Source organism: Brassica napus, chromosome A3, assembly GCF_020379485.1.
Source record: "Brassica napus cultivar Da-Ae chromosome A3, Da-Ae, whole genome shotgun sequence".
Taxonomy (NCBI): Eukaryota; Viridiplantae; Streptophyta; class Magnoliopsida; order Brassicales; family Brassicaceae; genus Brassica; species Brassica napus.
This window is the reverse complement of record NC_063436.1, coordinates 28,275,756-28,414,216: the sequence shown is the minus strand read 5'-3', so window position 1 is coordinate 28,414,216 and position 138,461 is coordinate 28,275,756. Positions and strand designations below refer to the sequence as shown.

At 33.9% G+C, this 138,461-nt stretch overlaps 25 protein-coding genes, 1 long non-coding RNA gene, 2 other non-coding genes and 2 pseudogenes across 40 annotated transcripts; 14 read left to right on the top strand and 16 right to left on the bottom strand.

Moving 5' to 3' along the window:
- Positions 1-4,549: 4,549 nt before the first annotated feature.
- LOC111199697 lies at positions 4,550-6,918 on the bottom strand. 3 transcript variants are annotated; one of them, XR_002653508.2, is made up of 5 exons: positions 6,813-6,918; positions 6,652-6,695; positions 6,423-6,536; positions 6,228-6,325; positions 4,550-5,607 (listed from the first exon to the last, which is right to left on the bottom strand). It is a non-coding gene; the product is annotated as an uncharacterized LOC111199697 (long non-coding RNA). The 3 variants fall into 3 exon arrangements; XR_002653506.2 differs by having other exon boundaries at positions 6,652-6,918; XR_002653507.2 differs by having other exon boundaries at positions 6,614-6,916.
- Positions 6,919-21,463: 14,545 nt separating this feature from the next.
- Positions 21,464-23,615, bottom strand: LOC106386354 (transcription factor MYB124-like). Of its 8 annotated transcripts, none has more exons than XR_007327078.1 (8): positions 23,058-23,615; positions 22,820-22,892; positions 22,684-22,724; positions 22,417-22,590; positions 22,157-22,315; positions 22,012-22,077; positions 21,818-21,919; positions 21,464-21,727 (listed from the first exon to the last, which is right to left on the bottom strand). XR_007327078.1 is itself a non-coding variant. In XM_022716985.2 (4 exons), exons 1-4 carry the CDS (start codon positions 22,832-22,834, stop codon positions 22,282-22,284), a joined length of 264 nt encoding a protein of 87 aa, XP_022572706.1. In that variant the 5' UTR covers positions 22,835-23,615; the 3' UTR covers positions 22,156-22,281. The 8 variants fall into 8 exon arrangements, 1 of the variants encoding a protein (XP_022572706.1); XR_007327080.1 differs by having other exon boundaries at positions 21,464-21,693; positions 22,820-22,869; XR_007327079.1 differs by having other exon boundaries at positions 22,820-22,869; positions 23,109-23,615.
- A 238-nt stretch (positions 23,616-23,853) lies between these two features.
- On the top strand, positions 23,854-26,027 carry LOC106417018 (spermidine coumaroyl-CoA acyltransferase-like). Its single transcript, XM_013857886.3, has 3 exons — positions 23,854-24,476; positions 24,716-24,967; positions 25,210-26,027. The coding sequence occupies exons 1-3, from the start codon at positions 24,024-24,026 to the stop codon at positions 25,876-25,878; spliced, it is 1,374 nt and encodes a 457-aa protein (XP_013713340.2). The 5' UTR covers positions 23,854-24,023; the 3' UTR covers positions 25,879-26,027.
- Positions 26,028-26,238: 211 nt separating this feature from the next.
- On the bottom strand, positions 26,239-30,527 carry LOC106417025 (cytokinin dehydrogenase 4). The gene is made up of 5 exons (XM_048764523.1): positions 28,782-30,527; positions 28,137-28,264; positions 27,336-27,593; positions 26,828-27,096; positions 26,239-26,720 (listed from the first exon to the last, which is right to left on the bottom strand). Exons 1-5 carry the CDS (start codon positions 29,407-29,409, stop codon positions 26,429-26,431), a joined length of 1,575 nt encoding a protein of 524 aa, XP_048620480.1. The 5' UTR covers positions 29,410-30,527; the 3' UTR covers positions 26,239-26,428.
- An 8,139-nt stretch (positions 30,528-38,666) lies between these two features.
- LOC106386343 (transmembrane protein 258) lies at positions 38,667-39,843 on the top strand. Its single transcript, XM_013826199.3, has 4 exons — positions 38,667-38,824; positions 38,906-39,006; positions 39,474-39,552; positions 39,650-39,843. Exons 1-4 carry the CDS (start codon positions 38,822-38,824, stop codon positions 39,695-39,697), a joined length of 231 nt encoding a protein of 76 aa, XP_013681653.1. The 5' UTR covers positions 38,667-38,821; the 3' UTR covers positions 39,698-39,843.
- A 5,588-nt stretch (positions 39,844-45,431) lies between these two features.
- LOC106386332 (probable polyamine oxidase 5) lies at positions 45,432-47,256 on the top strand. The gene has a single exon (XM_013826189.3). The coding sequence runs from the start codon at positions 45,513-45,515 to the stop codon at positions 47,163-47,165; it is 1,653 nt and encodes a 550-aa protein (XP_013681643.1). The 5' UTR covers positions 45,432-45,512; the 3' UTR covers positions 47,166-47,256.
- An 8,245-nt stretch (positions 47,257-55,501) lies between these two features.
- LOC125591099 (ectonucleotide pyrophosphatase/phosphodiesterase family member 3-like) lies at positions 55,502-57,816 on the top strand. Its single transcript, XM_048764511.1, has one exon. The coding sequence runs from the start codon at positions 56,202-56,204 to the stop codon at positions 57,606-57,608; it is 1,407 nt and encodes a 468-aa protein (XP_048620468.1). The 5' UTR covers positions 55,502-56,201; the 3' UTR covers positions 57,609-57,816.
- A 99-nt stretch (positions 57,817-57,915) lies between these two features.
- On the top strand, positions 57,916-59,381 carry LOC125591100 (thioredoxin-like 2-2, chloroplastic). The gene is made up of 4 exons (XM_048764517.1): positions 57,916-58,409; positions 58,584-58,763; positions 58,855-59,019; positions 59,104-59,381. The coding sequence occupies exons 1-4, from the start codon at positions 58,170-58,172 to the stop codon at positions 59,239-59,241; spliced, it is 723 nt and encodes a 240-aa protein (XP_048620474.1). The 5' UTR covers positions 57,916-58,169; the 3' UTR covers positions 59,242-59,381.
- A 330-nt stretch (positions 59,382-59,711) lies between these two features.
- LOC106386310 (cytidine deaminase 1-like) lies at positions 59,712-60,894 on the bottom strand. Its single transcript, XM_013826173.3, has one exon. The coding sequence runs from the start codon at positions 60,804-60,806 to the stop codon at positions 59,859-59,861; it is 948 nt and encodes a 315-aa protein (XP_013681627.1). The 5' UTR covers positions 60,807-60,894; the 3' UTR covers positions 59,712-59,858.
- A 519-nt stretch (positions 60,895-61,413) lies between these two features.
- On the bottom strand, positions 61,414-62,510 carry LOC106417011 (cytidine deaminase 6). The gene has a single exon (XM_013857879.3). The coding sequence runs from the start codon at positions 62,453-62,455 to the stop codon at positions 61,616-61,618; it is 840 nt and encodes a 279-aa protein (XP_013713333.1). The 5' UTR covers positions 62,456-62,510; the 3' UTR covers positions 61,414-61,615.
- A 4,841-nt stretch (positions 62,511-67,351) lies between these two features.
- On the bottom strand, positions 67,352-73,572 carry LOC106407308 (jacalin-related lectin 38-like). The gene is made up of 2 exons (XM_048764501.1): positions 69,547-73,572; positions 67,352-68,983 (listed from the first exon to the last, which is right to left on the bottom strand). The coding sequence occupies exons 1-2, from the start codon at positions 70,870-70,872 to the stop codon at positions 68,744-68,746; spliced, it is 1,566 nt and encodes a 521-aa protein (XP_048620458.1). The 5' UTR covers positions 70,873-73,572; the 3' UTR covers positions 67,352-68,743.
- A 662-nt stretch (positions 73,573-74,234) lies between these two features.
- LOC111214503 lies at positions 74,235-78,202 on the top strand. 2 transcript variants are annotated; one of them, XR_007327051.1, is made up of 5 exons: positions 74,235-74,427; positions 74,513-74,650; positions 74,751-74,862; positions 76,245-76,641; positions 77,048-78,202. XR_007327051.1 is itself a non-coding variant. In XM_022717427.2 (3 exons), exons 1-3 carry the CDS (start codon positions 74,290-74,292, stop codon positions 74,850-74,852), a joined length of 378 nt encoding a protein of 125 aa, XP_022573148.2. In that variant the 5' UTR covers positions 74,235-74,289; the 3' UTR covers positions 74,853-74,983. The 2 variants fall into 2 exon arrangements, 1 of the variants encoding a protein (XP_022573148.2); XM_022717427.2 differs by lacking the exons at positions 76,245-76,641; positions 77,048-78,202 and having other exon boundaries at positions 74,751-74,983.
- LOC106407299 (glutathione S-transferase T3-like) lies at positions 75,277-76,056 on the top strand. Its single transcript, XM_013848141.2, has one exon. It carries the CDS (start codon positions 75,277-75,279, stop codon positions 76,054-76,056), a length of 780 nt encoding a protein of 259 aa, XP_013703595.2.
- On the top strand, positions 77,049-79,505 carry LOC125607224. The gene is made up of 2 exons (XM_048777090.1): positions 77,049-77,748; positions 79,336-79,505. Exons 1-2 carry the CDS (start codon positions 77,049-77,051, stop codon positions 79,503-79,505), a joined length of 870 nt encoding a protein of 289 aa, XP_048633047.1.
- A 3,606-nt stretch (positions 79,506-83,111) lies between these two features.
- On the top strand, positions 83,112-85,224 carry BNAA03G49580D. Its single transcript, XM_013826156.3, has 8 exons — positions 83,112-83,511; positions 83,655-83,722; positions 83,806-83,953; positions 84,046-84,126; positions 84,472-84,558; positions 84,645-84,730; positions 84,814-84,934; positions 85,033-85,224. Exons 1-8 carry the CDS (start codon positions 83,254-83,256, stop codon positions 85,108-85,110), a joined length of 927 nt encoding a protein of 308 aa, XP_013681610.1. The 5' UTR covers positions 83,112-83,253; the 3' UTR covers positions 85,111-85,224.
- A 34-nt stretch (positions 85,225-85,258) lies between these two features.
- Positions 85,259-87,485, bottom strand: LOC106386277 (protein arginine N-methyltransferase 1.1-like). The gene is made up of 9 exons (XM_013826147.3): positions 87,105-87,485; positions 87,011-87,021; positions 86,777-86,932; positions 86,631-86,694; positions 86,395-86,537; positions 86,236-86,323; positions 86,047-86,162; positions 85,808-85,958; positions 85,259-85,735 (listed from the first exon to the last, which is right to left on the bottom strand). The coding sequence occupies exons 1-9, from the start codon at positions 87,337-87,339 to the stop codon at positions 85,530-85,532; spliced, it is 1,170 nt and encodes a 389-aa protein (XP_013681601.1). The 5' UTR covers positions 87,340-87,485; the 3' UTR covers positions 85,259-85,529.
- A 141-nt stretch (positions 87,486-87,626) lies between these two features.
- BNAA03G49560D lies at positions 87,627-88,947 on the top strand. Of its 2 annotated transcripts, none has more exons than XM_013826132.3 (3): positions 87,627-87,767; positions 88,148-88,346; positions 88,570-88,947. In XM_013826132.3, exons 2-3 carry the CDS (start codon positions 88,165-88,167, stop codon positions 88,754-88,756), a joined length of 369 nt encoding a protein of 122 aa, XP_013681586.1. In that variant the 5' UTR covers positions 87,627-87,767; positions 88,148-88,164; the 3' UTR covers positions 88,757-88,947. The 2 variants fall into 2 exon arrangements, with proteins under 2 accessions (XP_013681586.1, XP_013681592.1); XM_013826138.3 differs by having other exon boundaries at positions 87,634-87,767; positions 88,154-88,346.
- A 349-nt stretch (positions 88,948-89,296) lies between these two features.
- TRNAP-UGG lies at positions 89,297-89,368 on the bottom strand. The gene has a single exon. It is a non-coding gene; the product is annotated as a tRNA-Pro (tRNA).
- Positions 89,369-89,453: 85 nt separating this feature from the next.
- LOC106417001 (60S ribosomal protein L28-2) lies at positions 89,454-90,905 on the top strand. Its single transcript, XM_013857869.3, has 3 exons — positions 89,454-89,692; positions 89,957-90,120; positions 90,603-90,905. The coding sequence occupies exons 1-3, from the start codon at positions 89,545-89,547 to the stop codon at positions 90,720-90,722; spliced, it is 432 nt and encodes a 143-aa protein (XP_013713323.1). The 5' UTR covers positions 89,454-89,544; the 3' UTR covers positions 90,723-90,905.
- Positions 90,318-90,415, top strand: LOC125607781. Its single transcript, XR_007338851.1, has one exon. It is a non-coding gene; the product is annotated as a small nucleolar RNA R24 (small nucleolar RNA).
- LOC125607785 lies at positions 90,459-90,513 on the top strand (annotated as a pseudogene).
- Positions 90,764-94,439, bottom strand: LOC106407282 (F-box/kelch-repeat protein At4g29370-like). Its single transcript, XM_022717753.2, has one exon. The coding sequence runs from the start codon at positions 92,805-92,807 to the stop codon at positions 91,557-91,559; it is 1,251 nt and encodes a 416-aa protein (XP_022573474.2). The 5' UTR covers positions 92,808-94,439; the 3' UTR covers positions 90,764-91,556.
- Positions 94,440-97,087: 2,648 nt separating this feature from the next.
- LOC106416995 (F-box/kelch-repeat protein At5g39560) lies at positions 97,088-101,142 on the bottom strand. The gene has a single exon (XM_048764494.1). The coding sequence runs from the start codon at positions 98,749-98,751 to the stop codon at positions 97,543-97,545; it is 1,209 nt and encodes a 402-aa protein (XP_048620451.1). The 5' UTR covers positions 98,752-101,142; the 3' UTR covers positions 97,088-97,542.
- Positions 101,143-104,507: 3,365 nt separating this feature from the next.
- On the bottom strand, positions 104,508-105,573 carry LOC106416987 (profilin-4). The gene is made up of 3 exons (XM_013857856.3): positions 105,401-105,573; positions 105,040-105,177; positions 104,508-104,926 (listed from the first exon to the last, which is right to left on the bottom strand). The coding sequence occupies exons 1-3, from the start codon at positions 105,530-105,532 to the stop codon at positions 104,792-104,794; spliced, it is 405 nt and encodes a 134-aa protein (XP_013713310.1). The 5' UTR covers positions 105,533-105,573; the 3' UTR covers positions 104,508-104,791.
- Positions 105,574-105,775: 202 nt separating this feature from the next.
- Positions 105,776-108,598, bottom strand: LOC106407262 (annotated as a pseudogene).
- Positions 108,599-109,318: 720 nt separating this feature from the next.
- On the bottom strand, positions 109,319-110,305 carry LOC111214723 (defensin-like protein 163). The gene is made up of 2 exons (XM_022717750.2): positions 110,044-110,305; positions 109,319-109,696 (listed from the first exon to the last, which is right to left on the bottom strand). The coding sequence occupies exons 1-2, from the start codon at positions 110,093-110,095 to the stop codon at positions 109,512-109,514; spliced, it is 237 nt and encodes a 78-aa protein (XP_022573471.1). The 5' UTR covers positions 110,096-110,305; the 3' UTR covers positions 109,319-109,511.
- A 781-nt stretch (positions 110,306-111,086) lies between these two features.
- LOC111214722 (defensin-like protein 163) lies at positions 111,087-113,064 on the bottom strand. Its single transcript, XM_022717749.2, has 2 exons — positions 111,859-113,064; positions 111,087-111,491 (listed from the first exon to the last, which is right to left on the bottom strand). Exons 1-2 carry the CDS (start codon positions 111,908-111,910, stop codon positions 111,313-111,315), a joined length of 231 nt encoding a protein of 76 aa, XP_022573470.1. The 5' UTR covers positions 111,911-113,064; the 3' UTR covers positions 111,087-111,312.
- Positions 113,065-121,831: 8,767 nt separating this feature from the next.
- Positions 121,832-123,592, top strand: LOC106386245 (acid phosphatase 1). The gene is made up of 3 exons (XM_013826125.3): positions 121,832-122,699; positions 123,008-123,217; positions 123,307-123,592. Exons 1-3 carry the CDS (start codon positions 122,302-122,304, stop codon positions 123,482-123,484), a joined length of 786 nt encoding a protein of 261 aa, XP_013681579.2. The 5' UTR covers positions 121,832-122,301; the 3' UTR covers positions 123,485-123,592.
- On the bottom strand, positions 123,516-125,194 carry LOC106386235 (leucine-rich repeat extensin-like protein 4). The gene has a single exon (XM_013826116.3). It carries the CDS (start codon positions 124,879-124,881, stop codon positions 123,664-123,666), a length of 1,218 nt encoding a protein of 405 aa, XP_013681570.2. The 5' UTR covers positions 124,882-125,194; the 3' UTR covers positions 123,516-123,663.
- Positions 125,195-128,549: 3,355 nt separating this feature from the next.
- Positions 128,550-135,415, bottom strand: LOC106386221 (NAC domain-containing protein 75). Of its 2 annotated transcripts, none has more exons than XM_013826100.3 (6): positions 134,732-135,415; positions 134,265-134,445; positions 133,250-133,890; positions 131,252-131,563; positions 130,376-130,504; positions 128,550-129,184 (listed from the first exon to the last, which is right to left on the bottom strand). In XM_013826100.3, exons 1-6 carry the CDS (start codon positions 134,855-134,857, stop codon positions 129,083-129,085), a joined length of 1,491 nt encoding a protein of 496 aa, XP_013681554.2. In that variant the 5' UTR covers positions 134,858-135,415; the 3' UTR covers positions 128,550-129,082. The 2 variants fall into 2 exon arrangements, with proteins under 2 accessions (XP_013681554.2, XP_013681561.2); XM_013826107.3 differs by having other exon boundaries at positions 134,265-134,442.
- Positions 135,416-138,461: the final 3,046 nt, after the last annotated feature.

Here is a 138,461-nt window from a genome sequence, read left to right as displayed (position 1 = left end):
TTCGAGAATACGGATGGTGGAGATCTTAACAATCACCGACGAAAGCGCCAAAGCCGTAAGATCCCCAGCTCAACCAAACAGTGATTTAACCTTTGAGAGAAAAATGGAGCAGGCATGCGATAAACACTCCACTCAAAGACCTTGTTTTGATATCGAACTTTAATTAGTAAATCAGAAGAAGAAAAACAATGATTACGAACTACAAATAATACGCTAACTAGATTTTGACCCGCGCTCTGAAGTGCGGATTTTTAGATTATAAAGAAAAAACACAATTTGATATGAATTATCATTTTGAGATTGTTTTACATTATTACGTTACAGAGTCGTATTATATCAAAGAAGGATATTTATTTAGATTTAATTTGCTTATTTGAGATTCTCAATGTATATTTTTTATGTAAATTTCTATCAGGCATATGTACTCTATCCGAACCCAAAAATTTGAACCAAAACTGATCCAAAAATACATATTCAGTTTGGTCAATTTCTAAAACAAAGTACTTATTGGGTATACTTTTGAACCCGCGGGTCTCGGTTAGGTCCGAGTTTTATCTGAAACTCGATCGGCTAAACAAAGTACCCGATTGTTTTGTGTATATTAGGCACATCTGGATATTTAAGATTGGTATTATGGATATTTTTAAGTTAAAAGGTGATGCTATCAAAATTTACTTATATATTTCAGGTATTCAAGTAAAATTTTGGATATTTTCTGTTTTTTAGTTCATATTTTGGGTAAAGTTTTCGGTTATATAAACTATTTAAACTTTTTAGAGTTTTGTTTGAGTTTTCAAAAAATTTCATGTTTCAGGTATTTTTGTGTATTCGGGTATTTCAAATCCTTTCGGGTTTTAAATATTCAAATCGGTCAGACCCGTCATGTAACCAATAATTATAGTTATTTGAATTACGAATCTGAACCAATCCGGAACCAACCCGAATCCGAACTGAAATTTTCAAATATCTAGTTGGTTTAAATGTCTAGGACATAAAAGGAATCGACCCAACTCGGCCCGAAGACCCAAATCTTAAACTTTACTCTCTCTCATTATATTTGATGTGCATTTTATAATATTTTTATTTGTTGAGTTGATAAGACTTAAGATTTATTTAGCATTTTTTTTTAATTTAGTATTGCAGTCCCAAATATATAATCTAATAACATAATATGAAACCTTCTACATTGATATAATTTGTTTTGTTAATAGTGTTGATATTGGTATAGCACTAGTTAATGGTAGATTTTATAAGTTGAAGATCCTATAAAGGTCAATTACGTTTGGTATTATATGTAGATAAAAAAGTGGATCCAAACAAATATTAGAATTAAAAGGGAGATTACAATATATTTCTAAATGTTGGAAAATATTATTTGGTTGCTATATAATAGGAGTTCGGTTATAATATCTAGTTATTAGGTTGGACTAAAAATGAAAGGATGCAACAACCTAAATTAAGTATATTTTTTTAGAATGATTCTCTTTTAATAGTATAGATACATAAACATATATTGATAATGGTAATGCATTAAAAGCTATATGAACTATCATAACATAATTTCGGCAGCCAAAAAAATGTATAGGATTTTGAAATTATAAAAACGTTTTGATCATAACATAGCTTTTAATATATATTTTTTTCAAATATGTGACCACGTTACTGTTCATGTAGTTAACGGTCATTAAAAACAAATTATAATAATACAATAACAATATTTTGGTTTTGGATTTTGAATTTATAAAAAAAAATTGATAATAACTTAATTTTTAATATGTATTTTTTTCAAATATGTGATAACGTTACTGTTCATGTAGTTAACAGTCATAAAAACTATAGTAATACATAAAAATATACAATAATAATATGAGAATTTGTACTCCCTACACACAACATATACCCTATTTGCACTCTATACCCTATTTCCCCCCAATTTTTTTCCCCCCATCATCACCATTTTCCCTCAACTCTATGGTATCTCACTTCTTTTTGGATATTGAGCTAATTTACTCTAATAATATTTTGATTTCGTGGGAAGCCACAATTATATTGACGACATATATTATTGATATAAAAAAATTAATTTGTTTAGGTAAACATGATTTTGTTTGTTACCCAAAAACAACGAAAACATAATTATAATGACCAAATATGATTATTGATATAAAAAACTTTAATTTGTTTAGGTGAACATGATTTTGGATGTTACCCAAAAACAACTAAAAATGAATTCTCTTTTGCAAAGACACGATTCTGTAACTTCTGTTATATAAAAGGATAAAGAAAACATCGATGGTCTAGTGGTAAAAGGGTTGCGGCTGTAATTTCCATCATTTGGGTTCAACTTACGGTGGAATGGACTATTTACAACGTTTGGATTTCCGGCAAAGAGGTGAAAACATCCTTTTTCTACCCAAACAAAAAAAAAAAGAAAACATCGATGGAGTTGTTGCATTATGTTCACACGTGAAGAATGTCTTTGTTTACAATCAAGAGTTGCTGCAAAGCGCACTGAAATTCACATGTCCCCCAAAATCAAATCAATATAAAACAAAAGGAAACAAAAAGTAAAGTAATTATGTTATTTTGTACTCCCCCATTTTATAATAAATATCATTTAGACACATTTCACACATATTAAAAATAATAAAATATACTAATCTATCTTTATTTATTATGCAATTATTTAAATAAAAATAATTTCACTAAACATCTTTTGGTTATTTAAAAGGATAAAAAAGAAATTTATTGGAAAAAACTACATTGAAAATATAGAGTGACAATTATTTTAAAACAAACTAAAAAAAGTTAGAATGAAATTATTTTTGAAACAAATGAAGTATTATATACAAAACTATCAAATTCTTAGAGCACCTTTAACCTTCACGGTAGAACTATCCTACAATTCTTAAAAATTTAAATATAAACATTTTAATTTAAGAAAATCATTCTAAAATCAATTTACCATTAACTGGATGATAAAAGGAAGAAAGTTCTAAAAAATCAGAAAATGTGTGCAAAGAATCAATTCTCTTTCTCTCCTATTTTATCTATAATTTTTAGTTTTTAGAATACCTTATCAAAAATTACCACTGGAACTGTTTTTAAAATTGTGTCTAACATAAAGTTAAAAATGTATGTAATTATATTTTAAATATATTATAATATATTAAATACTATATATTATTTATTGGTATAATATTATCATTTTAGCCAGTTTATAAGATATTTATTATCATTTTAGAAGACCTAAACGGTTGTCTACCATAAAAACTCTATAAATTAATAATGTTGGGATTTCAAAATTTTATTATTTTGTGGAGTTATTAATCTTAAAGAATTTTTTTTTTGGATTTATTATTTTTTAAAATATTTTTAGTGTATAAGACTGAAAATAATATTTCATTTATGATATTATATGTTGGTTAAAATTTATAAAGATATGTTTAACTATTTTTACTAGATTATTGATATATTTTATGTATGGTGATTACATACTATAGAATACTTTATATATAGTTGGATAAATTATAAATAAAATTAGAGATGATATTGATTTTAAAGAAAGATAATCAGAAAAATATTTTGTGCGTGTTTATATAAATTTATATATATTAATAATAATTAAGTTATAATTTTAGTGGAACCATGTATTTACCTAAGAGTTTTTTAAATATTATTATCTTATCAAATTGTATCATGTTTTATACTGGTTTAACTCGAGACCGGATAAATTTATTAATTTATAGTGTATATTAATTTATCTAGAATTTATAGAATCACTACTGTATATAGTTTTTTAGAACACAACTTAAAAAAAACCTTAATTTGCATTATTGGAATAAGACAAAGAAAGAAAGAAAATTAACCCTATCAAAAATAACCGATGGAACTGTTTTTAAAATACACTAGTATCGCGCAAATACATATATAATCTTTCATACCAATTGAATAGAATATTATAACTATAACTAATATTATTTAAAATTTTAATTTCCTACATGTGACATTCATATCAATTACCTAGGAATCTTTAACGAATTAAATTTTAGTTTTGAAAGAACTGGCTCTTAAAAGGAAAACAATGACTTCAATTTTAGAGCATCTTTCTTTCATAAATACCTTTACTAGATAATAATAGTATCAAACAAATAATAACACTAGTTCACTATATTATCCTGTTAGGTGTACATTATCGTGCTTCCACATCGGAGTTGTTAAAATAATCTGTCCGTAAAGTAGTCACGGATACGTGAACCTGATACCTGTTACCCAGTAGTACTATGTATGATATATCAATACTATTAAAACTGAAGGGCTTTTTTTGAGACCACCTTCAAGTTTTGAAGTATTTACAACTTCATGCCACTGAATTATTTTTAAACTATGATTTCAATTAAATTATTTTATTTTTTAAATTTCCTTTTATTTAACCATCCTATTTTTTCGAGTCTTTTTCAACGCCTTTATTTAATTTACCATGTGTAATCTTACTTTTAATCTCTCTCTGCCATCGTAGATGTATTAAAAGATGTATTCACATAAACAATTATACTTTTCAATCTTTCCATTGCTTAAACAATATATTCACGTAAAAAATTGTACAATTAAATCCAGATATCAAGTTACATGAACGATGACATGTTTATTTCATTAACAGAATTCGATTCTGTGTTTGCTTCAACACCATACATAAGGTTTAAAACCATCTTGAACTGCTATAACGCTCTTTTCCATTGCTTAAACAATATATGACAGTAACAAATTGTACATTTAAATTCAGAACATCAAGTACCATCAACGATTACATGTTTATTTTACTACCAGAATTCAATTTGGTGCAAGCTTCACCATTAAACAATATATGTATGGTCGGCGTTATGAATGGTTGAAATACTCATGTTTATATATTTGTATGGTTGCATTTTTAGATGTATAGATTGAGATACAGAAGAACCCCTAAACCCCATTTTTTATATTTATTTCATGAATTTATTTATTAATATTAAGTAGAAAAACTAACAATTGGGTTTAAAAGTACCATCTATGGAATAAACTTTTTCTATACAAAATACCCATATTTTGAGAAAAATACGGGATTAAACCACTTTGAAACATACTGGCCAAATTATTGTATTTGCAAATCTGTTTCAAATGCAATTATTAAAAAATAAGATATATACATAACCAAAAGCAAAAAAATCGGCAAGTAAATTCATTTGGAAAAATATATATACAAAACAATAAGAATAACTAAATCATAAATATCCGGCCAATCATTGTACTTGCATATCTTCAACATATCAATAAGAGAAAATCAAAACAAGAAATCATGAATTTTGGTAACGAAAATATCTATTATAATATACCCAAAAATCTAATTTCCCATTAATTTACTAAACTAACTGCATATATTCTCTAACTGTATTGAATAGGAAAACCTAAATCCACGACCTTTATTTTTCTTATATATACTGTCTTTTAACCTCAAAGCAACACACATTTTCTCAAAACGTTTCTCATAATATGTCTTCCAAGTAAAAGATGGTTTACCTTGATGAGATTAGGCCATGGAAGACGGGTTGGTCGAAGCCAAAGTCACCACACCTGGAAACCATCCAATGCTGGGCTTGGTGAGAGTTTGGAAATCATATTTGGAGACAAAAAGGTAATAAAAACAATAATATGGAAATTCTGTTAAGTCGTCATAGTTTAAATTCCTAAAATTTTGACCAAATGAAACAGTGAATGGATCAAATTAAAACATGTATGGATGTATTCAGTATAATACTTATCTTCGTACTGATTGTTTGTAGTTCCTGAAAATGTATGTGTTTTAAATCAAATTATTTTTTAATCTTATAAAAGACAAAATACATTATATTTCAATATACTAATAATTGACAGTAACAGTATATATTCTTTCATTCAATACGCACCTGTGAATCTGTGATAGTTTATATATCTATCAATGTTTAATGATACAAACTTTTTCATTTGTAGAGATGTTTGTGAACTCCCGTTGCAAACCTCACAATAAAAATAAAAGTAATATATTTTTTTGAAAAATCAGAAGAAATTACAGGTGAATATGTAAATATTTAAGTTTTAGAGAATATGTGAATATTCCTTTTAATGAAAGTATAATATATTTTATAAATATTTATTTAATTTCTTATGGTATAAGAATCTACAATTTTAACAAATGGGACTATTTATTTGTATACCTTTATGTTTGTACGGCTTACACTTTAAAGTTCCATTTTACTGTCATCGCAACAAGTTCCCATCTCATCGGAATAAGAAAGAAAATCATCGGACCCAACTTGCAAAACAGATTTAAAAAAAAAGTTAGATCTGAAAATACAAATTATATTTAAAAGAAATGGATGAAGAGACAAAAAAAGTAACATTGGAATTACCTTTTACGGATCGGATGGAGATATACTTTCGGAGATTCCATCTTCTTCTGTTTAACCAAGAGGAACCAGCAGTTAAGAAAAAAATGTTCTTTTATTTCTTCTGACGAATGAAACCTGAAAAAAAAAATGTAAATCGGTTCATCTAATGGGCTTTTGGTAAATATGTTTTAATTAAAAATTCTTAAGTAAACCTGTTATTAATGGTGGATTTACGAACATGAAGACAAACCTTTGGAGTTTTTTGTCTGTTGAATCAGCTCACCACGATTTGAACTTCGATTATATTTAAGCCATCGGAGAGACATGCAAAAAAAAAGAAGCTTTCTGTAAGAATTGATTCGAGTCACCTCTCTGTCAAGGATGAAGAAAATAAGAGTAACAATGGGTAACCTTGGAGATGAGACTGAGTCGATTCGTGGAAGACACATATCGTTTGTTGGTTCAATCGCTATTAGAGAGTTTGTTTTTTTTTTTTTGGAAAACGAAAAGCTGTCTGAAAATGGCAAAAATATATGGTCTCTATCATGTAAAAGCTATAGAATTTGTGTGGGCTTGGGCCGATTTTATTGAATTCCTTATGTAACAGAATTTGCTTAACATAAATATCTAAATAACAGCCCATCTTGATAATTTTATGAGCTTAAATATAGTTAAGCCACTTTCTGGCCCATTTAAAAAACAAACCACAATTATGTGCAAATAAAAATAATTAAATTATAATTAAGTCAACATTATAATGTATTAATAATATAAACATTAATTTTTCTTAAAAAAACTATAACATTTTTTCAAATTCATTAAAGATAATATACAATAAAGATAATTCCATTATGAATATAAAACAAACAATATAATGGTTTATTTATAGTTATATAAAATGTATATAAGTATAATTATTAATTTATAATTTGAATTGGATGATATATTTACGTTACATTTTTCAAAAAAAAATTATTATCTTATTATTTTATCGATTTGTGTCATATTTTAAACCGGTCCAACTTGGGACCTCAAAATAATATTGATCATACTATATTCCCAAGTTAAACTTTACCTTAATATAAATATTATAATGTGTTCAAAATAATTTATGTATAATTTAAAATCCGAAAGGAATAAAAATTATAGTTTACCTTGACTTTGAAGTTAATAAATAAGAAATCATATATACTATTAAAGTAGATTGATATATTATCATTATGTCAAAAACTTAGACAATTTTCTCAATTGTGTGCTTGATTTAAAATTACACATTAAGAAATATAACCTCCTATAAATACAACCCAAACATAAATATTTTCATATAATATTATATAAAAGGATACAATACCCGCGCTTTGAAGCGCGGGTCAAAATCTAGTATGTACTTACGACACAAGACCAAACCATAAGAAAATCTCTCACCATCTAGATTACTTTTTGCTAAACTTTTTTTTTTTTTGATCAACTTATATCACGATTACTTTTTGCTAAATTATATTACTCTCACCATCTAGATTACTTTTTGCTAAACTAATAATCAAATATATCACGTGTGCTAAATTATTTAACTCAACCAATACATAATTTCATGTTTGGTTAGGTGCATAATTCAATTCTACAAACCACTCCATCATGTGATTCGCATTACATGATGCAAAATACTATATATCAGGTTAGGTGATCATTATGCTTGCGTTTTTTTTTACAGTAGAGTTGTTATGATTTTTCTTAAAAGTAGGATCAAACAGATCGTGTTGTCACGATCATCCAGTATGGATCCAATGGTAATATTTGTTAAAGGGAATGAGCTCAACTGAATTGGCCGTGGTTCACATTGAGAATGTCATTTTCTACATACACATACATATAACAATAGCAAAAGGTGTAGCTACAATATTTTAGTGGTTATTTGATATATTGGTCATTTATGGGTTTCCATGAGTGTATAACTACCATTTAGTCATATATATTTAGTTAATTTAGTTATGAAATCGTCATTTAATAATTCATCATAATTATTAAATAGCCACCAAATATTTCACAACTAACTTGTGATTTGTGTATAATTTCTTAAAAATAATTTCTATTTGTTTAAAATAATTCCCTGGATTAACCTATGAAAAATAACCAAATATTCAATTCAAAATTAATATATGCATTGACCAAAAGACTTTCCAGAATATTTTTTTCGGTGGAGAATACTTCTTCAGAAGTATTCTACACTAAACACATCTGAAAAATTGAAATATTATACCTAGATTAAGTGAAAATTTGTTCTTACCTTCGAAGTACTCATAACTTCTTAATGAAAAGTATTCACTCATTATTAAACAAAGCCATCAAAATTGAGTAAATTTAATGAAAACATAAACATAAAACCTAAAAATTTTAGTTTTAAGGATGAAATACGAGAGGATATAAAAGATAAATGATTTATATATGTAAGAAATAAGATAAAAAGATGTATAAATTGATTTATATACAATTAGAGGTTTTTGTTATTAATGGTGGCTGCTGTAAAGACACTGGTAATTTTGTAATAAGTGTGGAAGATGAGAGTGTTTGAGTAAAATTATCAAAATTCAAAAATTAAAAATTAAAAATTAAATAAATAATGACATTTTTTGTGAATTAGTTGAAGTTTTAAGATGAACATGACCAAAAAAAAAAAAAAATTAGTTTTATGTTTGACAACAAATATTTGATCATCTTATAAAGAAAGCCCGCTTGCAAAGCACAAAATTATTTTTAGTTACAATATGATTTGATAAATTATAATTCCTGAAGATAATTTATGTGATTTCTTTTAAGTTTTGTATATATTTCATATATATATAATATTTTTAGATATGAAAATCTATTTATTTAACTCGTCTTAGATTAATTATAATTTTTATTATCTAACACTGAAATGAAGTAATTAATCATATATTATACTAATTAATTCTTGTGTTCATGTTCTTATAATAGAAATGAGTTGGTATGTTTGTTGAACTCATATTATACGTGATAAATATTTTCATGTTTCATATAATAGTCCGCAAAATTTTGTAAAAATAAAATGTCAACTGTAATCAAATCTACCATATAATCAAATATTAATAAATATTTCAGTTGCATGAAAGGAAAGTAAAGTAAGATAAGGTAATGCAAGACATGATCAGAGAAAACTAAAAAGGCTAAAAAAGCTTAGGAATGCAGCTCTGTATTTGCATGGTTTTAAGTACAATGTTTAGTGATTTTCTTTGTGTAATACATCAAATGTTCCTTTTTATTTGACTGGCAAGTATTCTTTATTCTTAGTTACCGCAGAACTGGATTATCTTTGTCGTTGTGATTTTCAAGTTCTTGCCAGTTAGGCAAGGTCGGCCTTGAGATTTTGGGATCATGTGGTAATGTCGATGTAATTTTCTTTTTTTACAAATTTGGGGGTCTAAATTTTATTTTTTTAAGAGCTTATGTCAATATAGTTTTCTTCAAAATTTTTTAGGTCATGTTACAAATTTTTCACTTAACATGGCCCAGGACCAACTCTGCAATTAGGTGATCCACGAGCTGATTACCATAATCCGATCACATAAAACACATGCACTTGTTCTAATCTAGTGGATTTAATAAAAAAAACAAGATTTAGCATCATATATTAATCATCTAATCATATTTATCTGCTTAGCCGACAATTCATAATACTAATTGCATGAAAGCAAAGTAAAATTAAAATAGGATAATGCAAGATATGATTAAAGAACACTAAATGGTTTAAAAGTTCAATAAATAAAAGATAATGCAAGACAATATTAAAGAAAATTAAAGTAATATGTTTTAAAACTTCAGTGAATAAAAGATAATGCAGGACATGATTAAAGAAAAGTAAAGTAAATTATTTAAAATTTCACTAGATAAAGATTTCAAGATCTAGAAACAACTCTTTTTTTTTTCTAGAAACAACTTAAAAATTGTGCTTGAGGTAAAAGAAGAAAAAGAATATTAAAACTTAGGTTTAGACATGTCACTACAAGAAAACAGGGGGATTCTGATGGCCGAAATAGTCAAAAATTCGTCGGAATAGGCCTATTCCGACGAATTTCTGACGAACCCGTTCGTCGGTATCATTTCGTCGGAAAAAAGGATTCGTCGGAATTTCGTCAGACCTTCCGACAACTTTCTAACGAATACCAAGAAACGTCATTCTGACGAACTTCCGACGATATTCCGATGCGGACACACGAGACCAGAGTTCATCGGAAAAACTATATACCGACGGAGAAAATCCTCGGAAAATACCGACGAACCGAGTCCTCGGCAAATACCGACGAATTGAAAGCGTCGGACTATACCGACGAACCATGTCCTCGGAAAATACCGACAGACTATGGTTTGTCGGAATTTCCCGACGACCCTTGGTTCGTCGGTATTGTCCGACGAACCAGTGTCCGTCGGTATGTTCCGAGGACTTGGTTCGTCGGTAAAGTCCGACGCCTTCAATTCGTCGGAATATATCAATTTTAAATAAGAATTAATTTTGCATTTTTATATATATTTTTATATTAAAAATTAATTAATAAATAAATAAAATCTGAAATTTAAAACTAATAATATTATAGAATTTAAATTCATACAAACCGAAATAGAAAAAAATATTCAGAAAGTTTAAAATTCATGCAAAACGAAATAAAAAAAAAATATTCAGAAAGTTTTAAAAAGCAGAAAAAAACTAAGAACTCGAAGACATCAAACAATCTAGCTTCTGCGTTATCTCGGCGTTGAACTTCTTCTGGGATGCCAGCTCAGCAAGGATAGTGGCATTCTCCGAACGGATAGTGGCATTCTCAGAAAGGATAGTGGTGTTCTGCTCCTCCAATGCCCCAATCCGTTCATCTTTGTCATGTAGCTCCTCGAGAATCATGGGATCGGCATACGGAGCTTGCGAAGAAGATGCCGGATACGAAGAAGCACGGCGGGCCAACCCAACTAAACGGCCTTCTTTCTTTTTAGGAACCGCCTACAAAAATATTTAAAGTTAGTAAATAGGGACAAATTAGTAATCGACATTATAAAAAAAATATATTAATAAAAAAAATTACCTTTACAACCATCTCATTTATTTGCAATAGGGACAATTTGGTTGAAGCTCCCGTAGAATCGCCGTCATCAGAGAGAGGCTGAGATTGAGATGCTATTTCAGCTTCCACCAAATCAACGACACCTTTGATCACGAGGTCCTGAATTTGACCCGTCTTCTTGTTAGTGTGAGCCACCTTAATGAGTTGGAGACGATCAACGGGATTACCGTCATTTTCTTCGATCTAAAAAACCGCCATTATTAGCCAAGGAATATATAAAATATTTATTTAAAAAATATAAAGATAAATAATAAAAAAAACTTACAAGTTCATCCTCCTTAGTAGACATAGAACAAGCGCCGAGGTTGTGCACATACATACCTTTCCCGCCACGATCGCTCTTCCGGTTCTTGGAGTTCCTAGAAGACGTCTCTGCAGTTTCTTCCTTCTCCCAATGAACTATCAACTGCTCCCACACCGTCCCGTTGATGAACCGTGGCCTCTTTTTCTTCTGCCAAACTGTCTTCCACGCGTTTATCTGCTTCGTATAAGAGTCCATGGCCTTTTCGTTGAATTTCTTACGGACTGTTTCCGTGAGATCGGAGTGCCAGTTGAACTCTTACTACAAAACAAACATAATTTAATAAGTAAATATATTAAAAAAAAATGTAAATACTTTAAAAAAATGAAGAGTTTACCGCAAACTGACGAAACTACAACTCTCGTTCTTCGGAAGGAATCACACTCCACTTTGAATATCCAAAACGAAGCATGGAGTACATCATCTGGTTGATGCTCCTGCTAATGCCATTTCTCGACTTGGTGAACCTTTAAAAAAATACAAGTTAACAAGTTAATTAATGGAAAAAAACATAATGCTACAAATAAAAAAAAATACTAACCAAGTTCTATGTCCTCGTCGTGGGTTGGGATGGAGAACCGGGAGATGCTCTCGACCTGGTTGCTGAACCAATAGATCAACTGGCATGACCCCCGGATCCTGTTGAGCAGCAGCAGGAGGGGCAGCGGGAGCTGGAGCGGGAGCTGGAGCGGGAATATATGCGGGAACCGAGTTCTGTTCGTGAGACGATCCCGATGCACGGGAACTGCTCACCGAACTACGTCGAAGACGGGCTGCGGGGCGGGGTACATCTCGGACCTAAAACAAAATTAATACATCAAAAATCTTTTCAAATCATTTCTATTTTTAATGTTTTCGTTTATATAATTACAAAAGGTTTTATAAATATTTTAAAAAACAATTAAACCTTTTATTATACATAGTTTATTACTGGAAACTTATAAAAAATTATAAAAAATTTAAAAAATTTTAATATACATGATTTATATATATATATATGTATACAAAATTAAATTTTTTTTATAAATATAGAAAAATGTTGTTAAATATTTTTAAAATTTTTAAAAAACGTTTTATTATACATAGTTTATTACTGGAAACTTATAAAAAATTATAAAATTTTTTATTATACATGATTTATATATATATATGTATACAAAATTATAAAAATTTTATCAATATAGAAAAATGTTGTTAAATATTTTTAAAACTTTTAAAAAACGTTTTATTATACATAGTTTATTACTGGAAACTTATAAAAAATTATAAAAATTTTTATTATACATGATTTATATATATATATGTATACAAAATTATAAAAAAATTTATAAATATATAAAAATGTTGTTAAATATTTTTAAAATTTTTAAAAAACGTTTTATTATACATAGTTTATTACTGGAAACTCGAAAAACGTTTTTAAAAATCAAAAAACATTTTAAAAATAGTAAAACGTTTTGAATTTTAACAAAAACACAAAATAATTCCAAAAAAAACTAAAACAACAATCCAAACAACAATCCTAACTTATATATCCTAAACTATCCATTCAATCCTAAATATTTCAATCAAACAACCTAAAATCCGAGATCTAACTTCCAAAACCCTAAAAAATTGAGATAAGACAAGGTTGGGATGATTCTTACATGATTTGGGATTTGGGGAAGAGATATGAGGGTGAGAAGAGGATTCGCCGGTGATGGGAGCTCGAGAACGGTCGGAATCGCCGTGAAAGAGAGAGAAATCGCGGAGAGGATTGAGAGAGAGGCGGAAATAACGAAGAAGGAAGAAGAAGGGTAATTATATTTAACGTTTCCGATGGACATGGGTTCGTCGGTATTCCGTCGGTACATTAAATATATACCAATTGGCGGTTCGCAAAAATTTTCACGCGGTTTGGTTTTTCCGGGTAAATTGAAATTCCGACGGAATTAGTTTCCGTCAGTATATTCCGACGGAATACTGACGACCATTTTCGACGGAATTCCGACGACTTAGTGTTTAAGGGTTGGTTACAAGTTTCTAAATGCAAAATCCAAATTTTTGAAAATATATATAGTATTTGCATAAGGATTTAAGAATAAAAATGTTTTTATAATACGATTTTACACAACAACATTTTTTGTAGTGTAAGATTAGATGAATATGATTGTATAAGTATATGAGTGTTAAGATGAGATGAGATGATATGCATACATAAATATTTTAATGAGTTGTTATATTTGAACGGTTGCGATCTAATACTATACTAAACACTTATTATGTGTTATTTTCATAGTTTTGGCATATAAACTTATAGATTTTTATGTCTGAAATTTTTTAGAAACACATGTCCTCGGTAATTCGTCGGAATATACCGATGACATTCCGACGAACTTGTCATGTTCGTCGGAATGTCGTCGGTATATTCCGACGAATTACCGAGGACATTTCCAAACTTCAATGAAACTCTTTGTTGTCGCTATGTCGTCGGTATTTTGCGAGGGATTTCCGACCGACCAATAAAAAAAAAAAAAAACTAATCAGAATCTTCTGAATCTTCATCAAACTCCCCAACCTCAGCTTCTGGCTCCGAATGTACAACAGCATTAAGTCCAAACTCAGTCAAATCCTCAACGAGTTCAACATTTGCCAAATCTTCAACTGCCTGGGCGTTGCTGGTAGACTCTGGTTACAATGGTTCATCATCATCAGAACTTCCATCCACTCGTCCTCTTAGGTTAACATCCACACGATCACAGATATCGACTAAATCCAACCTTGACTTCAAATTATCCTTCGTTTTACCTTGGATGTTAAGGACTGTGTTCATCAGATTGTCGAAGAAGTTCTTCTCAATATGCATGACATCTAAATTATGCCGCAATAGATGACTCTTCCAATATGGCAGATCCCAGAAAATACTCTTTTTGTGCCAGTTATGTAGCTCTCCAACCGCACTGACTCGAATGTTTTCATGTCCACCTACATCTGGCGTCCTTTCTGCATCAAAATCCCTAAACTGCTTCAACAAATCTTTCCCACTAACTTCCTCAGGTGGACCATCAAACGCCTGCTTGTTCTTCGTAAACGAAGGCTTACTTCTGCGGTATGGATGATCAGGTGGTAGAAATCGTCTGTGACAGTCAAACCAACACGTTTTCCTTCTGTTCTCTAGTTGGAAAGCATCTGTGTCATCTTGACAATATGGACATGATAGCCTCCTATGTGTTGTCCATCCAGATAACATACCATATGCTGGAAAGTCACTTATTGTCCACATAAGTACTGCCCGCATCTGAAAGTTTTCTTTGCACGAAACATCGTATGTCTCAAAACCATGCGCCCACAGTTGTTGCAACTCATATATCAGTGGTTGAAGAAACACATCTAGTGATCTTTTAGGATGATCTGGCCCGGGGACGAGAATTGAGAGAAACAAAAACTCTCGTCGCATGCACAAGCTCGGAGGTAAGTTGTACGGTGTCACAATAACTGGCCATAGAGAATAATGTCTTCCATGCTTTCCAAACGGGCTGAAACCATCAGTAGATAATCCAAGATAAACATTTCTTCCTCTTCCGCAAATTCTGGATATGTTGACTGGAAATGTTTCCAAGCCTTCGCATCTGAAGGATGTCTAATCTCACCATTTGTGGAATGCTCTGCATGCCATCTCATTGCTTTTGATGTGCGCTCACACTGATACAACCTCTTCAATCTTTCCGTCAAATGCAAATATCACATTCTTTTGAACGGGATCGGAACTCTTCCCCTCGTCTCCTGATAACGAGGTTTCCCACAAAATTTGCATACATTCCGTGTCTCATCCACTCTCCAGTAGATCATGCAGTTGTCAATACATACATCTATCACTTCGTACGGTAGTTGAAGACCGGCAACAAGTTTCTGAACCTCGTAGTATGAACCCGGTGCAAGGTTATCCTCAGGTAGAATATCTTTGACAAAATCAGTAATCGCATCCATACATTCTTCAGCCAAATTATAGTCTGTCTTAATACCCATTAATCTAGTTGCAGATGATAAGACTGAATGACCATCTCTACAATTTTGATATAAAGGATGTTTTCCTGCATCCAACATGTCAAAAAATCTCCTAGATTCGGGATTTGGTTATTCCCCTCTATAATGATCATGTACCATCTGCTCAGTACCTATACCATAATCTATATCCGTTCTAGATTCTTCTAACCTAATATCAGGCTGAAGTTCACTAACAGGCTGAGGTTCGCTAGTACTACCATATTCATAACCAGTTTTCCCATGAAGGTACCAAACTTTATAATTACGTGAAAACCTTTTCATATACAAATGAGTCCAAACATCAAATTCTTTTATAACCTTATTATTATTGCAAGTAGAGCAGAGACATCTTAACATACCATTTTTTGCATCCGGTTGCTGTTGAACAAGCTTCATGAATTCTCCAATCCCTTTAACGTATTCTTCCGTAAGCAAATTGGTGTTGGGATCCAAATGAAGTTTATCCATCCACGAACGATAATAAGCTCCTGAAGACATGATTTTCATGGAATTGTTATGACTAAAGAGAAAGAAGAGAGAATGAAGTGAGAATGAGTTGAATGAGGAGGGGTTGCATTTATAGGAAATTGCTTACGGCCATCCGACGACTTTCCGACGGAATTCCGACAGATATAAAACAGTCCGTCGGAATTCCGTCGGTATTTTCCAATCTCAAACGGCTATAAAACGGTCATATATATTTATCGGCAACGGTCACTTGGTTCGTCGGAAATTTGTCGAAAAATGCCGACGGAATACCGATGACCGTAACGGTTATATCTGTTAATCGGAATGTCGTCGGAATTTCGTCGGAATTTTCCGACGAATTTTCGACGCTTACAGAGGTTATATGTTTTATCGGAATATCGTCGAAAAGTCGTCGGAAAATTCCGACGAGCCTTGTTTTCTAGGAAATTCGTCGGAATTGGCCGACGGAATTCCGACGACTTCAAATTTTTTGTTTTCGTCGGAAATCGGTCGGAAATCCGTCAAAAACTTCCGACGATTTTGGAGTCCGTCGGAATCTCCGTCGGAATTCGGCGTGTTTTCTTGTAGTGTGTTTTTAAACTATTTATAGTAAATTGGGTTAATCCAAACAAACTGGGTCAGACACTTACTTCGTTCTTCTTCACTGAGCTCCAAGAATACCTACATGACTTAGTCATAATATATATACACAATGCATGATTTACATCCTAAGAGTTCGAAGATGTATGTAAATACATATAAATCAACGTTCAAATGCAATGTGTATCAGTGTATGCCACAAAATGATGCAGAATGAAGAAATAATAAGAGAAAATACATGCCAAACTTACAATCAGGTCAAAATTTTATTGGATCAATCAGACAAATTTTAGGTTCAATTAATTTCACTTGCGTTAGAGCAATGTGCATTGACGCTTTGAAACCATCTTTTTATCAAGAAACTTTGATATCATATTAGTTTCATGAACTATCAATTAGCATACTTTGGCAATTAGTAAATTAGTTTATGTCTTATTTTATTTTTAACCACAGAAAAGTTTATGTCTCTTTTATATATACTAGAGATTCTAACCGCGCTACGCGCGGTTTATATGTTTTAAATTTTGTATGTGAATTTTACATTTTATATTACATGTAATTTTATAACTTAGTATAATTTATGTGAATTTCTTTGTTATTTTTGGAAGCGAATTCAATAATTTTAATTGAAAAAATATAAATTTTATCATAAATAAATAAACAGGAAGAAAATAATTCCCTTATAATGTACTTAAATATCATTATAGATGATGTTATTAATGTGAGTGTTCCAAAAGAGAGAAGAAGATTATGTTTTTTAATGTAAAATCATTTTTTGAATGTTGGAATATATCTGAATCCATTTTTAATATGTTTTATGGTGTAATATTGAATTTAGTAAATTAAATTTAATAATTTGTAACAAATTAGAAGTATATGAATTAATATACGGAGGCAGTTGACAAAAAAAAGAATAAGGGATAGGTTAACCAAACTAATCCAAAGACTGTTTCTTTTTTTGTTTAAACTAAAAAGTGGTTTGTAGATTTATTTCGACTTGAGCTTGGCTTATATCATATAAATTAAAATTTTATATAGTGATTATTGGTTCATTTTTAATTAAAACAAAGTAAAAATAAGTTAACGATAGGAGTGAAATTACAAATATTAAATTATCATTATGAGAATATAAATATTAAATTATGAGAATATAAATTTAAAATCAAATAACAAAAAATAGTATATAAATAAAAATATTAAAATATGTTAGCATAATATTTGATTCATTTTTGTTATATTTCTTTTGTTTTTTTTATGATTTAAAAATGTTAACTTATTATAGCTTAATTTTTTAATACCGATATCATTGTCTTTTCATATAAAATTTAGACATATTTGTAAGGAAAAAATATTGATTGTTTGATTAATTTTTGTTTCTTCCTTTAAAAGTACGTCAATGGGGAATGGATATTTTCTGTTTATAAAAATGAAAATGTTTTATATAGTCTTCTTCCTCTATTGCTATGTGATCATTTTAAGTGTTATGCATGTAGTATTTCAAAAACAAAATTGTATTTATATATTTATGTTTGATCTGTGGTTAATTTTTTGATTTTTGATGTTTTGTTTACATAATTTTTATTTTTTATAGATTCTAGTTTTTTTATGAGTGAATGCAGAAATGATGTATAGAAGTTGTGCGCTACTGATTTTTTTGTGTTTTGGTTGTAGTTAATTTAAGGGAGTGCATATTTTTGGTAGATATTAAGTGTAAAATTAATTTTCTTCAACTTTCTTTTTAAGGAATTGATACCACTATTAAATACAGTTTTCATATGTTTCTTAATTTTATTTTTTTTCTATTTTACCACTATTTTCATTTTTTATATTGAGTAAAAAATTTATTTAATTATTTTTATTATATATATATATTCAAAGTATGTTAATTTGTGGGCAACTAATTTGCTGTTTTTGTTTGCCATAAGTTATCTGAATCTAAACTTTCTTTTTTTTCTTTTTAAAACACTTTATTTTAAAACACAAACTTTCTTTCTTGTTTTAGTTTAAATGTTGGTCTAGTGAACTCTTAAGATGGATTGGTGGAATCTTCTTGATGAATAATCCGAAGTAAACAATTGGATTATTTTTGACAAAAATAATTGAAAGGTTGTATGGGTAATAAATGAGGTCTCAAAGTTTTAAAATTTTTAGTTACTTTATAGAGATATAAATTTAAGACTTATTCTTGGGTTCACTCCCTAGGGTTTAGAGGTTCACCCACCAATAGGATTGTGTTATTTCATATTCGAAATTTTTTAAAAGAGGAAACAAAATATTTTCTCAAGATATAAGTTATATTATATTTTTAAAATAAAAAGGTAAAAATAAATAAATTAAAAAAAGTAGTAATTAAAAAAATATATTTTTAACGTCCTCAGAAAAATACTAAACCCTAAATCCTAATCCCTAATCCCTAAACCCTAAATCATAAACCCTTGGATAAACCCTAAATCCTTGGATAAATCCTAAACTCCAAATCAAAAACACTAAACACTTAAGGGTTTAGGGTTTAGGGTTTTAGGATTTAGTGTTTTTGATTTAGAGTATGAATTATTCAAGGGTTTAGAGTTTGCCCAAGGGTTTATAGGGTTTATGATTTAGGGTTTAGGGATTAGGATTTAGGGTTTAGTGTTTTGCTGACGACGATAAAAATATATATATTTTTTAAATTCGTTTTTCTCTAACTACTATTTTTTAACCTTTTTATTTAAAAAACATAATATATTTTGACAATATTTTGTTTCCTTTTCTAAAAGATATCGAAATTGAAATAATGAAATTCTATTGGTTGGTGAACCTAGAGGTTCACCTTAGGGGGTGAACCCAAGAATGACTCTAAATTTAAATCAGTTAACAGAATTGAATTTTCGAGTTATAAAATAGATAAAATCATTGTAAATATTATGTTAATGGCTGAAATCATATGGAGCCGCCAAGTGAATATTATTTATTTTGTTGAAAATGAAAGAAAATTATTGAAATAATTTATTTAAAAATCATGTAAAGTATCGATGAGTATGGCTTTCTAACCATAACAACCCATTGTCAGGAACTCATAGTCCCACTTCCTTTGGAGCTACTTGGCTACTACCAAAAACAAAATTTATGTATTTAGTTGTTTTTCTAAGCTATTGTTTATTTTTTTGTAAACTAAATGTTGTAATAGAAAACATAGTCTTCATAAAAACATATTATTCATAAACCTAAATATATATTAACATTAGGGGATTAATTTCTATTGATAATATATTATTTATTCTAAAACTTTACAAAATTAGAACTATATAAATATTATTTATATTAATATTTTATTTCTACCAAATTACTTTACACAATTATTATTATTATATTATTTATTATACAAAAATTAATAGAATATTGAACTATTTTATTCGGCTTATAGCATCAAAAGTTATTAAAATTTTTAAGCACGGTTGTAGATACACATACATATGTGTCTGACCGAAAAACACATACTAATCCGCTTAAATGACCAATTTGTCAAAGAAGTTGTATCACTTTGCTCTGAATTTTTCCAATCTGATTTCTCTATGCTTTTGAGTTTTCCCACAGTGCAGGGTTATGACACGGATTCCGGTCTTATCCAGATCTTAGCAATAGAGTTGGAGTTTTTTTTGGTGTTAACAAAAACAATGGTGGTTTTAATGCCAAGGAGAAGTTTCTTGAATCTAAAAAACTTCTCAGATTCTTTCACCATAATCATGTAGCCTTTCCTGCAGTACCAGGATGGCAACAATCATTTCTTCAAGTACTTCCAATCTAGCTGCTCACTAAAACGAATCTTCTATTGTCTAATATTTCTTCAAGTCAACCAGGGGCAAAGCTAGTAAGGAGAGAGGGTGTGCACATGCACGGATGCACCCATAATATTTTCAAAAAAATGGTGTGTTACTGAGCCTAATTTCATATATACACATATTGTTACTGGTAATTTTACACTTTGTCCACCCAGTGAAAAATCAGTTTGGATTCACCACTGAAGTCAGCAGAATATCTTAAATAGTGATGCTTCCTTTCAATGAGCACAATTATATTTCAATCGATTACCTAATCCACATCGCATTGACTCCACTAAAACTAAAACATGCTTGAGCTCCTAACATGTTAACATCATAGTTTACAAAAGGTTTGAGAAACTGTAACGTTAGATTTAAGACTTATCCTAAATAACATAAAAAGTTTGTTATAACACTCGCTGAGGTCACTAAATAAGAAAACAAATAGTAAAGTTTGGTAACATGAAAGGTTTGTTGTAAGTTCTTATAATATTAGTATTTTGTATGCAATTAATTTATTTTCAAGAATATAATTAGTTTCTTATTTGGAAATAGGGAACTATTATCTTTTTTTTTACAACTTGATGAAATGGTCAAGAAAGATATTCATCTGAACCAACTTCGTAACCATAAATAATAACAACTATCTAATCTCACCTTGTTTAGAAACACATCATGACAGGTCATTTGGTGTCTTATTCTTCTTGTTCACTTGTGACGTTGATATTTCTTGTGCAGCCGAAAACATGCTCAAAACCTCATTAAAAAAAAAGGTTAAACACACCTACTTCTCAAATCATAAAGTAGATTTGTTTTTCAAACAACCTAAAAGTGTTTATGATATTAAGATCAAATTCAAAATTTGAAGCTTTCTTTAAGACGTTGGCTGCTCCTTTTCCTTGTAGAGAGCTGAGATTGAAACAACAGAAACCCTGGAAACCTTGTACCTAACTCCATAAATATCTCCCACAGCATGACTTTTATGACCAAATCCAGAAATAAAGACCACGTCTTGCAAACATTAGCAAAAGATGATTCAACATTCGACAAAACTAATTCACGTTTAATAAATTGCTTACAAAGGCTTTTGATTCAACTTACATTTGCCTCATGTGTTTAAAACAACCATCTTGCGGGCTAAAGCAATATTCTTCGTGCTGTTATTGATAGGTTGTACTCTAGCACTGCTTAGACTCGATTTCTCTGCATATTCAGACACAGAGACTCACTCATCAACACCACTGTCCACACTAAAACTAAGCAGATAAAGAAGCCAATGAATATATAGCTCTTACATTTTCTGACGGACGGTTCCTTTTGCATGAAAATGACCCAGAAAAAGGCTTTTTTCCTTCGATTTCCTATAAACGGAACAATGAAAACAATCATTTATCTTGGAGTTTTAAACTGGGAACTTGAAGAAGTAGTAAAAATTAGTACCCGATGTTGGGGTTGTCAAAGAAGATTGTTAACTTTTGCTTGTCCAGTCTAATATTTTTAGATTGTCCTCCAGTAACCCATGAGGAAGTGAGGAAAGTTTCCACCTTGTGATGGTCATAAATAACTCACCGTGGAGACAGAATGTGTAATCTAGGGCAGCTATTCAGGAAGAGAATAATTAAACACAGATTTCAAGTCCGAAAAATGCTTGATCACAACTTTGGAGCAAACAAATTAAAGGAAAAAGAATCAGAGCTTACATGGAGCTGGCTCCTTGTTCTATTGGCAATAGGAGTTTTATATTCGCGGGAGTACTACTTCCATCTAAGAACAACATTCTGTTCTTGTTTGATTTGTCCTCGCTAGCCATAGTTTCATGCTTGGCTCTCTTCATACAAAGTCTCGCAAACATGTTGTTCACAACCTTATCCTTTCTACAAACATATAGAAGTACAAAACATTAATGATTGATCCTGCAATCATGACTTGAAGCACCATTAGAGAAGGTATTCTATGCCTGAATCCACCTTTGTATCTCAGTCCATCTATTCTCATACACTCGTTGTGCCTAAAAATCACACATGAGCTCAAATGTCAAATATAAACCAAACACAAAATATGAAATCTTATCCATATATGATGAAGTTTATAAGTGAATTATACCTCACACAAAAGCATAGCTTCTTCAGAAGAAAAACATCCTCACTTGAAATCTGAGTTTATGTATGTATATCATCTGTTAGCAAAAGATCCATAGCTATTAAAGAAAACTCTTGTGGTTCTAACATAACACATAAATCTTTTGATTACGGTAAAAAAATTAGCATAATCATTTATATCAGTTTGATTAAAACTGATCGACGAATCTTCTTGACGATCTCTCCGTCAACGGAAACTTTACCGGATATTCTCGACGTATTGATAACGGTGTGAGACGTCATGTGGTAAGAACCTGGATGATGATGGTTCGGCGGTGAAGGAGGTTCGACGGCGACTGAGCTTTTACCGGGGGAATTGCAGTTTCGATTTGACGGTGGCGGAGTAGATGTAGAGATCGTGCAGTTAGGTTTAGACAAAAGATTTCAGAGTAGGTTTTGATTTTGGGTGGATTTAGGTTTATACATAGTTTTATATAGGAGAAGGATCAAGGGGGGAGGTGGAACCAAAAATTCAGAATGGTTTTAAGATCACCATTGATTGAGAAGGTTACGCAAAACAAAAAAAAATTCTAACATCGGTGAAGATGAAGTGGAAGAGTCAGAGAAAAACTCAGAAACGTAAAATAATACATGTTCCGTTTTCTAGATGGGCTCTGATGGGCCAGACTGATAATTTTCATAAAAACAAAACCCACTATATTTCTGTCATATATGACGTGTCAAAAAAGACTATTCTGATTGGATAATTTTTTAAGAAGACGTGGCATGCTTCTCTGTTGAGTATATCTTCCTTTTATTATTGTTAGATCATATTATTGCTTAATGTATAATCTCATTTATGATGCGGGACATTCCTAAAAAAAACGAAAAATGATCACGCTAATTTAGCCAACAAACATATGAACGTAACATTGTCATTACGTGCTCAAGACTAAATTAAATTCATACACAATCTGTGACCAGAAAAAATTCCTGCAAAAGCGGCTGTGAATAAGAATGTCACTCTCTCTCGTAAATAAAAGATGTTGCAATGGTATTCAAAAAATGAGATTTAAGACCAGAAACCAAATAAAGGCATCAGTCAGTCATTGTTGGTGGTAACTAGCGCCAACAACGTGAAAACGAAGAGGACGTTCATTTAATATTTAAAATTCGCTATATAAACATCATACGGATGTTTTATAGTAGACAGTCTAAACTAGTAAGAAATGGCAAACCAAACGAAACTGATCTTGCCTCTATTACTCGAAAAGAAACCACTTGAGCTTATTAAACCCTCAAAACACACTCCTTCTGAAACTCTCTCACTTTCTACTTTGGACAATGATCTTTTCAATGAAGTTATGTACGCAACGATTTACGTTTTCGAAGCCAACGAAAAGAACCGAACTGATCCTGTCCCTTTGCTTAGGAAGGCTTTGTCCGAACTTCTTGTCTACTACTATCCCCTTTCAGGCAAGCTCATGAGACGAGAGAGTGATCGAAAACTTCAGCTAGTTTTTTGGGGTGAGGGAGTTCCATTTGAGGTCGCTACTGCAGCCCTCAACCTCTCCTCTCTAAACTATATAGAAAATCTTGATGACCAAGTTGCTTTGCGCCTTGTGCCTGATATCGAAATAGACTACGATAGCAACGTCTCTTATCATCCACTAGCTTTGCAGGTAGCTTTTCACTTTCTTGATTCTATAATTATGATTTTAAGGCCATGAACTTCCATGGTTATAAAAAAAAAATTAAAAATAGTCTTTTCTATGAAAAAATGCAATAAGTATATCATTTTCTTGAAGATTAGATAATAATCTCAGTAAACTCTCAGTTTTGTAAGGGTAATGTTTTCTTCGTAGTGTGGATCACGCATAACTAAGCTAACCAATTTTTCCCTTTGATTTTTTTTTTAAAGGTGACCAAGTTCGCATGTGGAGGATTCACCATCGGCACGGCGTTGACGCACGCCGTATGTGATGGATTTGGAGTGGCTCAGATCATCCATGCTTTAACCGAGCTGGCTGCAGGAAAGAGAGAGCCAACGGTGAAGCCGGTGTGGCAGAGAGAGCGGTTGCTCGGACAATTTGATAATGAATTGGCCAAAGTGCCTGGTGGCCATATTACTAGTCTTTTAGCCACCTCACCATATATTCCAACTAGTGATATGGTATGTTGTTCTCCCAATAACTTCAACAATTTTGTGAATGATATTTTATTTTTGATTATAATTTGTAATTTCTATATATTTTATATACATTAGATTAAATAAGTAAAATTAATATAATTGATGTTTTCAGGGTTCACCCGACGTTCTTGCAAATACAAAGAAACTTAAAGAATTGATGTGATTATATAGAAGAATTTTATATTTTTAGCTAAAGTGATATCTTTCCATTCTCTATCCAACAGGTAACGGAGACAATAAACATTCGGGCTAGGAATATAAAGAGGCTTAAAGACTCTTTGATGAGAGAGTGCGGGTACCCTAAAGAGGGTTTCACAACTTATGAAGTACTTAGCTCTTGCATATGGAAAGCAAGATCTCGAGCCCTGAAGCTAAACCTTGACGGGATCACTGTCCTGGGTATAGCTGTTGGAATCCGACATGTTTTAGATCCGCCACTTCCTAAAGGATTCTACGGTAACGCCTACATAGATGTCTATATCGAGTTAACTGTGAGAGAACTCCAAGAAGCATCAATCTTCGACATTGCTAAGCACGTGAAGAAAGCCAAGAAAACAGCTTATGACAAGGGTTATCTCGAGGAAGAGCTAAAGAACACGGAGCGATTGATGAGGGATGATGCGAAATTTGAAGGGGTAAGCGATGGACTATTTTTCCTGACTGACTGGAGGAATATTGGTTGGTTCGGATCAATGGACTTTGGTTGGAATGAGCCTGTAAATCTGCGGCCGTTGATAGAGCAGAAGAGTGCAGTGCATATAGGGATGATTTTGAGACCTTCACAACTTGATCCATCAATGGAAGGTGGAGTTAAGGTGATCATGACGTTGCCAAGAGTTGCAATGGTTGACTTCAAGCGAGAGATGGATGCTATGAACAAACTTTACTATTAGTATTATTAGTACATGGATTACTTTTCTATGTGTGTGAGTGAATGCGTGTTCAAAAAAAAAGTGCTTATATGAATGCTTCAGTATGATCATCTAGTATGTCGAAACAAAGAGACCGATATTGATTAAATTGTAATTTATTATCATCATTACTTCACTTCTTTGAATCATTGGAGGAAGCAAGTGTGTATCATTGACTTTCAATGAGCTTAATCAATGCATAAGCAATTTCTCTGTTTTAAATAACCTGTTAGCTTGCCATTTCCAACATTGAGCTTAATCCATGAGTAAGCAGTTTCTCTGATTTTAGAATATTATCTTTTCACATGTCAACTCATGTCCCTTGTTATTAATTTTAAACACATGAGAATATATATAACAATTAAGTAGTTCTAAATTTTCAGAGACATGGAAATTCACATAAAAGAGGGAAAATATTACAATTGAAGGAAGTAAATTAGCCATTCCAAATCACTAAACTATTTATTAATTAATTAGTCTATGAACATACTTATTGTGTGGCGCGGGATGCAAGTTAAGACACGTTCAATGTCTAATTAAAGATGTCTTGTCCCGGAGACAATAGTTTTTCTGGATCAAACATCATTTTCCTCCTCGAGAAATCACTCCATTTTGGTCCAAAATGCTTAATCCAATCTTCTTTTTTTGTGTAATGCATCAAATATTCTTTGATCTTAATGCCTGAGTTATTGCAAAAGTTGATTATCCTGTCGTTAAGACTCTCGAGTTCTTCAAAGTTATGTGATCCACCCGCTGATTGCAAGAATCCGACCACATAAAAAACATCCTCATTTGGTATCATGGCGGACATGAGGTTGTTCCATCTATTAATACCAAATAATCATGTTAACATTTTTCTATTCCATGTTATTATTCATTGATACTAGATACCATGATGACATTAAAAGTCCCAAAACGTGAAAATACTTACTTGTTTCGGTTTGTAGGATAGAAGAGAGTAACACCAGAAGTTGCGGTCTGGTTGAGAAGAAGGCCTTTGATGACACCTTCATGAAAATCTAATACACGAGATTTCGGGACGAACATATTAAGCCATGGGTGAGGAACTTCCCATAGCCCTATAGATCTGAGCTTATCTTCTTCGTTTCGGACACGATTCAAGAAATCAAAATAAGGAACATCTTGCATGAACATGAACTCCGAAGTGAAACCTAGAGTTCTAGTTAACGTGTCGATTACCTACAAGAAAAAGAGAGAGTATACAATATAAATATATGATATATCATCTCAGTAACTTCGTAATGGTGATTGATATGAATGTGACTAGTTTTGAGCTAAAAAACTATATACAGTGCATGAATGTGACTCATTTGTATCATGTATTCATATGATATATAGTATATTTATTGTACTTTCATATGCTAATGATATGTATATATATTGTTTTATTCTTTTTTCAGGATATGTATATATAGTACCTGGTCAATGATAGGAAGGGTGGTGGTATCATAATACTTGGCTACTTCGAGAACATAGATGATACGGTGCTCATTCACAAGAGAGGCGACTCTTGTTTGATCGGAGAGTGGGAAAAAAGAGGTGTCAACTATTCCGTTTGACATCATTAGTTGACCTTCCAAAAAGTCAACTCGAAGATCATTGGCCATTGATATTAAACGCTCTTGGTCTCTTGTAAATGCCGAGAAGTCACTGTAGAGTATGCGTAGCCACTTCACCTGCATAATTTTATATCAACTTATATTCAATTAATCCATTTTAAAAGGCATTTTCTTTACAAATTTGAATTAATAGTACTACTTTACAAAGAAAAAAATCACATTCCAATAGTTATTCTTGTGTTTATTAATGAGAGACTTTGTAACTGTAAGAATTGAAGTATGATTATGAGGATCACGCGACGTAACTTCTATCTAGAGATATATGTACAAAATATTAAGCAGATTAGTTATTATATAGTAGCTAATGTGGAAAATAGAATAAAATAAGCTGATGTATTGACATCAAGAAGATTTGCAAGCATAAGACAAGATTGCAGTCGAGCAAGTCCTAGGATTGATTTATTGTGCAGAATCTTATGATACATAAGCAATATCAGATTTTATTCAACAAATTAGTGTATACTTCTTATTCAAAGAAATTCATAATCAGTCATTTGACTTCCACTTACGTTCCAAACCAAATCTAGCTTAATTAATATAAGATTCGACCATCTTCTTAGTTATACTTTTAAAAATAAAAAGAGATACAATGAAGCATACCCTTGTTGGTGCATGATCCAACGCAATTCTGGCTCTTGTTATTATGCCAAATTGTCCCAATCCTCCTAAAACTCCATAGAACAATTCAGGGTTTAACTTTGGAGAGCAAGTCACCATGTCACCTTTTCCTGAAATTAAGTATATAATATGAAGAAAATGAAAAGTCAACATATTAAATAAATAGAACCATCAACGAATAGAATTACTATTGGTTGACCTTTCTTTCTGACCAAAAAAAGTTTTTTAAATCATGGGACTGTACTGATTTATGCCGTGTGAGTTTACCTCAAGAATCAAATTTGTAGTTGAAAAATGTTATTTTATCATTAATATTGAGAAGTAAGATATGCCTCTCCACGTATATTACATTGTAATATAATAGTTTAACTCGGTTCTTTTTTACAATTGTTGCTTGGAGACAAAAAGGAATTGTAGCTTTTAGAAGACCATAGATAATATTTCATTCGGTAGAGCCATCAAAATTCTCATGTGCCTATATATATTTCAACCTAATGTACACAGTAGTTTTGTCCCAAAAAATGTATACAGTATATAATAACGTGAGCAGATATTAGTTTTTTTTTTGCAAATAGCAGATATTAGTTTAAATGTAACGAAATGAGTGAAATTAGGTATTAGGCGTACCAGTAATAACATCCAACTCGTGAACGTTACTAATCTGCGGGCCGTGTCTAAACACCTGACCGCCGATTCCAGCGTTCGACAACGTCCCGCCAACGCTGAGATACAGATAATCTGTGAAAGTAACCGGCGAGACGCCTCTCGCCAACGCCGCCTCAAGAACCTCCACCCACATCGCGCCGGCAGCTACGTCAGCGTAAGTCCCATCGGCTGAGACAACAACCGCTGCGGGTGTAGCCGTCTTGGCGAGACACGTCATGTTCACGACAACGCCGCCAGGTGCAGAGGCTTGGCCGCGGAGGGAGTGGCCTTGGCCGCGAGCGGCCACCTTGAAACCTGGCGAGGAGGTTGTTGACTCGCTGTCATAAGAGAAGTCTCCGTTTGCGAAGCGGAGAAGACGGGCGACCTCAGCGGGGGTAGAAGGGCAGAGGACGGCGCCGGGGTTAACATCGGTGATATTTCCGAAGTCGCGAGAAGCGGCGGAGATGGAGAAGGGATCGGTGAGGACGGTGAGGTTGAGTGTTATGGGTAAAAGGACATCAATGCCCTCCTGTGATTTGATTAAGGTTGGAGTTAGACACATCAAGAGCGTCATTAGTGCGATGATGCTTAAACTGGGATTAGTAGTCATTGTTTAATCAATGGGAGAGGCTAGTGAGAAAACGAGAGGGAAAATGAGGTGTTGCTATTAATATTGTTCTTGTTGATCATGGGATTAGTATTTGAGATTACTTTGAAAGTATGAGTTTATATAGAACCACGCATAGAGAGATTGTATAATATAATATTGATAACTAGCACGTGAATATCTTTACGTGATTTTATTGATACTGATATACAGGTTTTTACGCCATAAAAGAAATAAAAATAGGACAACGAGTTATGTTCATCCAAAAGATAAATTAGTATGTGAAAAGAAATACTAGAAGTATTTACTACATTGGCTCTCGAAATATTTATCAATGATATTTAATTCATTTCGTCAGTATTCTTTCAATTTTTTTATTTTTTAAATAGGGGACTGAATATAGAAGTTGGCCTTGAAAGACTATATGGTTGGATGGTCAGAGGCATGTCATATGTCCTAAGTAATTCTTTGTTGTTAAATTTGACTAAATGTAGACACCATGAGAAATTTTAATGTATAACTTATGGAAACATTTAATTCTTCATCCATTAACTATATTGGCCTACTGGTAATGTATTTAAGATCCCCAGGTAGTAGTTTTTCCAGATAATATTTTCCATTTCTGTCTTTTATAGTTATGGTGTATACATTTAAATCAGAAACGAAAAATGAAAAATAATATTTTATCTGAATTTAGTGTAGTTGAGGTTGTTACATTTGACTTCATATGTGATTCATAATAAATGTAACTATAGTTACGTAAATTTGAAATTTGTGGAAACCGACCAAACCCTGTGGGCCGGTTTAGATAGCACTTGGTTGACAAAAAAAAAGATAGCACTTGCGTTTACCCAGTAGTGCTTGCAGTTAATATTTGTTTAATCTGGTCCAATAATAAACATAACTTGAAAGTCTTCCATAAAACTATACTAAAAATAAAAGGATCTTTGGATATCTATATATATAGTTGACTTCTAATATGTAGAATACTGAAATATTTGGAATCATCATATAGCAAAAGTATTATCATATATAAAAGTTTGTTTCTAGAAATCCTGTATTATAAATTATCAAAATGATAAATCACCAAAGTCTAGATATAAACCTTCTTTTTTAACAGCAGTCTAGATTACAATTCACTACGGTTCATACAATCAAATTCCCTATTATAAGAGTTTGATTGTTTTTTTTTGTGAAATAACCAACAAAAAAGGTGTTGTGGTTCGAGTTCGTATTGATTGTATTTGTTCGATCTTGTTTGTGATTTAAACGTAACGACACAAAGAAATTTGTTTGCCCAATTCACGGTGACCTCCCGTTACGTCTGGAGAGAGGCGGCGCTCTCTTTCACTAGCTTTTAATCACCGGAAACTCCTCGGTGGTGGATTACAACAATCGCACAAGCTAGCTACAACTACGATCGTCTAACGACTACTCTTCTGTGTGTTTAGATAACGAGATGATACCTAATCACGAAGACGATCAGAGACAGGTCCTTAGCTGATCGGAACTGCCACGAAGCTCACTTCAGCTGATCGGAGAAGATGATCGCTCTCTCTACTCTGATCTGATCTTTCTTCTTCTGTTGTAACTAACTCTAACGGAAACCTTATCTCCTCCTTATATTCACTTTCCACTTAGCTCAACATAAGGACGAGGCCCATCGCACTCAACTTGGGCTTTTGGATATAGACATTAAGCCCACAATTCTCCACCTATGTCTTTAACCAAAATTAGACTGTAACCTCAACCAATCTACTTCGTCTCTCCGATAGTCTAGCCGCCTCCCTTGTTAACTTTTCCGATCATCAACCACCGATGAATCGAACGATAACCCAACTCCACCTTAAGGTCAGAACCTCCAGAAATCTTGCGTAACCAGAACTCCTCCTTACTAATGTACCTCAGGTAAACTTCTCTTCCATCCTCCTAGAGAAACTCATCTGATAATTTTTAACAGATTAGTAGCTTACCTTTTCACCACTAACCCACCACGTCTCTTCTCCCTTTTGCTGCGAGATAAAAAAACATCGAAAACATTCTCACAGCAAAGATCTCCAAGCATGCTAGTCAAACACCTTAACGAACGCCAGAGCCTTTTCCAGCGTTCTTCCAGGTACTGACTTAGTTAAGATGTCTGCTAGATTAAGAGTAGTATGTATCTTAACAACTGACACACTGCCATCTGCTATAACATCTCGGATGAAGTTGTACTTCGTATGAATATGCTTGGTCCTTTCGTGATAACCTCCGTTTTTAGTTAGGAAGATGGCAGACTTTGAATCACAATTTATCTTGACTGCTCCCTGTTTGTAGTCTAGATCTTCACAAAGCCCTTTAATCCATAAAGCTTCCTTTGCTGCTTCATTAAGCGCCATATATTCTGACTCCGTAGATGATAGCGCTACTATAGGCTGGAGGCCTGATCTCCAACTAATAGTATTAGTTCCCACTTGAAACAAATAACCAGTAACTGATCTTCTCCTATCAAGATCATTCCCATAATCTGCATCTGAAAAACCCTCTGCTATAAACTCTTGCCCTTTCTTAAACCACAATCCAAAACTTGTAGTTCCATGAATATATCTCAAAATCCATTTCATTGCCTCCCAGTGAGCTCTGCTAGGATTTCCCATAAACCTGCTGACCACTCCCACTGCGTGTGCAATATCTGGACGTGACCCAACCATGGCGTACATGAGACTCCCAACAGCGCTCGCATACGGAACATTAGCCATGAAAGGCGCCTCAATCAATGTCTCTTTCTCATCCAAGCTTTTCAATCTGAATTGAGTTCCCAAAGGCGTTGAGACTTCCTTACAATCGCTCATATTAAAAGTTGAAAGAACCTTCTTTAGATAGACTTCTTGGGATAGTTTCAAGGTTCCTTCCTTCCGGTTTCTAAGAATATCCATCCCTAAATTTCTTGTAGCTGCTCCAAGATTCTTCATCTCAAACTCACTACTGAGACTGTCCTTTAGATTTTGTATCACCTTCATGCTCTTAGAAACCAATAGCATATCATCAACATAGATCAGCAGATAAATCCTTGTAGACACCTCTGAACCACTGACGTAAACACGCTGATCATAAGGACTCTGTCTGAAACCTTGATCCTTCATGAACCCATCGAATCTCTTATTCCACTGCCTCGGTGATTGTTTGAGTCCGTACAAGGACTTCTTCAAAAGGCAAACCAGATCTTCCTTTCCTTTTATCTCGAAACCCTCTGGCTGTTCCATAAAGATCTCTTCATCTAGAGTACCATTTAGAAAAGCCGTTTTTACGTCTAGTTGTTCTAGATGCAAATCCTCATTCACAACTAACGACAGAATGAACCTAATCAAGATGTGCTTAACCACGGGCGCAAACACCTCGTTATAGTCCACCCCTTCAACCTGTGAATAGCCTTTGGCTACCAGTCTACCTTTATGTCTTGGTGGTTCAACTCCAGGTATTCCGGGTTTCTTTTTATACACCCACTTGCAACCAATCACACGCTTCTTTTCTGGTCGATTAACAAGAACCCACGTTTCATTCTTGTCTAAAGAAACTATCTCATCTTTGCATGCTGCATCCCATAAGTCTCTGTCCTTAGATCTCATGGCTTCTCGATAGCTTCTTGGTTCATCCACCTCGATGTCACTAGCAGCTGACAGAGCATATGCCACTACATCAAAATCATCATACTTGGAAGGCATTTTACTCTCTCTGCGTTTTCTATCTCTCGCTAGAATGTAGCTATCCAAGTCATGTCCTTCTGTAACTGTTGAACCTACTTCAGTTTCACGGCCCTGTTCTGTCACACCACCCTCTGAATCTGATAAAACTCCACCTGAAACTGAACTCTCTGATTCTGATACAACCCCTTCTGAAACTGAACTCCTCGAAGTTTCTGAATTTGAAGTAGATGCCTCTGAATCATGCTTGCCTATAGATGGACCTCTGATTAGATTTGGACTGAATGAAACTCGTCTTCCATCTTCTTTCATGATAGTTTTTCCTTTCAAACTAGTTTTATCGTTTTCTAGTTTTTCAGGACTATCAGTCTTTAGTGAACCTTTCTGAACCTCTTCCTCATGAAATATCACATTTCTGTTGATCGTACACTTACCTTCCTCAGGCAACCGAACTCTGAAACCTTTTACCCCTTTAGGATATCCAACAAAATATCCTTTAACAGCACGCGGACTCGTCTTCGCCTTTCTGGAATGAACATACGCTGCTGAACCAAATCTTCTTAGGTGTTTAACTCCTGGTCTCACACCTGACCAAAGTTCCTCTGGTAGTTTCTACTCAGTTGCTGAACTAGGTGATCTATTTATTAGATACACCGTTGTAGATGCAGCTTCAGCCCAAAACCATTCCTCCATTCCACTTTCTGATAGCATACATCTCACACGCTCCATAATGGTTCGATTCATCCTTTCTGAAACACCATTTTGTTGAGGTGTATAAGCACACGTTCTGTGTCTTTTAACTCCAGTAGACACACAGTAGCTATCGAATCTGTTGTTGCAATATTCTAATCCATTATCGGTTCTCAAACACTTAAGCTTCTTTCCAGTTTGAGCTTCGACCTCTATTTTCCACTCCTTGAACTTATCGAAAGCTTCATCCTTTGTTTCCAAGAAATAAATCCAGACTTTCCTCGAGTAGTCATCAATGAAGGTAATGAAATATTGTTTTCCTGATAGGCTAGGAACTACTGAAGGAGAACCCCATAAATCAGAGTGAACATATTCCAAAACCTCCCTGGAAGTATGTTTTCCCTTTTTGTAGCTCTGTTTATGAGATTTACCGAAAACACAGTCTTCACAGAACTCAAGTTTCTTGATGTCCACAGCTTCCAAGTAACCCTCTTTTACTAAGAACTCCAAACCTTTCTGACTGAGATGTCCAAACCGTGAAAGCCATTTCTTTGTAGAATCAACTGATGCGTTTGCTAGATGACTTTCTCCCTGTAGAACGTTACCTTCCAGATAATACAGACCATACTTCCATGACAACACTTCTGAACCATCTTTGAAGAACCTCACTCTGTAGTCTCCTCCCACATAGTTGCACCCAGCTTTCTCTAAACAACCATATGATATCAAATTTCTTCCCATAGTAGGCATATACTTGATGTCTGTAAGTACTACAATCGAACCATCTTGCCTCTTAATGCGGATCTTCCCTGCTCCTTTAATTTCACTCATAGTGTTGTTACCCATCAGAACGTTTCCTCCACTGCATTCCTTCAGATCATACAACACACCCAAATTAGGTGTGATATGAAAACTTGCTCATGAGTCCATTACCCATTCATCTCTAGTCTGTTGAATGCTGGCAGTTAAGATCAAAGGTTCTCTCTTTGCAGACGCAACATTAGCTGAGCTAGAACCTCTGTTATCCTTTCCTTTGTCAGGACATTCTCGCTTCTAGTGACCATCCTTTCCACAATTAAAACAGCCAGTCTTGTTTCCTTTTGAGCTCTTGTTCTTCGAGAATCCTCTTTCTCTACTCTTGGACCGGTTTCTCCACGAGTTGCTATAGTTTTTCTTGTCTCCTCTCCCTCTGTCACTTACATACAGACCTTCAGCATTGCTTTTCTGCTTCCCAATAAGACCTCTCTCTCTGAGCTCAGTTTCCTTTGCGTATGCTGACGTTACAACTTCATTGACAGTAAGAGTATCCTTACCACTCCCATACTTCAACGTATGAACCAGTGGCTCATATTTAGAAGGCAACCCTGTTAAAATTTGTATAGGCTGATCCGCATCTGAAATTTTGATGTCGAGACTCTCCAGCTCATTTACTAGCTTCAAAAACGTGTCCAAGTTCTGCTCAATGCTCTTCTGCTCCTCCATCTTGTAGCTCGCAAACCTCTGCTTCAAGTAGATACGGTTTGGAAGAGACTTGGTCTGATAGTCTCTCTCCAATGCTTTCCAAATACCGAGTGCTGTAGTTTCTTTCATAACCTTCCTTATAATCTGATCACTTAGACTCATCTGTATAAGACTCCTGACTCTCTTATCCTTCGCTGCCCTTTTTGGATCTGCTTTGATCTCTGTGGTTTGTTCTGACTTTGCTGCTGCTTCCTCTTGTGCTGCAGGTGTTTCTTCTTCAAGAACTGAATCCAAACCCAAAATCTCAAGTGCGCATAACATCTTGTGTTTCCAGATCCCAAAATCACCTTGTCCATCAAACTTCTCAACCTCGAACCTCCCTTTCATAGGCTCCAGCTCCATAACTCCCTTGTTTACAGTCTTGATCAGAGACAATAACGGGACTATATAGAGTGCCTACGAATCTTCTTCAAGATCTCTTTCTCTGATCACAACTGATTCGAAAGCTGTCTTCAACAACACACACGGAAAGATACAGATAAGTTTCGAACCTTGATCTGATCTTTCTTACTTGCTAGAGACTTCTCCCTCTCGACTGTGATAGATCTTGAAAGCTTGCGGAATGATCGATCAACCGTGCTTTGATACCACTTGTTGTGGTTCGAGTTCGTATTGATTGTATTTGTTCGATCTTGTTTGTGACTTAAAAAACGTAACGACACAAAGGAATTTGTTTGCCCAGTTCACGGTGACCTCCCGTTACGTCTGGGGAGAGGCGGCGCTCTCTTTCACTAGCTTTTAATCACCGGAAAGTCCCCGGTGGTGGATTACAACAATCGCACAAGCTAGCTACAACTACGATCGTCTAACGACTACTCTTCTGTGTGTTTAGATAACGAGATGATACCTAATCACGAAGACGATCGGAGACAGGTCCTTAGCTGATCGGAACTACCACGAAGCTCACTTCAGCTGATCGGAGAAGATGATCGCTCTCTCTACTCTGATCTGATCTTTCTTCTTCTGTTGTAACTAACTCTAACGGAAACCTTATCTCCTCCTTATATTCACTTTCCACTTAGCTCAACATAAGGACGAGGCCCATCGCAGTCAAGTTGGGCTTTTGGATATAGACATTAAGCTCACAAAAGAGAAATTAGTTTTATAGAGAGAATGTAGAGAGAGAGAAATAGGAAGAAAAAAGAGGAGAAAGAATGTGAAATTGATTAGTTAGTTAATTTTGGGTTTTTGTTTGGTTATTGGGTGCAAATTCCCTATTATAAGAGTTTGATTATTTTTTTTTTTGCTAAAAGATAATTCTATTAAAAATGCAAGTTAATGGAATTACATGGGCATGACTGTGCTATTCAAGTAGTTAGTAGTATATACTATATAATATACAAATTATATTTTCTTTTGATAAAATCTTGTAATTGGTATTTCCTTTTCGCGTCATTTTCTAATGGCTATTGTTTCTCTTGTGGAACACATAGGTAGTGCTGGGTTTGCGGGTCAACCCGCCCCGATCCGCCCCGCCCCGCTGCGGGTTGAATAATTTTTTTTATTCAAAAAATCGACCCGCATAACTCATAAACAAAAAAATTTCTACCCGCACCCGCCCCGCAAAAACCCGCGGGTAACCCGCTTAACCCGCGGGTAATATTAATTATATTAAAAATAATTATTTTAATTAAAAATAATTATTATATAGTTAAAAAATCTTATTTTTAAAAAATTATATTAAAATAATATATTAATAATTAAAATTATATAAATATTTACGAGATTTAATATATTTTTTATAAAAAAACATTTTTTTAAAAAAAAAAATCTTTTTTTCTTAAATTTGCGGGTTAACGAGTACCCGCGACTCAAATTCGACTGACCCGCACCCGCCCCGCTTAAAATAATCTTGACCCGCACCCGCACCCGCCATTGCAAATTTTCAAATTCTTCGACCCGCACCCGCCCCGCAGCGGGTCAAATGGGGCGGGACCCGCGGGCATTAATTAAAATTCCCAGCTCTACACATAGGCAAGTTTTGTCAAAAAAGAAACACACAGGCAAGTAGCGTGAGAAGGCAAAAAAGGCTTATTTCACCTCGAACTTGGGTTTCTCTCTTTCGACGTCACAAAGCATCACATGCACGGTGAGGCAAACATTTAATTGTACATTTGATATATATAGTTAAATGCAAGTTTATATACTATAAACTTTTTTTAATCACAAACTATGTCCATTGTTAGTTGCCGATCGTTAAATGCAAGTTTATATAGTATATTTAAATAGAATTAGTAGAGTTCAACTCACATAACTTCTCTGTTAGAGAGTGAAGCGCACGAAGAGTATCGCCGACTCGCCGTCCGTGATCACTTGACGGCCTGCAAAGAAAACTTGTGTGCCGTTATCACACGGAAGGTTCATTTAGTAAATCAAGTTTAACATATGAGATAAATTATTAGACGACTTACGTAGTACTTTTATAAATTCGTTATAAGAAGTGACAATGACAAACAATCGTTTTTTTTTGTTGCTGACTAAAAAGACTAAAACAAACATTAAAAACACGCCATTAAAACACAAATTGGATAGTCTTCCTAGCTAGACGATCGGTTCCTATATAAAAACTTAACAGAACTAAACATAGAATAACTCAAACTACTTATTGCACAAATGTAATGTTTATTTATTTTTATTTTTTTTTGTCATCCACAAATGTAATGTTTATATTGAGGCTATCCCCTTCAAATTTCAGTTTTCAATGTTTTAAGAACCAGATATTTTAAACAATTAAGTGGACTACTTATAATAACATTCAATTTTTTTTTCTCAAAAAACTTTTTTTTTGTCATCTCTTAATAAAACTATTTAGATAATTATAAATAATGACATTATAAAATGCGGTAGCAAAGAACTCTTGACCTTTGGAAAAAAGTACAAGCAGTTTTCATCACTCAGTTGCGTACCACTTCTTTCAAATCAAAAAGAATTTATTTTTATTTTTTGTATCGGTCAACGAATCAAATATTTAACAAATTATAAATCATATAGTATAATTCATCATTCCATTGTTTAGTAAACACCGTTAAACTGTTCGGCCAAATTTTTAATAGATAATAATTAAATATAGTCCAAGTAAACTTGTAAGTACTAAAATAATATTTCAAAAAATGAATCCTAAATTAAAAAAATATATAAATTGCTTCGGCCTAGTTTTTAATAAATAATAATTAATCTAATCTAATCAAACCTTTAAGAACTAAATAATATTTCGATAAAAAATGATAATTAAATAATTTTGTAAGAAGCAAAAATGATGGTTGTGTAGTAGTAGACTCGTAGAGATATGGATACAGAGTACACAATGCATCTTTATTCAAAAAGGCCTTTCCAAGTAGTTTTGGGCTTATTGAATCAAATCACACTAAACGGGCCCATAAAGTTTGTGTAAACCGGTCCGGTCCGATCTTAACCGGGAGCGAGTTGTGTGTGTAAAGAGCGGAGTATCTTTCTCTCAGTCAACGAAAGTGCTGCTGCTCATTGTTCCTTCCTCAGATCGAAAAGCGAAGAAGATAGCGACGACAATGGTAAGTCCCCAGATCCATCCTTCCACCGCGAATTTGATCGCGTTTTTCACTAACGGTTTGTGTTATTTTTCCGGTGAGAAGGCGGCGACACCGATTGCGAGTCCTATTCCGGTGGCGATGTACCCGACTCTGTCGGTGGTCACTCTAGCGATTGGCCTCGTGATCACAGCTTTCTTCTACATGTAAGCTTAATCTCGATCCGATCTCTAGGTTATGAGATGTGTATTAAAGATCTCGTCTTGTTGGATGTTCATTGAAGCTTTTGGCCCAACATTGTATGTATAGTCTCTGGTTAACAACGCATTCTCAATTGCTAGGCTCCTGGTAGGCTTTAGTATGAGAAAGATGAATGTGTGAGTTCTGTATCATTGATGTATGAAGTAAAGACTCGGACTTTCAATTGCTAAGGGAATGTAGTTAACTAGATCTGAGCAATGATTGATGTTTTATGAGGTATGGTTTGGTTTTAGTTGTAGTAGTAGTAGTAGTGTCTCGTCTTGGCTACGAGCATGTGGGTTTTAGCACCAAGTCAAGAACTTTAAGATATACCTGAGTCATTCATATTAGGTTTGGATTAAGTCAAACAAGGAGTGATCAAAGTGTTGTTGTATTTTTTTTACTTACCCTGTTATAAACCTTTCTGATGCAGCTATGAAGCTACATCATCGAGGAAAAACCGTAGCCTCGGGAAGGAGCTCGCGACTGCAGCAGTAGCATCTGTCTTCTTGGTATGGCTTTACTCTTCTTCTTTATCCTCTTTAACTTACTTAATAGTTTTCTTAAGCCTAATGTTTGGTTTAATACTTGTTTCTCTGTTAATTGCAGGGGTTTGGATCGTTGTTTTTGCTACTTGCTAGTGGTGTTTATGTCTGATCCATCTTGCTCAATACTATCCCCAGCTAGTTTCAATGAACAAAAAAAACAGGACTTTTATGTCCAACTTAAATCAGAGTTTTGAATGTTAAGACTTCAACTATCTTTTGTGCCTTTTAATGCTAAACGGAGTTTGGATGTGGCCGCTATTAGAACATCGTTTGCGCCAGTCAAGTTATTCAGTTATATATTTACCAATATTTAGAAGAGTATGTTTCTTAATACAAAGAAAACGAACAAAAACTTGATTTCCACATGTATTGTATGACAATAGACACAGAATTTTCTTAATTCCAATAGACTAAGAGTGTTATCTTGCCGATTTTTTTTTTAATATCATTTCAAAAACAACTGGTACATTCCAAAATAATGGTTATTCAAACATCTTTATTTTTGACCATGAAACTTCTTTTGAACATCTTTCGAATTTTTAAGGATATAATTTTCTTAATTCCAATAGACTAGGAGTGTTATGCTGATTTTTTTTAGTAATATATCTGGAAATTTCTACCGATTCTTTTTAATATCATTTCGAACACAACGGTTACATTCCAAAACAATTATTACTCCTGAACATTTTTTTTTACATTTGGCCATGAAGCCTCCTTTGAATTTATGAGTCACCCCCAACCTTTTATTTTCATTTTACGCATATTTTTCATGGAAGTAATGGGTGATATTGATTTTCTTATGTAACTCATACGATACAACTTTTAAGTTATGAAAACAAAACTAAAAAAGAGTCAGACTTCCACTGGAATGTAGTGGAACCTTGGACTAGTGTCGGTGCTTTTTGTAATTGTGAGAGTAGTAGTGGAGGTGGTACATTGCAGGTGCATATAGTGGTGGAGGCAGATGAGTGACACTTGATTTACAGACCTGAAGATGTACTAGAGAACTTTAAGTCACACGTTTTCTCATGTGGCTCCAAGCCTTGAGGAAGCAATCCCGTGACTATTAGCACGTTGCTGCGGTTTAGGATTGTCGGTTTTGCGAGGATTTTTATATATGCCGTTTTTAAGTGTTAGTTTTGCGAAGAATTTACTTGGTATATGTAGGCCATCAGTAGTTCAAAACATTGGGAGGTTTGTGACTTCTTGAATCATTTAGGGTTCTTGATCATGTTTCTTCATGTTAACCGTGGGCACGTAGCTTACTTTGTGTTCAGCCTTTGTTGCGAATCTGAAGCTAGTGAAACAGAACAAAGGTTAATTAACAAACTGAAATCCATATTTTAAGAACTCGACTCATGTTTTACAAAACCGTTCAGTTACATTTCCAACAACAAAATGAAATAGAAGTTTGGTTCTTCAGTCTTCACCTCTTTTCGGTTTCATTTAAATCAAACGGTTCTGAACAAACCATGTTGAACCGGGCCAACCCACTATTCTGACAATCTATAGAGCTGTTGCGCAATCTTAAGAAGTTAGATATATACATTTGCAGACAATTCGTATTACAGCTCATGCGATTGTGGGGTGAACTGGTGAAGGAGTTAAGTAGCAACAGTCGAGGATATTTATTGCAGAATATCTTCTGGTAGATTCTCTCTCGCTCTAGTTTTAAAACATTCAGAAGGTAATAATACTAATAGTACTGAGCCTTTCATGGGGTTATTGACTTTATCTGAAGATTAAATACACCAGTCGTTCACAGATCCAAGACCATCACATTAGCTCCTATAGGCTTTGTTGGATTCTTATTATTGGTTCAATTCAGCTACAACCAAACAAAAAACCTTGTTTGTCGACGCAAACAAACACACATACGTACGCACAAACACGTCTTGAGTTTTGCATGTGTATGTCAAATTATTTGTCTTGAAAAAGGAGACACAGTTGTGGCTCAAAAACTATGTGTCCACATAAAAAGTTGTGGCTCAAAAACTACATGTCCATAGGTTATGTCCTTTTTTAATTCCTAGCCACTAAAACCATTTTCTTTTGTCTCTGGTTCATTGTTTCAACATTCTTGATATCTCCCCATCCACCGATTAATATTCTATTTGTAACCGATTTTTATATTCTGCACAAAGTAATCCAGATCCTTATTTTTCTTGAACATAGGTTCACCAAAAATAACTATTGTTCTTTCTTCATGATAAAGATGTGTGTGAGTGTGGTGAACCAACAGAGCATGAAGCTTGTTTAGACTGCAAAGCTTCGAGGGAGTGATAGTGTGATACTCAAGCTAGTTGTTACTCTATAAATGACTACAACGCACAACAGTATTTAATTTATGAGTGATAGTGTGATTCTCTCTATGGGACTGTCTATGGTTTGCGTATTTAATTTATGAGTATGTAACACGTGATAACCTTCGAGTGTGTCATTATCAAGCTTTGAAGCTCGAGGAAAAGTCCTTGAGTCACGGGAAATACCATAGTAGCTAGAGTTTTGGAGCTCAAGATTTTCACTTTTCCTCCACCTACATAATTATATATCTACACAAACACTATGCATAGTGTCGACGTTCCAAATAGCAAGTGTCAATTTCGTATTTATCTATATCTTTCAGTATCTGTAAATTATTATATCTTTGTTTGAAAATATTGTTATTCTTAAAATTGTTTGCAAGATCGTAGACTAGCCTCTTTTTTTTGTAACACATAGACTAGCCTTCTATTTGATTTTCACTCATGTATATTACACGCTCACTTATTCAATAGCCATCTTGATTTAAACTATCTTACACAAATAATTAAAAAGCATATTTCCTGTAAAATATTGATCATAGATCCTGTGAAAATCGCTTTTCTTCTGTTTGAACCTATGTATTTATGTCCACACATTTTCTAAGCCTTCGCAAAATTTGCTATGCTGTAATTCTGTTAAATTGTTTTTTTTTTTTTGTGATTCTGTTATTTTTTCACATTTTCAGACAATTAATCAATGTTGGGTCGCAAAATTTATAACACTTGTTTATTATTGTGGATTTTACGTACAAGCCGTGCATATCGTGTAGTTCAATATTTTTGTATGAGTAATTATAGTTATCAAGTCTTGATACTAAACGTATACTTTCTCTTGCTAATAATGGGTCATTTTCTGATTTATATACTATTAAGTAGGCGATATGATAGATTACGGATCTGCACTACCTTTGATGAAGATCCATTTCTGTGTACAGCGCAAAAAGTTTGATATAATTAATTTCAGCTAAAGTAAGATACATGTGCAACAATATCTCTATTAAGGCTTCGACTGGTGACACGTAGTATTAGAGTTGAGTTACAATAAAATGTACGATTTGATGTAACTTGTAGTAAAAACTATGTGGTAGAAACTGTAGATTTATGTGGTGAGTTCGCAGTAAAAATGTGAGTTATTATTTTATTAATATTATTTGATTGGTAACATTTTTGATGTATAAGTCGCAGTATATATTATTTTAAAATATAAATAATATTTTAATAATAAAATAAATAAATCAAAATTAACTAAGGATGTTGAAATTTTGTGTACATGAATTTTTAATTACCAAACAATATTAAAAAATAAAAATTAATAGAAAAAATTAATTGACTATTTAATTGGAACTTATACAAATATTTTATTTACATAACTTTTTAATCACCAAAGAAAATTAACAACTAAAGTTATAGATTTTTTTAACTAATTAAAATGAAAATGTGATTTTAGAAAAGCTTTTTTGGTAAATTAGAGAAAAACTTTGGCTAACTAGTATATAACCATAATAAATTGTTAAGTATATTGTATTAAATAATATAAACTAAACGTAAAGGCTACGTGTTATTGTAATTTTTCTAAATTGTTAATATTCAAAAGGTAGTGGGTAGTTAATTGACAAACTCAAACTTTTCTTTAACTCAAATCTTAATACATGAGCTTTTTGTTGATGTAGATTTTAGATTTGAGTTATCATTTTTACAAAGGCTATAACTCAAAATTGTAACTCAATTATAATCAACTATAACTCAAACACAACTTCAAAATCTTAAAACTAATTCATGATTGGTAACATTTTTGATTTATATGCTTAACTCAACCTAAATCAAGTGTACTACATGTTACCAATCAAAGCCTAAAAGAAAAAAAGTTTGATCGATCTTAAAGGAAAATCTTCTTTAAAGAACCTTTCTTCATGAACATATTCGCGCTTAAGGAATCAATTGTTCATCTTGTATTAGTGTTATGATGATTGCCTACAAGTTCAAAGGATAAAAAGCAAAGGAAAAGCATAATTAACATCTTTATATTTTCCACTATATATATAACACGTCGATTCGATATCTTAAAAGTTTCAATTTTAAGCGGAACACACAACAAGTAAACAGTTATTCTTCTAAAAGAAAAAGTTAACATTGAAATGAAGTAGATAAGAACTCTCAAGTTTGTAATGTCTTGATCGTTTTCCTAAGTTAATCTCACATTTCTATTATTTTTTCATGATGCACTACCGAAAAACTATAAAATATATAGCGACGATGTAGATATGTCAATTTGTTCCAAATACAACATTTTGGAAAATTGAGATATTATCATGATATTTAATTTTAGTTACATGTTTATATGATTTTTTGTTATAGTGTACATATGATAATACGAATCATATATTTTTGCTACGTTCAATTTAATTATTTAAAATTACGTTGTATGGAAACTATAGGTTTTAATGGTATAAAATTAGTCAAATCAATTATTTTAGTTTTGTATCATATTTTCAGAATCTGAGACTGATTAGGGTGATTGTCACTGTGACGTAGCTGCATGCATATACGCATGATGTAGCTAAAAGAGATATATACAATTATATTAAGATATATCTTAAGAGTGATGACACAATGGTCGATTAGAAGTGGGCATCCAATCAAAGGTGAATCAGTAGCACTGACTCATAATTTGCATCTTGTGGGCCGTTCCTGCCATCTTCTTTCATACCTGTGAGTCTGTGACCTCACTCTTTCCAGAAATTATAATCTCTTTTAGTTTTATATTATCAAAATAAGTTTAATAAACAAAAAGAAAATTTTTTGGGTAAAAAACAAAGAGCATTACATCTCAAGTTGTGCAGAAAAAGAAAGACAGATACGTGTTGTTGGAAAAAAGAAGAAGAAGGAGACAGAGATGTATGTAAACACATCATGTATAAATAGCGAGACGTTGTTGGTACGTTTGGAGAATGTTCCACAACATGCAAATCCGTTCATCACCAATTCACCATTCATTAAGTAAATGCTGCTAATATTTTGTGCTCACCAATTCAAGGTGCATCTCTCGTAGACTAGATAGTACAGTAGTATAAAAACAAACTAATAAAGGATTCAAATAATAGTAGATCAATTAATATATCAATGAGAGGAGAGGTGAGCTTTGAGGTGACTTGAAATCTAATTGACATGAATTTCTTTGGATATGAGTTTTCTTTGTGATACTGATACAGTGATACTAATAATTTTATATTTGTTATTCATTTGAACAGTAATTAGTGGAAGCTGAAAAAAAAAACAGTACTTAGTGGATAACTAAACCTAGCTAAGAGTACTATAATCAGTAACGATCACTAATTTACAAGGGGCGATTTCACTGAAAATTTCATTACAAAAGATTTCAAAAAAATATTTAAAGACGTTTATACAATATAATCCCCCTATTCTTTTTTTATTTAATATATTTTGAATATTCTCGACTACACATTACATGATAGCATATTCTGATATGTATGTAGAATCGTGAAACAATTTTAATATATTTACAAAACCAGCAAAATAATTAAAATGATAAAATCTTGTAACATAGTAAAAATCTCTCAACTCGCTTTCGGACACAACACAACACTCTTGTCTCTCTTATAAATGTTCTGTCAAAGCAATCTCTCTCCATTCATTCACCTTCTCCGCTCTCCTTCTTTAATTTTATCGTTTTTCATCGAAGCTTACACACAACCGACAGAGACAACAATGTTGAAAAAGCCGAGAGTAGTGATCATCGGAGCCGGAATGGCCGGCCTCACGGCGGCGAACAAGCTCTACACCCACTCCAACAACACCACCTTCGACCTCTCCGTCTTCGAAGGCGGGTCCAGAATCGGCGGGAGGATCAACACCTTCGAGTTCTCCTCCGAGAGGATCGAGATGGGCGCCACGTGGATACACGGCATCGGCGGAAGCCCCGTTTACAAAATCGCCGAGGAGGCTGGCTCTCTGGTCTCCGACGAGCCGTGGGAGTGCATGGACTCCACCGCTGATAAAGCTAGGACCTTTGCGGAAGGCGGCTTCGAGGTTGACCCTTCCGTCGTCGAACCCGTCTCGGGGCTGTTCAACGCTCTCATGGAGCTAGCTCAGGGCAAAAAGAAAGAGAAAGAGAAAAAAATCACTCAAAACGACGTCGTTTCGGGGTTGGGTAGTATTTACGAAAATGCCACTAGTGTTGGTTCGTTCTTGAAATCTGGTTTCGACGCTTACCGTGATGCAACCGGCAATGGAGGGAATGGATCGCTCGAAGAAGCTATCTTTACGATGTTTAGCAACACGCAGAGGACGTACACGTCAGCAGATGATCTCTGGACGCTTGACTACGCGGCGGAGAGCGAGTACCAGATGTTTCCAGGGGAAGAGATCACTATAGCTAAAGGCTACGTGAGCGTGATTCACCACTTGGCCTCTGTTCTTCCTCATGGTGTTATCCAGCTGAACCGAACGGTCACGAAGATCGAGTGGGAGAGTTGTGAAGAGTGTCCCGTGAGGCTGCATTTCTCAGATGGGTCTGTTGTGTTTGCAGATCATGTTATTGTTACCGTCTCTTTAGGTGTGCTTAAGGCAGGGATTGAGAGTGATGACGAATTGTTTAGTCCTCCTTTGCCTGAGTTCAAATCAGACGCGATCAAGAGGTTAGGCTACGGAGTTGTGAACAAGCTCTTTGTTGAAGTGTCTGAGAGGAACTTCCCGTCGTTGCAACTCGTGTTTGGTCGGGAGGATTCGGATTCTAGGTTCGTGAAAATACCGTGGTGGATGAGGAGAACCGCGACGATAGCACCAATCCATAGCAATTCGAAGGTCTTGCTTTCTTGGTTTGCAGGGAAAGAAGCTATAGAGCTCGAGAAACTAACCGATGAAGAGATCATAGATGGTGTCTTGACCACTATATCTTGCTTGACAGGCAAGCAAGTGAAAAATGGCTATGTGAATGGTAATGATAATGAAGTCTTGAGAATCACAAAGGTCTTGAAGAGCAAGTGGGGAGGTGATCCTCTGTTCCGCGGCTCGTATTCTTATGTGGCCGTTGGATCAAGTGGTGATGACCTAGACGCCTTGGCTGAGCCATTGCCAAAGATTAATAAGAAGAGTGGTCAGGGGAAGTGTCATGATCAAACCAAGGTTCATGAGCTTCAAGTCATGTTTGCCGGGGAAGCAACACATAGAACTCATTATTCCACAACTCATGGTGCTTACTATAGTGGTATGAGGGAAGCCAATAGGCTTCTCAAGCATTACAAATGTGATTTTTGAGTGTTCATTTTAAGAATATGCTTTTTGGGGGATCAATGTGTTTAGAGAAGCTTATTTAGTTTTTTCTCTTAAATTACAAAAGTTATAAGCACCTACCTATCTAAAAAGCAAATGTCTTCGTCTATGAGTTCCAAGGGACAAAGGATATTAGAGAAACAAAAGGAAAAGTTAAAAAGAAAGTATGAAGATGTATAATGAAATTTGCATCTACCTTTGTCCCTCACTAGTCTCTTTATTCTCTAGAATTTAATATATTTGTTTTGAAATTTTCAATATTTAGAGTCAAAATGATTAAAATAAAATAGATAAAAAAAAAGTAGAAAACTATACAAAATTGCTTGATTCTTTTAAGAAAATAAATGATTTGAAACTGGAAGAGGAAAAGAACAAAAGAAAAAGCTTAGGTGCTCACTGCCTATAAATATATACATACATACAAACCTAAGAGATTCTTAAATTTTATTTTGTGTGGTGAGGGCTTTGATGGACAGGATCCGCCGAACCCGCCTAGTTTCAAGCTTGCAAACCAATATTGTATGAGCAGTTTTACATCTATGTTGCAAATTCTATATACATATGAGACCAAAAACACATATTAGTATCCGAGAATTAACGATCGTACCGCGAATTGTTGAAACAATTGAGTCTACAGTTTGATTTATATTAAAATGTGAGTGATGGAAACTAGTGTTGCATCGTTGCTTGGCACCACGACAAGTTCTATAACATAAATCTTAGATGAAAACATTGAGAAAGTGGTATCATATGGACAAGTATTTCTATTTTACACTAGGATTAATTGTCTTTATGATCACATATTATTATCATATATGCAGAAGTTGCAACATGGTCCTACTAAAGGGCATCAACATATATTGAAAAGAAAAAGGAAAAAAATATAGAGAGGTGAATGGTCATGATCATCTTCATATTGGTTCCCGAATCAGTTGATCTGATTCAACAGTTATGTACAATGTGTAATGAACATGTGGTAGTGGTAGGGTTTGTCTAACCAATTTGCTTTATATATTTGTATCTTTAATATCAATTATTTCTTGTTCTTCTGATCTGGTTTTATCATCCATACTTACATTATAAAGATAATATCCCAATCAGTTTTACAATTTATTAATATGCTTAATTTTAAACATTCATATTGTCTAAGCAAATAAAACGTGATGGAAGGGCTTATCTACTAAACAGATTCCATGGAGAAACTAAGCATATATACAGCCATTAACATTCACATAACATACCGGGATCTCGATTGTGACATGATGTGTCCAATTCAGAAAGAAAAAAAGACCAAAACCCATGTGTACATAAAAACTTTCAGCTACTCAAGTGGTCTTTAATCCCTTATATATTATTTGAGAAGCATTACAACATTTTTTTGTAACCACATGTTATTACTAGAATGATTCTTAGAATCCTTAGAGAAATAGGTTGGTACATCTAAATATATAATAATTTTTTTATTAAACTAACCATAAATATATTATTAATGTGCTTCATTATTTCCATAAATAAAATTACAGAATTACCTAATATGGCTAAAGTATATATGACAATTAATAATTTTGAATAATAAATATTCGATAAAAATAAGTGTGTCTTATATCATATTTGTTTAATTTTAAACTATTAAAATAAATTAAACAACCATAGAAACCATTTAATAAAAATTAAAAGTTTTCTTTATATGTTATATTTTGAATTTTTAAAAATGAGTATAAATTACTAAAACCTTTAAAAGTTTCACATTCAAATTTTGTAATCTATGGTTTAAAATTTTGGCTATGACATGATACAAATAATTAAAAAATCATATAAGTTGAAAGGCTCATTTAATAAGTATTAAAAATAAATAAATATATATATATATATATATATATATATAAATATATATATATGTATATATATATCATTTTAAATTAAATTATATGTCATATAAGAAAATACATAAATATCTTAATTTTGAAAGTTACTTTGAACAATTTTTTTTGATAAAAATTTGAAAAAATATTGACAACCTAATTTTAAAAAATATTAAAAACTACTTAAACTATTATATTATATAACATATATATATATATATATATAACATTCATTCCGCGAAAGACGCGGATCTTAACCTAATTTTATAGTATTACTTTACACTATTATCTGACCTTTATTCACAAGGAGAGGACATGGTTTATTGATTTATAATATTTCATATTCTTATATCAGAAAAACCCCTAAAGTTTTCATTCAATCACGGTCCTGAAAACTCACAAAGGAGATATTCTTAACAAAGTTTATTCTGGTAGCTACATATTTTAAAGAAAAATCAGAACTATACTAAGAGTTCGTGTATAACCCATCAAATGAAATACAATGAAAATGGCTTTCAGTCTCGACATCAATCAACGAAACAAATCTAATCACTAAAATTCAAATTATATAGGAACACATATTGCTAAAAAGAAAAACAGATACATAGAGGGGACCTCTCTCTTATCTCACCTCTATTTTTTAGAGAGAGGTTCGCCGTTCTAGCCGGTTTTTTCTCCGGCGACCTTAACCCGTGGTGTTGGGTTTCCTCTCCGGCATGGATGGCTTTGATAGCGTCGTATGGCCGGCTTATGTTCTAGTGTCGCACCTATCCTCTAGTGGACGACCGGCTTTTGGCTTCGGAATCCACGCCTTTCTCTTCGGTGATGGACTGTCGACTTTTGGCTCTGTTTAACATCATCCTCTGGTGTTTGATGGCAGATTAGATCCGGGTTGTACCGGTTTCTGTTGGGTCTCCTCTTTGTTCCAGTAGATTCCGGCTTCGATTATCGACAACGGGTTTTTATTGGAACTCTTTCATCGGAAGAGGAGTTTTTTTTTGGCTATAGATCCATGGCGTCGTAACGCCTTTCGGCGATGGAAGCTGAAGTGGTGTGGCTTGGTCTCTCTCTTTCATATCTCGTCGCGGCGGAACTCTTTGAACGGTGACCTGTTTCCGGTGTGTTCCGGTGGTTTTCGGATTAGTAGTTCCGGCGGTGACGCGCTGGCCGGTGAATTTCGGTGACGCTCCGACTTTAGGGCACGTGTCCCCTCCTCGCCTTCATGTTTACGCGTGGAAAAGTTCGGATTGAGTTCACCGTTTTTCCTTTGGGCTTTGTTTTTGGCTGGGCCGTTTTCTTTTGTTTGAGCCTTTGTTGTCTTTTTTAGTTCTGGGCGTTTTGGGTCTTCTTTGTATTATTTTCTTTGTTTATTAATAATACCAGATGATAAAAAAAAAAAAAAAAAAGGAACACATATTGCTTTTGTGCACATATCATACTATCCCGGCATGGTTGGAGATGCATACCAAAAAGTTAAAACATAACAAAAATACATGAGTTCTATGAGAATTTTAGTTATTTAAAGTATTTTATATTATTTCATTACATTTTTATCAATTTTGTTAGGACTCAGATTTTATTTTAGTTATATTGGAAGTGAAAGAATAATTAACTTAAGAAATATACTATCAAAATTCACATTTTAATCATATCATCGTATAGTCCATAATCTATTTTGCAAAGTTATATCGTTTCTTCATGAACTATAAGGGGGGGTTAGTGAGAGATTGATTTTTAAAGAGTTGAAGAATTTAAAGATTTAAGTGTTATTGGTAACATGATTCTTAAAGTTCTATAAAGTTTGGTGTTATTAGTATGGTGATTTTACAATTCTATATAAATCTTTTGTTATTCAAAAAGTTAAGTAATTTTAGATTTTGTAATTCTATTAAAACTATGGTGTTATTGGAACAATGATTCATTACATTTTGACTCACTACTCACAACTTTCAAAATACTTGAGTTAACCCATGTATTCCTAAAGTTGAGATGACAAAATCAATATTTTTTTATCAAACATGCAAATATGATATGTGAGAAGCATTATCAATTCCATATAATCTCTTTTATCAAACATGCATATATATAACTATGAAATAGATTCTATGCACAGTCACACTACAACACATCAAAATGATAAACCCAAATTTTTTTATCCATAGTAAAATTATGAAAGAGATTCTACAGTCAGACAACATCACATCAAAATGATAAATCCAGAAATAACACCATCACAAATGAAAATGAGTTATAAATCGTTGTGAGTAGGCTATACTGATTTTTTTTTTTGAATTCCATTAAAACCTTGGTTTCCTCTGAATTCCATAGGCTATGCTGATTTTTTTTTCTTTATCACTCATTGCAATCTTATGTGAAGTTAATCAATATTAGTAAGAACATACACTAAAAAATATTTATCACAAACAAACAGGTAAACATCAAGGTTCTTGCTACTAGTCTAATCAAATAAAATAATGAAACCAAACGTAAACTTGAAAGCAACATATATAACAATCAAAAACTATTTTAATACATGATATAATGAAAAAAAGAAAAATAGATCATAAAAAAAAAGATAAGAAAAGTGAGAACCAGAGACTTGTATTATCTTCCGAGCTATGATGATGAATAAAAAGCAAAGAACAATTCTATAACGCTCATTTTCTTTATACACAATTGAACATACCTTATTTTGAATATATTATATAAAAAATAGATAAACAATAGTAGACAAAAGTTAACATAAATCACAATAAGTCATCGCCAATCAAACTAAAGAATATATGGATTCTATAAATATGGAAAGACATATTGTCAGAATCAATGAAAATATTTACAGAATTAGAATCCTCTTGATTTTTGAAATCAGTGTAAATTATCTCCCCACTAACCCCCCTTAGATTATGTCAATTCCAGATAGTCCATCATGATCAATAATTCTCATTTTCAATCATGCGAGAAGAAAACAATAACACAAAATTGGATTATCAAAATTTTGGTGTTTTTGGGAAAACAAATCTCATATGCTCCAAGATTGTCGGATCCTCATTCTCTTCCACAACATTAATTGTTATGATTATTTATTGTGATTTTAAGTTTTTAGTAGTTTATATAGTGTTATTAAGATACTCATGTTTTAAACATGTGTTACATTTCTGTATTTTGGGATATTTCTATTATTAAAATTATTAACTACAAATAAAAAAATTGGTTAGAAATGGATACCCGCATTCTTTTCTTTTTATTTTGTGCAAAGTGTTATTTTAATTAATTAACAAATAACGAGATCAATATAAATGGAAAGTAAAGTCTCTTTTGCAATTGCACCATGCTACTGATTTCTTTTGGACAAAAACAAAAGTAGTTGAATTTTTTTTTGTTGGTATATGAAAGATATCATAAATAATTCTATGGAACTCTTTTGTCTGTGACTCTGAATTGATTGGTTTGGTTTGATTAGCTATTAAAAAGTTGCTAAAGCCTAACTCCTAGCTCGATGAAGGGTAGATCTACTGCCAAAGCTTCTGTCATTAATGGTGATCAGATCTTAGTGTTGATTCGGTAAGTTGAAGTACAGATTCATCAAATCCAGAAATCTTAATTCTATAATTGGTTTTAATAATATCCGATCATACGTATATTTCTGATGTTTTTGTTCCAACATGTTTATTATATTGTTTGTATGGTCAATTCATAGAGAGCAATTCAATGGGACTACTCTATTATTGTGAAACAATTTTATTTGCTTTCAATTGCTAAAGAAAACAAGAATGCCCCACTTCCTGTATTTTTCCAAATTAGTAAAAATAGAATAAATAAACACTAAATATATATATAATTTTTAATTGAAAATCGAATGATATTGCTACCATATCAGTTTTTTTTTCTTGTCAAAATCAATCCTCTTTTTTTTACATCCTCATTCAACCGCGAACCAGCCCGTTCGTCACTCTTGAAAAATTCAAAGATATGTGTTACATAATTTATTTTAAGTTATCATTATTTCTTCCTCAAGATAACTATACATTTACCTATAAAATTCAAAGATGTTTTAATGAGCTAGCTCGTGTATAGCTTTAACGATTATGCATTTTTTTGAACCACTAAGCAACAGCTTTTATTGACAAGTATGGCATCTTAAAGTTGAAAAAAAAAATACGGCATGTTATTTATCTTGGTAACCAGAAGTTAACCCTAAGGATCAATTAATACACACAAGTGGTTTATCACTACTTTATTTTATCGAATGCCGTTAAAACCTTCGATGCCACATATAATGGCAAGAGTCTCCTTCACCCATCGTAAAATATAACGTTATTTTCACAGATTTAGTGTTTTCATTAATGTGTTAAAAAAAAGTGTTTTCATTAATATATACCTAGACACCTCATAGATCTTCATCGTCTAGGTATCAAGACGCTTCAAAGGTCTCCCCCTGGTTTCTCAAACTTCTCTTCTCAACTACAAAATTAATCAGTTATGTTGTAAATTGCTAATTTCACTTAATTTTTATGTGTAAATAATGTAATAATGTAAATACCCTAAACAGTAGTCATTTGAGAAAGTGGAAAATTGAAATGAATAATTAACCAATTTGCCTGAGCTTTTTGACCAATTTGGTGGCAACATATGAGTTGATGGAAAAAGAAAAGAGAAGTTGAATAGCATAAAAACATTAAATCAAATGAGCTAATCAGTGAAAGAAGATGTTTCACCTAATATGGATTCTCCATCTTCACAAAACTACAAATGAAAACATCAGATTATGACTAATTACTTTTTTTTCTTCTACAAAGATCATGATACATTTATAATCCTTACTAATCAACAAACTGAAAAAAACATTTATACTTTGGAAATTTATGATGAAAATCCAACAACCCATCTTTTTATTTTTTGAAACACTATCCAACAACCCATCAAAGAGTAACTTTCGTGTCTTTGCTTATCTGTTGACTTTTTACTGTCTAACTCTTACTTTTTTCAACAAAATCATTTTCTACAGCTGCAAGGATTCTCATTTTTATTGTTTTTTACAATATATTATTAACACTGATATTATAAAAAAAAAATTAATCATCTAAAATGAAACCAAAGTCCATACGAATTACTGTCTTTGAAAAATAGGAAAAATATATCATTTTATAAATTCAACCAAGAGATCAAGGTAAAGTAAAAAAAAAGTTACTGATTCCATAAAAGAGGTCGAAAAATTTATTAGATGCTTTCATTACTTTTTGCTCATCCCTAATCGGCGACGATGATGAACTTGGGATGATGTGTGAATTAAGTAAATTATCTCATTGATATTCAAAAAAAATTTTGGTTGGTGCTCCTTTATAAAGCTTTTGTGATTATTATGTTATGGAAAGTGGACCTGTTATTAAAGGAACACACACACATATATGATATACCCAAGCTGTCCAGGAAAAAAATTGACAAATAAAAATAAGAAACTAACGAAAAGAAGGGGTCAAGAACGAATCTAGGGACCTAGCTAACAATATGTGGTTTACTTTGTAGACTTTTTACTTGTTGTTCAAAAAAAAAAAGACTTTTTACTTGTTTTCTCAAAGTGAACTAAACTGATGCTCGAAACAAAGTGTTCAATATGTTTTACAAGAATTTATGGCCAAATGTGACTGTTTACATGACTTTTCTTTGCATTTGTATATGTCCCTTCACAAAAAAAATACAAAAGGTTAAAATATAGATTTCATTCTACGAATTTGAAATCAACTTGTCATGATTAGAATATAAAATTTCAATCCTTCATAATTATCATCCATTAAATGAAAGAGAACTAAAAAGTTGTGTACTTTCAAAATAGAAGCAGGAGCTACATATCAGAGATTCTTCCAACATTTACCAAGTACCTAACCGGTTTACCTACAACCTTTTTTTTTTTTTTTTTGAACAACTCCGGTTTACCTACAACCTTAACATTAAACTTTATCCACTAGATTTATGGTCCTAAATTCGTAATCATGAGATGGACACAACAAGTCCAGTTTATTCTCAGGTTGTGAGTCCATGGGTTAGAGCTATAGGACAAAATACAAATCACTATCATTAACCAACAAACACATTTATCTTACTCTAATCAATTTTTTTGCCGATATCACTATTATCTTACTCTAATCAAACCAGACTATATATCCTTGTTCGTCAGGAAAGCCACAAAGTTTGAATCATCTTCCATCATTAAACCAAGCAATGAAACTACATACGCACTATCATTTTTCTTGTTAAGACTCCACAAGTCCGATTAGTTAATAATAATGTATGTAAAGTTGTAAACTAGAAGAATATAATTTAAAACTGGGAGGAAAAAGATTATAAAAACTCGTATGACTAGTCGTATGACTAGCCTTCTTAATTTTAGACACCTGATACCACAACTTGGATGCTCATTATGTTATAGTCATACCAGTGTACCAAGGTTGTCCTGCTCTGTTTGCTTAGCTTGACTTTTTTTTTGCTTAGCTAGTTAGATTTGCTAAAGGTAACTTCCTACACAAGAAAAGCTTAGTCTCCAGCAGATTAAGCCTGAATGATTTCACTTTTGCTAACTTTCTGAAGGCAACTTTGCTAACTTCGAAACACAGTAACCAAAATCTGCCACATTGTCAGAATATCTTCAGACACACTCATACATATACATAGGAAGCTCAGACTTAATCAGACCCGTTCCAATAACAACTATCGTAACATTTGTCTAGAGATAACAAAAAAAAGATGACATGTTCCACACTCTCTTTAGCTGTTGACTAATCAATGGTTGGCTTGTTACGTGGCAGATTCACGAGCGTCCATAAGAATCACGATCCGTGTAAAACGTAACGTGCAAGTCACTCCAAGACTTGGTCTCATTGGCATATCACTTTTCTTTCCATCTGACCTCAAAAAAACTCTGATCAACGTTTGCAAAGGTTTTTTTTGAGAAACATCACATCCCATCGGTTTAAGGATCGGAACCGTTTTAGTTATCGTCCTTTATTGTCGGAATGTTCGTTTTTAACGTTGGAGTAATATTTCCCTTTATTTGAAGAGATTACGTTTAGATTTATAGGTTTACCCGAGATCTTGACTGTAAGGTACGGTATCTTCTATTTTGTTTGTAAAGAAGTTACACTTTAGCTACACCAGAGAAGAAGCAATGATCTCCGGCGACACATTATCAGCTAAGAACCACAAAGCTTTACTACCAGAAGAAGACCCACCAAGCCAATCGATAGCACCTCAAGACAACAACAACGGAGCTTCTTCCACTATCTCCATCTCAAGCTGCTTCATCTTCACATCTCTCCTTATCATCACCTGCGTCACTCTCTCTGCCGTTTTCGCCTTCGTATTCTTCTCTTCCCACACACTCAAGAAACTCGACAAGCCCGTGGTTCTATTGATATCCTCAGACGGGTTTCGTTTCGGGTACCAACTCAAGACCGAGCTACCGAACATACACCGGTTAATCACCAACGGAACAGAAGCAGAAACCGGTTTAATCCCGGTTTTTCCAACACTAACTTTCCCTAACCATTACTCTATCGTCACAGGACTGTACCCTGCGTACCACGGCATCATCAACAACAAGTTTACGGACCCTGAAACAGGGAATGTTTTCACAATGGCTAGCCACGAGCCAGAGTGGTGGTTAGGCGAGCCGTTGTGGGAGACAGTAGTGAACCAAGGGCTCAAGGCAGCTTCTTACTTCTGGCCTGGCTCTGAGGTACACAAAGGCTCTTGGGATTGCCCTAAAGGTTTCTGTCAAAACTACAATGAGTCTGTTCCTTTTGATGATAGGGTTGATACCATCTTGAGCTACTTCGATTTGCCTAGTACCGAAATCCCTAGCTTCATGACGCTTTATTTCGAAGATCCGGACCATCAGGGTCACCAGGTTGGCCCTGATGATCCTCGGATCACTGAAGCTATAGTCAACATTGACCGTTTGATCGGTAGATTAATCAATGGGTTAGAGAGAAGAGGGATCTTTGAGGATGTGACTATGATCATGGTTGGTGATCATGGCATGGTTGGAACATGTGACAAGAAACTCATCTTTCTTGATGATCTATCTCCATGGATCAAGATCCCAAGCAGCTGGGTGCATGACTACACTCCCTTGCTAGCTATTAAACCACCTTTGGGACACAATGCAGCTGACATAGTGGGTAAGATCAAAGAAGGTTTGAACTCAGGTGAAGTAGAGAACGGTAAGTACTTGAAGGTTTATCTCAAAGAGGACTTACCTAGCAGGCTGCATTACACGGAGAGTGAGAGGGTCCCACCTATCATAGGACTAGTTGATGAGGGCTTCAAGGTTGAGCAGAAGAGGAGTGAAGCTTATAAAGAGTGTGGTGGAGCTCATGGGTATGACAATGCTTTCTTCTCGATGAGGACTATATTCATTGGGCATGGTCCTATGTTTGCTAAAGGAAGGAAAGTGCCTTCTTTTGAGAATGTTGAGATATATAATGTCATTAGTACGATTCTAGGGCTTAAGGCTGCACCTAACAATGGGTCTCATGAGTTTCCTTCAAGCGTTCTCTTGCCACGCACGTAAGTAGACTTAGTGTGAGTTCATTCTTTTTGTCTATAAGAGGCAGCCTGGAACCTACAACTGCGTTTTAAGCCGCAGCTGAAACGTTTATGCGCTTTGATATATTAGACGTTTTATGCATTTTCATCTGTATCTTGTTTTGGTGCGATTGAACAAGTAATTCTATTAAATGTAATTGTTATATATTTTGGTGTCTATAATTGTCAAAAAATTTAGTCAACAATTTTAATGTAACATTTTCAATTTAAATGAACAATTATATTTTGGCATTTAAGTTAGTTTTCTTGTGTGTAAATAAAATCATTATTGTTCTGCGTTCTGCGTCAAAACACGATTGAACAGAGAAACAAAGCGCGTTTAGACATTTTCAACGCAAACGCAACAAAAAAACGCCAAATAAAAGACGGCGTCCAAAACGCACATGATGAGAGAAACATAACTGGATTCTATCTGAACCAGACAGTTTCTGATCTTCTTACAGAAATCTTCTTTTCTCCGGAGGATCCCTCGGAGCTAAGAACCATCTCCTTCTCTTCTCTATCTCTCTGCGTGGGTGAAATTTTGATGGCTGGAGTTGTGCGATTATCAACGACGTCGGTTCAGACCCTTGGCGTCTCTTCTTCGCCCTTCACCTCCTTTGCAGCCACTCTCAGTTCTCCTTGCTTACCTCCGAATCTGAATTCCGACAAGAGATTGCGTCACCTCTCATCTTCTCCCTCGTGCTCGTCTCCTCATTACTCAGCTTCTGGTCTTAGAAGCCATAGCCTCCTTAGACGTCCCAACAGCAAAGTGGTTCGTGTCAAGGTGAAAACTTTCTTGTCTTTTTAGCACAATCTGCTCGTTATTCGAATACCCTTTTGGAAAATGATTGGTTCTTGAGCTCAGATGATTACAAAATAAGTGTAAAGTTTCGGTTTTTGATTAGAAAGGGTGATGCTTTAGGCCATAATTTGAGTGTATGATGTGTTTGTGGTATAGGTAGATGAGAGTGTTACCGAGGCAGAGCCACCTAAATGGTGGGAGAGGAATGCTCCAAACATGGTAGATATTCATTCTACCGAAGAATTTTTGAAGGCTTTGAGCGAAGCGGGGGAAAGACTAGTGATTGTAGAGTTCTATGGAACTTGGTGTGCTTCTTGTAGAGCATTGTTCCCTAAGGTTTAGTTCCAAAGTTACGTTTGTGGCTCATTAGTTTTGTGATTCTGAGATGGATGAAAGATGTTTTGTGTCTTGTTCAAAATATTTTCAGCTTTGCAAAACGGCGGTGGAGAATCCTAATATAGTGTTCCTCAAAGTCAACTTTGATGAGAATAAACCCATGTGCAAGAGTTTGAACGTGAAGGTGCTTCCTTACTTCCACTTTTACCGTGGAGCTGATGGCCAGCTCGAGTCCTTCTCATGTTCTCTTGCTAAGGTAAAGAAAGCTGCTCATACACATCAAAACCTATTGAACGTGTTTGGTTTGACATTCTCTTCTTTATTTTTTTTGTTATTTCAGTTTCAGAAGATAAAAGATGGCATCAGACTACACAATACGGATCGTTGCAGCATCGGTCCAGCCAAGGGACCTGAAGGGTTTACGTTGGAATCTTTATCTGTGCAGACGAATGCAGCCAAACCAGCTGGATCAAGTTGAACTGCCAGATACTGAGCTTAATATTCTGTATATCCGAGATCTTCTGCCGCTGTAACAATCTTTGGTTGCTGAAGCAAATACTGAGCTTAATATTCTGTATATCAGTAATTTTTTGGTATAAAAGGATAACTCCTGAAGCATGTTATGATTCTTTTGCCAATAGGCAAATTGCAAATGTTGCAGCATCTATTGCCACTGGTCTTTATTGCTACAAACTACAAAGCATATAAGTTATCGATGTGTGATGCATGTGTGAGGTTTGGCAAGTCTAGTTTAGCAACCGGTCCACCTCTCCGTCTTCTTTAGCTTGATAATATAGCATATGGTTATAAGTCTACTCCTGGGAGAATGAACAGCTGCTCTGATATGACTCTGCTTTGTTGGTCCTCACACTCTGTATTCTTCTACTAACCGACGTATCCAGTGGTATTCTGATTGGGGTTTTGGCTGGTTTGCTGAAAGTTTATGACTTTACAAACAAAACATTGGTTTTTTTATCATCATCATCATCAACAACAACATCACATAAACATTGCATCAAATTGAAAGTTCATGACTTTAATTTACGAACAAAAGCTTTAGTTTTTATTAGCTTCTCACAAGAATCTCAGCACCCTTTAACAATGAAACACCTCGAAATCGCATTTCGGAGCAATAACCTGCAAAAGCATCCTCGCCGTATGCTCCTGACGCACCACCGCATCTCTCTTCTCCACCAACACCGCTCCAACGATCCTCTCAAACCCTCCTCCTCCACCATTCGCCACGTAATCAACCAGCGCCGCTTGCACAGGCCCCAAGCTAGGATTATACGCAGCTGACTCCATGTACCATCCTCTGTACACTCTCCCTTCGCAATCCACCAGCGCCACTCCCGACGGACACCGACTATACGGCGCGTAAGATCTATTCGCAGCTGATAAAGCCGTTAGCTTTAAATCGGAATCTACATGACCGTTGGTGACACCCAAGAGAGTGAGACGGTTATCGTGCGGCTCGAGGAGTAAAGGGACGTCTCTCTCGAGGAGATCGTTAGGGCCGAATCTGTGCGGCAAAATGCTCTCTAAACGCACGTATCCGTCTTCTTCTTTCTCCCTAACGGCGTCGTTTTCATCCTTAACGGCGTCGTTTTCTTTCTCATTAACGGCGTTTTCTTTATCCGTAACGGCGTCGCGGAAGGCGTTTGGATCGGTGATAAGGATTTTGATATCGGGGGCGTCGCGGATCTCCTGGAGGAACTGGCGGCAGTGGCCGCAGGGAGCGGCGGAGACGGAGAAGTGGCGGAGGTTCGGCTCGGAGTTGAGCGTGAGGTTGGTGACGAGGAACTGCTCGGCGTGGATCGAGTGGTGGAGAGGGAGGCCTGGGAACTCGACGTTGACGCCTACGAAGATCCGACCCGATGATCCGAGTCCGACTGCTGAGACCGGGAATTTCGAGATCGGAGGGCGAGCGAGGGGTTTCGCTGGGTTGACGAGCAGAGGGAGGAGGTTGACGACGGAGACGCCGTGTCGTTTCGCGGCGGATTCGGCTTCTTCGGCGTGGATAAGGAAGCTGGGCCGATCCATTATCTGAGACTGAGAGTTTATTTCGGGTCGGGTCGGATCCACGTGGGGATTTATATTTATGGATCCCGGGACGGAAATGAGGAGCGGAAGCTAGTATTTATACGCTGGACTATTCGTTAAGACGTTGATGGGCTCAGTTTATCAAGACTCGTGACCCATTTATTTGAGTAGTTTAGTAGAAATATGACGACAATTTAATCTTTAAGCAGTCATGATGTGACCAGAAAGAAACTAGACCTTTGTTTCGCCATGTTGATCTTGACGTGAACTTGGTTGAGAAACTAGTCTACGTTGACTTGATCACGTGAACTTAACAGAAAATTCACTTTATATGCCTCAGCTCTCAACGTCCGTCTCGACGTTTAACCATTTTAAGAAAAACAAGTTTACTAATGGGACTACATTATATAATTTATATTCTATGCTTTGATATGTATGCAAATTGCAAAACTACTTTTTCTGACTCAATTATATAGATTAATTCAAAGGCATTGCATATTTTTTTTGCTTTTGCTTTTGCAAAACCAAAATAAAAGTTCATAAGACTATTTAAAAGAAAAAAGACGAACTATAAGACTTGAAAAATTACTGCATGAACTCAAAGAAGAAATCAACATATAATAATCTTATAATTCATTACTAAGACAATTGTGATTTGCGTTTTATCTTTCCCGTACATACCATAGTTTTTGTATCAACATCTTATAAAATATGCATCAGTTTTTCCAATTATTACGAATTATGTATATATATTTTGTTTAGGGTAAATTTTGGAATCGTTTCTCATATTAATCTTTGGCCTTCACCTCCTAGATGCAATGAAAGACCTTGAAAGCGCATTTGGGGTCGGCTATAGTCTCTAGAATCATCTTCGCCGTCTTCTCTTGACTCACCACTGCATCTCTCTTCTCCACCAGCACCGCTTCCACGATATCCTCGAACTTTGTACCTCCACTTATCACAAAATCAACCAACGCAGCTTGCACTGGCCCTAAGCTTGGGTTATAGGCAGCTGACTCAATGTACCATCCTCTGTACACTTGCCCTTCACGATCCTTCAAGGCCACTCCCGAGGGACACTTACTGTACGGTGCAAAAGATCTGTTCGCCGCCGCTAGAGCCGTCCTAAGCAGTAAACGATCTTCACATCCCTCTGAACTCACTAAGAGGAGTTTGTTATCACGCGCCTGGAGAAGGTCAGGGAGGAGATTGGAGTGACGTGGAAGGAGACTCTTGAGAGTCACGAATTCTTGTATGCCAAGTGCTGGATCTTTGATAAGGACTTGGATGATAGACGCCTCGGTGATTTCTTGAAGAAACTGACGGCAGTGACCGCAAGGCGCGTGGAAGACGGAGTCGCTAGAGGAGACGGCTAAGTGTGTGAGGTGTTGCTCGGAGTTGAGCATGAGGTTGATGACGAGGAACTGCTCGGCGTGGATGGAGTGGTGAAGAGGAAGACCGGGAAGTTCGACGTTGATGCCTAAAAAGACCTTGCGGGAAAATCCGAGTCCAACTGCTCCGACGTGACGTCCGGAGATTGGAGCCATACGGAGAGAAACCTTACGGTCGATCAGTGAAACAAGGTCCATTGGATCGCTGACGACACCATAGGGTTCGTTTATGAGAACGAATTTTGAGGGCTGTGCCATTTTCTTTGGATCTTGTGTTTGGGATGTTATGTTGAATGTGAGAAGTGAAGAAGCAAACTCTTTGACTTATTTATAGGTGTAGTGTTGTGTGCATGCATATTGAATTAAACTGTGTAATTGGGTGTTTATGTCATTGACATACCTAAGTAAAAGCTACAGAAATGAAAAAGGTGATTGTGACTCTTTCAGATTCATGAACCATCTTTTTGAGAAAGAAGTTGTTAGAACTATTTTTGTAATTTAGTAAAAACTAGATAGTAAGGTCATGAAAAGTGGTAACGTATGGTTCTAGTCATAACCCTTGATTAGTAACTTTATAATAGCTTGAATATATAGTGACATAGATGAAAATATATTCAACTCATTAAAAAATACTAGTTCAAATGTCCGTAGATTATTGCAATGGTTACTCATCGTGTCATTATGGTGTTACTGTCTATTTACGAACCCGATTTAGAATTCGTATTATCGTATATAGTGATAATCAAGTCCATGATATACATAAATCTTCATTCAAGCTTTGTAAATTGCAAGTTTAATTTATTTATTTTTTTTAAATGTATTATCCTATCTATTTGTTTTAAATGGAGTGAGTACCTCGTACGCAGACGATATCACATGCACAGGCACTGTTACAAAATCTAAACGAGATTGGTCACTATATAAACTATCAAGACTAGCTCATGTAACCACTTTAAAAGCAACATTGCATTAAAGTAGTTAGAAATACTTTTAATTAGTTTGGATTACATAAGAAGTTTACTTGAAAGTGATTTGATGCACTAGTGGTAAAAATATACTAATTCAATAGGCTTACCTAATCACTCTTGCATTGTATGAGTAATTAGGATCTACCATCAAGGCTCATGATGATTCATGAACTATTTTTTAAATCAAATTAGAGCTTGATCCACGAGGCCACACAGATAGTTACTTTTACTTTTATATATATAAATATTATCTTATTGTTTACCATATTTAAAATGTTTATAAATACAAAAATTAAATAGTTTACATGTTGTAAAAAATATTGATTTGTTCGCCATACTAAACCTTCGACAAATATTGGCCAATTGATATGTCCAAGTAATATTTCTTTTAATACGAAATCTTTTTCCAAATATAATAATATTTTAATATTTTGATTAGATATAGATCATATGGCGCGATTTAGATATATTAAAAAGGAATATTCGGTTATATACATTAAATATTATTCTATAAGTAATTCAAAAATATTTAAATCTTATATAGATAAATTTTATTGTTGAAAATAATTAATAGTAACCGAAATGGTTGAACATATATATTTAGAAATTTTCGAAATATATATTTTGGCGAGATTTGGATATATTAAAATATGAAGATTTGGTTATAAACATTCCCTATTGTTCTAAAAATAATTCAAAAATATTTAAATCTTAGCATATATAGATTTTATTGTTGAAAATAATTAATGATAGTCGTAATGATTAAATCTATATTTTAAAAATATTTGAAATACATATATTTTAGGCTTTACAATCTAAATTTGTATGAGTAATTAGGATCCACCATCAAGGACCATGATGACTCATGAACGATCTTTTAAAGCAAATAAAGTAGTACGATTAATTTTTGTTGTGTAGTAGTAGAAATCAAGTAGATGAGGTGAAGACAAACGAGTAATAAAACATGGTTTAATCGTCTTAAGCACTTGACTAGTTGCATCGTCTACATATCAGAGATTTATGTCACTTTATGCTCAGCTCTAAACAAATTCAAACATGAAAATATCACTAACTAAGTTGTAATTCGATTTGAGTCTATGGGCATATGACTCAAATCGAGTTATAATTAGTGATATTTTCATATTTGAATAGTAATTTAGATACTAAAAACATTTATTCGTGTAGTGCTATACGTAAATTCATGTCTTTGTGGTGTTATTCGATATACTAGAGCCGGTGTCCACGTTCCGCGCGGATTACATATTTAATTAAAGTATGTTAATATTTGTGTTAATAGATTCTTACACGTTTTCCTAGGATTAAAACAATGGTGAAGAAGTGCCACATGTTTGTATAGAAAACAATCATCATCTAAGAATCTTCATCACAAAAATGTTTTTTTTTGCCAAAGTATTTAATTATTCCTATATGTGTCTTCTAAGGGTGAATGACGAATCTGTTGATACAGTTGGGAGCAGTGTTTTTTTATTAAAAACTAATTGTGGTATCTTTCATAATTTGTATTTTTAAATAAAAACATATTTTACTAATTATGTTTATATTTGTTTTATTTGCGTTTTGTAACTATAAAATGAATAATAATATCTTTATTTAGTACTTATATAAAATTATATAGAGATAGATTATTAATTTATGATTATGATGAGACTATATATTAATTTGGAACAAATATTAAGCAACTCAATTAGATTCTTGCAAACCGGGGGAAAATGAGTGGCCGGTCATGTCGTCTGTATTTTTACCTTTTCCCAAGTTTTTAAAACGTTTCGTAGCAATAAACAAAATTCAAAACGTAGCATTTCATTTACATATTTGGAATCTTATCAAATAAGATGTAACTTTTCTTTTTTTTGTGCGCTTCAAATTTAATAAGATGTAAATAGTCAAAAATATATAAAAAATAAATATATATAAAACATAATTTGTATTTTATATTTGTTTTATTAGAGTTTTGGATTAAAGTATTAAATTAATATATCAATACTAATAATGTTTTTGATTCAAAAATGTACTTGTAAATTCAAAATACCTCCCATAAGCGGAGGATCTTTGGCAGTTGGTTTGACCATGGTATTGAGAAACAATCGATCCTTAAACAAAGGAAGGAATAATTAAATGTTAGGCAAAGTGATATGGTTTGATAATAAAACATAGTGAAAAAGGTCCCAATGGATAAAATCGAACCATGAGATTAATTACAAACTAAAATCTTATAAAGCAAAAAAAACTAAATATTTTATATGACCGATAGATGTGAACTACAATTGTAGTAGCTTTGCAGGCAGGAACTATTATATTAAATCAGAATTTTTTGGCGGAGACCAATAGCTAAAGACGGAAGATTGTTGGTCTATGTTTAATCTTAACCAACTAAAATCTTATACGTTTGTTCGCACAGATTATCAATATGAATCTATTATTAAAACAATTGAAAATAAACAGTGGAAGGTGAGCCAAACCCCACGTCCCAACCGCATACGGACTTAACTATCCAACTCTTAAACATATCACTTACGCCAAGAAATTGACAAAATTGTGACTTTCAAATATTGACTTACACAAAATCTTGAACGGTTGGCGGTGGTGGTTTTTTCAGAGTGAGAGGGGATGAATATATGGTCTTCAGATTAGAGTTCTTGATCCTAATGGTAGAATATATGTTATTTAATTTTCAATGAATGCAGTAGGCATTTTGGGCATGAAATATAACGATTTTCTAAATTAAATTGTTCACCAGCTATAAGAATATTAAGTATGAGGCAAGTTAAAGTTGTAGAAATCGATTTTGATTTAGGATGACAAAGATGTGGTAGCTAGAAGCCTAATATTAATCAACAATCAATGCATGCATTGTTTTATTATGATGTAACTGGAGTTGAACCGGGTTAAACTGTGACTCTTCACACATTTTAATGGTTGGTTTTTTTTTTTTAAAGCACAGTCCAAAATGACATGGCATAATGGTTGGTTCTGATTATTTTGCCCATGTGGCATGGCTTAGGAAGTTAGGATTTAGCTCCTTTTATATAGTAGGATACAATACTATGTAATTGCCTTAGTTTGATGTAATTACTCTAATTTGTTTCTTCCCTACTTTTGTTGCAAAAGACCACTTAGTTTACTTTATTACAGTTTATTCCCCAAATCTTTGTGGAGTGTAAATAAACCCCCACGATAAAAGGACTTTAATCTGAAATTGGACAAATGGATGAAAAAAAAATTTCAACCACCTAAATGATCTACATAAGACAAGAGATGTGTAAATAACGATTTTACCATTAATGATGATTCTACCTTAGCCATCAGATCTTATCTCTTTGTTTTAATCTTGACCATCGAATTTACATTTATCTTTCCTTCTCTCTTTTTTTTTTGTTTAATCTAAACCACGTGAACAACTCACAGCCACACATCTTCCTTATCTCATTATTTTATTTGAATGAGTATAACTAGTATTACTCGTACAAATAAACATGTTAAGAAATTGTATAACTGGTATATAAATATTATAATTTATGTATAATATGTAGTTACTCGACACGACTAATAAATTATGTTTTAGACATAAATAAACAAGCAAATATATCTTAATTTGAAAATGATGAAAAACATCTTCTATTTTATTTAAAAAATTTCGATTGTTGTTAAATTACTATATTATGCACTTTATACTTTTAAGGTTTGTTAACAATATTAGCCATATTATTATGATAAACAAATATCAAACATATTGTTACAAACATATGATGTAAAATATTGGCACAACCCCTAAAACTAGACATATATATGAGTATCACTCGTACAACTAGTATAACTTTCAGAAAATGACAAAACCAATTTGGTATTTCATATAAGAAAAACAATCAAATATCCTAATTGGTATGTACTCAGAAGTTTCTCTTAATAGATTTGAAGTTTTGGATTTTTTTTTTTGAAAACTATTACACAACTCCATAAATTTACATGATTTACCTTATACGTTTAAGGTTTGTTAACTTGTTTATCCACTTAATTTTTCGAAAACATTCATGAAATGCATTTTTATGAAATTGATGATTTTACTGTAACCGGGAAAAGGCATGTAAATATAAATAAGTGGTGCAACTAAGGTAAATGTATTTATTATGTAGTACAACTAATATTTTTCGATTTCACTGCCAATGTACAGCTATGGACAAACCGGTACAACTCAAAAACTAGTACAACTATGTATAGTCGATATAACTAGAAAACTGATACAACTACTTGTTATTTTATTTAGTATTGTTTTAAATGTGCATAAATGTTATAATTTATGTATAATATGTAGCTAATATAACTAACACGGCTAGTAAATCATGTTTTACATATGAAATAAACAAACAAATATCCTAATTGGTATATGATGACAAAATTTCATCTATTTTATTTGTCACGACTTCACTCTTCTTCGCCACAACTTCATTCTTCTTTGTTGTATCTCTCTTCTTCATCATTGCATCTTTCTTCTTCGTTGCGGCATCCCTCTTCCTCACAGTGGATTCCTTTTTTTTTGTTAATCGTCGGTGAATCAGTCACTCTTACTCATCGCCGATGCTCCATCATTTTTGTTTTTTTAGGTGACTTGTGTTTTTTGGAACCATGGCTGAATACTTTTCTGGTTCCGCATCTATCTTTTTGGCCTTGAGAGCAAAAAAATGAAGATGATTTTTTTTTCAAAAATAGTACAACTAGTATAACTAGTATAACTTGTAAAAAAAATCACTATCCAAATAAAATACTATTGAAATAACCTATTCATGTATTTGATACATACATGCCGGGGAAGATTAGACGAGCATATCTTATTGGTTCTACATCATCCTCGTTTCTATCATCTTCATACTCTGAAAACAAAAATTAAAAATCACCATATTAATTGCAAAGTTGTACTACTTATACATGTTTTACTTGTATCAATTATAATGGGTATACTCAATCTCTTTATACTAGTTATACTCTTGGTAGTTATATTAATTTGAGTTGTACTAGTTGTATTAGTAACACTCTGCGTTTTTTTTTTTTGAATCTCATATGCAAAACATGAAATTTGCTTCTAGATAAGATATAATTGATTAAATATGACTCTGGGTTGATCGATTTGGGATAAGAAAGTGAAATTTGGTGGATGGTTAAAGAAATTTTTTTGATTTTGCTTCAAGGTGAAAAAATATTAATGGAGAAGAAAAGAGAAGGAAGAAGAAGATTAGGGTTTAACTTGGGTAGGTTTTTGGGTCTGCATCCGGGTCGGATTTAAGTAGGATAGTAATAGCATAAGTTAGTAAATATATTTAAGTTCTTAGGTCTTATGGTCTTTTCTTCCTAATTTTTATTTATTTTTAATTCATTTTTTAATTAAAAATAGAGGAGGTTTTTTCCAGATTTTTCTGACCCCCTTTGTCCCTTCTAGCATTTGTTCCATTAGTAGTAGCTAATATATTTTAGATAAAACTTTGTTTTTTTTTCTTGTTTAGATAGATAATATAATTAGTTACATTTTGGAAAATGCTTGCATAAATATTTATAGTATGGGATAAATCTAGCTGGAGGAAGACAGGTGGACGCCGAGAGCGGTGAGGTGGTCACCAGAACTTCTTCCATAAAACCCGATGATCTTCGAGCCTTTTTCTCCTTGTAGCACGAAGGGCTTTCCGTTAAAGAGTCCACACTGTAGCGGCCATAATCTTTCCTTGTTCGCCCGGAACGTGATGGATGTGATTTGACTCTCAGTGTAGGTCCCCTCGATGGCTTCGATGTAGTCATCATAAGTGATCATAATCTGTTAATAAACCTATATAAAGTTACATGAAGTATTTTTTTTGGCATTTTTTTAAATAGGCATTTTTAAGTTTTTATCACAAAATAACCTTCAAAAAATCAATTGACCAAAATAACTATTTTTATTTTGAAAATTTTTTATTTTAATTTTTAAAAATTTGAAACCATATACTCAAAACCTCATCCTTAATTCTATATTATAAGTCTAGATTAATTAACTCTAGGTATAAATATATTTTCTCTTTAATAACATTTTCTTGATAATTTTTTAAGAGCTATTTTTGTAACACCAATTACATGGAGTCTAAGTCAGAAAATAATGATTAAAACAAAAAATTTCGATGTCCTTCAGGCCAGTCCAGTATGTTTTGGCGTCTAAAGCTTAATAACATTTAATCTAACAATAAAAAAAGTGTCTTTGAAAGGTAGAAGATAAGTATCAAACCCTCCCATCTCTTTAAAAGAAAGAGATTGCCCGAACAACTATACCGCAATATGAATGTTTTGAAATTGCTGCCCTTCAAATATATAAATATAATTGGGCTCCTAAAACATGGGTTTTACCTCGTTGAGCCTAGGGCCGACCCTGCTGTCCTCTGACTCAGGAATAAGGGTTGCCGTATTCCAGTGACCAGCTCCAGCTACAATTGTGTTATCCTTGATGTAGTCAAACTTGATAAAGAGGCAACCAAGATCACTTTGTCCTACATATATTTTCTCTACACGGTCGAAGAAGCCATCGTCCCACTCGTTTCCTCCAACTCCGTTGCTCGCCTCTACTCCCTTAGGGAGTGTGAAGCAGGACTCAGCAGGTTCCCGGCCGCTCATCGTGAACGTAGGAACTTGAACAAGACTAGGAATATAGGTACGGTGACATGGATAATTCTCCTCAACCAAATCATTTATTTTAATTTCATTAAACTTATCTCCCTTAGCAATATAGATGGTAGCCTCTCGCTCCTTGTTACAACAACACAACACGAGACTAAGACTTTTATCATCGATGAAATAACTTGGCGGATAGATGCTCGACACTTTGAAACTTGACCATTCAGGAACTCGCACATTCATGAACTTCATCCACTCCACAGCTTCCCCATCCTTATTTTTAATCTGTTTTTTGGTCACCCAAATCTGTATATTCCTTGAGCCACATAATTTCTCTAAATACGAAAACCGATCCCCCCTATAAACATCAAGAGATTTAGGATCATCTCGAATGGAGGTTTTAGTAGGCAAGTTACAATAGAATTCGAATTTTTCTGTAGAGAAATCAAAGGTTTGAATACAATGTTCATGAAGCATTCTACGATAGGCAATCCAATACAAAGTTCCATTCAAGGATACACTGGACCTATTGTAGAATTCCATTGCAAACTCGTACGTTTTAGATTTCCTTGCATCAGATCCAAATTCAATGATATTAGCATGCAGAGTTGTATTACTAGATCTCCAAGAACCAAAGATCTTGTATTGTTTGTCAGGGCTACTATTGTCATATCCTATCCCACTGGAAGGTACTATGGATTTGTTCCATCTAATCTGTCTCAACCATGGGTTGCATATACCGGTCCCGCTAGTTGTAGAAAACATCAATAACCCATCGCAACATTCGACTGTCGTGACCAAAAAAGCTCTATAACCGGGAACAAACTGGGGTAAGTTATGCACTTCTATAGATGGACCATCAAGATTAACATCCACCAAACAAATCTTGGATTCGACAAACAAGATGAATTGTGGACGAGCACGAGACAAATGATTGTTGACAAAAAATTTGTCGTTGAAAAGAGCGTTCCATCGTTTGCAAACAAATCTGAAACGAGTGAGAGACTCTATCGGGATCAGAGAGAGTATCTTCTCCTCCAATTCCCAAGGAAGTTCCACCATTTGATTGTGTGTTTTTTTGTATGGAAGAAGTTGATGATAAAGACAATTACATCTTCAATTTATATAAAAAAGTGCATTTGTGTATATATAATTAACTTACATTGGTATCAATACTACAATAGGTAGAAAATCTTTAGCAGTCTAGATTTTTTTTTTAAAAAGTCTAGTTCTTTTCCCAAAAATACAATTATAAACAATTAAAAAGAGATGAATATGTATTTAATTTTAGATTGGATGTGTCTTGAAATAAAACTAAACCAATTTATTCTGAAAATCTGGTTCTGTTATCCAATTTTCTTTAAATTTACTAGAGCCAGGGTCCGCGCTTCGCGCGGATAATATTTTTTATTAAAATAAATTTTTATATTTTTGTAGTTTTAAATATCAGATATTGGAAGTTAAGTTTTGTTCGTTGTAGAATTAACCATAGAGTTTTTGTTTGAATGTGATGCGATGATCAGTTTCTGTTTTCTAAACAATAGTAAATTTGAAAAATATATGGTTGTTTGCATTGAAGTGTAAATTTTAAAACAGTTGACTGGTGTCGATTTCCGTATTGTGGTTTGATCCCATGTGAAGGTATGCCATCAGGCTTAGGATACCAGTTTATTCCTCTTTTGAAAGCGTTGTATGATATCTATGTCGTTGTCAAAGTAAAAGCGCGATCCTGGTGTGGTTGTGAGTGAAAGTTTCCCTGAAAATTAAAACATATTATAACCAAATAAAATTTAATAATATATGGAAATAAAATTTCGGTTGTATAGGGTTTTTCGAGTTTTTGGTGGTGCTAGAAAATAATTGGTCATTGTGACTTTAATCTTTTTAAAATATAAAGTAAGTTTTAAAATATGTAATTAATATATGTTTTTTGTATGGTTTAAAACTAATAAGATGTAAATAATGAAGAATATATTAAAACTAAATATATATATATAACCAAATTTATGATAAACATGGTCAAACGGTTCATAATTTGTATGCTAAATTAAAAAAAAAAATCTTCTAGATAAAAGAAAAATCTACATTTGTATTTGTGCATTAAATGAAAAAGGGAAATAATATGAAAAACTTCTTTGCAAACAATAGAGTGCATTAACAACTTGTATATTTTGTTTATTAGAGTTTTGGATAAATAATTAATATTTCAATAATAATAATGTTTTCATTCAAAAATAATAATATTTAAGTTGAAGATGAGATGAAGAGGAAGAGAATCACGATGAAATGGAGTCGGTGATTAGGGTTAGGGTGAGGATGAGTGATCTTTAGTTTTTAGAGAATTATATGTTTTAGGGCTTTTAGTATTTATGGGTTAGGGATTATGTTTTAGGACCTTTAGTATATGTGTAATAATGGATTATGACCTTTAGTATCTGAGTAATAATGAGCTGTTAAAATGGAATGTTGAGAATTGTGTAAATAGATTCTGAAATTTAGTAATAATGGGCTGCGAAGGTTGGTCTTTCAAGCTTAGTCCGGAATGACATGGCAGATTAGTTGGTTCTCAATTTTTTTGCCCATATGGCACTCCTAATTAAGAAATCTCAAAATTAGTAGCTTTTATATAGTAGGATTTGAAAGATTGATTACAAGGAAATAAATAAGAGACCAAAACAGTTAGTGGAGCTTATTGAATCAAAGACTTAAGAGAATTCAAAATTTGAGTAAATTGGAAAAAATCTGAGATTTGAGTAAATCTAATAAAATCCGAAATTTGAGTAAATCCTAAAAATTTTTTTGCAAGTTTTAAAGTTTTTTGAAGAAATTTCAGATTTTTTGAAACCTTTTAAATTTTTAATATTTATGTAAATAATATTTTCATTTTAAATTACTCTAATTTGATTTTTATCATCTTATGAAATACATAAAAAATATAAAAGTATATGAACCCAAGTCCGTTAATAAATATACGTGTATTAACTGGACTATTTGGGTTTATTGTTAGGCTACTCAGTCTAAGTAGCTTGGGCTTTAAAACATCAAATAATAGGTTTAACAGTTGGATGACAATACATTAAATCTATCTCTTATCTTTTTGAATAACCAATAATTTTTTTTATAAATTATTTTAATTTAATTAATCATATATTACCTAATGACATTTTAGTATATTTTATAGTTTTTTCAATCTTCGTGAAATGCGTTAAAGTGATACTTATAAAAACCGGATGGAGTATTAGGTAAGAAGATACCAATTCAAATGTCGGTAGATTAATTGCATTGGTTACTCATGTCATTATATGGTGTTACTGTCTATCTACGAATCCGATTTAGAATTTGTATAGTGATAATCAAGTCCATGATACACATAAATATTCACTTAAGCTTTTGAAATTACAAGCTTAAGTATTTATTATAAAAAAATATCCTATCTATATGTGTTAAATGGCGTGATTACCTTTTCCGCAGACAGTACTATCACATGCATATGCACTGCTTACAAAATCTTTGTCACTGTATAAACTAACAAGACTTATGAAATCACTTTAAAAGCACTTTAAAAAAAAAATTAAAAGCAAATTTGCTTTAAAGTAGTTTGTATTACATAAGAAGTTTGCTTGAAAGTGATGTAAGAGCGGTAAAAACATACTATTCAATAGTCTTGCTTAATCAACTATATTTAGTAACATTCAATTCTGATGGTTGTTTGAATATATAGGTTTAAACTATATAAGATAATCTTTCATAAAGTGCTATTTCATTCATAATGTATTAATTTACAATTCTTTTTAGAGTTGTAAGGCCATCAGCATTGAGAGTTCTAATGGGGTTCATGGGCCCGGGTTCATAGGCCCGGAAGGCAAAAATAAATCAAAAATTGGGTTTATTTACGCGACCCGCCTCTTATTACTGACCCCGTATGAGCTCGGTTCATGCCAGGTGTCACCCACCCATTGGAAACGCGTTCGCGAGTTCACGAGGAGGAAAGCGGAGAGAAAGCATTTTCTCTCATTTCTCAAAAAAAGCTAGGGTTTCTCTCCGAAAGGCGATTTTGGTGCGACGGTGACCGTTCTTCACTTTCCTCTATCTACTCGACGACGGAGTGTCTCCTCTACGAGCCCAGGTGAGTATGGAGTTGATTCACGGTTTAATCAAGCGTTTATCGTGTCGAAACCGATGTGGGGGACTCGAAATAGATTTTGTGGTTTCGAGTTTGGGTTCGAAATCGGAAAGGGGTTTTCGCTATATGGTTTTAAAACCTCATGCGGGGTTCGATTTAGGGTTTGTTTATCTGGGATTTGAAATCGATTTGGGAGTTTCGAGTTATGGTTTTAAATCTGCATGTGGGTTCGATTTATGGGTCGTTTCATCATAATTTTTCGTGATTATTTCGTAATTTGTTTTATCTTTGTTGTTTAGATGGATCCCGTGGAAGATAGAAGAAATACAAAGAGGCAAGAGGAGTACTACAACAGTATGGGAAACGTGGCCGATTCAGAATATGGGATTCCCAGGAGGTGTCCCTGTGGTGGGAGAATCCGAGACGAGGTTCGCGTGAAGGAGAAGTACGACACTCTGCCTGGGAAACGCTTCTTCACGTGCATCAACTACGAGGTAAGAGATACAATGCAGATGGGTTTGAAGATGTATAGATTATGTTTTAGTGACGCGAGTCTAATGTGTTTATGTTGTCAACAAGGCTGATGGGTTTCATTACCGTCAGCCTTGGGTTATAGGTGTGCAGGAGGAGATCGAAAGTCTGCGTAGGCGGGTGGAGAAGGCTGAGCAGGTGATCAAGTTGGTGCCCAATCTCAATAAACATATCGACACAGTTGAGGTTAGTGAACTTTTTAAGAGTATCGAATAGGTACTGTAAAGATTTGTAAAGTTTGGTTATTTTTAAGTCCATAACACGGTTTGTTTGTTTCCATCTGCAGGCAGAGGTTAACCGCCTCAGTTTGGCGGTTGATAACCTCACTGCTGAGATTTATTCTCTCACTGTGCAGGTCGCAAATCTGGAGAAGGTCTGCTTCGAATAAAAACCTTAAGGTAAACACTCAAGCTTAACTAAGCTTAACTGAACTGAAGTATTTAGCTTGCTCTGATGAATGCTGAACTAGAGGTGAACTGAACTAGATAGAGTAGGTAACTGAACTAGAAATGAAGTGAACTAGGTAGACTAGGAACTGAAAAACATTAATTATCAGTTGGTTGGTTGATCTGATGAATGCTGTTTTGAATGCTCTCTGTCCACTCCTTGTACTAGTTTTTTAAAACAGATTTGATGTGTAATGAATGCCGTTAGAGAACAACTTGTTGTGTAATTAACTTTAATGAATTTTGGTGGTTAGACTTACTTTAATTGCTCTCTCTTATCAAAGCACAATGGTAGTTTAAAAAACATAGTTAGAAGTAAAAAATCTGAAAACCAAAACCACGTTTAAAACATCACCCCAAACCAAAATGGAACCGTTTTCTCTAGATTCTCCCGGGTTTATGAACCTTTTATCTTCCCAGACCAGTCAACCCATAGACGTAGGGTCCATAGGCGTAGGGTCTTCTACTGTTCCAAAACCGGTGGAGAGGAAAAAGTGGACAACACAAAAAGACATTGTTCTGATCAGTGTTTGGTTGAACACCAGCAAGGATCCGATAGTTAGTAACCAGCAGAAGTTAGGGTCGTTTTGGAATAGAATAGCAGAGTACTTCAATTCAAGCCCTCAGCTGAGTGGCTACGCTCCTAGAGAGTGGAGTCAGTGTAAGCAGAGGTGGGGTAGAGTTAATGAGCAGGTCTGTAAGTTTGTGGGTAGTTATGAGGCGGCATTGAAGGAACAAGCTAGTGGTCAAAATGAGAACGATGTCATGAAGTCTGTCCATGACATCTTCTTTAACGACTACCAGCTCAAGTTCACACTCGAGCATGCGTGGAGGGAACTGAGGTTTGATCAAAAATGGAGATCAAACTCTGTTTCCAGAGATGGTCCAAAAGAGAAAAGGAAGGAAGCTGCGGTTACAGAGCCTGAGTTGGAAGAGGTTAGGCCTCTTGGTATTAAGGCTTCCAAAGCTGCGAAACGAAAGAAGCACGGGAATGAAGCAGCTCTTGATCAGATAGAGAGCATACTAGCAAAGAAAACTATCATATCAAACCGGAAAATCCTTGATCGTCTCTTAGGAAAAAATACAGATACACTTTCTGATCAAGAAAGGACACTCAAGAATAAACTGATATCTGAAATGCTTTGAGTTGGTCAGTGGGTAATTTTTTTTGTGATATGTGATTTTTTGTATGTTTTGTGTTGTCTATTTCTTTTTGTTTTTTTTGAGTGTTGTCTAGACTAGAGTGTGATTTGTGATTTGTGATATGTGATTTCTTGAGTGTTGTCTAGACTTTTTGTTTAACTTTATTGATTCGCCTCTGTTTTGTGTTGCAGGTCACGGGTTGCAGGAGGTGGATGCTTGTACTTGTGTTCCAGTCACGGGTTCACGCTTTCTCTGTTTCTTTTATGTACCTGTCTTTTAGCTTTATGTACCTCTCTTTTAGCTCTATGTATGTCGGTTTCAATCACGGGAAAGTGTAGAATGTTGGATATTTCTACACTTCTATCTTATGTAATCACGGGTGTATGTACCCCTGATAACTTCATTCACGGGTGTAAACATTGTCTCCCTATATATATTATGTTTGTCACTTCTCTTTGGCGATCATTTATAAAATCTCCAATGCAACTTCTCTTTCTTTCTCACTTGTCTTTGTGAAACACAAAGTATTTGTATGACCCACTGCTTTCCTCATCCTCCTCTACACCAAGTCTCTCTCCTTGTATTTAGGTAATCACATATCTTGAACCGTAGCTTTTTTAATTAAGGTTTGTATGAAACAAAAGATATAATCACATATCTTGAACCGTAGCTTTTTTAATTAAGGTTTGTATGAAACAAAATCTATAATCATATTTTAACCGTTGTTTTTTTTAAAAAAATGAACCGTTGCTTTTTAAACGAACCGTTGCTTTTCTTACAAGTATCATGTATATTCTAATGTACCGTTGCTTTTTTTTTTATATGAAACACCGATTTTGTTTGAAACATATATGAACCGTTGCTTTTTTTTATATGTATATAAAATACAATTTAAAGAAATAAATGAAACAAACAACATTTTGTTTAATTAATATGATAACAGCATTTTGTTTAATTAATATGATAATATATTTTTTTTTTAATATGTACAAAGGATGTCTTCCTCATCAAGTGATGAAGTAGATGAAGCTTTAGATGAAATTGTCGACGAAGTAGTCGATAATTACATCGACTCAATGGTTAATGCTCAAATCAACAAGCCGAAGCGACGAAGTTATATCGAAAGAGAGCGGGAACTAGGACACAAACAACTATGGAACGATTATTTCGCGGAAAATCCAACATACCAGCCGGAAATGTTTAGGCGCCGTTTTCGAATGAACAAAACTTTGTTCCTTCGCATAGTCCAAAGCCTAACTACTGAACTGCCATACTTTCAGCAAAGAAGAAATGCTCATGGAAGGTTGGGGCTATCTGCACTTCAAAAGTGCACGGCAGCAATACGTATGCTGGCATACGGACAATCGGGAGATATGTATGACGAATATCTCCGACTAGGTGAAAGTACTTCACGTTTATGTTTGGATAATTTCACTAATGGGATTATACAATTGTTTGGAGCTGAGTATTTAAGAAGACCTACACCGGCGGATATTCAACGATTACTCGATGTTGGAGAGGCACGGGGGTTTCCAGGGATGGTAGGCAGCATCGATTGTATGCATTGGGAGTGGAAAAACTGCCCAACGGCTTGGAGAGGGCAGTTTACACGTGGTTCAGGAAAGCCGACAATTGTCTTAGAAGCTGTGGCATCACAGGATCTTTGGATATGGCACGTATTTTTCGGTTTACCAGGTACTCTCAACGATATCAATGTTCTTGATCGGTCTCCAATTTTTGATGACATTTTACAAGGTCGAGCACCTAAAGTTAATTTCAAGGTCAACAACCACACCTATCATATGGCATACTACCTTACTGACGGAATTTATCCGCATTGGGCTACATTTATCCAATCCATCCCACTTCCTCAAGGTCCTAAAGCAGTGCGGTTTGCTGAACGCCAAGAAGCCACTAGAAAAGATGCCGAACGTGCTTTTGGAGTATTGCAATCGAGATTTGCAATAGTTAAAAACCCAGCTTTACAATGGGACAAGGAAAAAATAGGAAGGATTATGAGATGTTGTGTTATATTGCACAATATGATAGTCGAGAACGAAAGAGACGGATACAATCAAATTGATACATCAGAGTTCGAGTCGGGAGAGTCAAGCAGAAGTTCCCAGGTGCGAAGAAGAGAAAGTTTGAATGTCCATAATTTCCTTGGCATTCGCACTGAAGTTCGAAATTCCGATAAACATAATCGTTTGAAAGCTGATCTCATCGAAAATATCTGGCAAATGTTTGGTAATGTAGATGATTGATCGTTGTATGTTCATGAATTCTCAATGTATTGAATAAATTTCTTTTATTAATATATTGGTTAATGTAATCAATTCTTAATGTATTCAATATTTTAAAACTTATTATATTTTATTCATTTATTTTCAATATAGTAAAAAGATTGAAAATAAAGAAAAATAATATTATTTTATTTCTATGAACCCCTTCTGCAGGTTCACCAATGCAGGAACACAATCGATAGAGGTTCACAACTATTTAAGGTCCCACCCAAAAAATAATAAAAAAACCTTATGAACCCCAAGAGGGGTTCACCAATGCGGATGCCCTAAGAGTTCGAAACGATGTCTCATTTGGAGAAAGAAGACAGAATGAATAAAGGTTTAAATTTTTTTTACAATTCTGTTTACGTCATTCACATACAAACCAACACTACAATCAAAAGATTATTGTGACTATAGGATCCCGCTCATCATGATGACTCGCCAACGATTTTTTAAGCAAAGTAGGTAGGATTATTTTTGTAGCTAGTATACTAAATGTGGTGTGACTACTAGTGGGTATAACTATGGGCTTATAGCTCAAATATACTTGAAAAATCTCATTTTCACTCATACACTAACTAAATAACATTGACAGCTAATACCCATTACTCTAACTAAAATAAAGTGGGTTCCTATAATTTTCTTCTTCCTCTTCCCCAATAAAGTGAGACCCTGTAACTTTCTTCTTCATCGCATCTTAGTGATGAAGTAGATCTATTCGGTTCCGGCTTAGTGAGAGAAAGTAGATCTATTCGGTTCCGGCTTACGGCCGGCGCGTGAGCGAGCGTGCCGTCGCCGGAACTGTGGTCCGTCCGTTTAAAAGTTATCTTAGTGCCTCTCTTCGTATCCCTCCTCCACTATCGCTTTGTCTGAGCTGTGGATCCGACCTAATCTATGGTGCATGGCGGGTTCTTGTCTGGAGTGAAGACGCGGTCGTGGGGAAGGGTTTCTGCGGTGGAGAGGAGGTATTTTTAGATCAAGGTTCGAATCCGTGTAGGGGAGGCTTTTACAGCTCCGTCGTCGTCGGTTTTTCTCCGGGAGGTGGAGGCTCCTGTAGCTCCGCCGTCGTCGGTTCAGTTTCCGGGAGGGGGAGGCTTACCTAGTTCCGTCGTCGCCGTCTTGTTACCGGAGGGTGGAGGCTACTATAGCTCTACACTGCCGGCGTGATACCCGTAGGAAGTTTGGGTGTTAGCGGTGAAAGTTTGGTTGGGTTGTTGTTCTTGTCGGCGGAAAGTTGAGGTTGTGGTTTCGGGTTTTAATCCCGAGACAAGAGTGGGTGGTTCTGATGAGAGCGCGGTTTGTCCGATGACGCTTTCGGTGGAGGACCATCGGAGAAGAAGGTAGATCGAGGCGGGTTATGAGATCCGGCGAAACGAAGGTACGGTGAGATGGATCTGGAGGCGTTTCGAGGCGGAGACGGTCAGGTCGAGGCGGTGTGCGACGCGTGTCGATCCGAGGGCGCAGATGCTTCCACGTGTACAGCAGCCAGCTTCCTTGATGCGTTTGTCCAGCCGACGTCGTTCGGTCTTGTATGGTTTGGGCCGCGGGCCCGTTAAAGTGTTAGATTGTAGCCGTTAGGCTTTTGGGCTTTTAGGTTTTATTGTGTATTTGGGCCTTAGGCCATGTATTTTGGGCTTGGCCCGGTTTATTAATAAAAATTAAATCCTTGGCGGAAAAAAAAAAAAAACTTTCTTCTTCATCTTTCCTTTTATATTTCTATGTAATTTTTGTAAATCAAAATATGATTCTTCCAAATTCATTTTTCCAAAAACGTTATCATTAATCATTATCTTTTTTTTTCCTAAGTTTTTTTTAAGATATATGAAGATACATGGCTGATGGTGGTGTAGTGATGGCATATTCGACGGCAACATCAACGGTAGAGACGTACAACGACTCATCTATGAACTACCATAAACATCTTCTCGTCACTCTGATTCATTATTGCCATGAATTAAGATTGAAAACTATCACATCTAGATAAAAATACATAAAAAACAAGTTGAGAATACAAAGAATCGTAGAAAACATGCGAGATATGCGGAGATCATGGTTTCTGGTCGACAATGGCTAAGGAAGAAGATGAAGTTATTTTCGTAATTTTGCAACATTTATGAAAAAAAACAAAAATTATGTGTACATTACATTCAAACTGTACATGTGTACACTTAATTTTGTATTATACATCAAAGTGATTGTGTACACATTTTTGGCTTTTTGTAGGTTTTCTATCTAAATAATTAAGCTTCTGCGACTTTATGAACTCACATAATGTTAACATAATGTACATGTGAACTTTTTTCCTTCTTCCCATGTACACGCAGGGTTGGGCATCCTTGAAATATGACTGAACCTAAATATCATCCTTCACACCTTCTTTAAGAGCTTCTGATTAATGTGTGTGTTTTCATGCTAGCTTCATGGTAGGTCTTAGCTTGATTAATTTATGGTTGTTTTACATATGTACACTATCATATTTCTCGTACATATGTACACCACCATATGTTCTGTACACATGTACGCTAATTCACTTTTTCGTACACACGTCTAATGAAGATGAATTGAAAAGTTTGGGGTCAAAACGTAATTATGTGAATCTTAAAGTATAATAGCGTACATGTGTACATGCGGTTATCCAATCGTTCTTTTAATTGAACTAAACGCATACGTCGGTTTCTTTCATGCATTTTCTTGTCAGCGTTGTTTGATGTCCACATGTACATATGTAATGTACATTCCACATGTAAAACACAACTACAAGTTTAGCTCCATGTACATATGTATGAGGTTTCCATGTTGCCCATATGGACACTTACCAAGTACATGTACAAATTTACCAATATTACACCATATCTAAAGATCTCTCACTATGTATACATGTACAAAGGTTTTTGCTTTGGACATATGTACACTATTTGGACATGTTCAAACTTACCAATATCAGAACACAGGTGAATGCAATATATTTGATAAAATAGTGTACATAGTTGTAATTTTATAAGTAAATGTTAAACACGTAAACACCTTCAGAAGTGTTTACAAATTATTAATATAATAGTGTACATATACATTATTATCCATGTGTACGACCCATGAATGTGTACATATTTTGTTTATTTTCAATTTTTTTTAATCAGTGGCATTTTAGTAAATATGTCTTCGTCTTCCCCAGAATTTTAGGGTTTTCTCCAAAATTTTTACGGCCGCCATTGATTTCTTTCACATAATCGTTCATTCTTTTACGATTTAATTATATGTTACACTTCAAGATCGTAGTTTTATCATTTATAAAATATTTTTCAAGTTCAGATTTCAAAAATAGTGAGTTTTTTTGTTAAGGAAGATGAGTTAAAGAGCACAAGGGGAGATGAACTGAAGAGCACAAGGGTTCTGGCGGTATATATTATAACGGGTCTGAAGTGTTTGAGATCTTCATGTCTTCTTCTTCTTGTTTGGAAAGATTAAGAGATAAAAACTTTTATTTTTGACTAGAAAAAAAAAACAACGATAAAAGAAGAAGAAGAAAGAGAAACTGATGGGTCCCATTAATTTAAAAACTCACTTTCTCGTTCTATCTTAGTTGAGATAAACTACCTCAGTAGTTGAAACTGTCTCTTAGTGTAATAAAAACTGTAAATCACTAGTTAACTACCTCAGTAGTTAATCCTTTAAATGTAAATCACTCAATATACTTAGCTTTTAATTAGTAATATTTTTATGTGCTCAGTTCTTATCGAATGCTTTTTAAGATGGTGCTTTTACCTTTTACGTACACGACGATCACATGCGCATGCATGCAAGATTACAAAACTCCGATATGCTTTTAACTAGTTAGGATTAATCATTCACATTTTCATGCTATGAAGTATGAATAATGAAATAGATGATAAAAACTATTAACAAAATAGAAAAAATATGTTGTGATTCTTAGGATCCACTTATTAAGATAAGACTCATCATATGATCAACTAATTACGATTATTTTAGTAGTTCAGTAGAAGTAATTGCTAAAGAGTTTGTAAGAAAACAAATTTAGTTACTACTCTTCGTTACTCACATTTTCATGGTACGAATAGTAATGGTATGAAATTTAAAACTTCGGAATTTCTGTTAGCAGTTTAATATAATTGACCTCATTGCGAGACTGTGAAGTATTGGCAAAAGAATATCCAGTAATAATCATCAAGTCCATGATGGTATTGTCAAGTTTTATGAACTTCTAACTTAAAATTAATTGGTTGTAAGTTGATTGGTCCAATCATTTATATATTACTCAAATTTTTTACATATTTTTGATGTGAGATCTTTATCTCAATACCCTTCTTCGAGATAATGGTGCGTATAACCATTAATCTCGTAGAATCTATCATACCCCTCCGAGACCATATATAACCATTAATTTCACAGACATACTGCATATATCGATCTTTACTGTTGTCTTTGTAATTGTTCATCAGGAATGTATGCTTTGGGTAGACCATTTTAAAATGTCTGTATAGAATTTTAGAAAATAAGTTAACAAGGTCAAAGTTCAAACTATGACATATGATTTATGTTTTATATATTTGAAAATATATTTTAAAACAATAAAAAATAAATCTAGCTTTACATTACTGGATCTTTCTTCCTGGTTTTTTTTCTTCAAATTAAAAGACCTTTTAGTTTACGTTGGAGTTTGGTGCAATTAACTCTAATTTGTTCTTCCCTACTTTTGCTGCAAAAAGGACCTTTTAGTTTAGATAATCGTAGTTCCTTACCCAAAGCTTTTGTAAATTTCAAAACAACCCCCCACGAAAGAAACGACCACGTAAGAGTGGTTTGGATCAGAGACATCTCATCGTCATCTTCACCATCTCATCGTCATGTTCTGTCCTGAAAAGCCCAAACCCTCTACGAAACCAGACAAAAGTCCACCATGTCGGAAACTTGTAACTTTCTTGGCCTCAGACTCAGATCAAATCCTCCTCTCCCATTCTCAAACTCCTCTGCTCTGAATCTCCTAACGGCTGCGTCGAGACCTTTCCACCGTTGGATTCGCGCCTCTTCACGTCGTCGGTTGGTTCTCGGCGGTTTCGCCGGCGCTTCGTTTTGGATGAACAACATGTCCGGTAATATTGGCGGCAAATCATTCATAGCTTCCGCGAGGCAGACGAACCCTTCTCCCGTCGAACAGGTCTTATTCTCCCTCTTGGTTTCGTATTCCAAGTTTGTATCTTTAGACATTTTGTGCTCTGTTTTCAAAGTTCGTATCTTTAGTCATTTTGTCTCAATAATTGTGGAAGTGACAGTAATCGAACTTCTTTGATTGAATCTTAGGCGTTGAGCAAAGTGGAATGGCCTGAGAACTTCCCTTTCAAAGAAGAAGATTTCCAGCGATTCGACGAGTAAGCTTTTTTTGTCTCTTACTCTGTTTTGCCTTTAGAGATCTTGTGACTTCTGTTTGAATGATGTTGTGGGTTTCTTTCAGGTCGTCTGATTCAACATTCTACGAAGCGCCACGGTTTGTGACACACATTGATGATCCAGCAATAGCTGCATTGACAAAGTACTACTCCAAGGTTTTGCCTGAGAGCGAAACTCCGGGAGTGAGCATACTCGATATGTGTAGCAGTTGGGTACGCACTAACTAAAATGCAAACCATTTTCTTGTGTGTTGAGAATCCCCTGAAGCTAAAGACTTATTTGGTTCTTGTGATGTTTTACATAGGTAAGTCATTATCCAGCTGGGTATAAGCAAGAACGAATTGTTGGAATGGGTATGAATGAAGAAGAACTTAAGCGCAATCCGGTATATAAGATTAAATATTTATCTATATTTACCATTTAGTAATGAGATGGATCATCTGGCATGCGGGTTCGGGTAGTTCGGGGTTTTCGGGTTGGTTAGTGCTGAATTCGGTTAGTTATGTTCAGCCGAAATCTCACCGAATTAAACCGAAAACGTTTGGTTCGGTTTTCAGCTAGTATGTTTTCAAAAATTTCTACCGAACTAAGCCTAAGTTTTCGAGTCAGTTAAATTTTGGTTAATTTGGTTTGGAAATTTGGTTAAATTTTTTTGTTTCAAACTGCCGAATCAAACCAAATCTCTAACCAAACTGAACCGAAAACCGATCTTATTCTATCTCTCACTCAGGTTCTCACCGAGTACATAGTCCAAGACTTAAACGTGGATCCAAAGCTTCCTTTTGAAGACAATTCTTTCCAAGTTATTACCAATGTGGTAAGACACAAACTTCTTACAAGTTACGTCTTAGTTGAAACTCAAAGTCCATTACCAACCAATAATGTTTCTTGGTATCTCATTAGGTAAGTGTGGATTATCTTACAAAGCCACTTGTAGTTTTCAAGGAAATGAACAGAATCCTCAAGCCAGGAGGACTCGCTCTAATGAGGTTGGTTCTCTTTCAACACAAACTTGCCAAGTCTTGTTGGATTCTCAAACCCATCACTTCCTCTCTTGTCTTTATCTCTGCAGCTTCTCCAACCGTTGCTTCTTTACTAAAGCAATCTCGATATGGACATCGACTGGTGACGCAGATCATGCTCTCATTGTTGGATCATACTTTCACTATGCTGGTGGATATGAACCTCCTCAGGTATGCATTTCTATATATATATATATATTCATCAACACACCTTCTATTAGAAACCATCTTTATAGAGATTATTAATTTTCAACTTGTGACCAATTCAGGCCGTTGATATATCTCCAAATCCAGGACGTTCGGATCCAATGTACGTTGTGTTCTCGAGAAAACTCCCAGTGGCCTAACGTTGTATAGACATAGAGGAATATAATATTCAATTAAGACTACTTGGTTTATATACAATATTTAACTCTGTCAACCCTCAACAGTAATATATTCATAGCAAGCAAACTTATCTCTTGGTTCGATTTCTCTACATAGTTAATCCTCACAAGCCAACAAACATGTCACTTACGTGTTGATCAACACCAGTTCTGTAACACAAACAGACGCATACAAGAGCTGGTTTAGGAGAAAATAATTAATTTGAAACTCTGAAGCATAAAGACCAATGTAGCAGTGTGGACTGTGGACTGTGGAGCAAACGGAATGTTGCAAAACTTGAAAAAAAAAATACAAAAACTAATATCACAATTTGAGAAACTGTATCTTCTTCTCGGTTTCAGCTGAAAGCTTAAAGCTATGCTTCTTTTTGAGGGAACTTTCAACGCATTTTGTAGTGTTGAGTCCTTGAGATCTTTGAATGCTGACCATCCAAAGAATAGCTTAGCTTAATGTCAACGTCTCTAGGATTCTTCTTGTTATAAGAAACCGACATGCTTCCAGTGATTGTCTCACCTTCACATATTGTTAACACATCTTCAAGGTACATGACTGTTTGTTTCCAGTGCGTGGCCCGTGACTTCGGTCCTGTCATTTCACACACGGTGGTTAGTTTCAGACCACAATGAAACAATCTAACTAGCAAGAGAGAATGTGAACCTGTTGAGAAGCCTAGAAGCTTGTGGCACATGGTAAACGACACGTCAAAGTAGGCTACAAGGGCGTGGATGTAGTCATTGCGTTGTGCAACAAGTTTGAAGGGAGCAGTGAAGGAAGCATCACCAGAAGACATCTTTGAGATATCCATCGTCTGTTAACAAAATGAAACGAGTATTAGCCACATGTAAAAGAGAGCGATACTACTAATCATTGTTAGTCAATGTGTATTATCTTATTACCTTAAGTAGCCTACTATCAGTGACGATCTGTTTTTGGTCGACGGTGTCAACAAGCGGCTCCATCATAGCCTTTTTCTTGATGCATGACATGTCAAAACCATACACACTGTTCCAAACTACAAAAAACACAAACACTCAACAGACATTGAGATAAAATGTTTGAGAAAGAGAATCAAAGCGCTAGCTTACATTCAATTTTGTCTTCTTTATACTCTGAATCCTCTATGGCTGTAAGAAAGAGAGAGGCTTTGTCTGGTAACACAATCCCACCATCAACCTATCAATGATTGATACCAAAAGGGTAAGAATGCTTATAGCAAATGAAACAAAGTTAGAGATGTAACTTACAAGCCATTTGTTGCGAGCGTAAAGGACACTGTCCAACATGTTTTCAAACAACAAAAAGTAACCCATCCACTCAGATATAATCACATCCACTTTAGGAGTAGGAAGCTCTATCTCCTCAATCTTCCCTTTCAATACCGTTATAACTACAACACACAAAAACAAAACCGTTTATAACTACAAACCAGATGTTTCTCAATTCTCATACAAAAAACTTGAAAGAAGAAAGAAAGAAGTACCATCAGAAAAGCCATTGGCCTTGACAATCTCCTTAGCCATGTCAGCCATTTGAGAACATTCAACCTAGTAAAGAACAACCTTAACCAAATCAATTCAGATTAAAATAAGTTTTTTTTTATTTAACTTTAATGAAAAAAGAACATACAGCGTAGACATGTTTAGCTCCAGCCTTGGCGCAGAAGAGAGACAAGATCCCTGTCCCAGCACCAACATCAAGAACAACTTTGTCCTTGATGAGAAACTTGTTCTGGTAAATCACGTTCTGGTAAGTCTTGGTTCTCACTACATCCTTCAACATCTCCTGTAATAGATACAATCCTCCAATCAGACACCTGACAAAAATATAATCATATAGAACTAATCTCGGCAAGATACTTACTTCATGAATCCCTGCAAAAACAGATAAACGTTGGAATCAGAGTCAACATTCAGCACATAGGTTCATAACCAAAGAGCACATGGATTCATCTTACCGAAGTGAGAGTAGGAGTCGAAGTAGTAATCGGCGCTGGTGGTATCATCGGCGGCGTCGGTTGTGATATCTGCGGCGTCGCACATGGGTTCATCTTGGGCGGTGGCGGCTTCAGCGGAGCCTTGTGCAGTTTCGTCTTCATCAGCGTCTTCGAAGCGTATCTTCGTGTTCAGATTGTGTCCAAAGCTGACGAACTCTTCTTCCTCCTCGTTGTTGTTGTTGTTCTTCTTCGTCATCGTTTCTCTTAGAGCCGAGGGAAGAGAGAGAGAACGGAGCAGAGAGAGAGAGAGAGGAAGTGGAAAGATTAGGGTTTTAGGAAGCCGCCACAAGCTTTTTATTTCAGAACTTGAACAAGCAAGTCTTTGGTCTTGTTTTTCTCTTCTGTTGCGAGTTTTAAATTAAAATCGTTTTTAAAGATATTTTCTGAACCGGTTGAATTCTCGTCCACACGCACCAAACCGGTTAGATTTATCCCTCCGGTTCAAAATTACCATAAAACGGTGTCGTTTGGGGACATTAGGATTTGGGAAATAGCGCGGAGAAGACGAAACGGCATCGTATTAAGAGTAGCCGTCGCTGAGATCCTCTCGGAGAGAAAGTCCCCCAATCAACAACTCATCTTCTTCCTAACCGGTGCCGCATTTCAATTGCAGATACACAAAAGGTACGCTGAGCCTCGCTGATCTTCATGCAATGCTTTCGTTCCAGATTCTCAATTTGATTTAGTTTTCTTTGGCTGATTGGGTGTTGCTCCTGTCGTCTGACCTCTTAGATCTACTACATTCATTGATCTCTTCCTGCTTCTATAGGGAATTAATCGCTGATTTCGAGTTTGAATGTGTTTGGTCGATTCACACTGGTTAATTTGTGTGATTAGGGGTTTAAAGTTTAGTTCTTTTAGCTCAATTTGTGTGAATTTATCGTAAAGTCTCTGTCTTTGAATGTTATTCTGATATGGGCTATGTTAAAAAAAAAATTTGGGTTTTTGTTTCTGAAACTGAAAAAAGATGGTAGATGTTTTACATTTTGATTGTAATTTTGAAGGATTAGGTTTTGTGAAGATGGCATCAAAGTTGATACAAGTTCAGTCAAAGGCATGTGAGGCTTCCAAGTTTGTGGCGAAGCACGGAACTTCTTACTACAGGCAGTTGCTTGAGAAGAACAAGCATTACATCCAGGAACCTGCTTCGGTTGACAAGTGCCAAGAGTTGTCTAAGCAACTTCTCTACACCCGTCTTGCTAGGTCCTCCTTCTCCCTCTCTTTGTCTCCCAACATTTTCCCCAGTCTTAATATATTCATTCTACTCAGTATCAAACTTTTTATGCTGTCTTTTGCATTGAGTTGTTTGTCCTCTTGTTTAAGTTTTAACCCTATGTCATAACCATGACTTGAGGATCTTAGTTTTTGCCTTTGTTGTGTGGCGTTTCTCAGTAATCTAACTATTTTTCCCACTCCTTTATTGCAGCATTCCTGGACGCTGTGAAACCTTGAGGAAAGAAGTAGACTACGCCAAGAATTTGTGGAAGAACAGAACCGATCTGAAGGTAGAAGATGCTGGAGTCGCTGCATTGTTTGGTCTCGAATGTTTTGCGTGGTATTGCGCTGGTGAAATCATCGGCAGAGGATTCACCTTCACTGGATATTACCCTTGAATGAGAGGAACAATTACTTGAAGCTTGTGTAATCCCTCCCCTCCTCCGTATTTTAGTGTTTCCATGAATCAATTTTTTTTTCTTCCAGCTTTTTCCCTGAAACGGAAGCAGAGAGCTTTGGAGCTGTGAAAATTTGCTAAAACTCATCTCTTTGATGAGATTGCGATCAATAAAGAACAAAAATTTCAACAGTGAGTTTCTACTTGTTTAATCTTATCAGTATAAAGGAAAATTGAACCAAAATTTTGTGCAACCTATTTGTAACATGTGCTCACTAACGAATGAATACATCTTTTGTATGTGTTACATATGATTCATATTGTCCAAAAAAAAAACATATGAGTCATAATAAGCTTTTGTTTGTAATATGATTGAAAATGCATCGTTGAACTGATGATATTCATATTGTAATATGATTTAAAATACAAAATTGTGTGTTTTCGAGTATTTTGGTTGTGCATTGCAGATGAGTTTTAAGCAATGGAGTTTGTTAGTAAGAATGGAATAAGAAAGCATAAACCAAATTTGATTAAAAAACAAGGGGCGTTCCGAGAATCGAACTCGGGACCTCTCGCACCCAAAGCGAGAATCATACCACTAGACCAAACGCCCTTATTGTTAATGATCAAGATTAATTACATATTAATTCACAGTATTTTGTCAATGAATTAAACTAACGGCTTTGCAGAGAGTGTATTAACCTAACGCCGGCACTAGTCTTGTTCATTCTTATATTCCGAGCCATTGTCTAGTTCGTGAGCTTGACATCCCATTAGGAGATTATCGAAATGACAACAGTACCAGGACAGTTGGTGTGGGAGATAGTGAAGAGAAACAACTGTTTCTTGGTCAAACAGTTCGGTAGAGGCAATGCCAAGGTTCAGTTCAGCAAAGAGAGCAACAACCTCTGCAACCTCAACTCCTACAAACACTCTGGTAATGAATGATTTTACAACTGTTGTATTATTCTCTAGATATGTCTGAATGAACATGTGAGATAGGTTGAAACTGAACTCTGTTCATTTTTTTTATTGACATCTCAAGATGTGATTTAAAATTAAAATGTCTACTTTAGTTTGAATAAACTATAAAGTTTAGATCTTTTTGACTTTAATCTTGTTGGTCTCTTGATGTTGAATTGTGATAGCATCTCAAAAATTATTAAAGTTTGGATTTTTGTTGTTGTTGTTGTGAGTTAAGGTTTGGCAAACAAAAAGACAGTGACCATTCAAGTAGCTGACAAGGAGCAAGGTGTGGTACTGGGAACCACCAAGACCAAGAAGCAAAACAAGCCTAAGCTCTCTGTTAACAAGTCTGTCCTCAAGAAGGAGTTCCCCAGGATGGCCAAAGCTGTTGCCAACCAGGTACTAAACTCTATTCTTATAATCAATATCATCATTGTTTGGCATTATTAGTTTTTTTGGTTGCTTAGCTTTTTGAATTGGCTCTGCTCTATTTTAGCTTATTATACACATTGTTTTGGTTGATTTGAAAACTTGTGGTTAACTTACATGTTCTCATGAATTGATACTTTTAAGTTTCATTATAGTTTTGGTTTTAATGAGCTGTGATGAGAAAGCTAACACGTAAGAAGAGACAACTCCTTTGTGGGGTATCTTTTCCATGAAATATATTTGTTACGCTTGGCTTCTGAGCTAATAAATTTTTTTGAAGTTATAAGTTTATATTGTTTTTGCAAATGACTTCTTTGTGAGGTCTTTCTTCTATGAAATACATTTGTTACGCTTGGCTTCTGAGATGTATTATTATCTTCCTGGGCAACCATATCATATCTGTTTTTTTCTGTCTATCAGTATTAATCGATTTATTCTCTAAATCTTATCAGGTTGTGGACAACTACTACAGGCCTGATCTGAAGAATGCAGCACTTGCTAGGCTCAGCGTCATCAGCAAAGGTCTTAGAGTCGCCAAGTCTGGTCCTAAGAGAAGAAACAGACAGGCCTGAAGAATCCGCCACCGAATGAATGAATATTTTACTTCTTCAAAAAGCTTGTTTTTGAGAGTTTCAGACAATGCATGTAGGTTGATGATTTCTCCTGAACAGCTGAGAGTTTTGTTTGAACCACCTCCCTCCTTTTGTGTCATTGGAAAAAATCTATACAAAAGAACCACCTCCCTCCCTTTGTCATGTGAACAGAGTCTCTACATTAGAAAAATCTATACAAAAGAAGCTTAAGAAAAACACAAACCTTAATTAAGCATTTGATGTTACAGTGAAATGGTAAGACCGTTAAGAGTAACAATAAACACTATAACAAGACTACACGAAAGTCCATCATGGTTTCTTTTTTACTTGCTTGTGATTGAACTTAGAAAGTAAACTTTAGTAGCTGCATACCAGCTACTCAAAGAAATTATAGTAATCAATCATTCGTAAGAATACAAACAGAGAAAGAGAAGAGAAAATAAAATAGAACAACGAAACTCTTAAGGACGGACCATTCCTCTAATTAACGAGTAATGAACAACATTAACAAATAGGTTAAGTTTCTGAGAATATTTCTTTACTTCAAGGTGAACAAATGTTATTTAGATGAGGACATTGAAAGGGCAAAACATAGAGACTTTGCCTCAAGTGAGTTTGTATCTCCTTAGTTTACATTGTAATGACAATCAAGCTAACAAAATGCATAGGTGTGGTCCACAAACACAAAATACATCTATTCTCAAAATGAAAATTGAAACAATGTCTAGAAAAGTCAATGTCTAAACACAAAACAAAGCACAAAGTTCTTAAAATCAAAAGGATGACTCTACCAGCTTGACTAAGTACGACTCATCAAACCAAAACGGGTAGGCAGCGCAAGAACTCATATGACTTGGGGACAGTATGCACAACATCGAACCACTCAATCTTCCCCCAAAAACCTTCATGGACTCTTTCCAACGCAACCACCGCACACCAGATGTTCTTGTTCTGACTACGACCACGCCGCTCAAACCTATCCCAAATAATCACGAGTTTCCCACCATAGTTCACTAATTCAACCACACTACCAACTCTACCATTCGGATTAACATGACTACTAAAACTACGATACTTCTTCAGCACTTCCAAACCTCTCACATCTTTCCACGTGCCACTCTTTAAATCATACCACACATACCTAAAGCGAGAGTAAGAAAACATCACATTGTCTATCACGCACCAAGAACTCGACCAATGTACACTCAACCCCACATCCGCAACACTCCATTTCTTTTCCTTCACATCATAGACCCAATCACGGAGCTCACTCTCAGTCTTCACGTAAATCTTTTCATGCACCATACCGATTTTGCGAACCTTCTTGCATCCCAACCGTACATGAAGGTCGGGATTCGGCGGTAAGGTTTTCCAGGTCTGTGTCTTGATGTCGAACATCTCAAACCAGCTTTGGTGCTCAGACCGAGCTATACATCCTCCCATTACATAGATCTTGTCGTCGTGGACACATGCAGACGCATAGAACCTCTCCATATTCATGTTAGGAAGATTTCGCCACGTTTTATTCCTACACTCATAAACCCGAACAGCTGAGGAGTAGCGCCTTACGTTATCGTCCAATGGTCCACCGAATACGTAGATTTGCGAGCCAGTCAATATGGTCGAAGACGCATGTGGAGGAGGAGGAGGAGGACAATGTTTGGGAACAGGAACCAAGAGGTTTCCACTTGATTTCTCTCTAGTCCTACCATCGGTTAGGTTTCGTTTAGGTTTCACATAGAGACTGAACCATCGTGGAGATGGATCGGTGAAGTGCTCGGTGGAGTACTCTAGACAGATGTAGAGGCAGGTCACGGTGGTTCCCATTTGAGAACGTGCGGCATAGAGCTCTGAGGAATAGAGGAGAGAACGAAAGGTCTTGGAGACCAGGGAGATTTTAGGGTAATAAGATTTTGGGATACGTGCGAAGAAATTCAAAGTGATATCGTTTGGAAGTGAAGAAAAGGAGAGACATGGTTGATGGTTAAGCGGCTGCGGCGGCGGTGGTGGTGGTGGAAGCTTGGCCTTTTTCTGCGGCGGCTCAACTTCTTCTTTGGGGATCATTGTTGGTGGAAGAAAGTAGTGGAGGAGAGAATATTCATGAAAATGGGTTAAAACGTATATAAAAATGATTTGGTCAACATTATTAGCAAACTAATTCCGTATTTAGAGTAACATATCAATAGTTTCCCATTTTGAATGGGATATTATGCAGATATGGAAGTTACAATAGATTCTAGATTTGTATATATATGTATATAGTTGACCAATTAAATAATATATACTAAGGAGGATTATAAAAAGTTTCTAAAGTTTTGTACATTTTGTTTATACAGAAATGTACGCATAGATACATACAGTAAATTTTTTATAAATTAATAATGTTGGAAATATGAGAGTTTATTAATATATGCTGTAATTAATTTACAAAATTTCATTTTTAAAATTTTCCATCTTAAATATTTATTTTTCTAAATAATAAAATATTTAAGTTTGTGTATTGTTTTAATTAAATTTTTGAAGTTTGTCATTCAGATTGTTTTTATTATATTGTTTGGCATATACAAAATATGTTTCATAGATATTAAATGTGATTTTAGATATTTTTTTTACTAAATCTCATCAAAATATATTAAATATTAAGAAATATTAAAGATAACTCCATTGTAAAGATTAAACAAACAATATAATAGTTTGTTTGTACATATATAAAATATATATACATATACATTATTTTTTTTATTAATTTATAGTTTTAATAGGATCATATATTTACACAAAATTTTAATCACTCGAAATACATTTTCAACTTTTCCATAATATTCATACACTCTAAACACATAGACATACACTGCGTAATATCAATTTACTTAAACACTTACTAGATTTTAACTCGCGCAACCGCGCAGGTGTTATTTTCAGCTTTATATGCATATATATATATATATATATTTATTTTAAATTATTAGTGGTATGTTTTTAATTTTAATCATATATTTAAATGTTTATACAACAATTTAAAATACAGTTATTTATAGTTTACATAATGTAAAATAAAAAATTGTTTAAAACTCTCACATGTATTTGTTGTATCTTATTATATATTTATCTTATTGTATTTGCATTTAGTTATTAAACAAAAAAATATTTGCATAAAAAAACATATTTGAAAAGTATTTTGTATTTAATTTATGTTAAATTTTTACTGCCCTTCAAAACTATATTTCCTTTTAGCAATATTTTCTTACGTTTATTCATTTTACACAATATATTATTGTATATATACAAAAGTCTAAGATATATTAATTTTTATATATGTATTATATATTCTGCTAATGTTAAGCCATTATGTCATCATCTTAAATTTTTTAACAACGTCAAAAAAAAAATTAACATAAATATTTTATATTTATGAGAATAAAATTAATAAATTATTAATTTAATATAATTCAATCATATTTAATTCACAATAATAATTTTAACATGATTGATTATAATTATAAAATAGATAAAAGTAAGATTGATTATGATTATGAAATAGATAAAACTGAATATATGTTAATGTATAATAATAGTTCATTGTTTATTAAAAAATTAAGATATTGTTAAAATATTTAGATCAGCATAATAATTTTTGAAATTATGGTTGCCATAAGCGAACAATAAAAATTTCTACGATAAAAAATAATAATGCATATTATAATAGAAGAAAAACATATAAGTAAATAAACTAATAAACAAAATAGTAATTATACAACAATATTTTTTATATTTATTAAAATATTAATCAATTATTTATCATTAAATTTTAAGATAAAATAATTCAATCACTCAATGTGTTTTTAGAAATATTATTAATAAATTTTAAATTAAAATTATTAAAAAACATTTATTTTGAAACAAATTTTTTATTTTATAACAACAATAAACTCAAACAGAGAGAGTAATAGATTACATATTGGGTGTTGAATATAGTAGATAGCTCTAAGGTTGTTTCAAAAAAAAAAGTAGATAGCTCTAAGAAATTAACTTTAAGAAATATAAATCATAAAACTTATAAAATATAAAAGTAAAATTTGTACAACATACTATATCATTAAAGCATACTAGATTTTGACTCGCGTTTTTAAACCACATGATTTTTCTTTTAAAATAATATTTTAAAATGATAACTAATTTCAAATTATAACAACATATATTTTAACATTTCATTATGTTACTATTTACATGAATGTAATCTATAATTTTCATAGCTACCATATCTCTACTATAAGAAAAGGAAAATTTCAAATGCTTTGATAAAATGATAATAAATTAAATTCAATCATATTTTGTACACAATATTTACTTTTAGAGGTAAAATTAAATTTTACATAGTTTTAGAGGAATACAAACAGTGCTAAGCCAGTGAAATATAAACAAAACTCAGTGAAGATCAGTTACATGTATCATAATCAAATATTAATATGTGTGCTGAAATCTTTTCTTAATGTGTTTTAATGCTACGTGAATGTTAGAAGTATTTTTATTATTTTCAGATTCTTAATTCAGTACTCCGTATGGACCTCTTACTCAATTGCATACTGTAGATGCAAAAATCAGATGGACGTTCTAATACAGACTCAAGTACAACAGCTAAATGAAGAAGAGTCTCCAACAGAAAAGTGTACGTGCGGATGAACAAGTCAAGATGAAGATTGCGACTTGAAAAATGAATTGTGGACCAAGGCAAAGTTAATACGAAGACATCTTGGGGAGCCAACTTGAAGAGATTTACCTTGGAGAAGGGATATCTCACAATGAGACTAAAATACTTTGGAGAGGTTTTAGGGACCTTGCATTATTTGGGTAGATAGTGAATATTGGGTAGATAGGCGTGGATAGCCGACTTGGTTGTATTGTATATATAGTCATAATCAATCTGTGGATTAGGGTTGTCGAGAGAATTGTATTCTTAGCATAAGTAGGGGTTATTGGTTGTTGTATTTTAATGGATTTGAAAATCTGAACTAAATCTAGTGTTATTGGTTCTGTGATTTTCAAATATGTATTAAAATCATGTGTTATTGGTTTAATGATTTTTAATAAATTCTATATCAAATCAAGTGCTATTCAATCGTACGGATTTACTAATATATATGATTTTATAACGGATTTGAATAGATTTGTTTAGATTTTTTAGTTAAAAATACAAAGACTCAAATCCGAGAGAAAACCTCCGGATTTGCATATTTTACTTGAATTTATAAATATTATATGGATTTCTAAATCAATCAAAATATATAAACCAATAACACTAAGAGTGGAGTTCACTAAGCTTGTAAGTGAGTGAATAACACTAAGGGCTAAGGGGTAGATGTTCTAGAGATATTGTATTCGATCTTAGAACGTGTGAGGCTAGGGGAGAAAGTCAAGAAGGGTCTTGATCTTGTTTGAGTTATGTTTAAAGAGAGACTTGTAAGTTCGGTTTTAAAAAATACTAGTAATAACACATATCTTTGTAGAGGTATTTTCTGGTTTACTATGTACTTTTGCGGGTTTGTTCTTGCATTTACGCATACAACTTCTTTTGAAGATCATAAATGTAACTTTTTGAAAGCTCTAGTGTGCTACTTCTAAATCATCTAATTGGGGTTTTTAATCGGGACTGAACTTGAACTAAATAAAGCTAACCAAACATCAATTTTAAGCGTTAATAATATCACTCGAAATACATGTTCAGTTTTATTATCTATATATATTCTTAACAGTCACGTACACCTGCGTACACATATGTATAAGGAGACATTTGAATTTCGAGAGATTATCATATAATTGAGCTTATGATAGAACAGAGGGATGAAGATTGTCTCAAAGATTTTCAAAAAAAAAAAATTGTCTCAAAGAGCAAAACAGCATGTTCAAAGCAAAAGAAGCAACTCATACCATTTCTAAGCGACATCAAGCAGAAGCAGTTACACAATTAAACCAATGATATGATTCAACAGGAAAGGTAAGCACATCAACACACTCAACCTTGCCCCACACCTCACATCCATTGCATCTTGATTCTAAAGAAATCTTGGCATACCAAATTTTGATATTTCGTTTGATACTAGAACTGCGAACACTGGGATACGGATCCCACATAGCTAAAAGTTGGCCACCACATTCAACCAGATCAAACCGTCTCTCAGTTTTTAAACCTCTATACCCTCATTCTCAAAGCGAGACCACATTAAATGCCCGAATTAAGTGCAACCGTATATTATATCCCCCATCTGACCCCAAACCTGTACGGGACCCGATACGAAACTTGAATTCTCTCTTACAAGTTTCCATGTACCATTTAAACTTGAATTCAAATTTTATAGAGCAAATTTTAATGAAGTGGCTTCTTTTTGAACAGATTTAATCAAAGAAAAATTTGTTTTTATCTAGAAAATTTCTGTCATGTAGGCAATGAACATAGTTAAAGCTCGTTGTAATATGGAAAAGTATTTTTGATGTTGTCAAAAAGTTTAAAATGAGATAATTTTGGTATTTTTGATTGCTTCTCGTTTTTAACCTTTGTACTACTACAAACTCACTCATTTTGATTAATGATATTCACAATCCTTATAAAGAAAAAATTGTGGCATAAGAGTAAAATAATGCGATTGCACATACTATATGATTAAAGCATAAATGTTTAACATTAAAGAAAAAAACCCGGCTTCTCAACTCTCAAAGAACAAAACCTTTATTAAAAAAAAAGAACAAAACAGCATTTTAAAAGTAAAAGAACCAAGAAACAACTCATACAGCATTGTAAGAGACATCAAACAGAAGCAGTTAAACAATCCAACCCTTCATATGATTCGACAGGAAACGTAAGCACATCGACACACTCAACTTTTCCCCACACCTCGCGTCCATTGCATCTTGATTCTAAAGAAATCTTGGCATACCAAATTTTCTTGCTTCTGATACCAGAAATGCGATAAGGATCCCACATAACTAAAAGTTTGCCACCACAGTCCAACAGTGCAAACACATACCCAAGATTTAAACCTCTTGTAGGGTGCCTACGCAATTTTTTCAAACCCTTAATCTCTCTCCATACTCTACCCTCATTCTCAGAGGCAGACCACATTAAATAACCGGAGCGAGTGCGACAACATATTACCTTCCCAATCTCACTCCAAGCGTACACGGAATCATCGGATAGGAAACTCGATATCTCTTTGACAAGTTTCCATGTACCATCTTTCGGCTCGTAAGTGTATTCCATATCACCTGCCAGTAAGTAAATTCTCCCTTCGAACACATTAACATTATAGCAACGTCTTTTGCGAAAGTGGTTGCATAACTCATCAACGCCCGGCCCAGGAAAGGCTGCCCATGACTGAGTTTTAACGTCAAATACCTCAATCCAGTTGGCATAGTACGCGTCAATATCGCAACCTCCCATCACATAAATTTTCTCATCGAGTACAACTGTATTGGCATGCTTTCTAGCCACGGTCATCTTAGGGCCATCACGCCAAGTGTGACTCCGACAGTCGAAGATCCGAACTGAGGAAGACGGTTTGTTAACGTAGGGTCCACCGATTATGTAGATTTCCGGACCAACCGTTTTGGTGTAATATAGTTCGGGAAAAGAATCGGTAGGAGAGGAAGCTATAGGAACAACAGAAAATCCACTCGGGTCGCGCTTAAACCTCATCTTCCTTCTCTGCTTGGTTTGATTTTGATTATTAGGTTTCGTCCGAAGGCTAAACCAGCTCGCACAAGGATGACCGGGCAACTTTAACCAGACATAGACGCATGTTTCATTGGCTCCTATTTGAGATCGCGTCTTGTAGATCTCCCTAGATGATAAGAGAGAGTGGAATCCCTTTGAGACGAGAGAGAGCGATGGGTACTTCCATCTCGAGACACGGGCAAGAATGTTCTCTATGATTTCGTCTGGTAGCGATGGAAACGACGACGGTGACTCAGGAACCGTCTTGTTTATTTGGGTTGGTTCAACTTCTTCCGAAGTCATGATGATCGCCGGCCAAAGTTGCGGTTGAGTCTGTGGAAAGAAATATGATAAATATATGGTTAAATAAACACGTTTACGTAACGCACAAAGACTTAATAGATTAATTATTTATACATTAAAAAAATTATTGGAAAATGAAGATTTATCCAAAAAAATATATCAAAACAACTTAGAAAATGGGAAATTTGAACCAATAACCAACAAAAAAATTATATTTCACTAACTAACCATTTTCTTCCCTCTCTCCTTCTTTTTCTTCCTATCTCTCTCTACTCTCTTACTACAAAACTAATATTTTCTTTCAATATAGTTATTCAACAAATTAACCCATAGAAAATCTCAGTACGTACAATACAAATATTAAAAAAACCTATACAGATTCTAGATTTGGTTTTGAATGTGTATACAGTTGACCACGAAAATAATATATACTAAGGAAATTATATAAAAAAAGCGTGTAGATGAGCAATTTTGATACCTAAAACAAAAGCTACAAATAAAAAAATATATATAATAACATATGTACCGTATCCGTAATGGAAAAGACTTATAGCAGAATCAAGAAAAGTGGAACATAAAACTATGTTATAATGTCAAACACAAAAGAAAAAAATGTAAGAGAATGTTGTTTTTGTTTGCATTGGATGAGTGGTCTTGTAATGAGATGATTCTAGCTTTATATAGCCACCGTCCTAACGTCATCTTCAATGTAGGCAATAAAAATGCAGATTGCGAAATATTCTCATCATAATTATATGGATGTGCATTTAGATGTAAGTTACAAATCAAATCAAATCAAATTTTCATGCACTATCTCCATTAATTCACGTTGACCAATTTAACTAGCAAAGATATTTTATTTTATTTTATTTTGGTTCAACTTTATTAGCCACAAATTTTAAGATAAAATAAAAATAAAAGTAGGCCTAATAAGTCTAATTTATTTATTAATCTCTTGACCCATTTACTAGATTTCAAAACATGAAATTTAGGTTTGGTCCAAATATATTTTTCCACTACTAAACTTTGATCTATTCTCTCTCTTTTATACAGAAGAAAATTTTCATCACATATTTTTAATATGAATATTTTACAAATAACTTTTATTAAATTTTCATTTCTCATTCAAACAAAATTTATTTTTGACATATAATAACACTATACTCATAACAAGAAGTTCAATAATATTAAAATCCGGTCATTACAACTAGGCGGGACAAAAAACTCAAAACCGAAGAACCAAACCAAATCTTGTCTGAAAACATAGTAATGAACCCAAATCAAAACTATTAAAAATCCAAAAAAAATCAAAGTTTTAGTATCTAAAAAATCAGAACTGAATTCGACCCAAACCAAAATATTTCGGATATCCAAGTAAAATGGATTTGAAAATCCGAACTAAATCTAGTGTTATTGGTTTTGTGATTTTCAAATCTGTATTAAAATCAGGTGTTATTGGTTTAATGATTCATAAATTCTATATCAAATCAAGTGTTATTCAATCGTACGGATTTACTAATATATTTGATTTTATAATAGATTTGAATGGATTTGTTTGGATTTTTTAGTTAAAAATACAAAGACTCAAATCCGAGGGAAAATCTCCGGATTTGCATATTTTACTTGGATTTATAAATACTCTATGAATTTCTAAATCAGTCAAAATGTATAAACCAATAACACCTCCCAAATAGATCAGAATCAGATTTTACATACTTAAAGATATTGATTATTTTCAGATCCATATCCAAAATATATTAAATCAGATTTTATATACTTAAATATATATTCTTTTGTTAAAAATAATTAAGAAATATATACATATATATTTAAATAAATTATGTGTGAACATGACTAATTTGATTGATAATATTAAGTGTGATAATGGAAAACTCTTAATATGTAACATCAATCTCAATTATTAAGCGAAATAAAGAGCATAAGGATCAACTAAGGAAAATTCATAAAACTAGTACTTTTGAAAACGCTCGACTATTTTCCAAAGAATCTTGGTTCCATAATTTGCTGTTGTAAAAAATAATTAATCTAGATCGAGTTGACATATGTAACAAATACTGTAGATTTTAAATTCCTAAAATCATAGTGAAGACAGAGGATATTAATTGTATGCCCAACATAAGTTACAAGAAAATATATATATATATGCCCATCATCCTTTAATTGTAAAGTTCTCATGTCCTTAAATTAACTAAATAACAACCATGTAAGATTCTTCCACCGTTTCAATTTAAATGTTATTCTAGAGTAAAATTTTTGTTTCAAAATAAGTATTATTTTATAATTTTAATGCAAAATTTATTCACTTTATATTCCAATTTATTTTTTATTGATTAAAATATGGTTAAGTGCATTGATAATAATGTTTTTATTCTAAAAATATATAAAATTAAATATATTTTTTAATCTGTGGGGTCAACTCTAAAACGACAATTAAAATAAAATAGAGAGAGTATTTTATAACATATTACTAAAAAAATATTTTATTAAAAAATAAATATTTATAACATTAGACTTTTATCAATTCAAGTAAGATATATATTTTAAAAAATTTGAAATAAAATAATTGTGGATTATTATATTGATATATTTTATTTAAATAATATTAATATATATGTGAATTTTTAATCTGAATATCGGTTAAATAGAATTTTCTATTCATATGTGTTTATAATAATTTGTATTTTTTATAACAAAAATTTTAAGTTAGAACGAAACCCCTTTTCGCAACAAGCTTTTAATAATATGGATGTGATGTGTCATTACGTGCAACTATCTCCACTATAGAAAACAAGAATGAACCGGTCAAACCGGAAATGTATGCCCATCATTGTTTACAAGGTGAATGCGGATATGCTCAATGCCATGCACAAATTAAAAATATTCCATTATTTCTAACCACCCTTTAATTGTAAAGTTCTCATTTCCTTAAATTAACTAAATAACAACTCTGTGAGATTCTTCCTCTGTTTCAAATTAAATGTTGTTCTAGAGCAAAATTTTTGTTTCAATACAAAATTTCTTGACTTTATATTACAATTTATTTTTTACTGGTTAATGTTTTTATTCTCGAAATATGTAAAATTAAATATTTTCTTAATCTATGGGTCCAACTCTAAAACGATAATTAAAATAAATCGGAGCGAGTATTTATAACATATTACTATAAAAATATTTTATTAAAAATAAAATATTTATAAAATATAAAATATATTTTAGTGATTTGATCAAATTAAAATTATATAAATATGTAAATTTTATCATATAAAGTATGATATATATTTTAAATTTTTTGAAATAAAATAATTTTGGATTATTATATTGATATATTTTATTTAAATAATATTTTTTGGTTGAAATATAAAATTTATTGATCAACAAAAAGCATATTTACAAATATAAATTATCTTCTCGTGAACCCTGAGGTAGGAACGTATTTTTGGTTGAAATATAAAATTTATTGATCAACAAAAAGCATATTTACAAATATGAATTGTGTTCTCGTGAACCCTGAGGTAGGAACGTATTAACTACAAACCCCAACCCTCCCCCCCCTCTCTCCCCCGAGAGAATAAAGAATTATGTAACTTCGAACCATCTGTGCAAGAAACCTGCTTACTTGTGTAGAAATTTGTATCCTAAGGAATATTTTGTTCTTCATTGCTTTGGTAATGAGTCGGGAAGTCTGGAGGGATCCAAGGTCCTTCATGTCTCCTGGTATTTCTCTCTCTCCAAAGGTAGTAACCCGTAGTTTGGAACACCATACGTAAGAGTATCTAATCCATCAGGTTTCCGCCTCCCCGGGGCAAGTAGTTAAGTGTGTCTGTCCAATCAGGAGATGCTTGATCTGCGAGCAGTCCTCCTCCCACTTTCAGCAAAACTGTGAATGAGTAAGGGCATGTGAAGTATAGATGATCCCGAGTCTCGTTTGGCTCACCATATAACATACAACACTGAGTTTGCCCCTATGACCGCATACGATCACCTGTAGATAATATTAATATATATGTATATTTTTAATCTGAATATCTGTTAAATCAAATTTTCTATTCATATGTGTTTATAATAATATATATTTTTATAACAAAATTTTTTAGACATTGATCACAAAATCTTCAATATGATATTTTTAACAATTTTAGTCATTTTAATCGTTTTCAAAAGTTCTAAATACACATATTGAAGATTTAGTATATAAGTCAAAAATATATATATGTTGTGTTAAATGGAATAAAATCAGTTTCGACAACTAGATGAGCTGTTAGAACATAATATAGACATATGGGAATAGAAATGATTTTTCCACAATAACTTTTAATTATTTATATTTTCCAATTAAAGTTGATAAAACAAATTCTTCATTTAAACTGTTAACAGTTCCATCAAAAATTTCATGTAAACACTCATCCTCTATTTTCTAAAAAAAAAAGACACTCATCCTCTCAAATATTTGTTTCAATACACCAATTCAATAACTAACACATTATTTAGTTTAAAATGCTTTTACAATAAAGTTAAAAAAAATATTTTGCAAAACAATATCTTAATTAAAGACAATGCAAAAGAAACTAAATTCATTGAATATCATATATATACCATAACTATTTATTATTATGACCGTTGAAAAAACAAAAACAAAAACATGAAATAACACTGAATTTAAAACATACATCATCTTTTAAAAAGCTCATATATATATTAGGTTAAGAATTCTTGAATACATGCATGCATCTTACAGTTTAATATTTTAATATCCCTGTTAAACTTTTTTTTTAAAATATGGGTAAAACCTAAAACACACACAAAATATTGAAAGGATACTTTTTACCTTTTGGTTTCTCACTAGTACCTTTTTAGTTTGGTTACAAATACAAAGCATACTTTTTGTTTTACTTTACCATTTTAGATATTTTGCTATTCGTTTTTAGTATTATTAAGCTTATAATTTTCTTTATCTGTGCTTGTAATTTGCTTCATTTTTGCTCCACCTTTGTCCATTTAGTCCCTACTATTTTCTTAGTAAATTATGTCACATTTTTATTTTGTTTATTTCTCTTTTTATTTCTATCGTCTATAAGCAATTAAAATTGAATAACGTTTAGTAAAATATTTATAACATGATAATAATTAAAAAACAATGTGAAAATTATGTTATTTGCATGATTTCAGTTATTTTTCTGGTAGGTTCTCAATAGTAATGCTGATGTCACTATTGTCAAAAACGATTTTGGAACTCACAAGACGGCGATAGAGTTCGTTGTTGCTGCTCTAGAAAATAGCAATACTTACTTTGTTTTCTTGTTAACAGAGGAAATTAGGATGAAGAAGTTAAAATTGGGGAGATGAAAACCAATTTAACTATTCTAAGTGATAGTCGAAATGAAACAATTCTCACATGTAATTTGAATGCTAAAGATAGTATCGGGACATTCAATTCAGCAACTCTTGGTAAGATCTTTTTTCTCTCTTTTATAGAAGTGTTATTGCTTTCTTATTATAACCTAAATAATTTATTTAAAAAAAATCTTAATAATGCCTTTGTTTAATTGCAACCGTGTAGAGAATGATTTTCTCGACCGGACGGAGAAAAGTCTAGTATGCTACTTCTAAATCATATAATGTGGTTTCTAAGCTGCAAATTCAGTTATAAACGTAAAACTAGTTATATTTTGTTCTTGTAAACAATTGATGTAATAGGGAGTGTTCTTGAGTTAAAGCTCATGAAACATGTCAAAATTTATACAATATCAAAACTGGCAGTGTAATAATTTTTTATGTTTTAGATCGATGTCCAACTACATATGACAACCGAGTTTGGATGCAGTAGAAAGAAAAATGCAATTGGTTAAAAAGCAATAGAAAATTAATTAAATATGTTAAGCAAGAAAAAAAACAAAATGAAATGTATGAAACCAAGAAAACCATTTTTTAAGAATCAGACATTGATTAAGGCTTCAGCTTCTTAGAGAGAATCCAGAAACCAAAAACCAGATCCTATATATTAGTTTGATGAGGTGGTGGCTTAGAGATCTTGTTCGAGGAGGTAATCACCCAGCCTCTCGACGACCATGTTGCACTGTCCTGGTGTCACGGGCTCTTCATAGATCCCAAACACACATGATTGTCCTGTTTTCTTTATGGTTATGCCTCCTGCTCCCTATCGAATCAAACCAACAACAACAAAAAATACAATGTTCATTGATAATGCACATAAACATATATATAGGGATAACATGTGCAATCATGAAGCAAATCGAAGAGTTACATTACCTTCTTGCCACGGATTACAGCACCAGGCTCACCTTGGATCACCATGTACTTGGCCCCTGCTAGAAATAACCCTGTGGGGGCTAAGTGACCCGGTTCATCAAAATCCTTCATTATACCAGTGAACTCTTGTGCCTTGAACTATCATCAACAATATCATAAACAGAGTAAGGATTATTTCAATCGTGCCAAGAAGATATATGTCATTATCTAAAATAATACACAAGAAGTGAATGCGCTTATACACACAAGAACAAGATAGAGATTGATCGAATTCGAATGTAATTACAAGAATATGAATCTATGCTGTACATTAAAAGGGAATCTCGATACACAATGGCATTATTAAAATCTTCATATATACCTGAGGGAAGTTGGCGCTCTGGGCCCAAACGCTACCGTCATGACCAACGATTGCTGCAGCGGTTAGGTGATGACCCTGACCATCTCCAACATCACACATCAAATGCTCATCAACGTAAGTTTGCCACGACATCTTTTCCTATCTTCTTCTTTTCTTTTCTCTACGTTATATGTTATGAGCAGCGTTGGGACGTCGTCCTCTAGATAAATAGGGGAAGCGGAAAACTATGCGGCAAAGAATGATTCTCAACCGTTCGATAACATAGACTAATTCTCAGCCCTACTTTTTCAAAAATATAATTTCATTAGTCTTTTTTTTGCTTACGTCTCGCCTTTGTTATAGCTTCATCATTAATAACGATCACCAACGAAATTTTCGCGGGAATAAATGATTACTCGTAATCAATTATGTTTTTATTTTTATATTTTTGGTCAGTTAATAACAAGTCATATCTTGTCCGACCAGACTCGTCTGTTGTGTCATGAAATTTCATCTGGTTCACTCGATATCCATTATTAATCACTGAAATTTAATTTAATTTAATTAGGTTAAAATGTTGCTTGACGACCAAGTTTCTCGTAGAGATCATTTATAAGGGCACTCAGCATTTGAATACAACATTGAATCAAAAGCCTCTCAATGGATTGCTCATATTTAAAAGTGTACCGCTCATAACACACAAAGCTACCTCCTATTTGTTAGTGGAATTGCTTTTTTCAAAGATTTGGGATGATTAAGCCGATTGAAAACCAAGAAACACGAGAGGGTTTATATTTCAGTCGGTGAGACGATATGATCGACCTCTGAATGCAATGTTTAAGCTCTCTGGTGGGGCACGAGCACTTGAATAAGCTCTGTCTCCTCCTCCTCCTCCTCCTCCTCCTCCTCCTCCTCCTACTGCAGCTCCTACACCACTTGCTTCTCGAGCTGCCACTAGAGCTCCTGTTCGCCACCTTGCTACCAGTTTATTACTATTGAGACAGTCAAGGGATCACAAAAAAAAAACTACCAAAACTCAAAGAAACAATTTGGAACAAGTCATAAAATTGAATCAAGGATACACCCATTTAGGGGTTTTCAGGTAGTTCTTTCCGGTGGCGAGAGGGTGAAGGACTGTTAAGAAGTAGTACAGATGTCCAGCTATGATTCCAAGAAGATCGAGTGCTAGGATTGCCCACGGGAGGTAGAAAGCCTGTGGAGTAACTCCCAAGTTTCAAAAAGTTATAACTTAACATTATAATACTAGAGAACAGGTTCTTCAATAATGCTCACGAAAAGAAACACTTTCAATACCTTAAGATTGACTAGACCGTATAGGCTGATGTTAGCATGTAATACAATTAATTTACACTTCCCTTCATAGATGAAACATTTGATCTTTATTCATATCGTATATACAAGACTTTAGTCTATTGTTATTAACGTATGTGTATTCACTTGAATTAAAAGCCAATTCTGTTTATTTTTATTATTTAAGCATCTATACTAAATTGGTTTAATCAGTCACTATATACCAAATTCTCTATTATGTAGGTTCAACTTAATTTAATTTTTATATATATATTTCAAATTTAGAAATAAAACAAAATTTATGTAAATTAATATTTTTACATAATAATGTTTTCAAAATAAATTTTGTTACAAAAATACAAAATTTAGAAATTTTATAGTAGTAATATTATACGTCACACAAATATTATTATAAAATTAGATAATATATAACACCAAATTAAATTAATTTATTGACATATTTTATTGTATAACCTAAAATATTTTAGTATTGAAGAAAATCTGCACGGTCATGTGGGTAAAGAACAAAAAAGTTAAAGAAATGTTAAAGAAATTCACCAAAAATCACGGCAAGTACAAGATCCATCCTTAAAAGCAATGAAACCTATTCACATCTCTAACAACAATTTCCCTCTCCACAATCCCACTGATCAGCTTGAAAGCCTCATGACAATCTCTGCACATCCTCAAGTTGTTCATAATCCTAATCGTCGATCCTTCAGGCAAATGTATCAATCCAAAGGCTAAAGCCAATCTCTCACAATGCAAACTCACAATTTCCTCTTTAGCTTCTTCATCAACATCAACAAAAACCGATGAACTTGTCATCATACTACTACTTCCCCTGTGTCCTCTCTCCTTCATTCTCTTCTCCAGATCCTTCATAAACCTCACAATCTCACCACTCTCATCACACGACAAATCCCCAGCGTGAAAAGCATAAACCGAATCCTTAATCTCAATCCAGCTACAAGCTCGCTCTTTCACATTTCCGCCACGTCTCATCTCTAAACGAAGAGACTCTGAATCTTCCCACCCTCCAGCTACAGCATAGGCATTGGATAATGCAACATACGCACTCGTCACTTGTTGATTCGATTCTATTAACCGTTTGCTAGCGTGGCAAACAATATCAACTCTTCCATGCAACCTACCAGCTGAGAGAAGAGCTCCCCACAAGAGCGCACCTTGCTCTGCTCCAACTTCTATAGTTTTCGCCAATTCGTAAGCCTCATCAACACGGCCAAATCTTCCAAGCATGTCAACAACACAAGTGTAATGCCTCGGATCAGGAACCACACCGTACTTCTCAACCATTGAGTTCACGTACCCTAGTCCTTCAGCGACTAAACCCGAATGGCTACAAGCGTGTAACACGGCGAGTAACGTTACATAGTTAGGCCTCATTCTCTTCGCAACCATCTCGTCGAAAAGCTGAAGCGCGGCTTCTCCAAGTCCGTGCTTTGCCTTTGCCATGATCATAGATGTGTACGAGATCACAGAGTGACGGCTAATCCTCAAGAAGATCTTCTCTGCACAGCTTAAAGACCCACACTTCGCGTACATATCTAGAAGCGACGTGGCAACCACATGGTTCGTTTCATAACCACCATGAGTAATGTTAGCATTTAGAAACTCTCTGCTCCAGAGATACAAAAGCATGAACACAAGTGAGCTCCAAGGAGCCGTGTCCAGAAGAACGGAAATGCTTGAATACAAGTTCGGGGATCAAAGTAATGTGGATAGGAGAAGCTAAGCCAAGCTGAGAGAGTGTTGTAGCAAGGACGCACGAAGTACCATAAGCTTTGGTTATTGGTGGCAGTGAGTTATTATAGGGGGTGATTGGTTGGACGGTAACTATAGAAACTTTACTGTAGAATTTAGGCTCTATGATTTTTTCATTTAGCTGTAAGTGATGTAGCTTTAAAATTGATTGCTACATTAATATATTTTCTAAGACAAAAAATATGGGGCTTTAGAAAATAAGACTTTATACAACCATTTTTTTTTGCTATAGCTTTAAAAAACAAGACAAAGCATAATTGGTGATTTATTAAAGGTTGTAGATTAATAATATCTGCAACCAAATAACATATGCTATCAGGACACGCCATCGAGACTCTGCTAAAACATATAAGATTTTGTCACAACAGAAAGACGCAATTTTTATGATCAACTAAAGATAGAGATCAACTATTTGAACCCATCTAACGCATTAAACATGTCACTAAAGCAGAAATAGCTATCAAAGTCTTGTCCTTTCAATCGTGACATTACATAATCAAACATCTAAAGACCTCTTTCACAAGTACGTTTCTAAGCACAAAATCACATACAGCAAACAAACACAGGAGTGTTAGCTACATCAAGAGACCTTCCATGTTCAAGAACTAACCAGTTTCCTTTTACTAATCAACTTGATGACTAGATACTAAAGTAGCTTAACAGATATAAGAATAGGAGCCACAAATGAAAAAAAATAAATAAGGAAAGACAATTTGGAGGAGAATATAATTTCAAAGATGGTAAAATTGGAGAAAGATTAGCATTATCTACTTGAGTTTGGTCGGACTCAAAGATCCGTGATCCGAGATTATTTATTTTGGTTTGATTATGACACAAATACCGCTCGTGCCACGTTTTGTTAGCACCGATTATCACCGAGATTGGACATATTTTATTCAACCGTGATTTGCATATACGGATCTGGTTAGCAAAATGCATGTTTAGTATTTTACCGCAAGGTTTATATTAAAAAAAAAAAGATTATTATTCATGTGATAATAAAGATTTTGTGTCATATTATATATAATTATTAAGCTTAGCAATTATATTCACAATTGCATTTAGAGTTCTTAATGTTATCTCCGAGACAAACGCCAGTCCCCTTGTACTTCTGAATACAAAGTGGTTGGCATTCTTGAAAAGTGCATGGCTTGCTTAGGTTCAACACCACACTACACCTTCTTATCTCCGCTCCATCTGCACTTGGCAAAGCCAAAAATGCTAAAACAAACAAACATGTTAAAAGAGCTTACAAATGTAATTTAAGTATACTTTGTAACAACAGATAAATAACTTAAGCATATATTATAATATAAACGAACAAGCATATATTATTTAAATATGATTAGTTGAAAGGTATCTAAACCTACAATTATAAATATATGTCTGATAGATGTTAAGTGATCTTTGTAAAATCTAATCAACTGATTAATTTATTTTATAGCAGTGTTTATTTGTAAAACAAATTAACTTTGCTTGAACGATTTAGACGCATCAATTTCAAGAATTAATATATGATGCTTGTATAGTTCCTTGTTCAATGAAATACAAGCCGTACGAAATCTTACCAGAGAGAACAAGCATGGAGATGAACAGACACAAACAAACTAATTTTGCCATGATTTATGAAAAAAGAAGAAGAGGGTTATGTTAATACAATGATTATTTGATTGCAGAAAATTTTGATATTGAAAATGGGATAGAGAAAGAGCATTTTATACTGATTAGAGATACATAGAGAGAAACTCTTTCTAGGAAACATATATATGAAAACTATATTATGAAAAAAATAAAAATAACTTATTTACATAACCAATACAGTAAAATCTAGCACTAAATTTTGAAGGATTTTTTTTTTCAAAAATCTTGATTGACTAACAAAATGGTTTTTGAAAAATAAAAAACTAAAAACAGAAAAGTATTTTATTAACCACAAACAACTAAAGCCTAAAATTTACCAGTCTTGTTATGCTTTAGCTGTTTTACTTTATGTGAATTTCATAAAGAAAGAAAAATCCATTCACTTCCTTTCACTATTTCTTACTTTTTATTTGTGTACTTGCATTTTGCAAAAAAAAAAAACATTTCACTGAAATCATATTCTGTTTTAAATATCATTTCTAAAAGAAAATAATACCACAATATACTAATCATATTTATACTGAATTGACCAGGGTTTTAAATCAAATTTTATATATTAGAAGATCTGATGATAACTATAAACAGATTTATATTGATGTAAACCAATATTCCTCAAACGTCTCTCACACAATCACCACCACTTCCACGAAACACAAACCTATCATATCTGGGCACGTGATAGTTTAACTACAAAATTAATGAGGTGCCATGATTTATGTGAGCTTACTTTCACTTTCGTCGTTTGTATAAAATGTACATATGAACTAATTTCATTTATATTCTATCAAATTTGTTTTGATGTAAAGGTTATAAGTTGACAACAGAAACTAAAACCTTTATAAATTTTTTATTTTATCTCTATCAATTCTGCCCTCTTCTTCTACGTATTTTATCCGAGAGTTATAATTTTTTCATCCAATCTGCGTAATTTAAAGTTCTCTTTTCATCAAATGTTCTTCTGTCTCTATGATTTTTAGTTACTGAATTAGTGGTTGTGCCGATGAGGCTTTCCTTGAACCCACGTTTTGTTAGCCCTGATTATTACTGAGATCGGACGTATATTTGCATATTCGAATTAGTAAAATGCACGTTTTGTGTTTTACCGCTCGGTTTGTACATATATATAAAAAAGATTTTATTCCTGTGACAATAAAGATTTTCTGTCTAGTTTAACATCAAATTACACATAATTAAGCTTAACAATTATATTTGCACTTGCAATTAGAGTTGTTATTTCCGAGACAAACGCCAGTCCCTCTGTATTTCTGAATACAAAGTGGTTGGCATTCTTGAAAAGTGCATGGTTTGCTCAGCTTCTCGACCACAATACACATTCTTGTATCCGCTCCATCTGCAATTGGCAAAGCCAAAAAGGCTAAAAACAAACAAACATGTTAAAAGAGCTTATAAATGTAATTTCAAGTATAGTTTTTTAACAACACATAAAGAACTTAAGTATTTTTTTTTTGAAACAAAGAACTTAAGTATATATTATTATATAAACGAACTAGCATATTTATTTGAGCAAATGATTAGTTGAAAATATCTAAACCTAGAATTCTAAATATATGTCTGGTAGATGTCAATTGATATTTGTAAATCTAATCAACTGTTTCGTTTTTAGCACCTGTTTCGTTTTTAGCAGGTTTTATTTGTAAGACAAACTTTGCTTAAACGATTTGACGCATCGATTTCAAGAATTAATATTTGATGTTTGTATTTCAAGCCATGCGAATTCTTACCAGACATAACAATCATGGAGAAGAACAGATACGTACAAACTAGTTTTGCCATGACTTGTGAAAAAAGAAGAAGATGACTATGTTAATACAATGATTGTTTGATTGCAGAAATGTTTTGATATTTAAATTGGGATAGAGAAATAACGTTTTATACTGATTAGAGAAACAGCAGAGAAACTCTTTTAGGAAACATATATGAAAACTATCATGTGAAGAGAAACAAAATAATTAATGTACATAACTGATACAGTAAAAACCATACATAGTTATAAAATCTAGTATTAAATTTGAAGAAATTTTTGAAAAATTACAGAAACAGAAAGTATTTTGCTAACCACAAACAACCAAAGCATATATTTTACCAGCCTTGTTATGCTTTAGATATTTTACTTTATGTGAATAATCATATATCATAAAGAAAAAAAAAATCCATTCACTTCCGTCCACTATTTCTTACTTTTTACTTATGTACTTCCATAAGTTGTACGGTCATGTGCTCTTCTACACACATGTAACGTGTTGTATATATAAAACAGTGGGTTGAAAGTTTAAGACCGAGTGAAATATGGAGTCAGATCTCAAAGTTTAGAGAGTCCCAAGTTTAACAACAACAACAACAACAAAAAAAAATTAAAGATGCTCTAGAGCCTAGACCATCCAACATAGGTTATTTATGCATGCTTCTTCGCTTAAGTTTGATCCTATGAAATTACATATAAGAAAACATGATTCACTTCATGAATTAATAACTCAAAATCTTTCAGCAAAACGATATTGGTTTAACTTGCCAAAGGTTTTTTTTTTCTTTTGGCAGTAATTTGGTTTTAGATTTTTTCCTGATAAACATTGGCTAATTTTTGGAAAATAAGTTCTTCGAAACTGGAATGGAAATAATATCTATATCAAGTTCTTTCTCAAAAAAAAAAATCCATATCTTTAAAATTATAACCTATACTCTATAAAACTATAATATATATCGACCAAACATCGTCTAGCTTATGAAACTAGGTGGAAAAAATCAAACATTATTAGCGCTTCGTTTTATAAACGCCGAAATTAGCGGCATCGTCTCAGAATCACAATCATGGCCACCACAGATGCTGTACAAACAAAACAACTCAGTTTTCATGTCTCTAATTGTCCGTTGCAACTGTTTTTATTTAGAACACCAAATAATTTGCTTCTGTCCTAATTTTATTTTCTGCCACTGCCACTAGTCGCAGAGTTTATAAAATGAACAATGCTATTTATATGAACCACTAGTCATTTAGCTAATGAAACTGACACTACAAGAAAACATCAGCATACTGAGGGAAAAAATCGTCGAAATATCGTCGGAATAACGCAATTCCAAAGACATACCGACGAAAAAAGTCTTCGGAAATATCTCCTCGGAAATTCATATTTCCTCGGAATTCCGAGGAAACAAAATTCCGAGGAAACTCCGAGGACACAAAGTTCGTCGGAAGGTTCCTCAGAATATACCGAGGGACGCCTTCCTCGGAATATTTCGATGGAATTCCGATGGTCCAATCCTCGGAAGTTTCGACGAAATATTCCTCGGAATGTTTATCGGGAAATTCCGAGGAACTTCTGTCCCTCGGAAAATTCCGAGGAACTTCTGTCCCTCGGAAAATTCCGAGGAACTTTCTTCACTCGGAAAATTCCGAGGAATTTTAGTCCCTCGGAAAATTCCGAGGAACTTTCTTCCCTCGGAAAATTCTGAGGGAAATAAGTTCCTCGGAATTTTCCGAGGAACTGCTTTCCCTCGGAATTTCGAAAAAATTAAAAAAATTTTAAAAATTAATTTTTTTAAAAAAATTAAAATTTTTAAAATTTAAATTCGAAAATTTAAAATTAAAATTAAAATTGAATAAAACATAAAACATTAAAACATAGTAGATAATATTCGAAGTTAAATAAAACATTCCGAGTTTTTGGTAAAAAAAAAAAAAACTACAGGTCTGGAATGTTCAGGAACACCTCGTTCGGGTACATCCTCTTCATCATCTCCATCATCTGCTCGTTCAGCCTCTTCTGGGTCTCATAGCCCGCCTGTTGAGCTGCCATCTGAGTCTCCAACGCGGATATCCGATCATCCTTGTCCTTCAGCTGAGCCGTAAGAACTTCTCAATCAACATATGGCGGTGGTGCAGAAGAAGGAGCAGCCGACCGGGAGCGACGACCCAAACCGACCAAACGTCCCTTTTTCTTTGGAACCAACTGAAATATAAATAACCAAATTTAGATAATATAAATTGATGATAAAATAAAAATCAAGAAATAATTAAATTGAACTTTAAAAAAAAAAAACTTACCGATTCAACGATTTCGTTGATTCGAACCCGGGACAAGTTGGTCGAAGCCGTCGAATCGTCATCATCGGTTTGAAGCTGAGCCACTTCGTCATACACCTGAGTTTGGACCAGGTCGACCACGTCCCTCACAAGACCATCATCAATCTGGCCGGTCTTCTTGTTGGTATACGCCATTTTCATTTGGGCGAGATCATCAACCGGGTCGCCCTCATTTTCTTCCGCCTTGAAAAAAGAATAAATTAAACAAACATTAGAAATTTGAAAAAATGCACAAAAAATAAAATTCTGAAACTTAAATAATTGAAGAAAAAGCGGTTGAACTTACCATGCGATCCGCCAGAGTGGCAATAGATTGAGCACCCAAGTTATGCTTGTAGATGCCCTTCCCTTTACGGTCGCTCCTGCGGTTGTTGGAGTTGGTGGAAGAAGTTTCTTTCGTCTCTTCCTTATCTCAATGCACACACAACTCCTTCCAGACCGTGTCGTTCATCGACTTTGGGACCTTTTAATTTAAAAAAAAAATAGTTTAATAATTTAAAAATAGTTTAATAAATTAAAAATTGTTAATAAATTAAAAACTACATTGTTTACTTCCCACTTCTTCTTCCACTCGTACATCTGCTTCCCATAGTTGTCCATAACTTTATGGACAAAATGGTGATAGATAGAGAGCGTATCATCGGAATTCCAGTTGAATTCTTGCTGAAATAGTTTAAAAATAGTTTTTAAGCACAAAAATATAAATAGTTTAATAATTACAAAAAAAAATTTTAATAAATAAAAAATAGTTTAATAAATATAGAAAATAGTTTAATAATTACAAAAAAAAGTTTTAATAAATAAAAAATAGTTTAATAATTAAAAAAATAGTTTTAATAATATTTAAAAAGTTTAATAAATATAGAAAATAGTTTAATAATTACAAAAAATTGTTTTAATAAATAAAAAATATAAGTAAAAAATTTGAATACTTACCGCAAACTGACGAAACCACAGATGCTGCTTCTCGGGAGGGAAGTCAGTGAAAGTCGGATGTCCCTTGTCGAGGGCCGAGTACATCATACGGTTGATCCATGCGCTGATCCCGTTCCCGGATCGGTTGAACCTAATAAAAAAACAAATTATTAATAAAAAAACAGTTTAAATAAAAAATAGTTAAAAAAATAAAAGTTTAATTACCATGTTTGACCATGTCCATGTGGATACTCAGTGAGATAAGGAAGATGGTCACGACCGGGCTGTCGAACCAACTCCGCAACACTCATCACTCCCGGAGGACCCGGAGGAGCAGGAGCGGGTGCAGCAGCGGGAGCGGGAGCAGCAGGAGCGGTAATGGAGAGGGAGATGTATGGTAGGAGCTGTGGGGCGAAACGGAATCCTGAACATGGCTGGACGAACCCCGAGACTGGCTCCCCATACCACCCCGGCTACGACGCTGGCGAGGCCGGATCTGATCATCATTAGACTTGTAAATTAAAAAAAAAACAATATTAAAAATTAGTTCTAATAATTTTAATATAAAAAAACTGTTTAAATAAAAAATAGTTAAAAAAATAGTTTTTAATCACAAAAATATAAATAGTTTAATAATTAACAAAAAAAGTTTTAATAAATAAAAAATAGTTTAAAAATTAAAAAAATAGTTTTAATAAATCCCAAAAACAGTTTAATAATTACAAAAAATAGTTTTAAAAATATTTAAAATGTTTAATAATTACAAAAAATAGTTTTAATAATATTAAAAATGTTTAATAAATATAGAAATTTATATTTTATATATAAAATACATAAAACGTTTTATTACCACAAAAAATGATTTTAAATATTATATATATGATTTTTAATCACAAAAAAAGTTTTATAGATTTTAAAAATCATTAATAAATATATAAATGATTTTAAAATGCGAAAAATAGATTTTATATACAAAAAACGTTTTGAATATATATATATATAATTACAAATTCGATTTTTATAACCACAAAATCAATAAAAACCAAAAAAAAAATCCAAATCAAGTGAAATACATAATCAAACTCGATTTTACACAATCCTACCATTCAACCTAACAAAAATCTATAAATCTCATTCCAAAATCATCAAATCTACTTAAAAACCATAAAAATCTACCCTAAGAGAGTGGGATAGGGTTCATACATGATTATGGGGGAGGATTATGGCAGATTCGCCGGAAATCACGAGAGAGAAGAGTGGAGTCACCGGAAATCGCGAGAGGGAGAGACTGTACGGCGCGGAGAGGAAGAGAGAAATGGGGAAGAAGATCGGGCTCGCCCTAATATTATGAGGCGTCCGACGGAAACTATCCGTCGGAATTTCCTCGGAAATATTTTATATTTCCGTCGGAATTTCCTCGGAAATCTTTAATTCAATTTTCGCGAAATATTTGGCGGCTTCGTTTACCCGGTTAAATGAAAATATTCTGAGGAATCAGGATTCCTCGGAATACCCTCGGTAATTACCGAAGAAATTCTGAGGAACCAGGGTTTGGGGTTTTAAAACATCGATTATTTTCGCCGTATTTCATTTCTTATACAATTATAATGCATACCACTGAGGATTCTTTGTATAGATGATCAAAAACCATGAAATAACAAAATTTCAAAAATAATTGAAAGTATTCCCTTTACCGTTTATTAAAGTGTATAAGTGTTTCTCTTATGTTCATGCAATCGTAAAAGTGTTTGTTATTGGGTAAAACACCAAATTTCCTAGTTCCAAACATCATAATCTGGTTAAGACACTTAATGAAGGTTATATATGTGTTATTCAATCCGTAAAAAGTTGTATTCGGTTTAAAACCCCAAGTTCCTCGGAATTTCCCCGGAATTTTCTGAGAGAATTCCGAGGAAAACCTTATCTTCGTCGGAATTTCCTCGGAAAATTCCGAGAAGATTCCGAGGAAAAGGAATGTATAATCAAATCCCTAAATCGAGAAGATCTATTCCGAGGAAATTCCGAGGAAAATATATTTAAAAAAAAAAAAAAGGTCGACGCTAGTCTGTTTCCGAATCGTCATCACCAGATGAATCTGAATCTGGATCTTGGTGAAACTCTCCAATCACTGGTTCATCCTCTACGTGAACGACGGCTTCCTCTCCGAAGTCGGTTAAATCGACTACAAGGCCAACTCCACCTAAATCTTCTGTTGCACTTAAGTTGCCGGATGTGCTTGGTTGTAGTGGGTCTTCTAGCTCAGAACTTGCCTGAACTCGGCCTCTCGGGTTGAGTCTTGTAACAGTAACCCATGGATCATCTCTGTTCCTTACCCGGGGGTACTTGATATATCAAACCTGATCGGCCTGAGAAGCAAGAATGAAAGGATCATAATATTGCAGCTTCCGTCTCGAATTTACTGATGTAACACCAAATGCATCTGTTCTCACACCTCGATCTGGAGTGTTGTCGTGCCAATCACAATAGAAAACAGTACAGCGCAATCCAACCATGCCCAAATACTTGATTTCCAAAATCTCATTTATGTGTCCGTAGTATACATCATCTCCTGATGCAGAACAAACACCAGCATCATAAGTCGTACTCGAACGTCTCCTCTTCTGAGTTGTGAATGCATATCCTCGAGTACAAAATCTCGGATATGACTTCACAACAAAGTTTGGTCCAACGACCATCTCGCGTATCCAATCGTCAAATGTTTCACCTCTGGCCAAACCAGCACTCACATAAGTAAACATCCATCCACCAAATTCTCTCTGCTTCATTTCTTCTAGTTCGTCATCTGTGGCGTATCTATATTCGAACCGCTTTTCTGCCAAGGAAATCCTCTCATATTGAAGAACATCTTCGCAGTTGGTGAGTAAATATGTTTGCAAATGACTGCGCTCCTGATCAGTAAGTCGACGGTCCTTTGGTTTTCCGCTAAGTCGTCCAACGTCTCTGAAAATGTCTGGAACCTTCCAATGATATGTTGCCTGTTCGCCTCTATCATCATGCCGAGCAGGTCTTCTGTTTTTGGTCTGAACTTCTGCTGGAAAGTAGTACTCGGCAAAGTTTGAAGTTTCTTCATTGATCATCTGTGCGACTATAGAACCTTCCACCCTACTTAAATTTTTCACCATCTTCTTCAAATAGAACATATACCGCTCATACAGATACATCCATCTATACTGCACAGGACCACCAAGTTCCAATTCTCTTACCAGGTGAATGACAAGATACTCCATAACATCAAAAAATGAGGGAGAAAATATCTTCTCAAGGTTGCACTGAATCACGGCTATGTTAGTCTTCAAATTTTCAATACCTTCAAGAGTCACTGATCTCGTGCATAAATCGCGGAATAAACCACTTATCCCTGCAATTGCTTCATGAACATTTCGTGGTAATAGTTCCTTGAAGGCAAAAGGAAGGAGGCGCTGCATCATTACATGGCAATCGTGGCTTTTCAAGCCAGTAAACTTTCCTTCTTTTCTGTCGATACAGTTACGCAAATTAGATGCGTAACCGTCTGAAAATTCCACATCGTTTGAAATCCAATCAAAGAACGCATCCTTTCCCACTGCATCAAGTCGGTATATGGGAAAAGGAGCCCTACCATTCTCATCAACATGAAGTTCTGAACAAGCACATATATCGACTAAATCCAGTCTTGACTTCAAATTATCCTTTATTTTACCTTGAACATTAAGGATCGTGTTCATGAGATTGTCAAAAAAGTTCTTCTCAATATGCATGACATCTAAATTATGCCTTAGTAGATGATCCTCCCAGTATGGCAGATCCCAGAAAATACTTTTTTTTGTGCCAGTTATGTAGGTCTCCAACACCATCTACCGGAAAACGCTCATGTCCACCGACTTCTGGCGTTCTTTCTGCACCAAAATCTCTAAGTTGTGTCTTCAAATCTTTCCCACGAATTTCCGGAGGTGGACTGTCAAACACCCTCTTGTTCTTCGTAAACAAATTCCTACTTCTACGATATGGATGATCTGGTGGTAGAAATCTCCTGTGACGGTCAAACCAACACGTTTTCCTTCCGTGTTTTAGTTGGAAAGCATCAGTGTTATCTTGACAATATGGACATGATAGCCTTCCATGCGTTGTCCATCCAGATAACATACCATATGCTGGAAAATCACTTATTGTCCACATTAGTAGTGCCCGCATTTGAAAGTTTTCTTTATACGAAACATCGTATGTTTCAGCACCTTGAGCCCATAGTTGTTGCAACTCATATATTAGTGACTGAAGAAACACATCAAGTGATCTCTTAGGATGCTCTGGTCCGGGAACGAGAATCGAGAGAAACAAAAACTCTCGTCGCAAGCACAAGTTTGGGGGTAGGTTGTATGGTGTAAGAATGACTTGCCATAGAGAATACTGTCTTCCACTCTTGCCAAACGGGCGTAAACCATCAGTACATAATCCAAGGTAGACATTTCTTCTCTCATACGCAAAGTCGGGATACTTTGATTGGAAATGCTTCCACGCTTTTGCATCTGAAGGATGTTTGATCTCACCATCTGTTGAGTGCTCCGCATGCCATCTCATTGGTTGCGCTGTGCGTTCAGACATATACAACCTCTGCAACCTTTCCGTCAAAGGCAAATACCACATCCTTTTATATGGCACTGGAATTCTTCGACTCGTATCTTTATAACGAGGCTTCCCACAAAATTTGCATGAAACCCGCTGTTCATCCGCCCTCCAATAAATCATGCAGTTGTCTCTGCATACATCTATTGCCTGATACGATAAACCAAGACCAGCTACGAGTTTCTGAACCTCGTAGTATGAGCCAGGAGCTACATTATCTTCGGGTATAATACCTTTTACATAATCAGCAATCGCATCCACACAGTCTTCCGCCAAATTATAATCCGTCTTAATGCCCATCAATCTTGTAGCAGATGATAAAGCTGAATAACCATCTCTGCAACCTTCGTACAATGGTTGCTTTCCAGCATCCAACATATCATAAAATCTCCTAGCTTCGGCATTGGGTAAATCTTCCCCTCTAAAATGATCATTTACCATCTGGTCAGTACCTACACCATAATCTACATCTGTTCTAATTGGTTCTTCTAATCTAACCTCTCGCTGAGGTTCGCTAGTACTACCATGTTCATAATCAGTTTCCCCATGATGATACCAAATTATGTAACTTCGTGTAAACCCACTCAAATATAGATGAGTCCAAACATCCCACTCTTTAATAACCTTTTTATTTTTACAATTAGAGCAAGGACATCTTAACATACCTGTTTTTGCTTCCGGTTGTCGGTGAACTAACCCCATGAATTCGGTTATACCTCGTTGGTATTCTTCCGTAAGCAATCTCGTGTTCGGATCCAAATGAGGTCGATCGATCCAAGAACGAAAATAATTTGAAGAAGACATGTTTTTTATGAATCAAATTCGTGTGTAAAGAGAGTGAGAGGGAGGATGAAGATATGGAATGAATGAAGAGGAAGAGGGGTGCTTGTATTTATAGTTAAAATCCTTCCGACAGACCGAGGAAATTCCGACGGAATTCCGATGTCAACGGCTAGTTCGTCGGAATTTCCTCGGAATTTTTAAAATCTCCCAACGGCTCTCTAACGTCTATAATATTTCCTCGGAATTCATCGATTTTTTCCGAGGAATACAATTTTCCTCGGTATTCCAAAAGAATATTCCGACGGAATGATATTTCCTCGGAATTCCGTCGGTATATTCCGAGGAAATTCCGAGGAAACCAAATTTTGTGTTTCCTCGGAATATCCTCGGAAATTCCTCGGGATTTTCCGAGGATTTCGTTTTCCGTCGGAACGTCCGTCAGAAAACCGCTGTTTTCTTGTAGTGTGATGTGATATTGGGCAGATTTATGAAGTTTTGGACATGGAAAATAATCAGGTAACATGTCCAGCTCACTTTTATCAAGTTATTAGCCCAAAAAGAGTTATAAACAAGTGGTTTCTTTGCTGTCCAAAAGGAGTGACGAAAATTGGATGATTAATTGCATGAAAACTTTCTCTCTCTTACATGCAAGAAATGCTTGTTTCAAGAACACTCTCTCTCCTCCATGCACTAGTTTTATCATTTTCAATGTAATAAATATCTAGTTTTGTGAGCAAGTTTAGTTTCCTATAAATAAGTTGTAATCTCTATTGAAATAAATTAAGCTTTGAGTGATTATTTTTGGAACCTTGAGAGTGATTCTCACTTTTCTTTCAATGGTGTGTAATATCCATTGATCTTTTCGATCCGTCTTGGTGCGTCATATCCAAGAGATCAAACTGATTCGTCCTGGTGCGTCATATCCAGAGAATCATTCTCATTGTTGTCTAGGTGTGTCATATCCTAGGGCATTGAGTTGGATATCGAAGGACTTCTGCATCATTCGTGCGACCAATCACTCCACATTCCCTGTTTTTGAAGCTTTACGGTTTCATAGCAGCAAGGTTTATTCCTTTTACCAATTTAGAGTGTCGACTTTGCGGAAGGTTTTCATCAGATACTAGGTGAAGAAAAAGAAATACAATATCAAACTATATTATGTATCGAACAAATGTCATTTAGCAACTAGGTGACAAAAATAAAATAAAAAAGCAACAATATTATATATCAAATTATCGATCAAATCATTTAGCAAAACTAGGTGAGAAAAAAAACACATAATTCTAAATCAAAACTATATTATATATATAGTCATTAAGCTAATGAAACGATTTCAAGAAAAGAGAGTACTAACTGAAAAAAAGAATTAACGTCTGATTAATTATGCTATTACAACAAATATTACATAGACAATTCTAAAGCCGACAATTCTACCATCATATGAGAATGCACGTCTGATTCCATCGTTCCGAGCCGCTCTATGAGATCCATGTTCGATAATACGTTCTTGCACCATGCTGAAGACCTCTTGTAACTCTTTTCTTCATGATCTACATAATTTGCGTCTTCTGAGGTTTGAACCTAAACCTCCTGGTGTAGAAACATTAATTCGTAATCAAACTAGACTTCCACGTTACTAATAAAATTAGTTGGAAAAAAAAACAAACTATACTATAGTCTATATTTAATCCAATAACCAACCATTTTGGAGAATCTCTTTTTTTTTTCTTTGAACGAAAGAATCTCTCTCTCTCTCTCAATCTCTCCAATGGCGTCTCCTCGTGGCCTTCCGATATCCTTCATCGTCCTCACTCTATTCACCTTCTTACCAAATCACGCAACCTCTCTCCGCACCTCCTTCATCAAGCTCCCGGGAAGCGACGGATCTCGCTCCTCCGCCGCGGATACTTACTGCGAGAGCTGGAGGTTGGCCGCGGAGACCAACAACGCCGGCACCTGGGATGTGATCCCCTCCGTGTGCGTTGATTCCGTCGCCGGTTATCTCAACGGAGACCAGTACGCATCCGATTACGGCGTCATCGCCGATTACGCGCTCGCCTTCGCGAAAACGGTTCAGGTTTCCGGCGACGGCAAGGACGTCTGGATCTTCGATATCGACGAGACGCTCCTCACGAATTTAGACTACTACAAGGCTCATGGTTACGGGTACGATCTCTTTATTATTGGCCGTTAGATATTAATCTGTTTTAAATCAACGGTCCCGATGATTGTTGATCATAATATCAAACTGGAATCTGTTAGCGTATATGGTCTCCGCATTTAGATTCGGTTTTCTGTTTAAGATTCCGGTTCGATTTGAGTTCTTTTCTGGTTGATCATATCATCAAACCGAATCTGTTGGAATGGTCTACGCATTTGAACCGGTTTTACTAGATTTGTAAATCCGGTTATCCGGTTCTGTTGTTATTGTACCGGTTTTGGCGTACTGATTGAATTGTTTTGGATTGGTTTAGGTCTGAACCGTTTGAGTCTAATAGCTTCAACGAGTGGGTGGTAGAAGGAACAGCTCCAGCTTTTGAAGCGAGCTTGAGACTGTACAATGCTCTCAAGAAACTCGGTTTCACCATCGTTCTCCTAACTGGTCGAGACGAGCACCAAAGAAGTGTCACCGAGACTAATCTCCGAGACGCCGGTTACTCCGGTTGGGAAAGGCTCCTCTTGAGGTAAAGCTAGTAGTACACCAAAACGCTCTGTTCTTTTCGTCTTTGGCCTTTAACAGAATGCAGTATTGCTTGCTGGTTATAAAATGCAGAGGTCCTGAAGATCAAGGGAAGTCAGCTACGAACTACAAGTCCGAGCAGCGGTCGAAGTTGATCGAGAAAGGCTTCAAGATCCGTGGCAACACCGGCGATCAATGGAGCGATCTTCTCGGCTTCGCCGTGGCTGATCGTTCTTTCAAAGTCCCAAACCCAATGTACTACATTCCTTGATGATCATTAGTGTTCTCATTCATGTACTGAGTAACAACAACAACTCATGTATGATTTATTTAACCTTGATTAATGCACTAATCACCAATACAAGAGGGTGATCAACAACTTCAACGGTACAATCAAAAAGCTTCTAACTTTAACTAAACATACAACGGTTTCTAACTTTAAACTAACACTCATGGATTAGACGAAGTGTAGCGACTGAACTTCTCTTTCAGTCCGATGCTTATCGCAGCGCAAGCCAGAGGCTGCAACGGCGTCCTGTAGCAGCTCATCGCGCCGCCGGAGTAACCAGAGCAATCAGGCTCCGGCCGCTGCGAGTTTCTCCCGGGGATACAGTTCCCGGCGAAGTCAAACCCGAAGCTAACTCTTGAGCACTCGGAGCTAATCCCGGAGAAGAAATTGAACGAAACGGTGAGGTTTATCAGGCTCCTCAACGAGCAGACCAAGTCAGGAACCTCCCCGGAGAATCTATTGTGAGCAAGATTCAAAATTTCAATCTCCGACAGGCAGGAGATCGTGTCGGGGACATGACCCATCAAGGAGTTGTGGCTCACGTCAAAGACTTCAATCTCCGAGAACATTCCTACAGATTCCGGTATGCATCCGGTTAACTGGTTATTCAACAGCAGAACCTCTCTCACTCTCGAACCGGTGAGGCCGAAACTCGTCGGAATCTCGCCGGAGAATTTATTATTAGCGAGATTGATCACAGAAGCAGGAGAGTTTCCGAGGTTCCCGGGGATCTCTCCTTCGAATTGGTTGTTGTTGAGGAAGATAGCGTCTAGTCTCTTGTTGAAGAGAGCTTCAGGGAGGAACCCTGAGAAGCTATTAAACCGGAGGTCGAGGTAAACCAGGTTTGGTATGTAGATTGTGACTAACGGGAAAGGACCTGAGAGTCTATTGTTGCTGAGATCAAGCTCCTGGAGAGAGTCCAAGTCTTTGAAGGACTCTGGGACTTGGCCGTAGAATCTGTTACTGTTGAGATGAAGAATGTTGAGGTCGGAGAGGTAAGCGAGGTCTTTCACGAGGACGCCTTTGAGATTTGCATGGTTAAGATCTATGGCGGTTATAGACTGACCAGAGCAGAAAACCCCTTTGTAAGAACAAACATCTGAACCAACCCATGTCTTCAGAACACCGGAAGGATCCTCTGTAATGGCGGCTTTCCAGGCTTGAAGAGCATTGTAAACCGCGCTGTTTGGAGCTGTTGTTGGAACGGTGTTCCCGTTACCGCCGCCAATCCAAACTCCACCGCCGCCGACAACACCACCGCCTATTCCGACCCCAACGCCGCCTCCTACACCAAAGGAAGCATCTGTCTGAATCGAACTAGTTAGAAACAAGAGCAAACAGAGGAGCTTAAAGTCGTCGTCTTTCTTCTTCTTTGTCATTTTTTTTTTACCAAGAAGCTGAAAGAATGTTAGGTTTTTGTGGTTTTTTATGAGTTGACACTTAAGGAAAGAGAATGAATAGTGATTAGTAAGGTTTATGTGAATGTGTGTGTGAGAGAGAGAGTGAGGTTATGCTACAGAGTGAATGTGGTTGAAGAAGCATTGATGATATGTGGAAAAAATGTGGACAAGATAATCAAACAGAGTTTTGATTTGTTCGTTGTGTCGTTTTGTCATATTTGCCTTTGAGTTTACTGTTTGTTTTCAACTTATGATTGCATTACTCATATCACGGGTTCATCTTCTTTTGCATTTTGTTCCACTATTTTTATTGATTCCAGTGAATTATATGCATTTTAGTGTTGAATATTAAGATCACATGGTTGAAAGAGACTTCTTACAACTGTCATTTGATTGGATTGCATTGATCAGTGTAATTTTGCACGAAACTAGTATTTGTCTTCCATTAGTTGAGACCCAAGAACAGTTCGTAATGAATGCAATTTGGAAATTTACAGCCATACAAAATAAGTCTAATAACAATTTTGTCAATTTGAACTTCTTTTTATTCTCTTCTTTGAAAATATTATTATATGGTTTAAATTCCACATGTTCTAATTAATTGCGAATATTTTAAACAGAAGTAACCAAGAATGTTCTCATAAATGAGAAAAAAAATGAACAGGATCTTGATGAGGATATAAATAGAAAAGGCAAAGCTTGTGACTGTGAATCTAGTGTTGCTGACTTGTGGGACAGATATTTTTTTTGAGTGTGATAAATTTTTAATGCATCACATGGCGTGGCACACAAATGCTTAAATGTCTCTATTCAAACAATATTTTTTAATGCGTGGCTGCATTTAATCCAAATAGTTTTCAATGCAATTATTGAGAGAAAAACTTATATTCGAACCAATAAATTAATTTGCTTGAGCAAGCTAAACAACAAAAATGTAGGTTTCCAAACATTCACTACAAAACAATATTTTCTCAAAGATAAATTTTCTAGTGTTTTCACACATATTAAAAACATATTAAATCACTATAATAAATGTATTATTTTCTGTAATTTTTAATCTCTTTTAACTAATAGTAATTTAATAAAATAAATTATTATTTTGAAGTTTACAATTTTTCATAAAAAAACATAAAATATCTATCTTTGTGAAATAATTTTTTTCTAAAAATTCTATCTTTTTAAAACAGAGAGAGTAGCACACAATGGTATTGATCATGACAACAAAATACAGTATATTGATATTCCCCTCGTCTAATAGATATCCATTCTTTTTTTTTTTCAACCGAAGCTAACCTAATTTAAAGAAGACACCGATTCAGACTATTCCTCTACCATTTTTACATGTTCGAAAGTATAATATAAGAGTTCCATATACCATTTTGACGCATTTTCACCAGCAGAAAACACGCATGAGGGCCTACGTAGGCTAAGCACATGCTAAACTCAAAATGGATTATCAGGCCTGTAGTAGGCCCATTATGTTTATTGTGAAGCTCAGCTCCTAGGAAGCCTAATGGTTGGTTAGCCATGGGGGAGGGACAATTAGGAATACATGCTTGGATCCGGGAGAAGAGGGGTGCGTGTGAAGTCTCACATGGTGATGTCATGTGTAGATTTGTTTACATCTCGATCCTTTAGTTATGGCACCGTATAATTATATTGTGGAGTGCCGGATGTGTCTCTTTTCAATATACAATTAATGACAAAACTTGTGTTGATTATATGGTTGTCGGTTTAGTATGAACCGTTATGATCAAATTGTGTAGCAGAATGTCTTCTTTTAATACACGACAAGAGGTGCGTCCGATAGAGTTTGGCATTGACTTCGTCTTGGTTTCTTGATAATGAGGCTAATGGTTGTTTTCAGTCGTTCTCTGTAGGATTCTGGAATCTCAGCCCTAACAATGGGTCTCCATGGAGGCATCGGCGATAAGATTCAAGTATTGGTACGGTAAACTGATATTATCCTTTCCAATGTATATATACTATGTATTATGTATTTAAATGTTTTGTGAGACACATGAGTTTGTGATCTATTAAATATCAGTTGTTTTCATTATAATTTTTAACGTCTTAACTACGTTTGCACTCATCTAAGAAAACATTATATGAAATAAATTAAATTACAAGTTAGATATTCATATTCATACCCATTTTTTTATGGCTACGTTTATTCATTTACTAATAGTAAGTGAAAAAGTAGCAAACAGAAAAATGATCATTTAACCATGCACGGAGTCCGCATAGACGAACAAACATAAAAAGGATGATAAACTGATTCAAATCTTCTGGTGCAGATACGGACACAGCTGCAATTTGCTTCTTAAATATATAAAATTATGCATAGAGAAGTATTAAAATTATATTAAATTGAATACTGGTACGTAAAAAGTTTTTGTGGAATATAGTAGGAGTTCAAAATATAAAATGAAAAAAATGGATTCCAGTTGTCGAAAGAGAAAATATATTATAATAAAGAAAAAACAATTGAAAGAAATAAAGGTATATACTTCGTTAACAAAAAGAGTTAAAAAGAAGAAGAAATAAAGGTAAATATTGTCTGGTTATTCCTTTATTCCAATTTAAGAATCTTACCATGCCAAAAGAAGGACAAGTCTCATCAATATCTCCCCATGTTGATTTTGCTTTTTGCTCTCCCAATATCCCATGAACACAACATAAACTTGGAGAAACTAACTAGGAAATCTTGCGACTGATAAAATTATATACGTTGGTTGATTTCTTTGTAAAATCTAATACAGTAGACAATTCTGTCAAACTCTGTTTGTATTTTTGTATTAATGGAGTAAGCAACCAAATAAAAACATTTGAACTTGTGATAACGATGAAAAATTACAATGTATATTATCCAAGGATGAGTTAGGCCGTTAAAGGGGTCATTTGATAATATGCTAGAACATGAGTGGAATATGGAATATATGTAAATAGAACAAAGCATCCAAGAAGGTTGCAATGTAAATTTACATATATATTTATATGGACAAAATTAAAGATAAAAGAGACCAAACATAAACATAGCCAAGTGCTTTTGTAAGATAACATTAATTCTTACTCTCTAGGTATAGATTCCATTATTCCACAATTCAAATCTTCAAAACGGGAGCCAATATTTTAGTTCACTTAGTGTAGCTCCCCCCCTCTCTTGCTTCAAACCAACAATTCACTAAAACAAAATGTACTATTTTTAGAAATTTATGAACTTTATATTAATTTTCGACATATAATTAACTATATCTTAGAAAAATATATCCGTTATTCTTCCACTGTTAGACTTTGCAATAACTTCTCCTATTAACCTTTTTAGTTAGACCTTATTAAAAGTTTTCACGACGGCCCCCTCTTCGCCAAACGCAATCCAACAAGTCATTGATCGTTCCATAGGAAATCAACTTGTGTCTTACTCAGTAACGGGTCAGGGCTCTCATTTTCTCCTTGAATTTTACTTAGCTTGTAATTTTTCATCTTGTAATTTCTCATTTGTCTGATAATCTTTATCTTCCTTTTCGGTTTTAGATTCCTTTTGTTATTGGTAGAATAAGTTATATCTCTTTTGAATGCTGTAAAATCTTGATATTAAAACCAAGAAAAAAAGAAGAAAATAACTCATAAGAAGTATATAGGGAACCTAGTAACAAGTAATTAATTTTATTTACCAGCATATGTATATTAAACAAAAAATACAATAAACTATTAAGTTCATCCTAAATAATAAAACAAAGAAAAAGACAATAGAAGAAATTCAAATAACAGAAGAAACGAATTTTAAAATAAATATATAATGGACATACTTGATCTCTAATTTTATATGGCACTATTGATGATTTTCATGCAATTTTCTTTGCTTTTTCCTCTTCTCTTTGGAATATAACAGCTTTTCTCATGCTTTTTATTACTTTGGTTTCTTTTTTTTCCTCCCCTTTTAAAATTCTTTTTATATCAAAATCCTCTTGAATATATAACAAACAAAAACATATGATTTTTGGTGCTGTTTAAAACCGCTTCACCATGTAAAAATCATGCATTATATAACTTGGTTGTCCAAGATCGATAGATATGGAGATGTCATGAAGTTGATGACGACATGACCATCACGATAGATATTGATGGTAACAACCTTTTGTGATGTGGGTCATGATCATCAGATTGGAAAAATGCACAATTACCCATGATGATCTTGATTGTCAGAAGAGCCAGGGGCTGGCCAAAACGTTGAGTACTTCAACCATTCTGCTTCTTGTTGGTTCCCCATTGATGATGATCCCTGCACCAATCAAAATTGTTTCTCAATATATACATACATACATACATATTATCAATAAATAAATATATAAGTAGGTTAGTGTCAGCATCCATATGTGAACTAAGTTCATCTCATTTGGTTTAGTTAGAAACAAATTGGATTAGTTTGACCGACTTAAACCAAACTGAACTAACTCACTTTGATTTTCTTTCTAAACCAAATAGACCTGAACCGGAATCAGATCAATAAATATTAAACCAAGTCTACCAAGCTAGCATTTCACAACTAGCTAGGCATATAGTATGACTACTTATTTTTTAATGAATTACAGGCCTATATTTACAATTTGTAAATACTTGTATATGTAAATAAGGACATTCCATTATATAAGACGGATTTAAAAAAAGGGAATGCAGACATGCTGTCCCCCACAAGAACACACAATGAAATCTACTAATGCATATTACCGAACTTGTTTCGCGAGGTACGCGCATGAAAAAAGACATTATAATATTTATATATATTCACATATGTATAAATATACCATCATTGCCTTCGTAATTAGTTTAAAATGTTTAAAAAGGAGAAGAAAAGAATCTGCAAATTTTCTATTGAGTAATAATTTATAGGTTACAAAAAAGCAAACTATGACAAAAGCAAAAACACCTCTCTTTCTTTTTCTTTTCTGGTTTTGTTTATTTTACTCGGTATTAACTCTTTCCAATTAAGTAAAGAATAAACTAAAAAAAAAGAATATATGTAGTCTTAAATATACTTCCTACGCAGTACTTAGAAAGAAATATAAATAAATGAACAGATTTTTTTTATAAGGATTCTCCATTTTTATTCAAATGTGATATAGATTCTTCGACCAATTACTGTTTGTTAAGATATTTATTATTTTAAATATTTGTTTTTCATCTTTACGGAACCTACATTTCAACCGAGAATGCAAGACTACTCTCAATACGAAAACATTTATTTACTATCGATTTTAGTCATTTTCACTTGTATGATGACTACAACATCTTACATTATGCATGACATTTATACTAAAGTTACAAAATTATATATCTAATATACTAATTAATATATATATATATATATATATATATGTATTATGTATATACTTGTTTTGCTTTATACTCATGATGGTAAAAAAAAGAGGTGTTTCCTATGAAATTAAGAGTCAAAAAGGGATTAATTACTTACATCTTTTACATCATGATGAGTGGTAGAAGAAGTGCAGCCCATTATGAGTTCTTCCAGTCCAGAAGCTGACCTTGCTCCCATCTTCCCATCATTATGTTCTTCTTCTCCTTCTTGATGTTGTTGTTGGATCTTGTTCAGTCAAAAAGTCAAAAGTCATTTCAGGAAAAATATTATTTGAGAAAATAAGAAAATTATCATAGAACATTAAAATTAATCATCTTGTCTCTTCATTACCAAATACCACATTTGTTTCCTACTTGTTTTTAGTTTGGCTGACACTAAAAAGTGACTTACCTTTTGTTGGCCTTTGGATAATGGATAGTAGTTAGACACGTCTTAAGAAGACTAAATCAAGCATACTTATATATTAGACATTGCATTTTAATTTTCTTTTCTAGATCATTATCTTATACATACTTTATTTGTCATAATCGATTCTGGTAGAACCCAACTTGCATGCTTATGTAGTCCCATCATTGTTAAGTCACATGCATGCAAGTATCTTCAAAACCTAACATGTGCAAGAACCGCTTTCTACTACTTAATAAAATTACACACACATGCATATATATGTGAGTGTGAAAGAACACAATAAAAACATCTAAATAAGTAATTCTATTTATAAATAATTATCTTACTTTTACAATCCTCATAATAAATTGATAGGGGGCATCACTCCTAAACCAGTAGTAACATAAAGTAATTTCATTTTGATTCTATAGTGATATTCCAGCTAACTTGGTAATTTTCATGAAACTGTAACTTTCACTTAAATCAATGAATTATTATGGAGGGTGTGAACACACATAAATAATAAATATAAATGGAATTTTCTAAAATGTTAAAAAGAGAGATACAAAAGAATAATTACCGTACCTGGAAATTTTCATTAGGGAGCAAGATTCTATGAACATGATAAGGATTATCGTCAAGGATATTAATGGAGGCATGGTGAAGCGACGTGGATGGAGAAATGATGGTTGATATTGGATGTGTAGGCTGGCTTATGTTGAATGCATGATGCCGTTGTTGTTGCTGATGATGATGTTGAGGATGGTGATGATCATGAGCCCCATGATTTGGTGTTGCTGAGGGTGATGCATGATGATGATGACGAAAACGATGTTGTTCTGCCATAACATCTTCACATGTAGCTTGTCCAGTCTGAGGAGTTTCCCTCCTCGCCATCTGAAAATTATTTAGAGTTAATTGCTAACAATAATAACTGGTACATCAGCTGGACCGGTCTTAGAATCATTCCATTATTTATTTGGACCGCTGCAGACTTGCAGTTTAAACATTGTTTTCTGATTTTATCACGTCGGGTAAAACGTTAGGTCACATTGTTAGTTAAAATTTGATTTTCACTAACCAGTCATTATTATTACAGGTAAAATGATTTTCTTTTAAACATTTTTGTAAATACATAATATTAAGTCCTTTTGTAAATATTATAATAACTAACTATATTTTGACCCGCACGCCCGTGCGGGTGTATTTTTTTTAAAGAATATGATGTTATTTTCTTTTTATGTCACTATTTAAGGTTGGACAAAAAACTCGAATTCGAAGAATCGAACCGATTCCAATCTTAATAAGTAGTACTAAATCCGAACCGGAATTGATTAAATATACGAATTATTCAAAAATTTAGTATTTGAAGAAGTGAAACCTATTCCGATCCGAACAGAAGTATTTTGTGTATCCAAAATAGATTCATATACTTATATATATTAATTATTTTTAGATTTAATATATATAAAAACATCCAGAATATATATGATACTTTTAAGTTCGCATAAATGCTTGAAAATATATACAAATAATTAAACGTAAATATCTTAAATAGTTAAAAATACTCAAAACTCCAAAAAGACTTAAATAATTATTAATTCTCTATCCAAATATTTAAACCAAACCTATTTAAATTGGTTATCCAAATCCGAACCAAATCCTGAAAGATTTGAACTGAACATGAAATCCCAAAAAGACCTGAAAACGAACCCGAACGTCCATCGCTAATCACTATTATATATATATCCTATATGTGTCATCATAGGTTACAAAATTTGTGTTATCATATAATTAATCGTATTTTATACGTACCATCAAATAAGTTTTCTTATAATTAATAATATTTTATACGTACAATCATATAAATAATCAAATATATTATATTTTAAAATTTAATGTGAAATATAAAAACCATAATTTAAGTTGGTGTTTGAAATTGGGCTTTGTATTGTATTTTTATTATATATATTGAAAACATTTTTATAATAGTTATTGAAAAATATGTTAGTAAAAATGAAATTTTGAATATATGTATATTTTTGAATGAAATTTTGATATAAATAAATTTTAAATTATTATTTTGATTTGAATATATATATCAAGTAACATAGACTCATTACTTTTTAATATAATGTAATGGACTTCCAATTTTTTTAGTAGCATAAACCCATTAGTAGCTATCCATGTTTCCAAACAACATTATTTTTATAACTACTATCCATATTGTCAAACAATTTCAATGTGTACTTCAACTTTAATAATATAGATTTGAAGAGTACTGTTTCCTTGCAATGCAAGCAAATAGTAACCCTAACATATTCTTAAAACATTAACTTTTCCTTTCATTAATCCCATTAATAGAGAATCAAAACTGAATTCAAAATAAAATACTAAACACATGGAATAAAACGAAGATTCTCTATACGGAACTTTTAAAAAATTACATTATAATGTTTACCAATTTAGTTTTTAATATACTTTTTGTTGATATTAGATTCACTTTGTATTGTATGTATCATATTTAATATTATTTTATCAAACGAAAAGTTCTAATGAAGTAAAACAAAATTCGGTGCATACCTCATCGAAGCTCTTCATGAAAGGAACAAAGCTAAGTTGATCCATTGCATAACTCGGGAGACCAGGCGGAACCGTCGTAGCGGCAGCCGGTACAGCCATAACGCCACCTACTTCATCAGATTGGTTTGGATGATTGACATTCAGAATCTCTCTAGACGAAGAACAACTCCCACCACTAGTATTTCCACTATCTTTCCTCATATGATACTCTCCGCCGCCTCCACCGCTATTCACTTCACCGCCTCCACCGCCTATAGCGTTCAAGCTTGACGTAGACGACCAATTACATTGCCTAGGTTGAGTCTGATAAAAGATCTTCGACACAACAAGCTCTCCTTCTTTCTCTTCCTCATGTGTCCCCAGATGATATTGATGCATTACCCAATTGGTTTTCTCCGGTTTTCGATTCTTACCAAAATTGGTATACAAAACCAATATCTTCTTACAACCTTTTTGCTTACCGTTTACCATAACCGGTCTTGTCTTACCGGTCTTATGCCACCTCGTCTCACCGGAGCTACCGCTTCCTTGCATATTATTGTCACATTCCGTTTGAATCTTCCTTCTCTTTCTTGTTCCCGTTGTATACGCCTTTGATGGTCTATGAAAGAAGTGTCTGCTTAAACCATCTCTAGTCACTCCTACCAAAAATTTAAAATAAAAAAATATCTTTTGTTAGTTTATATGTTTCTTGTGTGACCCAAATTAAAAGGATTCAAACTTTGGTATGACCCAATTCTCTATATAGTCGTATCAAACAATCATATATTATAATAAAAGGAAATAAATTTGGAATGCTTGGGGGAAAATATGAAGTATTTATAGATGTATATGTGTGATCAAAATATAGAAGGTTAAAACATTGGTGAGTCCCAACAAAGAAACTAAAATGTATTCAAAATTTGGTGTGACCCAATGTTGTATTAAAGAACATATATTATAACGTGCTTTATAAAAAAAAAAGAAGTATATAACGTTGTGATGTATGGAGTACTGCATGGAGGTGTTTATGTACCGGGAAGTTTCTCGGGGTGAGTGTAGCAAATGCCGTCTTCTCCTTCAATGGTGGGGATGAATTCGTCAATGAGAGGGTGAGATTTAATGTCTTTAACTAAGACTTTTGCCTCTAAATGTTCCATCAATTCCTGATCTGTTGGGTCAAATTTCACTCCTGCGGGTAAACCAACCCAATCCTGCTAGAAAGAATAAAAGAGAAAACTTAATTTAGAATAAAGAAAAAGACCAAGAGAGTATATATAGGTGTATATACAACTATACATATAAAGACTCGTATATAGACGCTTTAAATTTGGATTTTGAATTTCTGTAAGCAAGAGAATACAACAGCGAGCATCATTCTTGATGCTCTTCATTTGATTCTTTTCCTTTTTCTCTTAAAAAATATTTACAATTGAGAAAGGAAGGTAGAAACAATTTATTTCTAAGTTAATTAAAATATAAGAAAAAAGGAATATTACTTACTGGTTTCCCCTCGAGCTTGTGGCCGCAGCTGGGACACTTCTTGGATCCACAAAGTTGATGTTGTTCGATTTTTGCATCTATTATATCAGAACCCGTCACCGAACCAGCATGATTACTCTTGCTCATCTTAATCCCTAGTTCCTTTGACAAACTTTCTCTTATGCGTATGTGTGTAGGTGAAGAGATAATAAGAAAGCTCTTCTGATCATTTTCGAGAGGTAAAAGAATATATAGAGAAAGAGAGAGACAGGATTTGAATAAAACCCTCTTTTATTATGGAGAATAAACCACTGATTTTGAGGAGACAAGACAAAAGAGGGTTTTTCTTGAAAACCTAAACCGACACATGAACAAGACAAAGTAAGAATTTATGGGGAATTAACCCTCAAATTATGCTAAAAGGAACAAACTTGGTCTAGCAGAATATGATCTGCAAACCATGAAAGAGAGAGAGAGAAAGATAGCAAAGAGTAGAGAGAGAGTTAAGAAACGAAGAAGTAAATGGGGAGAAGAAGAAAGTACGAGTTGGGATGTGAAGGGTATAAATTAATAAAAACATACGAGAGATATTTTAGGGAATTAATATATTAATGTTGTCTATATATAAATGTGTGTTTATCTCAAACTTTAACTGAAGAAGTAAGCGAGAAAAAGGAAAAGGTGGCTCTGAAACCCATTCACTGACCCACCTTTTATTTCGCCTTTGCTGGTTCAAGAAGCCGATATGAGTCTTTGAAGCGGTTCTTGTTATATCTACAAAAGCATACAACACTTCGAAATTATAATTACTTATGTTTATGTAAATAATGTATACGTGTCTGTAAATGTGACTGTACACAGTGCATATTCCTATAAATCTAAATTTTGTGACTTTTATGTTGTATTGTGGTATGGATTTATATATATATATATATAATTAAGTTATCAAAATTATTATGTTATCTTTATGATTGATTGTGAGTTTTATGTTCGGAAAGAAATTTGAGATTCACCACTGTTAACTTAACCCTTTGTAAATGATGAAATTTCAAATGATAATTATGTAGTCCAGTACTATATATATATGTGTGTGTGTGTGTGTGTGTGGCAGTGTGGCAGTGTCTATGTTGTATATGTGTGTGTATACTCTATATGTTAATAAATAATTTAAGTAAATTAAGTACATGGATTATGTACGAGAAAATCTTATATTAATTTTATATGGTTTATACATATAAAATACCATTTGTTGGCAACTATAGTTACTTCACTCTACGTTTTTTAGCATTACTGCACCCTACGTTCCGTCCCAATATCCACCTTCTAAATCTATAGTAACTTCTAGTCAAGGAAATAATGTTGTAGTTTTGAATTTGCGGAAGGTTAAGAACAAAAGAGAATTAATAAACAAAATAAAAGAAGAAGAAGAAGAAGAAGAGATGTTTATCAAATAAAAACCCAAAAAAAAGAAAAGAAAGACGACGAAAAAAAGACGAGAAGAGGAAGATAGGTCACATGGGCATCGAGCTGGAGGAAGTGATCATTATTCTTTTGTTATTCAAATTTGGTTTTATTTTATTTTATTTCAATTTCTGCAGAGATAAAGGAATTAAGAGATTGCTTGATAAGTAAGGCAATTTGAGCAGTGTACCCATCATATGGACCACACCATCCCTTAATTTTCTTATTATATTCGTGTTGTAGTTTAATTTGATTTGTTTTATATTATTATATATGGTGTCCTTGTAGTTCCGTTTACGTTAGCATGAATTACGAAATCATGACAATTATATTCTTCTTACATATGTTTCAAATCAGACAATAATTTCCTTTTCCTATCAAATGTTTAATGAAGTATAACCCTGAAAATATTACGCGTATTAGTTTAAACTTTAAAGCAGTGCCTGTTCCTTTTCTTGATGAAAGAAGTATTTGTTCTTGAAACATATTTATTGTACGCGTTCTCTAACATACCATTTCATAATACTCTAGATGAATTATGAATATATGTTTTTTTTTCTTCATTGATCTCGAGTACCTTGACTGTAATGATTATAAAGTTCTATCGCATAAATCAATCTTCTATGGTTTTTCATCAATTTCTATAGATATATATATATATATATATCTATATATATACGGTCAAAGCTAACCAAGAAACCAAGCGAATAAATAGGATACAAGGGTAAAAGAAACGTGTACCGTACCCTTAAACTTTGCGAATAAGCTTCATGCTGAGATCATAAACGTAAGATAGAATACAAAAAAAGTTTCTGTCCGTAACGAAAATATAATTATATAAACGAACAACGGAATTTTATGAATAAACGAAAATCATTCGTCGCAGAAAAGTCATTATCGTTCTTGAGTTCCTGTGACGCTGTATTTTAAAGAGTTTTTAAAAACCTGACTGTTGGTCTAGAAAGTGTCATGTCAATAACCTGAGACGGCTCTTTATGATGTATGAATTAAGAATAATGTAGGCTCCACAAACGATACATCTGAATTGGATTGTAGTTTTAGATCTTCAAACTCGTCCATGTTTTAATATTTTTATGTTATTTTTTAAACTGTGTAACCAATTAGATGTTGTAGTCATTTCTGTAATTGTTTAAATGATTATTAAATAATATTTTTAAAATTATTTTTTAGAAAAAAAATAAATTTCTTAATCTTTGTGCACTAAAACCATGATTAATCCGGGATTTTTATAGTGGGGTTCTTAGCAGAAGTTAAGAAACTGTTTCTTAACTTTTAACTAAAAAGATAAGAACCGGTTCTTAAAGGACTTTAAGAACCGACTCTTAAAGGACTTTAAGAACCGATTCTTAAAGAACCGATTCTTAAAGGACTTTAAGAACCGGTTCTTAAATAAGGACCATCTTAAGAACTTCGGGTTAATCATACTCTAAGGAATAACATCATCTATTGTGAAACAGATAGAGTATATATTAAGCTAAAAGCATTTCGATTTCTCAAGGATTGTAACTTTATCGTTAAGAGATTTGAGTTAAGAATACACAAAAGATCATCTCAATCCCAACGGTAAAACACCACCAAAGGAAAAAGAGGAAAAAAAATCCTATATATATATGTGTATAGAGAATACACATCATAGTTATGTTATACATATTGTTAACTAAAGATTTTTTTTTTTTAAATGTTGGGAGTCAAAGAATGAAATCATGGAGGGGCCAAAGATATGTCCTGAATAAAACATATAGATGCTAATGATTGCCTCTTTGTCTGGATTATCATATATTTTGTCATAATTTTTATTTTATGTAATTCTCTATAACTTTTTAGAGTAAATGTAAAACTTACAGAAGTTTTTAGCTTCGTTTTGATCCCATTTCGTATCATGAAGTTCTGAATCATCAGTTCTAACTTTTTGGATGCTAAATGAAGATTTAAACAGAAAAACAATTTAGGTTATGATTTTTTTGCAAACACATCGAAATTCGTAGAACACTGGTGTGATGTATTATTACAAAAAAAATTATCAGCATTATTAAAAATAGAAAAAGCAACCAAATAAATGAGTCAAAACTTGAAAAAAAAAATGGAAAACAAGAAACAATATTCCTCGACGTAATCTTTTATTTATTTCAAGTTTCTTTTGTTTTAAAATATTAGATATATGGTATGACATTAGATACTGGATGAAGATAGGTTTCTTGACTTATACATACAAATATTAGTGTCCACAGGACCACAGTTTTATTGTATTATTTAGCTGAACTTTAAATTT

Excerpts from the sequence above, each read along its gene's own strand:
- LOC106386354 (XM_022716985.2), bottom strand. Across the intron at positions 22,591-22,683 it reads AGATGGACTGAGATACAAAG|AAAGGATAAGGTTGTGAACA; the intron begins GTGGATTCAGGC and ends ATATGTTTGTAG. Across the intron at positions 22,316-22,416 it reads GAACAAGGAGCCAGCTCCAT|CTGCCCTAGATTACACATTC; the intron begins GTAAGCTCTGAT and ends CTTCCTGAATAG.
- LOC106417018 (XM_013857886.3), top strand. The coding sequence starts at position 24,024 with ATGGCAAACCAAACGAAACTGATCTTGCCTCTATTACTCGAAAAGAAA. Across the intron at positions 24,477-24,715 it reads ATCATCCACTAGCTTTGCAG|GTGACCAAGTTCGCATGTGG; the intron begins GTAGCTTTTCAC and ends TTTTTTTTAAAG. Across the intron at positions 24,968-25,209 it reads ATATTCCAACTAGTGATATG|GTAACGGAGACAATAAACAT; the intron begins GTATGTTGTTCT and ends TCTATCCAACAG.
- LOC106417025 (XM_048764523.1), bottom strand. The coding sequence starts at position 29,409 with ATGACTACTAATCCCAGTTTAAGCATCATCGCACTAATGACGCTCTTG. Across the intron at positions 28,265-28,781 it reads CGAGTTGGATGTTATTACTG|GAAAAGGTGACATGGTGACT; the intron begins GTACGCCTAATA and ends ACTTAATTTCAG. Across the intron at positions 27,097-27,335 it reads CCCTTCCTATCATTGACCAG|GTAATCGACACGTTAACTAG; the intron begins GTACTATATATA and ends TTTTTCTTGTAG.
- LOC106386343 (XM_013826199.3), top strand. Across the intron at positions 39,007-39,473 it reads ATCACAGCTTTCTTCTACAT|CTATGAAGCTACATCATCGA; the intron begins GTAAGCTTAATC and ends TTTCTGATGCAG. Across the intron at positions 39,553-39,649 it reads CAGTAGCATCTGTCTTCTTG|GGGTTTGGATCGTTGTTTTT; the intron begins GTATGGCTTTAC and ends TGTTAATTGCAG.
- LOC106386332 (XM_013826189.3), top strand. The coding sequence starts at position 45,513 with ATGTTCTGTCAAAGCAATCTCTCTCCATTCATTCACCTTCTCCGCTCT.
- LOC125591099 (XM_048764511.1), top strand. The coding sequence starts at position 56,202 with ATGATCTCCGGCGACACATTATCAGCTAAGAACCACAAAGCTTTACTA.
- LOC125591100 (XM_048764517.1), top strand. The coding sequence starts at position 58,170 with ATGGCTGGAGTTGTGCGATTATCAACGACGTCGGTTCAGACCCTTGGC. Across the intron at positions 58,410-58,583 it reads GCAAAGTGGTTCGTGTCAAG|GTAGATGAGAGTGTTACCGA; the intron begins GTGAAAACTTTC and ends TTTGTGGTATAG. Across the intron at positions 59,020-59,103 it reads TCTCATGTTCTCTTGCTAAG|TTTCAGAAGATAAAAGATGG; the intron begins GTAAAGAAAGCT and ends TTGTTATTTCAG.
- LOC106386310 (XM_013826173.3), bottom strand. The coding sequence starts at position 60,806 with ATGGATCGGCCCAGCTTCCTTATCCACGCCGAAGAAGCCGAATCCGCC.
- LOC106417011 (XM_013857879.3), bottom strand. The coding sequence starts at position 62,455 with ATGGCACAGCCCTCAAAATTCGTTCTCATAAACGAACCCTATGGTGTC.
- LOC106407308 (XM_048764501.1), bottom strand. The coding sequence starts at position 70,872 with ATGGTGGAACTTCCTTGGGAATTGGAGGAGAAGATACTCTCTCTGATC. Across the intron at positions 68,984-69,546 it reads TCGGCCCTAGGCTCAACGAG|ATTATGATCACTTATGATGA; the intron begins GTAAAACCCATG and ends GTTTATTAACAG.
- LOC111214503 (XM_022717427.2), top strand. The coding sequence starts at position 74,290 with ATGGGAAACGTGGCCGATTCAGAATATGGGATTCCCAGGAGGTGTCCC. Across the intron at positions 74,428-74,512 it reads TCACGTGCATCAACTACGAG|GCTGATGGGTTTCATTACCG; the intron begins GTAAGAGATACA and ends GTTGTCAACAAG. Across the intron at positions 74,651-74,750 it reads AACATATCGACACAGTTGAG|GCAGAGGTTAACCGCCTCAG; the intron begins GTTAGTGAACTT and ends TTCCATCTGCAG.
- LOC106407299 (XM_013848141.2), top strand. The coding sequence starts at position 75,277 with ATGGAACCGTTTTCTCTAGATTCTCCCGGGTTTATGAACCTTTTATCT.
- LOC125607224 (XM_048777090.1), top strand. The coding sequence starts at position 77,049 with ATGTCTTCCTCATCAAGTGATGAAGTAGATGAAGCTTTAGATGAAATT. Across the intron at positions 77,749-79,335 it reads CGTATTTTTCGGTTTACCAG|GGGAGGCTTTTACAGCTCCG; the intron begins GTACTCTCAACG and ends GAATCCGTGTAG.
- BNAA03G49580D (XM_013826156.3), top strand. The coding sequence starts at position 83,254 with ATGTCGGAAACTTGTAACTTTCTTGGCCTCAGACTCAGATCAAATCCT. Across the intron at positions 84,731-84,813 it reads GGAGGACTCGCTCTAATGAG|CTTCTCCAACCGTTGCTTCT; the intron begins GTTGGTTCTCTT and ends TTATCTCTGCAG. Across the intron at positions 84,935-85,032 it reads GTGGATATGAACCTCCTCAG|GCCGTTGATATATCTCCAAA; the intron begins GTATGCATTTCT and ends TGACCAATTCAG.
- LOC106386277 (XM_013826147.3), bottom strand. The coding sequence starts at position 87,339 with ATGACGAAGAAGAACAACAACAACAACGAGGAGGAAGAAGAGTTCGTC. Across the intron at positions 86,324-86,394 it reads ACGCTCGCAACAAATGGCTT|GTTGATGGTGGGATTGTGTT; the intron begins GTAAGTTACATC and ends AATCATTGATAG. Across the intron at positions 86,163-86,235 it reads TAAAGAAGACAAAATTGAAT|TTTGGAACAGTGTGTATGGT; the intron begins GTAAGCTAGCGC and ends TGTTTTTTGTAG.
- BNAA03G49560D (XM_013826132.3), top strand. The coding sequence starts at position 88,165 with ATGGCATCAAAGTTGATACAAGTTCAGTCAAAGGCATGTGAGGCTTCC. Across the intron at positions 88,347-88,569 it reads CTCTACACCCGTCTTGCTAG|CATTCCTGGACGCTGTGAAA; the intron begins GTCCTCCTTCTC and ends CCTTTATTGCAG.
- LOC106417001 (XM_013857869.3), top strand. The coding sequence starts at position 89,545 with ATGACAACAGTACCAGGACAGTTGGTGTGGGAGATAGTGAAGAGAAAC. Across the intron at positions 89,693-89,956 it reads CAACTCCTACAAACACTCTG|GTTTGGCAAACAAAAAGACA; the intron begins GTAATGAATGAT and ends TTGTGAGTTAAG. Across the intron at positions 90,121-90,602 it reads CCAAAGCTGTTGCCAACCAG|GTTGTGGACAACTACTACAG; the intron begins GTACTAAACTCT and ends AAATCTTATCAG.
- LOC106407282 (XM_022717753.2), bottom strand. The coding sequence starts at position 92,807 with ATGATCCCCAAAGAAGAAGTTGAGCCGCCGCAGAAAAAGGCCAAGCTT.
- LOC106416995 (XM_048764494.1), bottom strand. The coding sequence starts at position 98,751 with ATGACTTCGGAAGAAGTTGAACCAACCCAAATAAACAAGACGGTTCCT.
- LOC106416987 (XM_013857856.3), bottom strand. The coding sequence starts at position 105,532 with ATGTCGTGGCAAACTTACGTTGATGAGCATTTGATGTGTGATGTTGGA. Across the intron at positions 105,178-105,400 it reads AGAGCGCCAACTTCCCTCAG|TTCAAGGCACAAGAGTTCAC; the intron begins GTATATATGAAG and ends TGTTGATGATAG. Across the intron at positions 104,927-105,039 it reads CTGTAATCCGTGGCAAGAAG|GGAGCAGGAGGCATAACCAT; the intron begins GTAATGTAACTC and ends TTGATTCGATAG.
- LOC111214723 (XM_022717750.2), bottom strand. The coding sequence starts at position 110,095 with ATGGCAAAATTAGTTTGTTTGTGTCTGTTCATCTCCATGCTTGTTCTC. Across the intron at positions 109,697-110,043 it reads CTCCATGCTTGTTCTCTCTG|CATTTTTGGCTTTGCCAAGT; the intron begins GTAAGATTTCGT and ends TGTTTGTTTTAG.
- LOC111214722 (XM_022717749.2), bottom strand. The coding sequence starts at position 111,910 with ATGGCAAAACTAGTTTGTACGTATCTGTTCTTCTCCATGATTGTTATG. Across the intron at positions 111,492-111,858 it reads CTCCATGATTGTTATGTCTG|CCTTTTTGGCTTTGCCAATT; the intron begins GTAAGAATTCGC and ends GTTTGTTTTTAG.
- LOC106386245 (XM_013826125.3), top strand. The coding sequence starts at position 122,302 with ATGGCGTCTCCTCGTGGCCTTCCGATATCCTTCATCGTCCTCACTCTA. Across the intron at positions 122,700-123,007 it reads TACAAGGCTCATGGTTACGG|GTCTGAACCGTTTGAGTCTA; the intron begins GTACGATCTCTT and ends GGATTGGTTTAG. Across the intron at positions 123,218-123,306 it reads TGGGAAAGGCTCCTCTTGAG|AGGTCCTGAAGATCAAGGGA; the intron begins GTAAAGCTAGTA and ends TATAAAATGCAG.
- LOC106386235 (XM_013826116.3), bottom strand. The coding sequence starts at position 124,881 with ATGACAAAGAAGAAGAAAGACGACGACTTTAAGCTCCTCTGTTTGCTC.
- LOC106386221 (XM_013826100.3), bottom strand. The coding sequence starts at position 134,857 with ATGAGCAAGAGTAATCATGCTGGTTCGGTGACGGGTTCTGATATAATA. Across the intron at positions 134,446-134,731 it reads ACAAGCTCGAGGGGAAACCA|CAGGATTGGGTTGGTTTACC; the intron begins GTAAGTAATATT and ends TATTCTTTCTAG. Across the intron at positions 129,185-130,375 it reads CTCATCATGATGTAAAAGAT|GGATCATCATCAATGGGGAA; the intron begins GTAAGTAATTAA and ends TGATTGGTGCAG.